Here is a 144,179-nt window from a genome sequence, read left to right on the forward strand (position 1 = left end):
GCTTGCTTGTAGGTTGCTGGTTCATCTCCATACATAATCAGGATGTCCTCTGATATCTCGGTTAATACTAAACCAAGAAATCTATCAGGTTGAGATCTCGGCCTCTAAGACCTACGTAGGGTAATGGATTGAGCATTTGCATTATCGGTTTGACTTTGCACATTTTGATCATTTTAACCCGCGTCAACAGATGCTGTTTGAGCACTTTGACTGTCATTCTAATTTTGTTGCTCATCGTCACGAACTTCGTGAAGTTCGATTTTCCTCCCACTTGTCATTTTGGAAAGCTGTTCCTTCTCTAAAAAGACACCATCGCGAGCAACAAACACTTTGTTCTTCGATTTGTTGTAGAAGTAATACCCTTTGGTTTCTTTTGGTGTAGACACCCATTTATGTCTCTCCAAAACCAAACCCAGCGATGAGTACCTTTCACGTCGAATCATAATCGAATGAAGTGAAAGTGTGGAAAGTTTAGTGTTGCGGATATTTTTAATTTCTTTTCTCTTCTCTCTGTTTTTGAAAACTTATTTTAAAAAACAGCCAATCTAGTTTGGTTGGTCCATAATGTGGCTCCAATTATAGTGTAGTTAGATTGGGCTTGACAAGAGCTTTCCAACGATATATTATAAGCCCAATTCCGATGAATATTGAGGAAGTTATTGCCAATTTACTGAACTGGGCCCGGTTTGAGCCTTATATTTGGCCCAATGATCTAGAGGAGGGCCTAATATAGATTTATCATTCCTAATGCAATTAGTAATGGTTTTAGTCTTCTTGATTCTTCTAGAAGGTTCTTTTCATTCCTAATTCAATTAGCATTGATAAATTGACTTTTGTTGACTTTTTAGAGTTTTAATTAGAATCAAAGAACATTTTTTTTGAGGAAAATACGATTTTATCCACCTGAACGGCAATTTATATCAGATTTTAAGTAAATGCGTGAATTTCTGAATCAGCGCCAAACGCCAGCTGTAGCGCCTGGCGCTACGCTAGGCGCCTGACGCTAGCATTGGCGCCTGGCGCCTATGTTGGCGTCTGGCGCCAATAGCCAGCGTTGGCGCTAATCAGATTTTATTTGCGTCAGAACTTTGTTTTGATATTTTATCTTTTTGGCTGATTTTCTTTATAAATAATCTCGTAAAAACTCCGTTTTGATCATCAATTTTCATCAATTCTCACCAACTCTCATCTAGATTTTCTTGATTATTCTTCTCTCTCTCTTCTAAAGTAGCTTTTCTCAAATACAAAATTCCGCATTCATTAGATTTAGATACACCTAGCCATATTCGAAGTTGCCTTCGCCCTAGACGTAAAAAGTTTAATTTCTGAGGGTTTGGTCCCAAATCTCTCTTTCCAATATTTAATTTAACTGTTTTGCTTATTATTTTCCTTGAAGTTACTAATGTGTGTTTTTTGTTGTTCGAAAAAGGTAAGAGGAATCAAAGTAAGTGCTTTAATGGTTTTGATTGATGTTATGATATAGAGTTCATGCTTAGGTTGTTATTATGATTCCTAGTATCATGTGTAGGGTAACTTTAATATAAAGTATGATTAAAAGTGTGATGACTTCTATTTTCTTTCCTAATATTTATGGTTGTTAGTATCATGTTAGGGTTAAAGCTTTGATTTTTATTGCTTAGTGGCATGCTAGGGTTTGTTATTAATCTTGTTAGTATCATGCCTAGAATCTTGCTATTATTATGCTTTAACATGATTATGAATTATTATTATATTCATGATTATTTTTATAATTGTTTTGAATAAGATTATTTTTATGATTGTTTTAATTATTATGATTATTATGCTGCTTGATTATATTTTATTGTTATTGCTTGATCACGCCTCTTATGCATGTTTAAAGGGAATTTTGTATTTGTAATCACGCTTAATAAGATAATTAATAATCTTCTTTTGGGTTAATTATGATTATAATTCAAATGATCGCCAATAGTAGTTTATTTGTGCATTAATATTCAACCAACATAGTTAAACAGTTTTATGGTTAATCCTATTGATTGCATGTTAGTCAGAAAGCGCACATGAATACGTTCAGAATAAAGTAGAGGCCTATTATTAGGGCAGGTTCAATCTCTTTTAGGTTGGATTTGTACCTTCATCCCCGAACCCTATTTGGTTCAAGAACTTATGGAGTTGGCGATCTCTTGGATCGTTAAGGGGTGTAACCTTCACCTCGTGAACGGTTTACAAGTTCCTAAAAAAACTTGTTGGCGACTCTTTTGCTCTATCTTCTTTCCCTTTGGACGCCACCGTACTTTAGTGTATGATCACAGTGGGGTTCAATCTAGAGGATTAACGCTTGAAATATTCCCTACAGTTTTTTGCGACTCCACTGGGGAGGATTTCTATTTTAATTCCTAAATTTGTTTCGGCAATGATTTAGAATGAGTGGATGAGACTTGAAACGTTCTAAGTATTTCATGTGCGTAATTTTGATTAACATTATTGTCATATGCATAAAAAAGATCTCATTGGAAAGACCATTCGTAATGAGTTAAAAACATAGGATTTTACACGTAGGAAATTTGAGAAATATCTTTCACAACTAGGACCGAAATAAAACTGCGGGAAACTGGAAAATTTTATCGAGCACAAAAAGCTGCTGAGGCATGTAGGAATTAGCGTCAGCGAACAGAAGCTGGCGCCAGAAATTTAACTGTAGCGCCAGACGACAGCTCTGTCACTAGGTGCTACAGCTAAATCCTGGTGCCAACCTTTGTTTGCTGGCGCCAAATTCTTCCAATACCGAGCCAGAAATATGCGTTCTAATTTCGACCAGTTTTTCGCATTGTTTGCTCAATCCTACTTCATGATTGAGTTTTTCTCACTTTTCTGAAACCCATATGTGTTCTACATATGGACATAACCCTTTGGGAATTCATGCTCCATCTACCTGATTGAACGCTCTGAGCAACAAAGGGTACATCCGAGAATGTTGAATTCACCAAACCATGGAAGCGAGTTTTTTCTAAACTCGCGGTGTCCCATCCACTCGCGCCAACCCTTCACGGTTAGGCTTCCGCGCGGTGCATCCGGAAAATTAACCATGGACCCTCTATTGAATAAACCATATCCCAAACTTTTCCTAATTAATTAATTAATTAATTTGAGTAGATAAAGGCTACTATTTTAATCAGAATTGACTTAGTACAACTTTAGGCATACCCCTGTTTATTAATAACACCGTAAACAGTCTCAAATCGAAGCTCCAGTAATGGCGCCAAAATCTAAACTGTAGCGCCACTCTATGGAGTGTGGCGCCTAGCGACAGCTCTGTCGTCTGGTGCTACACTACAAAGAGAGGCGCCACTCCTGTCGTTTTGATGACAGTTCGGTTTATTGATCGAGTCATCACCTAGTGTCTAATTAACCAGTTTGGTAAATAATTCGGTTAAATTTTAAGGTCAATAATACCTTAGTAAGTCATTAATTGAGTCTAGTCACATAGTCTAGCCACATGGTCATAACACGAGTCTTAACATGTCACCTACAGTCACTGGTCTTAGCACACAATTTGAGTATATGTCACCATGACCATGTCTTAGGTTCATACATGAGTCGGTCTTTTCCGTCATTTGATTTGGGGGTACGTCCTATTCCTAATTCTTCATATCCCTCCATCTACATCATTTTTCTTCACATTCTATTCCAATCTTTCTTCACTTCATCCATCCATTGCATGTTGAATAAAGTTTGAGTCAAACAATTAACAATAGATATCCCCAAATTCCTTTTCCACAGTACTTGGTCGAGGAGAGAAGGGCGATTAATCAAGGAAAACCTCTTTATTCAAGTTTCACTTTTTGATAAACCAATTCTTCAAAAGAGAAAGGCTAAAAAGATAATGGCAAGTCAAGAAGAGGTCAATGAACTTAGGAGTCAATTGAATGATGTGACTGAGGTGTTAAAGGCTTTACCCTCAAAATTGATGACCCTATGAAGCATCAACAAATGAACCTTATGCAAGAAAGTTTGAGCAAGATATCTAGTGACTATAAATTTCAGGGCATAGTTCACAAGGGGTCTCGCTGGACAAGGAATTTCGCATAAGTTCAATGCTACTGACATCCCTAAATTCAAGGCAACAGATAACCCTTACTTTCATCTAAGAGCTTTTGAAACTATAATGAGCATTAAGGGTATCGATAAGATGGTTTTCCCCTCTCTGTTCCCACTATCTCTCGAGACCATTTGCCAGCAATGGTTCTTTTCTCTCAAGAAAGAAAAAACTTCCACCTGGGAGTCCATAGCAAACGTTTTCATAAACAAATATAAGTGCAACATCCAAGACAAAACAGACCATAGACAACTCGAGATGTTAAAACAAAAAGGAAACGAAGGGTTCACGTCTTTCTTCAATAAATGGAGGGAAACTTCCGCTAACATGGTTAAAGTTCCTACCGAAAAAGAATATGTGAGGATGTTTATCAAGAATCTCCAAGGGAAGTATTTAAGGCACTTAAAGTACCAACACAACTTGAATACTTTCAAGGCTGTGTATAACATAGGCATTAACATTGAAGATGACCTTCTAAAAGATAATAGTGCGAGAGGAAAGAAGAACGACCATCCTTCTTCTTCCTCTCCCATTAATGAGGTACATGCCACGAACACCTCTAAATCACGAATCCAAAAGCCCAAAAGGGTGTTCACTCCACTTAGTATGAGTTATGAAATAGCTTTCGAGAAGCTACATCACAAAGGACTAGTCATGCCCATAGGGCCTATCAAAGATCCAGTTCCAGAAGCCAGGCCACCCAAGTGGGATCCTAATAAGCACTGCAAATATCACTAAGGAAAGGGTCACGACACTGAGGAATTTTGGAAACTCAAAGAAGCTATTCAAGATCTGATCGATAACAATGGAACTTCCGAGATTCTGGCCATCGAAGATGATCAAACATCCTTCGATCCATCACTTCTTATCACACCTGTAGGAGAGCCCATGATCGAGACAGCTTATATAACCTCTCTCGATGAAGTAGCCATGATTGAGGAGGATAAAAGTCTTTTCTTAGATAATACCAGGGAAGACTCGTCAAGTCTAAAAGAGGACATTCAAAAACTGCAAGATGTCATTGCCATGCTCCTGAATGTGGTAGAAGGATTAGCAAATCGGGTGATGGTCATCGAACAAAATCCCCGCCAAGAAATTAATGAAGAACTCAATGATCCTAAGCCACGGGCAAAACGGACCATTGAAGAATACACACCAATAGGAATGACTTACAATGAAGCTTTTGACTGTCTTAATGATCAAGGTCATATTCACTCCATTGGTCCCAGTCAAGACCTTCCACCTGAAAAACGTTTTCCCAATTGGGATCCAAATTCCTATTGTCGATACCATAAAGGTCACACTACTGAAAACTGTCTCGCCCTCAAGGATCGTGTTCAAGACTTCATTAATTCAAATCTCCTTTATGTTCCTCCGCGCGACAAGAAGTCCAAGATTAGTAACAATAGTAACAGTGGCTGTAAAGGGAAGATGAACGACTATCCTTCTTCTTCCGAAAACACCTACTGTAGCAACACTGTTGGTACTTTCCACCTTAGTGAGATTCTAGCCATGGATAATCGAGGATTTAGAAAGCAACAAAAAAAGGATTTTACCCCTATTGAAATTAGCTACGATGATGCTTTCGATCAACTCCATGCCAAGGGACTCATTACTCCTTTTGGACCTCTTCAAGATCCCCCGTTTGAGAAGAGGGTGCCTAGTTGGAATCCAAATGTGCGCTGCAAGTACCATCAAGGTAGGGGTCATGCTACTAAGAGCTGTTGGAAGCTAAAGGAGGTTATCCAACATTTGATTGATAATAACAAACCTCTAGTTAACAAGAAGAGCGGGTGATGATAAAGCAAACAACACAAGACAAGAGGCGAGCTTCAACGACGAGATTTCATGACATCTTTTTTCTTTTTCTTTATTTACTCTTTCCCCAATAAGTCTAGCATAGGCACCTTTCTTTTCCCTTAGATTAATTTTGTAGATGCTTTCTTTTCCCCTTTTTAATAAAATGAGCATTTATTCTCTTACATATGATCATTTCATTATATTGCATTAAAAAAAACAAAAAAAAATAATAAATAAAAAAATCCATGTCAAACTAAGCACAAGGTATACCAATTATTTGAGGCACCCCTTGTAGCCACATCATATTGCCTTTCACCCTTCTAATTTACAACCCCTTTCTTCATAAACCACTTTGAGCCTCGTCTAACGATAGACCTTTCTTATTTCAAACCACATCTACCTAACCTTGGGATGGGATAACTTATGCAATCTCAAAAGCTTGAGTGATTTCAAAAGATTAAAATAGCAAAAAAATAAGCAAAAAAAATATAATAAAAGTGTACAAAAGGGCAAGTGTTCCAATGTCTTTGACATGAACATGTCTTTGATATGAATACATCTTAGATTGCGTCTCTTATCAAGTGCTCAGTACCGTGCCTGAGAAACATGAATGCCAAGTGAGTGATAGACCGCATGATCGAGATTGCCCACACTTATAAAAATAAAATATATGCTAAAGCAAAAAAGAAAAGAAAGAGCTAAAAAAAAGAGTAGCAAACCTCAAGCATAAAAATAAAAAGATTCAAAAGCAAGGTTGCACACCTTAAAAAGACCTTTTATCCCCTTCTTCTTCAATCTTTAGCCTAACCACGTTACAACCCTTAAAAAGACCTTTTTAAGGTATACACACACTTGTGCGAGGTTCGGCTAGAGCTACATTCGGCCTGATTCCTAACGAATACGTAGGCAACCTCACATCGAGGTGCGGCCGTAATAAAAATGCATTCATATTAAAATTCACACACTTACACCATGATCATATCAAGGGATCTCCTATGCTCATCCTTATCCATGTAGAGCTAGAATTGGGGACTTGATCCCTACATCATTAGCTTACCTAGCCTAAGAGTCACCACCATTTGACTTGTTTGTTTTTTTTTATTTATATATATTTCCACACATTTAGCCCTTGCGGCCTAACTTTAGTATCACTATCACACACATCACAGACATATGACCAAATATACCTTCCATTAGGAACCCTTTGTCATGGAAATTTAACACAACGTTAAAGCATGCCTTGTCATATCAACATCACTCATCAATCATAATTGTCATTGCATCACGAAGTATGAAGTGTTTAGCCTTCGTGCCTAAGTTACCCAAATGCTTTCATCATTGAGTCAACCATTGAGATAGCCTAGGATGGATTAATCTTTGCACTTTGAGAGATAGTATCCAACAATATTTGACTAAGCTCATTCAACATGCACCTTCAAAACCTTTGATTCTTTTTTCGCATCTTTCTTTTTCGGGAGATAGTCGGTACCCTCCACAAAAATGACGGAAAATTTTTGCTTTTTTGCATTTTTGAGTCACATTGAATCAACACTATGCACACACGGGTCATGAGTCACACGTGTCATTTCACTTCGAGTTGAGTCAACCTCGAGTCAATCACAGCGAGTCAAGTTTGTACCTTGAGTCGTGTCAAATCAATGAGTTAAGCGACATTAAACCTTAGGTCAACCCTAAGATAATTAAAGAGATTAGCAAAGTTCTATAGTCAAAAATAAATACAGGTGCAGCAGAATACGGAAGACCCTACTCCAGCGCCAGACGAAAACATCTAGCGTTTGGCAATAGTTTTTAGAGCCTAGCGCTAGATCACAGCGTCTGGCGATAGAGTCAATTCTTGGCGCCAGAGATATTTCAGCAGCGACAGAGTTTGAAACCTCTCAGAAAGATGATTTCGACCTCATACAACAATTTCGGGTTCCTTGGTATGCCAGTTAGCCCCTATAAGAAATTTGACATGATTAAGTAGTCGGTTTGATTACAATCGCAATAAGTGATCGACCTGATAAAAGATCGTCTCACTTAGCTTAAAGCGCCTAGGCGTTGGCTCATCACGGAGACACGGACATAATGGTTCACAAGCAGCAAACTGGCGACGTACTAGCATAATAGAAACAAAGTTCAAGCGAGCTTTAGAGATCGACAAGTGTTGGTCTTCGAAAATTTTTCTTCGGAATATTATCGCAACAAATATTCAAGGAAAAAGCTCTATTGTTCAGAGACGCGTGGACATTCCTTTCAAGATCTTTTGCTCAGAGACGCGTGGGCATCCTATTTTCTAGCTCTTTTGTTCAGAGACGCGTGAACATTTCCATCAAGCTCTTTTGCTCTAGAGACGCATGGGCATATCATCAAAGCTCTTTTGTTCAGAGACGCGTGGACATTTCTTTCAAGCTCTTTTGTTCAGAGACGCGTGGACATATTTATCAAGCTCTTCGTTCAGAGGCGCGTGGAAATTTCATTCAAGCTCTTTGTTCAGAGGCGCGTGAACATATCCAAAAAAGGAAGCTCTTTGTTCAGAGTCATATGAACATCGAAGCAGCAAGATGGCGTTCCCTAGATTTTGGAGAGTTGTCAAAAACAACTGAAGATGATTTCAAGCGAAGTTGTCTTCGATCATGTTCCCTTAGACGTGGAAGATGGTCACATAGCGGAAGAGGATTATTTCAGGCGAAGCAATCTTCGATAGTATTCCGTTAGACGTGGAATATTATCAAAGTGAATGAGGATCGTTTCAAGCGAAGCAATCTTTAAAATTGGAAACAGTTACAAGCGTAGCAGCTTTCAAGCAGGATGGCATTCTCTTGGCAAGAGGTCATCAAAACAACAGCAATGCGACAGCAAATCGGTTACTTTCAGAGACGTGTGCTCGACGGTGCAAGATACGCGTTTCTTAATTCTTTTATCTGTTTTAACTAACGCTAGTTTGCAGGTATTGGCGTTACAAGAATGATTAAAGATCGCATAACGTTCTGACTCATTCTCCATCCCTAACGATACTTTGACTTTTGTTTTCGAAACTTACGTTTCTCCAAACTCAGTCAAAGTGGGGGCTTCTGTAGACACCCATTTGTGTCTCCCCAAAACCAAACCTAGTGATGAGTATCTTTCGCTTCGAATCATAATCGAATGAAGTGAAAGTGTGGAAAGTTTAGTGTTGCGGATAGTTTTAATTTCTTTTCTCTTTTCTCTGTTTTTTAAAACTTATTTTAAGTAAACAGCCAATCCAGTTTGGTTGGTCCATGATGTGGGTCCAATAGTAGTGTAATTGGATGGGGCTTGACAAGAGCTTTCCAACGACATATTATAAGCCCAATTCCGATGAATATTGAGGAAGTTATGACCAATTTACTGAACTGGGCCCGGTTTAAGCCTTATATGCGGCCCAATGATCTAGAAGAGGGCCCAATATATATTTATCATTCCTAATGCAATTAGGAATGGTTTTAGTCTTCTAGATTCTTCTAGGAGGTTCTATTCATTCCTAATTCAATTAGCATTGATAAATTGACTTTTGTTGACTTTTTAAAGTTTTAATTAGAATCAAAGAACATTTTTTTTGAGGAAAATACAATTTTATCCTCCTGAACGGCAATTTCTATCTGATTTTAAGAAAATGCGTGAATTTCTGAATCAGCGCCAAACACCAGCTGTAGCGCCTGGCGCTACGCTTGGCGTCTGGCGCCAATAGCCAGCGTTGACGCTAATCAGATTTTATTTGCGTCAGAACTTTGTTTCAATATTTTATCTTTTTGGCTGATTTTCTTTATAAATATTCTCGTAAAAACTCCGTTTTGATCATCAATTTTCATCAATTCTCACCAACTCTCATCTAGATTTTCTTGATTATTCTTCTCTCTCTCTTCTAAACTAGCTTTTCTCAAATACAAAATTTCGCATTCATTAGATTTAGATACACCTAGCCATATTCGAAGTTGCCTTCGCCCTAGACGTGAAAGGTTTAATTTCTGAGGGTTTGGTCCCAAATCTCTTTCCATTATTTAATTTAATTGTTTTGTTTATTATTTTCCTTGAAGTTACTAATGTGTGTATTTTGTTGTTAGAAAAAGGTATGAGGCATCAAAGTAAGTGCTTTATTGGTTTTTATTGATGTTATGATATAGAGTTCATGCTTAGGTTGTTATTATGATTCCTAGTATCATGTATAGGGTAACTTTAATATCAAGTATGATTAAAAGTATGATGCCTTCTATTTTCTTTCCTAATATTTATGATTGTTAGTATCATGTTAGGGTTAAAGCTTTGATTTTTATTGCTTAGTGACATGCTAGGGTTTGTTATTAACCTTTTTAGTATCATGCCTAGAATTTTGCTATTATTATGCTTTAACATGATTATGAATTATTATTATATTCATGATTATTTTTATAATTGTTTTGATTAAGATTATTTTTATGATTGTTTTAATTATTATGATTATTATGCTGCTTGATTATATTTATTGTTATTGCTTGATCACGCCTCTTATGCATGTTTAAAGGGAATTTTGTATTAGTAATCACGCTTAATAAGATAATTAATAATCTTGTTTAGGGTTAATTATGATTATAATTCAAATGATCGCCAATAGTAGTTTATTTGTGCATTAATATTCAACCAACATAGTTAAACAGTTTTATGGTTAATCCTATTGATTGCATGTTAGTCAGAAAGCGCACATGAATACGTTCAGAATAAAGTAGAGGCCTATTATTAGGGCAGGTTCAATCTCTTTTAGGTTGGATTTGTACCTTCATCCCCGAACCCTATTTGGTTCAAGACCTTATGGAGTTGACAATCTCTTGGATCGTTAAGGGGTGTAACCTTGACCTTGTGAACGGTTTACAAGTTCCTAAAAAAACTTGTTGGCAACTCTTTTGCTCTATCTTCTTTCCCTATGGACGCCACCGTACTTTAGTGTATGATCACAGTGGGGTTCAAGCTAGGGGATTAACGCTTGAAATATTCCCTACAGTTTGGGTAGCCCACAAAGTAAACCTTGTCAGAAATCAATTTCTTGACATATGCTTCGCATCCCCATATCTTTAGAAAAAACAACCTAGGAGGTTTCTTTGTCCATAATTCATATGGAGTCTTTTTTACAGCTTTTGATGGTGCACGGTTCAGTGTTAGTGCCGTAGTTAAAATTGTGTGTCCGCAGAATGAGATAGGAAGATCACTAAGACCTATTGTTGATCGTACCATGTCTAACAAGGTCCGATTTCTCCTTTCGGATACTCCGTTCCATTATGGAGTTCCTGGAGGTGTCAATTATGAAAGTGTACCCTTTTCTTTCAGATGGTCATCGAATTCTTGGCTCAAGTATTCACCATCTCGATCTGATCGAAGGGCTTAGATTTTCTTGCCAAGCTAATTTTCAACTTCACTCTGAAATTCTTTGAACTTTTCAAACGCTTCAGATTTATGTGACATTAGGTAGACATAACCATATCTACTATAGTCATCTTTGAAGGTGATTAAATATCGGTGTCCATTTCTTGTGGTTGAGCTCATTGGTCCACATACATCAGTGTGTATTAGACCTAACAAGTCTTTTGCCCTTTCTCCCAGCTTGGAGAATGGCTGCTTAATCATCTTGCCTAATAAACATCCTTCGCAATTCTCCAACGATTCTAAATTGAAAGAGTCAAGAACACCTTCTTGTAGAAGTCTCTTGATGTGTTTGATGTTAATGTGGCCAAGACGACAATGCCACAAGTAAGTTTGGTTTGACTCCATGGTCTTACCTCTTTTGGTATTATCATAAACAATTTTTTCTAAACACACAAAAGGTGTAATTTCCATAAATATAAACAAGACATTTAAACAAAAGGTCTTGTGATCAAGGTTTAAAATGACGTCCAATATCTCAAGATCAAAGTATGGTAGATAAAACTTAACAAGTTTTAGAATTTAGACAAAATACATGACCATTTGAAAAACATCGCTCTTCCTGAAATAATATCATAAAATGAGTCAATTTTCTAGTATCTTATACCTTATAAATTGCTTATTTTCAAGTGTGTGGATGATACCTGAGATTTAGGCTATCTTTCCTCTTGCCTCATCTTCCAGATACTCGCTACATTCTGTTTTGTAGTGGCCTTTCTTACTACAATAGAAACAACGCATATTTGTCTTGTTTTTTAACTCCTTTTTCTTGAGCCTTAGAGCAAACGTAGCCAACTTGCAAGAATAGGTTTTCTGGAGCTCTTGGACAACTTCATTATAGGATAGTTTGTTCCGATTGTTGGTAAGTCGCATCTTAATTGCAACATACCCCAAGTAGAGTGAGCTTAAAAGCATATGAGCCGCTTGCTCATCCTCCACCGGTTTACCAACCAGTTCCTGATGGTTAAATAACCTTGTCATCTTTTGAACATGGGCTTGAAGTGGCATCCCGGGTCTAAGTCTTGCACTATAGACCCTAGCCCATACTTCTTGCCTTTCTTTGCTAAGACATCCATATTACGGTGGCTTGATCCTCATGTTAGACAATGACCTAGTCACTTCTTCCACGAGTCTATCATAGTTGCCCTTGTCGCTCTTTGTTACCCTCAAATTGACCACATCTTCTAGAGCCTTGAGAAGTACATCCGGAAGGTAGTTGGAGAATTTCTTCTTCTACTGTTCCGGAATGGAGTTTGCCATGAGTCGAGAGACTCTCTTGCAATCATAACTCCACTCCTCATGAGCCATATCGCTCATAATCCCTTTTGAGTAGAAACTCGGGATGGGAGTATCAAAGATATGCTATAGGTAGCAACTGCGGAGGGTCAAACGGAATTCCTCTTCCCATTCCTTGAAGTTTACCAAATTCAAGCTAAATGATAACTTCCCGGGAAGTTCTGGGAACATAAGATTGTTGTTGATAGTTGAAGACAAGATTCTACATTTGAAAGAATTTTTAAAATGAAAAACCATTCATGAAATTTAAATAAGATTGAATTCATGCATTTAAATCAAACTTATTTAAAACTTCTTATTCACACATTTAAAGTTGTCCCCAATTTGGTGAGAATAAGTCGATTCCAAGATCCGAAGAAACAAAGAGTGGTTAAGCATGCTTTGGCTTGTCTTAACACTAAATCTCCTAAGGTAAGCAACGTTTTGATAATGGCTCCAAGCCACTCTTGGTTGAATAAATCGTCGCATCTAAATCTCTCTCAACAATTTATTCACTTTGCCACAACATGTTAGGACTCCATCACTCATATCGTTGAGTACAACCAAAACCAACTTGCATACCCGGTATGCCTTACTTCTAGGAGAGGTAGTGATGCCTCGCTTTTGGCGTAGCCCACCACTACCCTCGTTCGCCCGGTAAGTGTTGTTTTGGAATGGCTAGTTTTTACTCAATATTTAGGGACCTAGGGTTTCTATGTTGGTTGATTTAAGTGAACTTAATTAATCATCACAACATTCGAAATCCTAAACATGCATCTAACATATAATTCATGTACATAAACATATATATATATATATATATATATATATATATGTATATATATATATATGTATATATATATATGTACATATATATATATACATATATATACATATATATATATATATATACATATATATATATGTATATTGAAGAACAAAAATATAGATACATTTGGCAACTAGCATGACCCCTTGAGATCTTCAAATCTTCAAATGGTCTTCATTTGCAACTTCGTGGCTACGTCTTCCAAGAATCTCCATCTTCAAGACTTGACCATAATTAAATGCTACTACTAGTATCTACAATTAGGACTAATCTAAATATTAAGGTACAAAAATACTCAACGGTACGCAGACCGTATTAAGATTTACAATAATACATCACGGATCGCAGTCCATATTTTCTATCCTAACCAGGCCCCACTAGTTGCCATTTCATAAAACCTTTGAGAGAATATACATTCCATTCATCCATTCACTACAATAAACAAGTAACAATGCATAAATACACGAGAACTAGTAACTAATCTAGGTGGTTAATCAAATTAACACGCCTAATTAAAACTAGTCAAAGTTGTTTTAACCGGTTATGTAAACAAGCGCAATTAATATTTGAAGCTCCCACTAAATTCCGCATCCAACTTAATTAATCCAATTAATTATGCCGGTAATTCCCAAAATTTGTCAAAATAAATTTTTGTCAATGCTGCTCAAAACCGAGGCCTAGCCTCCAAAATTTATTAAAATAATTAAAACAAATTAGATTAATAAAATAATTAAAACGACAATTTTTAAGCAAAAATACGTAGTCCAAAGTGTTTAGTTGCCTAGCACTAAGACATGGAGTGCTAACATTTCGCACAACCGTTAGATGCTCAATGAACGTGGGAGTGGGCCCGATGTCGCTAAGAGTTACACCGCCCACATCAGCGAACTTTCACACATAAAAAACGTGGCCCTTGATGGCCATGTTGAACGAATTCATTGCACTACATTGCTTCCCAAGCAACGTCTACGCATACCCCTAATTACACGACGCATGCACCAAGTCCCAAGCGATGAATCACGTGCTTGTGCCCCACACACCCGCGCCACAGCAGCCCCAAGCACCATGCAACACAGCACACACGCACGCACGCACTTGGCAGCGTGCTGCTGCTGTGCTACTGCTTGCGCCCGTGAGCACCAGCCACGGCTTAGCTGCACGCACAGGGCATGGCGGCCCCTTGGCAGCCACATGTGGGCTGCTATGCAGCCCGACTAGCCAAGGTTGCTTATGCCTTGTTTTACGTACCATTAGCCTCGGGATTTGATCCTAAATTTTGCATGACTTTTGCAATTAATTCTAAACTAATTTTAGAACTAATTTAATGAGCAAAATTATAAAATTTAAACAAGTCTAACTTAAATAAAATTTTTAAAGTACATGTAACCAAATTAATTCCCAAGAACCCTTCTTTAGTTAAATTGGTTTAACTTGGTGCAACAAAAATAATAGGGCAATTACTTACTATTAATTTAATTAATTTAAATTAACCTTAAGTTTTTGACAAAATAAGAGGAAGTTGGAAAAATGAACATAAGTTCAATAAAGATTCCAACTTTATTACTTGTGAATCCTTGAAAAAATTATATCTTCCATTATGAAGATAAACAATTTTTATATCACAAAGTTTCAGACTTTATGATTCCAATCAACTAAAAATGATTAAATCAACAAAGTTTAACAAAAATTCATGCAGTTTAGTAATATAAAGTTTCAATCACTTAACATAATTAAAGAGTGAATCTTTAATACTTAAAAGCCTCAAAGAACAACAATTTCACACTTAATGCAATTAGTTTGCAATTATGTGAAAAAATAAAACCAAGCCTTCAAGCACAAATTACTACCAAGTAATCATGCCTAAAGAGGTTTAAAATTGCATATAAAATATGTATTGAACCAATTACATAACCACCATAAATATTCAATTAATTTTCAAGGTTTGAAAGACTTCAAATTTTTTGTAAAAACGAAAAATTCCTCGAAAATAGCATTTCTGGCCGTTTTTTGGCTAAAAACCGAGCCCTAAAAGGATAAAACCATTTCCAGAACACATAATCCACCCAAAATTCACTATTTTTGGGTCGAAATCTAGGTTTGGGGCTGAAGGTAGCTTAAATACAAGGTTAAAATAGATAATACGAGCTACTAATTTAATTAGCAACTTAAACCAAAAAAATTAATCCATAAAAATCACCTTGAAAAATATTATGATTTTAAAAATAAACGAGCGTGGCTCCGATACCGCTGTTTTGGGGTTTGGTAAGTCCAATTTACTACTGAAACGACCCCGACCCAAAGAACCACTCACAATTAATAAAACCATAAAGCATAACAAATAAACATAAAAGGATAAAATCGGAATTTACCTTTGATGCGTGATTCGCCCAACCTAATGGGCTTTTACTTGAAAGCTTTAGCTCCGAAAATACCGAGCCTCCAACGGTATCCACCCACAAAGGATGAACACCGACTTTTAAGTCCGCTACCTTGGAGTTATCAAGGTCTGACCAAAACCCGAGTGATTAAATGAGTTCAAAGGTTTTCAAAATGGTGATGCCTTTTTCAACTCTCACTCAAGTGATTTTCCCAATACCCCAACTTGGGTATTTATAGGGAAAACAAGAGAGTGAAAAAGCTCTCCCATCAATGTGGGAGAATTTGATTTTTCCATTTTTTTTTAAAGCTAAAATAAATTTAATAATCAAACTAGTAATAAATCAACAAGTGACAAGCTCATGAGAGAGGTTAGGTAAGGATCATTAGGAGGAGGCGGGAAAAAACTTGCTCCCCACTCCCTCTCCAAAAATCGGCCAACACACCCCTCAAACCTCCTCTTAAATCGCGCCACATGGCACCACACTTGGACACCAAGGCACCCAAGGTGGGCTTCCATGCGCGGCTACCATCAGGCCCAGCACACTAGCATGCGCGCAATGGCCCAACCATGCTGCTGCTAGCTACTGCGACTGGCGCGCATTGCGTGCTAGATGCTGCGGCTTGTTGTGGCATGGCTGCTAGCCAATGCGCGCACAAGGCAGCACTAGCACGCACTAGGCTGTGCCTAGTGTTGCGATGTTTGCATTGGTGCGCTAGCACGCACCAGCCAGCCTAGGCTCGGCTTGGTGCGCATGCTAGCCACCATGCTATATTAAATGCCCCTAGCACTAGGTTTGCTCGGGGCATTCCAATGCTAGGGGTATTTTAGTCTTGTTGATTTATTATTATTTTTATGTCTCGTCTTTTACTATTTTGACTCGACTTCCGACGCTCGGTTTTGACGCTCTAAGCTCGAATTTTAGACGTCTAAACATTTAACACTCGGGCGACGAATTAATTTCTTCTGAATTAATTCGTCGAGTCGGTTTGTATATTTGCTAGGGTATGATCCGAAGGGTTCAGTCAAGATTAAGCTGTAATATTAATTATATATTAATATTACTGATCGGAAGCGGCCTCCACCCAGGCTTTCCGATCACTTGACCTTGCTGAATATATTAGCTTTCTAATAATTCTGAACCCCCTATCAGAATAATACACTTGTTCGAAGGACACCATTCCTTTCACCATCACCCGGGTCCACGGCCCTTGCCACATGTGCTTCCACCGTGGCATGCTTCCACTTGGTGGCTACCACGTGCGGTGCCACGCGTACTGCCACATTGAATTTTGCCATGTATGCTGCCACGTGGCACGCTCCAATTTGGCGAGCTTTCCTTGCCTCTCTCGTGGCTAGGATTTTATTTGTTACTTAAAGTATTTTCCCGTCTCACCAAATCCTAAATTTTGGCTCGACATTTGAGATTCTCCGACCCTCGGTTTCGACGCTCCAAGCTCGAATTTCTGACGTCTAAATATATATTACTCGGGCGCCTCATTAATTCTTCCGTATTATTTAGTCATGTTGGTTCATTCATTGCTTAAGTGTGACCCAAAGGGGTCAGTCAAAATTAAGCTGTAATATTAATTATACATTAATATTACTGATCGGAAGCGGCCTCCACCTAGGCATTTCGATCACTTTACCTTAATGAATATATTAGCTTTCTAAAAATTTTGAACCCACTATCAGAATAATACACTTGTTCAAAGGACACCATTCCTTTCAGAATATTATTCCAAACATATCAAGTATTAAAGCAACTTTAATATTTTCAAGGTCATTTAACATTGGAATTAATATTGAAGACGACCTTGCAAAGCAAAAAGCTGCTAACACTAACTCTGACGGTAGCTAGAAAGGAAAGAAGAACGACAATCCTTCTTCTTCCAAAACCACCCACTAAAATAATGTTAGCACCTTTAATCTGAATGAAGTCCTCACCATAAATAATCAAGGACAAAAGCAACTATTTAGGAGAAACTTTACTCCTATTGGTATGAGTTATAACACCTCATTTGACTGTCTTCATGCAAAATGTCTTATAACTCTTATTGGACCATTTGGGGATCCACCAATCGAAAGGAGAACCTCTAATTGGAACCCTAATGCACACTGCAAATACCATCAAGGTAAGGACCGTCCTACTGAGAATTGCTGGAAGCTAAAGGAAGCTATCCAAAATTTGATTGATGATAATAAACTCCTAGTGCCTCCTGGAAGCAAGAAACAAAGAAATTCTCATCAGAAATAGCCAAGAATTCCTATCATCTTGATCACCTTTTTTTGACAAGGACCTACCTCTAGAGGGTGATAAACATAACAAAGCATTTAATCTCACAGTAATCTGCAAGAAGATGAATGTCACAACGACTTTTGTAGATAATGGATCAGCGATTAATGTCTGTGAACTCCGAACTACGAAAATGTTGGGAATAAGGGATGAAGACTTGTCTCCATGTACATAGAGAATAAGAGACTATGACAACACTCGACGCCAAGCTCTTGGAATTATCACCATGAATGCAACGGCAGGAGTCATAGAACATGCTACTACTTATCAAGTAGTGGACATTAAAGCATCTTTCAACTTATTGTTGGGACACCCTTGGCTTCACGACCTAAATATCGTCCCTTCATTAACAAGTGAAAGATATAGTTGGAGGAATCTCTATTACAATCGATGCTTCAATAATGAGAATCAGAGCTATTAAGAATCTCATCATAAATGTTGAGCACGATGAAGACGACGAAGATTTGTGGGGCTTTGACAAAGAGGTCTCCTTAATCGAGGAGGATGAAAGGTCCACTCTTTACTACAAGCTCCATTCTAACATGAAGGTAAATGCTATCCTCGGATAACAGGGACACTTTCTGGAATGACCCTTGGAAAGAAGAAAGGGACAGCAAAGCAAATGGGACTACCTGGCCTCTCTAAATTAGACACTTTTGGACTTGGTTTTGAACCTACTCCAGAAGAATTTAAGCGAGCCCGGGAAAAGGCTAATGCACGTAGGAACGCTCATACCCAAAAGAAAGCAATCCCAATGGATCATTATCTTCTCACCCTAAATGGACAATTCATGAAAGAGAGAGAGGACTATCCATGTTTTGAATTTCTTAAACCCTTTGTCATGAATATGATAAGACAACCTGGGTTTGAAATATTGATCCTCGGTTTAAGACGCCTTAGCTTAAGAATTTGTTATAAGATAAGGGGATCTCACACTATTTTTCATCAGTCAGCCTACCACAAGCAAATGACCAAGTTAAAGCCTTCAACGAGCTCATCTCAAACGGTATCAAAAAGAAATTGAAAGAGCCGATGGTTTGTGGGCTGAATAGTTAATTCATATCCTATGGGCCATCCGGGCAACTGAAAAGGGGCAATTGGTTCCATTTCTCATGGTTTACGGTGCTAAATTTGTCTTGCCCATCAAACATTATGAGTCGACTTTACGAGTCATGCTATACGATGAAGAGGAAAACTGGGAGGCCTTGAAGCTAGCATTGGACTCACTCCCGGAGCGTAGGGGCAATGCTGCCTTATGTCATGAGATTTACGGTCTGAGAATGACTCGTGCCTATAACAAGAGAGTGCATAAATAGCCCTTGAGAGTTGGGGACTTTGTGTTACGTAAGATGAAGGAAACCGGTAGGGCCAATGTGTAAGGAAGCTAACTCCTAATTGTGAAGGCCCCTACCAAATCTATGAAGATGTTAGAAACAACACTTAACGAGTGGAAACTCCAGATGGTAGGCGGCTGCCCAAAACTTGGTATATAGACAACTTGAAAAAAAAAACTACTTCTAAGACTTGTAAATTTTCGTAAATAAAAAGCCTATTAATGAAAAAAGTTGCCTTTTGTTTTCAAATTAATTTAATTACTTTGAATGAATTACACCAACTCAAAAACATAGTGGCTAAATTGATATTTAATTTTAGAGGCGAATGGCTGGATGAAAATTTATTTTATATATTCGCCTACTCCAAAATGAGCATGGCGTCCGGCGACGCCCCTCCAGGTCTTATTGTCGCATAGGGCATTCTATCGTTTTCTCTATAAGCATATGCAGACTACAAAAGATTGAACGACCAAATTCGTGAACTCATAGTTGTCTGACCAAAATAGTCTAAAAGAACGATTAAGCTTAAAACTGGATGTCAATTGACATCAGCCGGTTGAAAACTGAAGTTCTAAGTTAGATTATTCGACGAAATCGTACAAGTCTCCCTAATGGGGCAGACGAGCTAAGTGCAATGGATTGCAGGTACCCCAGACGTCCTTTAAGTTGTCTGGGGAACATCAAACAGGAGGACCATTTGTCCTTTGCTTCATCAACTACCAGGAAAACGGCTACTTATTGGCTTTGTGGACAGCTATGTACTTGGTTTGGGGCAATTAATAATGTAATTGATTAACTTAGTAACATTTCATACTCCTCAAAGTATAAAAATTCCCAGATTAATGAATAAAAAAAGTAAAAAAACCAACCACACAGCCGCCAGGGGCAAGAGTAGCCAGTATACTAACTACCGCATGCTATAATAAGATAGGCAAAAGTTGCAAAATTTAAGTGAAAAAATTGAAACAAAATTAACAAATTCATCAAGCCGACACAATCGGCAAATTTCATTCAAAACAAGGCAAGGACGGATAATATTGTTAATCGGATATACATCCGGAAGAAAAGAAATAAAAATTGTTACCCGACTCCTTTGTTGGTAAAAAGACACATATACTCGGCTCGCAGGCCGGAAAAGCTAAAATGGCATACTGCAGCAGAAGAAGAAAGGAGGTTAAGCTAAGGCATCTAGGTCTATTGTGACTAGTCCCGACCTGCTGGGAGGTTTGTTTCATATTGCCCATCCGGGACTTGACCATCTTGGACCTAATTAGCCTAGATTTCATTAGCCTTTACTTGATCCGCTTGATGAGCAGTCAGCTCTTCCTCATCATCTGAAACCTTAAAGCGTTGCTCTCGGGCCCATGCCTTGAAAGGAGGCGGAGCATGCTCATTCAGCGCCTGAGCATCATACACCGCAGTGGCTTAATCATATCTCAGCTTGACCTCCTCTAACTCAATGTTTGGGTGGAGATGACCCCATGCAATCCGCAGGCCGGTCTCAATGTCCCGCTCTTTTTCAATAACCAGCCAATTTTGCTCCTTAGAAATCTCTTCTTGGTGCTGGTTCCTTTGGTGACCGTGCTCGACGCCTAGGCGGATGACGTCTCCCCTTGGTTGGGCATTCCCCTTATCAGCTCCCTCTAAAGCCTTGAGGTCTTATTGGCATTCTTCAGATCCAGCTCAAGCTTGGTCAACTGGTCGTTAGAGGCGTCGTTAGCAGCCGTCAAATTCTTTATCAGCTCCTCCTATTTTCAACTCTACTACTTTAATTTCAACATCACACTTTATTTTATTGTATTCAACAAAGTTAAGAGCTTGGGTGACCCTATTTCTAGCATCAATTACCTCTTCTTGCTTCCGCCTAAAGGGGACCCTATGCTCGTCTACCCTCAGCGTCACCTGAAAAGGAAGGGTTAGACGGTTAGCTGCACACTTGAAAATCTTAAAGTGCTAAGTAGGTACTAAGTTACCTCAGCCGGATGGCCCTAGATTCTATCAAAATCCACCGCCTGCATGTAAGGCACAGAGTGGTTCTCTGTCCTGGTAAGGGTCCGCAGCATCCTCTTGGAAAATGCCTCTATGTCAGGCATTCCCTGAGGGGGTATCTTAACTAAAAGAGGTACTTGGTGAGAACAAAGCATAGGCGGCACTCGAATTATGCCGACTGCTCATCGAACCTTCAGACGGGTTGACTCGAGTGTTGACTTGCATATATATTCAACTGGCAAGGGGAGTTCGATTCGTGTCTTACCTTGGACTCTAAGCTGAGAAGACTCCGCTTCATCCGTTGTAGAGCCGACTGCAGAGGTTAGTGGCTCGCCACTCTTTGATGCTTCAGAAGCATCCGGCTTTTTCCCTTGCTTTGAGTTTTAACTTAGAGCCTTCATCACTGCTAAGATTTTGCCTCCGTTTGGGGGTTTGTAAGGGTTGGCTAAAGAAGTTGAGCGAGGAGGGTCCTTCCTTGCTGTTTTAGAGGGGTCTTGTTAGCTCACCCCCCGGCTGCTTGAATAGCTTTGTAATGAAGTGGGGAATTTACTTGTTACTACCCTGTAAATGAGAATCAAGTTACATTCGGTCATTTTTCAGATTAAGAGAAAGGGGTACATCCGATAAAACTTATGTTTATACAAAAAAGCTGGAAAGCATGACATGCAGACGGGCTTACCCCTCCTTTCTTTGCCTCCTCGGCCACTGAGGCGACTCTGCTCTCAAGCAGCTTCTCCTTTCTCAGATGAGCAGCTGATTTAGTAGGCGTCTTCTTTGGAGCCACCATGTTCTTCGCGTCTTCTACAAAAAAAAGGAAACAATTGGTTAAAAATGATCAACAAAAATCAATAAAGGCATTAATATAGACGGCAAATTGTCGGATGCGTAATATGTTGACAAGAGGAAAATGTAGGTTGTTATCTACCTCTCCCGAGAGCCAAACCTAATTTGTAAACACTCGACAAACCTAATACAAGTATGTGGTAAGTCAAGGGTCGAACCCAAAGGAATGAGTAGGTACTGTGCTATATTCTACGTCAAGCTAATTCGAAGAATATAAATGGTTTTGGTTTGTAACTAAAGTATCAAGAAGCTAGATAAATCGAGAAATTCAATAAGCTAAACACTAGGGATATAGGTTCCACATGAAAGCTTCATGATTATGCTAATTGATAAATCACTCAACCGATTCAAACCTTACAAGGGATAAACAACACTTGCAATCAAAGGATTCCAAAAGCTATCTCCTCTAAGAAAAAATAGGATTCACTATGAATGGCAAACAAGAAAAATCACAATCAAATTCAATCAATTAAAGTAATTCTCAAATCAAGGGTTCATGTCATTCAAACTTGCAATGCAATCTAGATTAATCTTATAGGTTGATCACTCCTAGTCTAATTAATCACATGCACAACTATGTCAACCAATTTAATTGCAACAATTCAATCGATCAATGATCATCAACTAGAAAAAATCATCAATCAAGAATGCTTCCCCTTCTCCTTAGCAACTAATCTACTCACTAATCATGGTGAAATTGAAAGACAAAACAAATTCAATTAAAATCATATTAATTTCAAGCTTAATCAAAAGGAAAATCAACCAATAAACAAATTCTCAAACCTAAACCAAAGTTTAAATCAAACATTCAAGAATTAAAGGAAATTGCAGTAAAAGTAAATTTAAAGGAAAGAAATCTCACAAATTTTTATTGATATGAAGACGAAATCCAAACTTGATTGAAGCAATGTTGTAATATAAATCAAAATCCAAGAATTTCTATCTCTTTTTTCTCTCTAACTTCTCTCTAGTTTCTCAATCTAAAAACTAAGCAAATGAAAGATTATCTGTTGGGGTTTGGTGATTTCGACTCACCGCGGAAACAAACCCAAAAACAAGACCGCACTCGCAATAATTAAAACCATAAACATAATTAAATTAATCACAAGATTAAGATAAAACGATTCCCTTTGAAGCGTGCTTCGCCCGATCGGAAGGGGCTTTTACTTTGAAAGCAAGCCTTGAAATTACGACGACCTCCAACAATAGTCCACCCACCGAAAACGGTCCAATGCCTTGGGGTTAGCAAGGCCTGACCAAAACCCGAGTAATTAATGAGTTCAAAAGTTTTCACAATGGTGATGCCATTTTTCAATTCTTACTCAAGTGCTTTTCTCAATACCCCAACTTGGGTATTTATAGGGAAATGCATGAGTGTGAAAAGCTCTCCAATCAATGTGGGAGAATTTGATTTTCCCAGTTTATTTTAAACCTAAAATAAAATTAATAATCAAACTAGTAATAAATCAACAAGTGGCAAGCTCATGTGAGAGGTTAGGTGAGGACCATTTGGAGGAGGGGGGACCAAACTTGCTCCTCACTCTCTCCCTCACCTTGCCCCACTTGGCAACTCCCACTTGGGCACCAAGGCACCTAAGTGGGCTTCCCATTTGCTGCTGCCCTTCTCTCGACCCAACCATCCCGCAACACAAAATGCGGGCTGCTGCTCACACTTTCTCGACCGGCACCCCATGCACTTGGGTGCGAGCTGCTGCTGCCGAGAGCAACTGCTAGCATGCCACGCAGCTAGTGCGGGCTTCTAGCACCAGCATGCTAGCACGCCACGCAATAGGTGCGGGCGGCTAGCCACAACTTCCTAGCAAGCCCTGCACTTGGTGCGGGTTGCTAGCTTGGCTATACCCCCTAGCACTCGGTGTTCCGATACTAGGGGTATTTTGGTCTTTGTTGATTTAATATTATTTTCACGTCTCGTCTTTTACTATTTTTCGACTCGACTTCCGACGTTTGGTTTTGACGCTCTAAGCTCGAATTCCCAACGTCTAAATATTAATTACTTGGTCGACTTATTAATTAATTCATAATTAATTCGTCGCTTTGGTTTGTTAGTTGCTTGGGTGTGACCCGAAGGGTTCAGTTAAGATTAAGCTGTAATATTAATTATGCATTAATATTACTGATCGGAAGCGGCCTCCACCTAGGCAATCCAATCACTTGACCTTACTGAATATATTAGCTTTCTAATAATTATGAACCCACTAACGGAATAGTACACTTGTTCGAAGGACACCATTCCTTTCAATCTCCCACTTGTCCTTCCGGACAAGTGCGCATTTAGTGTACAACATTTTTCCTATGTCGCTTAATGTCTCTTCATGAACTATAAGGTAAGATTATTTTGTCATCCTTATTACGTCTAGAAGTGTTTCTCGATTCCGAGTCAGACTATCAATAAACAAATGATTTCTAAACTCCATCCGAGCACGACCATGCATTTTCACAGTCTCGCTTTACGAGAGGCCTTGTATACAACAAAGACATCTTCCCTATTTTTTTAGGGGGGACATTCCCAGTCTTGTAATGTAGCTCCTCTTACTGAGAGGACCTAGCCGCCCGAGTGTTGCCGTTATAATCTCTTATTACGGAAGACGTTTGACAACATCAAAGCTGACTAGTACTCAAACAAGAGAACTCACAATACTCATGGTCGAGGAATTAGGTTTCGATAGCCATAATGAAAAGTATCTTTGTGACGATTTTTAATCTCTTAAAGTATTCTCATAGGTCGATCCAGTATGGTTCTAAACCAATACCTGTGCAAATGATTTATGAAAATCATGTCCTCGTAGCATAAGAAACGGTGCTATAAATCAGAAAACACACTAATCTCAATTGGTCATTAATTGTCCAGCGTTTAAATGACCTCGATTAGGGATGATTTTTTATTATAATATTCAACGTTAATGTTTCGGGGTTTTCTGATGTCCTGAGGGAGAGTTACAATTCCGAGACTGGAACCGGACGCCTGTACCTGCAAAATAACGGAGACTCCTGAGAGCTCCGCCTCCAACGGTCAAGTTAGTACCCGATTAAGGAGTAATCAATACAGAAATTAAAGTAATGAGATCTCTCTAGGTGAGAGTGCTTAGTGTTGGTAATCTGCGTTGTTAGCGAGATTAGCCGGTTGTTAATAACTCTGTTCTTCTCTGCTTGATCTCTTAATTATTCGATTCCAGATTAATGAGGATTAATCGAGTATTTATAGCCTTGGGAAGCGTGCAACTCTCTAGGTTTAAGGTAAACCTAGGGCTGACCGGGCCTCTAGACTGGACTGGGCCTTGATGGCCGGTTTTCCCATTTGGCATGGGCGGACACGTGGCGTGTCTTAAGTGGTCCGTGGAGGACGTATCTGTGATTGACACGTGGCAGGTTCCTGTTGGCCTTCGTGAAGAACACGTGGCGGAACCTGGTTGGTCCACTTGTCAGACGGTGATTGGTGGATAAAAATCCCCTAATCATTTGCCCCTCACAGGTGGCACGCGACTGGTCACGTGTCGCCTGTGACAGGTGTCGCACGGTGACAGGCGACGGCCTGTTACAGGTGTCACCTTGCAGACGGCCGAGAGATTTTCCCGCCCAAATTTTGAATTTGGAAGCGACCCTTCGCCTTCTCACTTTGCCTATAAAAGGAAGTGCTGACTTCGGTCATTTTCACATTTGAGAACTTTTGCGAGAACATTCGGACCCCTGAACTTGCTCTGACATTTCGGACTTTTTCTGCCTACCGCCTGTTCTGACAAGCCGACTGACCCGAACTTTCAGGACTTCATCAACCGTCACTCGTTCAGGTAACTCAGTTCTCTTACTCTTAATTTTCTTTTTATTTTTTGAAATGGCACCATGGAAGCACACGACACGCCCTAAGTTAGTGATCAGCCGGTCACCGGGGACGGCTGAATCTAGGACTAGGAGTGCCGCCTGCCCTTTTCTGGACCCATCTTTGCCCTTTATACAAAGTCCGACTGTATCTGTGTCTATGCAGAACGTGATGGCCAGAACAAAAAAGACTGCTATGATATCAAACTCAGACGGCTCCTCCCAAAGGGTGCTCCTTAGTGAAACATCTGACCAGGCGCCAGATGTAGAACGAGGCGACTGTCAAGCTGACAGTTCTGAGAGAGGGACCAAGGTGTTCCCTTCCCATCTTACCGTGGACATGTCTAATTTTCCTTCTGCTCCTTCTAAGGGAGAGGAGGCGGGCCCCTCTAGGAGAGGGGAGGAGTCGTCCTCTTCGGACTCGTCAGGGGACGAGTCCGAATCCAGCTCTTCTGGCCACAGTTCTTCTGGCTCAGAAGAAAAACATAGCCGCCTACAAGAGGCGAGACGTTCTCATGCAGTTGAGAAGGGGGATAATTGGGCAGAGCCGTCCGCCTCTTACAGAGAGGAAAACGCCCCCTACTACTGCAGGGTACCCCGGGGCCGGATTGCAACCATGCGAGACAACGTGGCGAGCTTTATTGCTAACCACAAAATGGGCCCGGAGTTTTTACTGTTTGTGCCGGATCCAGAAGATACTGTCGTCTGGCCGGCTGGTACCAGCTATGGTGACGGCTGCTTTGGCTGCTATGTGGCGGCCATCAAAGCTGGACTGCGCTTCCCATTACATCCGGCTGTTCAACGGATTTTAGATGGGTATGATCTGGGGTTATGGCAGTTAGCCCCCAACTCTTGGGTAAACGTACTCGGCTATGTGGCCGGGTGCGAACTGAACGGGGTGGAGCCAAGTTTTGAGGCTTTCGCCCACATGAACTATCTCAGCCGGACCCCTAAGTCGGGAGGTACCGGCTGGTATCAATTAACAAGCCATAGGGGTTACCTTATGACGAGAGGTAAGGCAAACAAATGGAAGGATTGGCGGAACACCTTTCTTATTATCGAGAGTTCAGACACGGAGCTGAACAAACGCTTTAACAAGTGGAATAGGGATCCGCCTCTTCTCGCAGGCGGCCGCAGCATGCCGCCTGTTCCCCCAAAGGCTAAAAAAGAGATCCTAGACAAAGGACTCTTCAAAGTAGAGACTAGGGTGAACTCTACTTCAGGGGTACGAGAGCAAGTACCCCTAAACTGCGTCCCGAGCTTCAAGTGGCTCTATGACGAGTACTTCTTGGCCGCCTGTGGCCTCAGCAGTCGGTGCTCTAGAGGTAGCCGGCCTGACGAATACTCTGTTTTTTCACGCCTTGTTTACTTGGGATTTTTACTAACTTTGCTGTTTATTTCTTTCAGCCGACGCCATGAGTAAAATAACAGCATCTAAGACTGCGGCGGCCATGCTGCGGGTCTCGCTATGAAGCAGTCGTATGCCGACTCCCCCAACAAGGAGGCACCCTTGGTAAGTTTTGAAAACTCTTCTCCTTTTAGTTGTCTTATGCATATACTAACTCTTTTTGTTTTCAGTCTGGCACTCCAAGGGCTTCTTCCTCGCAACAGCCGGACCCCAAGGCCCGGAGGACGACTGTTGCAAGCTCTCCTGGGTCTTCCAGGAAAACAGTGGCGGCTGAGAAGCAGCCGGCCACTTCTTCAAAAACCCAGGCGGGGCCGCCTAGATGTATGGACACTTGCTTGTAAAAACTCACCCTTGCTTCCTTCTTGATTAGGTCTAACTTGTTTTTTCCTTTCGCTTAATGCAGCCGGCCCCCAGGGACTTGACTTGGTTGAGGTAGCCAAGTCAATGGTTAAAGTAGTTCCTCCATCTGACAGGGAGGCGGTCAAGGGTGCCGGCACCCTTGACCTTGATGGAATTTCAGGGGTCCTTGCTGAGGTATACTTAATATATTTTTGAGCTTTTTGAGTTCTAGGACGCCTGTTAACTTTTTATCTGGAAACTGACGCCTGTTTTTCTTTGTACTTAGGCCCTGCTCCGAGTCAACAGCCTACGCAAGCCGATTGATCGGAAAAACAAAGAGGTAAAGGCCGCAAAGGCTATGGCCGCCTCCAGCTGTGATAAGGCAATGTTTCAAATTGCCCAAAATGAAGTACTGACCATTGATCTTCTTTATTATCAGGCGCAGGCGACCGCCGCTGTTCGGGCTCAGCTAGAGGCGGCCCAAAAGAAGGTTGACGAGCTGGAGGGGACTGTCACCAACCTTAAAGCCGAGCTGAAACCCCTTCGCCAAAAAATGCACTCTTACGAAGCCATGGAGAAATCTTTGGCTAACGTAAAAGAACGCCTGGTGAACCAGGAGAAGAGTCTTACCCAAGAGCTCTCGGATAAGGCCGAGCAAGAGAAACAAGAGCTCGTCCGGGAGATGGTGGAAGACTCCGCTCAAATCCAACGCATGACCTGGGAACGACTGTTCCCCAGTGCCGACTTTGCCTCGTGGGAAAGAACGTACCGCCAGTGTTCGGAAATATATAATCAACAGATCCTGGCGGCTGCTGAAGAAGAGGCGTTGGACGGTGCGTTGGAGGAGGAAGAGCCGGTTGTGGCGCTTGTGCCACTTGGGGGTAAGGCATCAAAAGATGGTGCAGCTAAGGCCGAGTCCAGCAAGAAGAGTGCTGACCAGGTGGCTGCTGCTGATACTGAACTGCCCCCTTCTAAAGCTTTAAGTATTTTTTTCTTTTCACGGCCTGCGTGCCGTTTGCTTTGTAATTACCCGGCCAGGGGGCCGGGGTTTTGAATATTCTGCTGGTCTTTTGTGGCCGGCTCATTTTTAATCAAATTTTTTGTTTTGGTTCAAATTTGTCTAAGTATTTGAAATTTGCTCACTAGACCGACTGTTGTGTATGGCCGAACGTTAAGACAGGTACAAATAGTAAGTATGCCGCCTATGCCCCTGGACGACTGGTTGTCTGTTTCCAGGATAGATGATCAGTCGGCCATTTAATCAATCGGTATTCGAACTCTTTATTCAATTTGACCAAGTAAATAGAATTACCTAGTAGCCAAGGAATTAAGTAGGAAAACAAGCGGTGGGTACCGGTTGTTTCCCTTTATTGCCAATGTTGGCTTTTAATTCGTTATTTGTTAACCTAGCAAGAGTATTGGTTGAGAGCCTTTGTTTATTAAAAACAAGTGGACGACTCATACCTTTTAGGCTCCATACTAAGTTTGAGTGACTATTAAGTTAACATAGGAGTTACTTAATCTTTGTCACAATCTTGATTGAGTAGTAGAGGTATCAGGCGGCGTAGGCCGGCTAGACCCCTTGATTCACCAATGTTTGTTGGCTATTAACTCAATAGGTTATCCAGTAGGAATAGGGGTTCGAGTGCCCTTGTTTGTTTAAAACAGGCGGACGACTCAAACTTTTTAGATTCCATACCAAATTTGAAGGAGTGACTATGAGTTAACTTTGGAGTTACTCAGTCGCCATCACTTTTGTTTGAGAAGTAGAGGTACCAGGCGGCGTAGGCCGGCTAGACCCCTTGATTCGCCAATGTTTGTTGGCTATTAACTCAATAGGTACCCCCTGCATTTATCCCAAGTAATACAGGCGGTCATCTGACTCAGATGTCAACTGCTACCACTGGTTTGGTTAGTGATAGAGTTATCCTTGTCTCAAAAACGGCTACGTGGTTGCCCTTGGGGACAGTCGTATAGGTTCCGTGTAATTAGTTTATAGAACAATGTTCCACCCAAAAGGGAGCTGCTCTCTGCGACGAATTTCATCCGGAGGGATGCCGTCGGACGCCTGCTATGACTGTACCGACTCCAGAAGAGAGGCGTCCCCTAGACGACCCTCAAGTTCAGTCGGACCATGATACCGAAAGTGAATTTGAAGTTGAAACTCATACAGCTCCAGACGGGACCCTAAGGGCCCGACGTACCCGTCATACCGAAATGAGGGAACGGGAGTGTCCTCAAACAGGAAGCGAGCCAGCAGGCGCATCGCTTGCTCGGCAACAGCCGACTGATGGGTCTGCTCCCATCACAAGGAACGAACTCATGACCTTCATGAGGGACTTCAAGGGAGAGATCCAAGAGTTGATCAACAAAAAACCGCCTGCTTCAGTCAAAGAGCAGTCGGCCAAGAAACCTTCCACTTCACTGAAGAGGAAGCCAGTTCAAGGGCGAGAGGCGACTCCCCATCCTAAATCCAAGAAGCGGGAGCCGTCTGCTCTTGATTTCACAAAACTCCGTTATCCTACGGGAAATAGGAAACCGGTTCGTCATATTCAGGCGGACGGGTCAAAGCAAACGTTCACAGATGCTCGGCACCTGCTAGAGCAGAAGAAGAGTGACCGATTATCAGAGTCGGCTTCTACTTCAAATCTTCAGGACAGTTTGCGAAATGCCTCGATGAGGCATACTCAGTCGTACCATGAGAGTCAGTCAGGCGGCACCTCCCGTCAGTCCGGCTTTCATAGTGCCCAGGCGGTACCAAACTTACCATTTGTGCCGCAACAACAGTATTTTATGCAGCCACCTCCATTTGGTGGACCTGCAGCAAAAAACGTCCAACCTATGGACTGGCAGCTACGGCTGCTTAGACTTGGTGAACAGCTGTCGGCCTTCTCCAAGGAAATTACTGAAGCCGCTCAGCCGGCCAAAGTAAAAAATGTTCTAGTAGGCGCCTATGACGGCACTACTAACCCAGAAGACCATCTGATGGCATTCACCAACCTGATGTACCTTCAAGGGTTGGATGATCCCACTTGGTGCAAGTGTTTCCCAGCGACTCTCAAGGGAATTGCACAGCAATGGTTCGGCAACCTGCCGACTGGTTGTGTAAACAGCTTCAGGACGCTTGCTTACTTATTTGCCTCCAACTTCGCAATGAACATCCCTGCGAAGAAAACGACCCTTGATTTGGGAACAATTCAGCAGGGCGAGAAAGAGGGGCTTCGTTCCTACATCAGGCGGTTCAACCTGATGAGAATACAGATTCAGGGGTTACCGGATGAGGTAGCTTATACTGACTTTTTTAGAGGTCTCAAAGACGGGTCTACCTTCAAATTTGATTTAGTTCGAAAAAGGGTGGCGACTCTTCAAGAGGCCTTGATTGAAGCAGAAGCCTATATACAGGCGACTGATCTGTGTACGATGAAACAGTCGGACGGGAAGAGGTTCGACAAAAGAGAGGGACGACAGAAACAGTCGTCCAACAAAGATGAAAAAAGAAAAGAGGTCTGGGCGGCTGATTCCTCTAAACAGCCGGCCCAGAAAAAGAAAAAAGAATTCAAACCATACTCCCCAAAGTATGTGTTTAACAAGGATAACCAGTTTATCCTAAAAGAAATAAAGGGACGGCTCTCAATTGAGAAGCCGCTCCCCATGAAGGGTTCTGCGAGCAACCGGAACCAAGACAAAATCTGTGCTTATCATGATGACATTGGTCATCACACCAATGACTGCATCAGTCTCATGCGGTACCTAGACCGCTTGGCTGATCAAGGTGATCTTGACACTTATGTCAAGAAATCTACGGGGAATACTTCCTCAAAAAAGCAGTCGGCCAAAAAGAATCAACAGGCCGACAGTTCCGATACAGATGATGCAGTCGTCTACACCATTGCAGGCGGCTTCTCAGGAGGCGGCCCCACTATTAGGGGCAACAAAGATAATATAAGGCGGTTAGATGTAAATTCCGTTCACCAAGAACGGCCGTCCAAATATACATTTCCTGAGATTGTCATCACTGAAGAGGATCTAGGAGGAATAAGGGGACCGCATGACGACCCTCTCGTTATTGAATGTAAAGTGGCCAACCAGAGAGTTGGCCGAATCCTCATAGATACCGGGAGCTCTTCAGATCTCATCAGCAGCAAATGTCTGTCAAAACTGAAATATCAGACGGACTGCATACATCCGGCCTCCCACCCTTTAATAGGTTTTGGAGGAGTAGTCGTCCACCCACTGGGACGAGTGGATCTACCCATTCGCCTGGGCGAAAAAGGGGAAGGACGACACATGGTAGTCCGGTTCCTAGTGGTAGAGGAACTCTCGACCTACAACATGATTCTGGGTCGACCAACCCTGAATAATTCCAAGGCTGTTATAATCCCGTCACTTATGCTGCTTAAGTTTGAAAGGGATAATGGAACAGTCGGCTCCCTAAGGGGAGATCAGAGGATGGCCCGAGAGTGCTATCTCTCGGATGTCAAGCCCACTGTTATGGCCACTGGGTCAAGTGGAGAAAAAACAGACCTTGACAATGTCAAGGAAAGTGCGCCTGTTCAAGAAACAGGCGACAGAAAAAGAAAGGCGTCCCAGACAGAGTCCGCAAGAAAGGCAAGAAAATAGCAATCATTGGCAGAGGACCGGCCGGATGAGTTCCGCCCTCAGCCGGCTGGTGAGCATGCGGACCTGATATTAGACGACTCCCATCCTGACCGAACAGTCAAAGTAGGGACGACTGCTCTGAGAAACCTTGGTGACGACTTTCACAACCTGTTGAAAGAATACAAGGACATCTTTGCATTTGAAGTCCATGAAATGCCAGGCATTAGTCCTGATCTGGCAGAACACAAACTCGCTGTGGATCCGAAAAAGAAGCCGGTACGACAAAAGAAGCGGAACCATGGTGAAGAAAGAGGTCAGGCGGCAGCCGCCGAAGTCAAAAAATTACTTGATGCAGGGTTCATTCGGCAATGTTACTTCCCAGATTGGGTTGCAAATGTGATGCTTGTTAAAAAGCCGAATGGCACCTGGCGAATGTGTGTAGACTACACAGACTTGAACAAGGCGTGCCCCAAAGACAGTTACCCTCTGCCTAAAATTGATAACCTGGTCGACTCAACAGCCGGCCATGCCTTGATGAGTTTTATGGACGCCTATTCTGGTTTTCATTAAATTCCTTTATGGAAGAAAGATCAGGAGAAGACGGCCTTCGTCACTGATCAGGGATTATACTGTTACACGGTCATGCCGTTTGGTCTTAAGAATGCCCCGGCTACCTTCCAACGAATGATAAACACAGTGTTCTTTGATCAGATTGGGAGAAACGTCGAGGCATACATTGATGATATGATTGTCAAGACTAAACTTCAGGAAGATCATCTGACGGACCTCCGAGAAACTTTCGCCACACTCAGGCGGCACCATGTCATGCTCAATCCCAAGAAATGTGTATTTGGAGTTGAGTCTGGGAAATTTCTCGGATTCCTTATCAACCAGAGAGGAATAGAGGCGAACCCTGAGAAGGTACAGGCGGTCATTGACATGCAGTCGCCTCGTACCGTCCGAGAGGTTCAGAAGTTAACAGGTTGTCTGGCGGCCTTGGGAAGATTCCTAAGCCGATCAGGCGACAAATGCCTATACTTTTTCCAGGCAATTAAGAAAAAGGCAAGGTTTGAATGGGGGCCGGATGCTGAGGCCGCCTTCCAGAAATTAAAGGTTCACTTGCATTCCTTGCCGAGGCTGGTCAGCCCTTTGCCCAAAGAAAATCTCTACATGTACCTGGCCGTCTCTGATCATGCGTTAAGCGCGGTGCTCCTTGCTGAAAGGGACGGCTGTCAACTTCCGGTCTACTTTGTCAGTCACGTACTGAAAAATGCCGAGTTGAGGTATCCCCTAGTGGAGAAATTTGGTCTTGCACTCTTCATGGCTGTTAAAAAATTGAAGCCCTACTTTCTGGCACATGCAGTCGTCGTGTATACCGACCAACCGATCAAGCGGCCCCTTACCACCATGGAGTCCTCCGGACGAATGATCAAATGGGCCATAGAAATGCAGAGTCTCGAAGTTACTTTCGAGCCTAGAAAAGCAGTGAAGGGGCAAGCCTTTGCTGACTTTATTGTAGAGATGACTCGTCCTCCTGACTCTCAAGTTCCAGACCAAGTCTGGAAGGTATATGTGGACGGAAGCTCTACTTCAAACGGTTGTGGAGCAGGCGTCGTATGTCAATCCCCACAGACGGCGCCAAATGTTTCGGGGTTTTCTGATGTCCTGCGGGAGAGTTACAATTCCGAGACTGGAACCGGACGCCTGTACCTGCAAAATAACGGAGACTCCTGAGAGCTCCGCCTCCAACGGTCAAGTTAGTACCCGATTAAGGAGTAATCAATACAGAAATTAAAGTAATGAGATCTCTCTAGGTGAGAGTGCTTAGTGTTGGTAATCTGCGTTGTTAGCGAGATTAGCCGGTTGTTAATAACTCTGTTCTTCTCTGCTTGATCTCTTAATTATTCGATTCCTGATTAATGAGGATTAATCGAGTATTTATAGCCTTGGGAAGCGTGCAACTCTCTAGGTTTAAGGTAAACCTAGGGCTGACCGGGCCTCTAGACTGGACTGGGCCTTGATGGCCGGTTTTCCCATTTGGCATGGGCGGACACGTGGCGTGTCTTAAGTGGTCCGTGGAGGACGTATCTGTGATTGACACGTGGCAGGTTCCTGTTGGCCTTCGTGAAGAACACGTGGCGGAACCTGGTTGGTCCACTTGTCAGACGGTGATTGGTGGATAAAAATCCCCTAATCAGTTAACTTAATAGGTGTTTCCTTACCAAGACTGGTCTTGATACCCTATTTTGAATATTCCAAGAATTGAATGGACTCATTATTTAATTCTAAACCACAATTAAATAGCAAACGAAGTGATAAAAATTGCATGAAATTTAAAATTACTCCAAAACCTGAATGGTTCATCTTATGATAAATGGTTTTTCCGAATGTTCACTACTACAAGAAGAGGTATACACATCGCCTCAAATAGGGTATGTAGAGCGCCTCTAAGGCGCTTCTCTCAGGGGGTGCCCTATAAAGTCTATAGAGCGCCTGTTTGAGGCGATCTATATCCAATACAATATAGAGCGCCTATCTAAGATAACAGCTCTCTATTCCATATGTAAATCAAATAAAAAACAAGGGAAAGAGAGCGTTCTTGTAAGGATAGGTGCTCTATAGTTACGTAAAAAGAGAACGCCTATCATAGATAGGCGATCTCTTTCCTTACTTATTTTTTTGAAAAAAAAACGTTATTATTATTATTATTATTTATAAATAATAATAATTATTATAATAATAATAATGATAATAATAATAATAATAATAATAATAATAATAATAATTCATACACAATTACTTAATAAAAAAACATAATGAATTACTAATATAAATTTATTAATAAAAAATTATATACAAGATTACAAGTATTATGATTACAGTAACTAATTTAGAGCACTCCCGGCAGTGAGGAAAAAAGCCCTCACGAGTAAAAATAAAGGTGTAAAAAAAAAAATACCCGAGCATTACGTTAGTGAGGGAAAAAACCCTCACCGTTGAGAGCTATGGAAAACGCACAAGAGTTGAGGGGAAATACTCGTGAACAGTAACCGGTGGGCCCCACATGTACACGCTGCTTTCCCTTTTTTTTCCTTTCTGGCTTGCAAAACGACGTCGTTTTGCCTTAAAGAAGGGCGAAACGACGCCGTTTTGAGGGGCAAAAAGGGAAAAAAAATAAGGGGGCAGCTGGCCTGACGTGCGTCAGACCCAGCCAATGGGGATGCGACACGCGTCAGGCTTTGTCCTTCCAACCAATCAGATTTTTTTGCTTTTATTACAACGGTTATATTTTTGTAAGGTAAATATAACCGTTGTAATTATAAAAAACAAAATTCACCAACGGATAGATTTTTTTTTCTCTATAAATAGACATGCATTTTGATATATTTTGATATACTTTCAAAAAACCCATAAATACTACAAATTTCCTTCTTTTCCCAATTTCTTTGAGTTATTTTCATCATTTTTATTATTATTATTATTCGTAAAAAAAAAAACCCTCAGTTATTATTTAGTATTATTATTATTATTATTTTTTATTATTATTATAATTATTATTATTATTACTAGTAGTAGTAGTAGTAGTAGTAGTGTTAATTTAAAAAAAGTAGTAGTTTTATTGGTTTTCTTATAATAATAATTATTATTATTATTATTATTAATTTCTTTATTATTATTTCTGTTAAATTTATTAATCCTTGAAAAAAATCGTATTATTATATTGTCAAAAAAAAGTAGTAGTATTATTATTGTTGTTGTTGTTATTATTATTATTATTATTATTATTATTATTATTATTATAATTTTTATTATTATTATTATTATTATTATTATCATTATTATTATTATTATTATTATTATTATTATTATTATTATTTTGCTAATGGATCCTAACAACCCAGATTTTTCTAATTATTTTTCTGATTTGGGTGATGATTTTGTCACTAACCCTCGATTTCAAACCTTCCTTCAACGAATAGCTACGAACGTGCAGATGTTTTGAGACGATACTACGAAGAAGATCGACCACAACGTACGGTGAGGCGGGCAGACCCGAGCACAAGTGCCACGGTGTTTAACAACGAGCCATTTGAATTCAACGTCGGGGGACCACCCAACATTGATTTCAACACGTATTTGGAGAGAAGGATTTCCCTTCGTGATAGAGAAATTCATTCATCTCTGAAACAAGATTTAGTGGAGCACATATGGCAGAACTTTCGTCATAATGCGGTTGAATAAATAATTTTTTAGTTTGTTATTTGTAACCGTATCGTTATTTATGTTTTAATACTCGTGTTTGTATTTTATTTTAGTAGAACCACTTTTATCTAGTTCGTAATTGTACCGTTATTTAACATCTCATGTGTTTGTATTACCGTTATTGAAGTTCTCATGTGACTATTTAATGTGTTCATTACAAAAATGTGCTACTAATTCAAATGTTAAATTATAAATAAAACGTAATTGAAAAATAAAAAAAATATTATTAATTATAATTAAAACGTAATTGACAAATAAATAACAATCTTATTAAGTTATAATTGAAACGTAATTGAAAAATAAATATAAAAATTATAAATTTCTATTATATTATTTTTAAACGTAATTGAAAAGTAAATATAAAACTTATAAATTGTTATTAAATTATACATTTTTATTAAATTATTTTTAAACGTAATTAAAAAATAAATTATTTTCACATATTTTAATTGTATTGGAAAATTAAATATGTAGTATAAACATTATTTCAAAATAAAGATAAAATAAAAAGATGATGTGTATTATGGTGGGGTATGGTAAATAGTGGAGGAAAAAGTGATGAGAGGTTTTTTTTTCTCCTCATTGATGTAGTGAAAAAAACATTTGATGAGAGAAATTGAATGGGAGGAGTGAGAAAGTGGGTAGAGAGAGATTGAAGGTTTTTTTTTTCCTCACTGATAGTGGTCTTAGGAAAAAAAAAATTATATTTCTAGTACAAGTTTAGACAACCACCAAATAAAAAACAGCCACCACTGTCATCAACACCAAACGTCCAAACAACAGCAACACCTTCAAGCACCCCACCACAACAATCGGCGATACAATCACCTCCTTTGCTACTCGCGTTCTAATTTCTTCAATTTAGACAACCACCACTGCAATAACAAGCCGCTAGCATGTAACCAACACCCCTGCTCACCAACGCTCCCGCATCAACCACCCCACAAATCAATTCAACACTACAACAACTGCCAACACTGCCAAAAAAAAGATGCATAATTATTGTTATTGTTAGTACTCCAATGTAATTACAAAAAATTAGAATTACATCAGATCTAAAGATGAAAAATCAGATATTTGAGATTTAAAATTAATTATTGAGAATTAAAATGGAATGTTAAAACAAAAATCTGAAAATTGAATTAGAAAATTATCTAAAACTTTGGATAAAAAATTGAGAAATCGGAAATTATAACATGAAACTTGATTGATAAAAGATGAAGAATCATAAATTATAACATGAAAATAAAAGATCCACATAGAAACTGCACCAAACACCCACAAATCTAAAATAATTGAGTAGTAAAACGAAATTTTAAAATGAAAATTAAAAAAGGAAAAAAAAAATCATATCAATCACTTTAAAACAACCAAATTCTGAATCTGAACAATGAAAGCTTGAATCAAAAAAAGAATTTCGACATTGAAATTCGAACACAAATGAAATTAATCTTCATATACCCTGTTTGATGGCTACAGTTCGTGGAAAGATTCATATCAACCCACCACTAAAAAATCAAGACAAAGCGTGCGTTATTAATCTTGATCGAAGCAGAGACAAATGAGGGGGTGATTCAAGAGGCTGCCTTGGTGGTGAACAAGTGTTTTTCGGTTGCCTTTAATTTATTATTGCAGGTTGAAGCCTAGGAGGTGGTATAATTGAGGGATGAAGTTAGAATTAGAGAGTGGAGTTAGGGTTAGTGGAGGAAGATGAGGAATGAAGTAAGAGATTTAGAGAGTGACGACTAGCTCTCTCAAAGGAGTTAGGGTTAGTGCGGGGCGTGTCTTAGCAGTACATGAAGGGTTTTCTTTTAGTTTTTTTAAAAAGTTTTTTTAATAATGCTTATAGAACGGTTATCTATGAGAAGCGCTCTATAATGTATGGTGTAAGCGCTAACATACAAAGCGCTCTATAGGTTCTAACATACAAAGCGCTTATCTTATATAGGCGCTCTATAAATTTCTAGAGATCGCCTATGTAACTTGACAGTTGTGTATTGTGTGTTACTTATTCTCGTTTTTGTGGTAGTGGTTTTAAGAGTATGACTCTTTATAAAACATATATAGAAATCACACCCATATCTAATATGCTTGATTTATTTCATGTAATTGTGAATGTTGTCGTTCACTTATTGCATAGGTTTAGTTATAACCACTTTGCTAATCTTAGCATCTTCATTACTGATCACTTTCATAATAAGATGATAAAATTTGAGAGTGTCATGAATTATATGTGATTTAGGATTTATTGTCCAAGTGATGGCTCCCACTCATTTTCATGATTAGCACTTCAACTTGACAACCTACAATCATTAACGTTCAACAAAGAACTTTCCATAGAACATCTTCTTTATTATCGCCATTAAGGCAATAATATTCCCAACATATATTTTAGTAGACTTCCTGATGATGCTTTGCTTGGGTTTCATTCCAAACGGCTCACAATGATTTGGGATACCCTAATCACTTGTGATCATTGAAATTTTTCCTTAAATTCCTGCACATTACACATGGATCCACGTCCATGTTACCATTCTCAAGCCACGACTCATTTTAAGCTCGTGCTTATAAACGACTTCCTTGTTAAGGATCTAATCCTTGTTAAGGCTTGTGCTTGCAACATCAATTCTCAAATTGTATTTGTTTCCACAAGTAATGAACTCATCCTGTTACTTATCTAAGTACTTTGAATATTCTTGGCCATAATCTAACGATCTAATACATAGATTCAAGTTGATTGGTGCTTCTTACATAGTTCACATGCTCTAAGCAAGTAAGTCCTGCGACGATTCCATTTCACAACGTACATGATGGATTAAATTGCAGAGTAATTCTCAATCTTATTCCATCGATTTGCCATTTTAGCTCATTCAGTTTTACTAAGTCTTTGCTAAATTGTTTGTTATGAGATATGGTTGAAAGTCTCTATTAGAGTCTTTCATGTTGGACTTAGTATTTAGCCTAACTTACACTTAGTTCAAACATTTACTTAGTTTTATACATATGGGTCGAAAGTCTTTCAAAGTCCTTAAATTAATGTTTAACACGGTAAACTCCTTTACAGGTTCAAACATTTTATCAAGTCTATACAATAGAACTTAATACCCATTACGTACTAAGTATTGTCTTTTGTTTGGTTCTTTGTCAAAAATACTTTCAAATCTAAGCATTTAGCATTTGATAGTTATTTCACAACAGAGTTCGTAGACTTCTTATTGGACCTTTCTATAATTTACTTTTGCTCCCACTAAAATTCTTATTCATAAGAATTTTTCTATGTTTCTCCATGAGTCAATCCTCTTATTAACTTCATGAGAAAACACGTTCCAATTCCTATATACAATGCTTCTTTTCATCCCATGACAGATTCCTTAAGCTTGCTTTTAAATCTAGCATTTATTTAGATTTTTAAAACTCTTAGACTATTTTCTTAGTCACATCCAAAATCCTATTTTAGGAAGGCGGTTTTGGTATCTATTTTGCCATATTTCATATGAGCAATTTTTCTAAAACAATCACGAAAAGACATTAGCATTTCGATTGGTGAATAGGTTTTTATTAAAATCAACTCCGTGAATTTAATTGTATCCTTTTCAACCAATCTAGCTACGTATGCATATACATTTCCACATTTGTTAGTTTTCTAATTGAAAACTTATTTTCAATTGATGGGTCTTTCACCCTTTATGTAAATTAATCAAGTTTCAAACATGATTTTAAAACAGGAGTCTGTTTCGGATTTTCATGGCCTCTAACCATTATTCGGAATTTGGATTTGTCGTAGCTATCTTACAAGACATTATTCCTTTACTATTTAATATTAAATAGCATGCTTGTAAGTTTTAGGTTTATTTCTAACTTAATAGAAATTTATAGGATTCAATCCAAGCCTTTGGTGAATTCTATTCCTATACGGGGCAATTGCATCAGCCACTGAGTTTCAAGGCGCTTCCAAAGCCCTTTTATGATGTTGATCTTACTCCAATATTTCTCATTTTTTGTAAGTAATGAATTCACTTTTGAGGCACTTGTAAAGTCCTTTTGAGTATTCTTGATCAACCATTCTCACGAAGCCCTTTTAAGGTCTTCTGAGATTCTCAGTTCTAGTTTTTTGCTAAGCTCGATTGTCATCGAGTTCATTTTCCTCCCACTTGTCGTTTTGAAAACGTGTTACTTTCCAGAAAGACACCACTTAGAGCAAAAAACACTATGTTCTCAATTAGGTTGTGGAGGCAATGCCCATGGTCTCACTTGAATGCTTACAAAGAGGCATGCACATTGTCTTTGGGTAAAATTTCATTGTAAAACAAACTGTTAGCTCCCACTTGAGCTCTCTTAGCCTTTAATGAGCCATTAAGCTCCCACTCAACCACCTAGCTCTTGCTAAGCCGGTGAGCTCCCACTGAGCCAGTGAACTCCCACTGTGGCTAAGAGTTTTGGACATATACTTGAAAAGACATTTAGAAGATAATTCTATCCATAATTGAATATGGTATACTTTCTTAGCTTTGACATTTTGTTTAGTGTAACATTAGTCCTTCGTGCAAATCTTAAGAACTTTATAGGAAGGGATGTGATCCATCATTGTTCGAGTCCTTTTAAAATTGCATCGAGGTCTCCGTGAAGACACACTATGTTCTTTGTGGAGTTGATTTTGAAATTTTCAATTTCATAACTTTGTGATGGTCACGCTTGGTTCAAGCAAACATCGCTCGATCTAATCTAGATATTTTGATATCTTTCCAAGTCGATTTTGTACTTCACTGAACTCTTGAACTAGTCAAGGTCAAGTTTGTTCACATTTTATGAATATATCCATATTCTTTCAAATTCTTTGTGAAACGTTGAAGTAAATGAATCTTCTTTAGCTTTCGGAGTCAATTGTCTATACCAAGAACAATAGCTCTTTACTTTGTTGGTTTCAACAAGTAAGACTTTCTTGTCTTAGAACGATTCCGAATGGATCAACTATCAAGAGCCTATCTAATAGAGCCTTGAGTATGTTCTTGTCGATGTGACATTGCTAAAGATGTTTGGAACGCAAATCAAGCCCATGACTTGAACTTAATGAGTTTATCATGTTAGGGAAATGTTTGTTTATAATCAAGAATTCTTGACTCAACGCTTGGATAACCATTCCATTCAAATAAAATCACAACCATTGCTTTTACTTTGAATGTGAGTCTTTCCGTGTGTAAACGGATCAATTGCTGATTATGGAACATAATAATAATAACCATTACATGTTCCAGCCTTTTGCTTAAAAGGTCTTTAAACAAAGCATACGACCTTACAACTTATTTTGCTCTCTTTGCTTCATTCTAAGCTTGTAAGTCGATAACTTAGCTTAACTTCAATAGTTTGAGGTCACTTTCAAAGTGGAACACTCAAGCAATATTCTATACTTGTGAAGATAACGAATTGCTAAGTTAACTACAAAAACATGAGTTCATGGGTTGAAATGGAATCTTATTCCTTTTCTTCGTTCCTTGTTTCCCATATTTCTTATTGTACAATATCTCATAACCTTACTTTAAGAACCATTTCTTTAAGTGCCTTGACTTTTACACTTTGTTGGGCCTAATCAGGCACCTAGTGCGCCGTAAAACAAAGTTCCATCTTTTCCTTTAATTCACGATTGAATTACTACATCAATGAGTCCTACTCATCTATGTATTAAGCGAAAAGATATGTTGGTTGTCAATATTGACAATTTGAGTTTGTAACTCAATACTTCATGTTTTATCAAAACTACCTAGTATTTTGAATACATGATGTCCAACCGTCCTTTCAGACTTTGTTACAAAAGTCATTTATGAGAATTGTATTTTAGAAATGCTTTACTTTTATTTGAGAACCATTCTCAAAGATTACCTTTACCAGTCATGGAAAGCAAAATATAGTTTGATTTGGAATTCTACAAATATAAGTGCAAAGTATAACCATTTATCAAGTAAATAACATAATAAGTTTGAAAATTAAAAGGTATTAATGAAAATTTTTAATTTTATTTAACGTCTTATCTACGCATTAAATTTGTCCCCATTTGGCCAGAATAAGTCGATTCCAAGATCTAAAGAAACAAAGAGTGGTTAAGCATGCTTTGACTTGTCTTAACACTCAATCTCCTAAGGTAAGCAATGCTTTGCTAATGGCTCTAAGCCACTCTTGTTGGAATAAATCGTCGCATCTAATGCTCTCTCAACAATTTATCCACTTTGCCACGATATGTTAGGACTCCATCACTCATATTGTTGAGTAGAACCAAAACCAACTTGCATACCCGGTATGCCTTACGTTCCTTGGAGAAGTAGTGATGTCTCGTTTGGCGTACCGCACCACTACCCTCGCTCGGTTGGTAAGTGTTGTTTTGGAATGGCAAGTTTTACTCAATATTTAGGGACCTAAGGTATCTATGTTGGTTGATTTAAGTGAACTTAATTAATCATCACAACATTCGAAATCCTGAACATGCATCTAACATATAATTCATATACATAAGCATCTATATATCGAAAAACATAAATAGAGATGCATTTGTCAACTAGCATGACCCCTTGAGATCTTCAAATCTTCAAAAGGTCTTCATTTGCAACTTCATGGCTTCGTCTTCCAAGACTTGACCAAAATAAATGCAACTACTAGTATCTACGATTAGGATTAATCTAAATATTAAGGTACATAAATACTCAACGGTTCGCAGACCGTATTTAGATTTACAAAAATACATCACGCATCATAGTCCGTGTTTTCTATCCTAATCGGGCCCCACTAGTTGCCATTTCATAAAACTTGTGAGAGAATATACATTCCATTCACTATCTGTGAATGGCCCATGCATTTTACAACAATAAACAAGTAACAATGCAGAAACACACGAGAACTAGTAACTAATCTAGGTGGTTAATCAAATTAACACGCCTAATTAAAACTAGTCAAAGTTGTTTTAACCGGTTATGAAAATAAGCGCAATTAATATTTGAAGCTCCCACTAAATTCCGCATCCAACTCAATTAATCCAATTAATTAAGCCGGTAAAACCCAAAATTTGTCAAAATAAATTTTGCCAATGCTGCTCAAAAACCGAGGCCTAGCCTCCAAAATTTATTAAAAAAATTAAAACCAAATTAGATTAATAAAATAATTAAAACGGCAAAATAAGCAAACACGAAGCCAATCGTACTCAAGTGGTTCACGCACTAGACACGTGCCACATGAAAGTCAAGGTTGTCTAACAACCTCGCACTATACGGCTTGGCGCACGTGCCTTCACCACGCCACGTAGCACTAGCTAGGTACACCCTAGTAGCGTTTGCTACGGGTTACAAGGTGCTACACAAGGCCACGACTGCTTGCCCCTTTACACCAAAACACCAAGCACATACACGCATTAAATGCTCGCACACCCTACGCACATGGCCGCACGCATCGAGCATGCCCTTGGCAGCCACATGCGGGCTGATATACAGCCTGGCTAGCCAAGGGAGGCTTTTTCCTCGATTTGCGTGCTGTAGCATCGGGATTTTAATCTCAAATTTTGCGTGATAATTTTTTAATTGTATTTTAATTTTAGAACTAATTTTCGTAAGAAAAATTGAAAATTAAGTCTAACTTAAATAAAAACTCATCCAAGTGCATGTAACCAAAATTATTTCCAAGAACCATTCTTTAATAAAATTGGTTTAACTTGGTTCATAAAAAATAAGAGGGCAATTACTCACTATCAATTTAATTAATTTAAATTAATCTTGAGTTTTTGACAAAATAAAGGGAGTTGGAAAAATGAACATAAGTTCAATAAATATTCCAACTTTAATACTTGTGAATCCTTGAAAAAATTATATCTTCCAACATGAAGATAAACAAATTTCTATCACAAGTTTCAAACTTTATGATTCCAATCAACTAAAAAATGATTAAATCAACAAAGTTCAACAAAAATTCATGAAATTTAGTAACTCAAAGTTTCAATCACTTAACATAATTAAAGATGGAATCTTTAGTACTTGGAAGCCTCAAAGAACAACCAATTCACACTTAATGCAATTAGTTTGCAATTATGTGAAAAATAAAACCAAGCTTTCAAACACAAATTACAACCATGTAATCATCCCTAAAGAGGTTTAAATTTGCATGTAAAATATGTATTGAACCAATTACATAACCACTAAAAATATGCAATTAATTTTAAAGGTTAGAAAGACTTAAAATTTTTCGTAAAAACAAAAAATCCCTCGAAAAGTGCGTTTCTGGTCATTTGTTTGCTTAGAACCTAGTCCTAAAAGTGTAAAACCATTTCCTGAACGCCTTTCCACCCAAAATTCACTATTTTTGGGTCAAAATCTGGGTTCGGGAGCTGAAGTCAGCTCTAATACGAGGTTAAAATAGATAATACGAGCTACTAATGTAATGAGCTACTTAAACCAGAAAAAATTAAGCCATAAAAACACCTTGAAAAATATTATGATTTTAAAATAAACGAGCGAGGCTCCGATACCGCAGTTGAGTTTTGGTGAGTCCGACTCACCGCGGAAACAAACCCGGAAACAAGACCGCACTCGCAATAAATAAAACCATAAACATAATTAAATTAATCACAATATTAAGATAAAACGATTACCTTTGTAGCGTGCTTCACCCGACCGGAAAGGGGCTTTTACTTTGAAAGAAAGCCTCGAAATTACGACGACCTCTAATGATAGTCCACCCACAACTCGACCACCGAAAACGGTCCAATGCCTAAGGGTTAGCAAGGCCCGACCAAAACCCGAGTAATTAATGAGTTCAAAGGTTGTGGATTGTTCCTACCAAAAAATCTCTATTTCTTTGTACTTTTCCACGCCCGTGGCCTTCAAGACCCGCGCCCGCGGCCTGTTGCAAAGTATGAGTTCCCTCTCCGAGCCCTCTCCAAGGAGCTTGCTTCTTCTTTGCTTAGCCCTTTATGCTCTTCTTGATCCCTTTGCAAAGCCAACTCCTTAAGCATCTACAAAAGTAAACAAAGAGAGAAAATAGAAGAGAAAAAGAGCCAAATAAAAGGGAAAGACGAAGAAAATCACATTAAGGAAAGTAAAACATAAACAAAGAAAGAAATAGAGAAACTAAAGGAGAAAAGACCAAAATAATAAAAGTCAGCTATGAAAATAGGATGAAAACATCCTAATAGACTACCCTATGAGTGCCATAAGTGACACTCATAAAATTCCCCCAAGCTAGACTTTTGCTCGTCCCGAGCAAAACAAAAGCTAAAAAGGAATAAGAAGGACTTATTTAGAAAAGAAAAGGAAAAAGAGAGAAGAAGAATATACACTAAGACTCATTAACGTAGGAATCACGGTTGTTTTTAGCTACAACAAGCCCTTTAAACCCCGAAGTCGCCTATAAGGATGAGTGATGTCTCGTAAAGGTTTCCAAAGAGGTTAACCTATAACTCTTTTTATTAAAACGAGTCAAAATCATTTAAAAGAAAAGAAGGTAAATAAAAAATTCAAAAAAATAGCTCTTGATAAGGACCTTCACAGACGGTAAAATGCAAGTGAATGAACACTTTTCTATATGATAGGGGTATGCATGCTTCAAGATATTCACGGTTGATTGAAACATAAGTTATGCTAAGTGTAGAGAACTAATGAGGTCAATCCACTTTCATCCCAACCAATCTAACCGCGTTCTCCCAATGACTTCAAAACTTCCCTTATTAAGCGTCTCTATGGTTCCTAGAAGGAATAAATTTTTTTTTTGAGGGTTCTTGACATCTTGACCTTGCATCCCTTTTCCTTAGGCTTTAACTCATAATGCCCTCCCTCGGTATATGACTCAACCACTAGGTTGAAAAGACTTTCCCAAAGGTTGTAACGTAGGGAAAAAGGTCAGGGGTAGGTGTAGACACCCATTTGAGTCTCCCCAAAACCAAACCCTGTGATGAGTACCTTTCACGTCGAATCATAATCGAATGAAGTGAAAGTGTGGAAAGTCTAGTGTTGCGGATAGTTTTAATTTCTTTTCTCTTCTCTCTGTTTTTGAAAACTTATTTTAAGAAAACAGCCAATCTAGTTTGGTTGGTCCACTATATGGGTCCAATAGTAGTGTAGTTTGATGGGGCTTGACAAGAGCTTTCCAAGATATATTATAAGCCCAATTCCGATGAATATTGAGGAACTTATGGCTAATTTACTAAACTGGGCCCGGTTTGAGCCTTATATGCGGCCCAATGATCTAGGGGAGGGCCTAATATAGATTTATCATTCCTAATGCAATTAGGAATGGTTTTAGTCTTCTAGATTCTTCTAGAAGGTTCTTTTCATTCCTAATTCAATTAGCATTGATAAATTGACTTTTGTTGACTTTTCAGATTTTTAATTAAAATCAAAGAGCATTTTTTAGGGAAATACGATTTTATCCACCTGTATGACAATTTTTATCTGATTTTAAGAGAACGCGTAATTTTCTGAATCAGCGTTAAACGGTAGCTGTAGCGCCGGGCGCCAACAGCCAGGTTTGTTTTTTTGTGCGCCAGACTCTGTTTCGATATTTCATCTTTTTGGATGATTTTCTCTATAAATAACGTATTAAAAACTCCGTTTTCGATAACCAGATTTCATCTAAAAACCAGTTTTCATCAATATTCACCTAAAACTCCGTTTTGATTCACCTAAAACTCCGTTTTTATTCGCCCACTCTCATCAAGATTGTTTTGATTTATCTCTCTCTCTTTTTTACTAAACTCGCTTTTTACATACAAAATTCCGCATTCGCAAGATCTAGAAACACCTAGCCATATTCGAAGTGGCCTTCGCCCTAGACGTTAAAGGTTTAATTTCTGAGGGTTTGGTCCCAAATCTCTATTTCAATTATTTAATTTAATTGTTTTGTTTATTATTTTCCTTGAAGTTACTAACCTGTGTATTTTGTTATTAGAAAGAGGTACGAGGCATCAAAGTAAGTGCTTTAATGGTTTTTATTGAGGTTATGATGTAGAAATCATGTTTAGATTGTTATTTTGATTCCTAGTATCATGTTTAGGGAAAAGGTTATAATATCAAATATGCTTATTATGATTCCTGCGATGCTTCATATGTTCTTCCTAATATCGTGTTAGTATCATGTTAGGGTTAAAGATTTGATTTTTATTGCTTAGTGACATGCTAGGGTTTGTTATTAATCTTGTTAGTATCATGCCTAGGATCTTGCTATGCTTTAACATGATTATTATTATTATTATGATTAATTTTATTATTATGATGATTATTATTATGATTATACTTTATGATTTATGATTATGATTATAATTGTTATAATTATTATTATGATTATTATGATTGTTATGGTTATGATAATTTTTATTATTGATTATTATGTTGCTTGATAATATATATTTATTGTTATTGCTTGATCACGCCTTTTATGTATGTTTAAAGGGAATTGGTACTTTTAATCACGCTTAATAAGATAATTAATCATCTTGTTTAGGGTTAATATGATTATAATTCAAGTGATCGCCAATAATAGATTTATTTGTGCATTATATTCAACCAACATAGATTAAACAGGTTTAGGGGTAATCTTATTGATTGTATGTTAGTAAAAAAGCGTACATGAATACGATCAGAATAAAGTAGAGGCCTATTATTAGGGCAGGTTCAATCTCTTTTAGGTTGAATTTGTACCTTCATCCCCGAACCCTATTTGGTTCAAGACCTTATGGAGTTGACGATCTCTTGGATCGTTAAGGGGTGTAACCTTCACCCTGTGAACGGTTTACAAGTTCCTAAAACTTATTGGCGACTCTTTTGCTCTATCTTCTTCCCTTTTGGACGCCACCGTACTTTAGTGTATGATCACAGTGGGGTTCAAGCTAGGGGATTAATGCTTGAAATTATTCCCTACAGTTTTTTGGCGACTCCATTGGGGAGGATTTCTATTTTAATTCCTGAATTTGTTTCAGCAATGATTTAGAATGAGTGGATGAGACTCGAAACGTTCTAAGTATTTCATGTGCGTAATTTTGATTAACATTATTGTCATATGCATAAAAAAGATCTCATTGGAAAGACCATCTGAAATGAGTTAAAACATAGGATTTCACACGTAGGAAATTTGAGAAATATCTTTCACAACTAGGATCGAAATAACACTACGCGAAACTGGAATATTTTATTGAGCACAGAAAGTTGCTGAGGCATGTCGGAATTAGCTCCAGGGGCCAGAGCATTGGCGCCATATTTTTAACTGTAGCGCCAGACGCTAGCATTGGCGCCAGGCGCTACAGCTAAAACCTGGCGCCAGTCTCTGTTTGCTGGCGTCAAATTCTTCCAATACCGAGCTAGAAATATGCGTTCTAATTTCGACCAGTTTTTCGTATTGTTTGCTCGATCCTACTTCCTGATTGATTTTTTTCCCACTTTTCTGAAACCCATATGTGTTCTACATATGGACATAACCCTCTGGGAATTCATGCTTCATCTACTTGATTGAACGCTCTGAGCAACAAAGGGTACATCCGAGATTGTTGAATTCACCAAACCATGGAAGCGAGTTTTTTCTAAAACTCGCGGTGTCCCATCCACTCGTGCCAACACTTCACGGTTGGGCTTCCGCGCGGTGCATCTGGACAATTAACCATGGACCCTCTTTGACTAAACCATATCCCGAACTTCAGAGAACTAGAGCCATGGTTAGGTTGCAAACTCATTGCATCATATTGTGCCTAATTGACTAATTGTGCATTATTTGTTGTGCATATACTCTATGTTTTCTTAACCGTTCGTTTGACTTGTGTTGAGATTAAATAAATTAATGACTTAAAGAACTTTGCCTAATTAATTAATTAATTAATTTGAGTCAATAAAGTCTAATATTTTAATCAGAATTGACCTAGTACGACTTTAGGCATACCCCTGTTGATTATTAACACCGAAAACAGTCCCAAATTGAAGCTCCAGAATTGGCGCCAAAGTCTAGACTGTAGCGCCACTATGTGGAGTGTGGCGCCTAGCGACAACTTTATCGTCTGGCGCCAAGCTACACAGTCTTGTCGTTTTACCGACAGTTCGGATAATTAGTCGAGTCATCACCTAGTGTCTAATTAACCTGTTGGCTAAATAATTCGGTTAAATTTCGCTGTCAATAACACACCTTGTCGAGTCATTAATTGAGTCTAGTCACATAGTCTAGCCACATGGTCGTGACACGAGTCTTAACATGTCACCTACACTCACTAGTCTTAGCACACACTTTGAGCACATATCACCATGACCATATCTTAGGTTCATGCATGAGTCGGTTCTTTCCGTCATTTAAGTTGGGGGTGCATTCTATTCCTAATTCTTCATATCCCTCCATCTACATCATTTTCCTTCACATTCTATTCCCATCATTCTTCACTTCCTCCATCCATTGCATATTGAATAAAGTTTGAGTCAAATAATTAAATTCCTTTTCCACTTTACTTGGTCGAGGAGAGAAGGGGATTAATCAAAGACAACCTCTTTATTCAAGTCTCACTTTTCGATAAACCGATTCGTCAAAAGAGGAAGGTTAAAAGGATAATGGCAACTCAAGAAGAAGTCAATGAGCTTAGGAATCAACTGGTTACCATGACTGAAACACTGAAGCTCCTCACGCTTAAGGTCGATGATCCCGTGAAGCAACAACAAATGAACCTCGTGCAAGAAAGTTTGAGGAAGCTATCTAGTGACTATAAATTTCAGGGCATGCGTGCACAAGGGATCTCGCTGGACAAGGAACTTCTTACGCATAAGTTCAACGCCACTGACATCCCAAAATTCAAGGCAACAGATAACCCTTACTTCCATATAAGAGCTTTCGAAACTATAATGAACATTAAGGGTATCGATAAGAAGGTTTCCCCTCTCTCTTCTCACTATCTCTTGAAACTGTTACCAACAACAGTATTTCTCCCTTGGCAAAGAGAAAACCTCTACCTGGGAATCGATAGTAAACACTTTCGTTGATAGGTACAAGTGCAATATTCAAATTGAAACTGACAATAGACAACTTGAGATACTAAGACAAAAAGAGAATGAAGGCTTTACTTCTTTCTTTAATAAATGAAGGGAAACCGCTAAGATGATTGAGGTGCCCACTGAAAAAGAATCTGTGAGGATGTTTATCAAGAATCTCCAAGAGAAGTATTCAAAGCGTTTAAGGTATCGACACAATCTGAATACTTTCAAGGCCGTTTATGACATCGGAATTGAAATCGAAGATGACCTCGCAAAGCAAAAAGCTACTAACAATAGTAACCACGGTGGCTGGAAAGGAAAGAAGAACGACAATCCTTCTTCTTCCGAAAACGCCCACTCTAGTAACAATGTTAGTACCTTTGATCTCAGTGAAGTTTTAGCCATAGATAACCAAGGATCTAAGAAGTAAATAAGGAAAGACTTCACCCCCATTGGGATGAGCTACGATACTGCCTTCGATCGACTCCATGCCAAAGGACTCATTACTCCCATAGGACCTATTCAAGATACTACCTTCGATCGACTCCATGCTACGATACTGCCTTCGATCGACTCCATGCTAAAGCACTTCATATCTTTATAATCATCATTGCATCACAAAGTATGAAGTGATTAGCCTCCGTGCCTAAGTTACCCAAATACTTTCATCATTGAGTCAACCATTGAGATAGCCTAGGATGGATTAATCCTTGCACCTTGAGAAATAGTATCAAACAACATTTGACTAAGCTCATTCAACATGCATCTTCAAAACTTTCGATTCCTTTTTCGCGTCTTTCTTTTTCGGGAGAAAGTCGGTACCCTCCACAAAAATGACGGAAAATGTTTTGCATTTTTAAGTCTCAAAATCAACACAATGCACACACAAGTCATGTACACATTGAGCCATGTCGTGTCATATCACTTTGATTTGAGCCTAACACATGTGTCAAATACACTTTGAGTCGAGTCAACCTGGAGTCGATCACAGCGAGTCAAGTTTATGCCTTGAGTCGTGTCAAGTCAATGAGTCAAGCAACATTAAGGCTTAGGTCAACCCTAAGATAATTAAAGATATTAGTAAAGTTCTATAGTCAAAAATAAATACAGGTGCAGCAGAACAGGTAAGACCCTACTCCAGCGTCAAATGACAACATCTAGCGTCAGGAAATAGATTTCAGCGCTTGGCGCTATATCACAGCGTCTGGCGACAGAGTCAATTCTTGGCGCCAGAGATATTTCAGCAGCGACAGAGCTCGAAGTCTCTCAGAGCAGCAATTTCGGGTTCCTTGGTATGCCAGTTAGCCTCTATAAGGAATTTGACATGATTGAGTAGTCGATCTGATTACAACCGCAAATAAGTGATCGACCTGACGAAAGATCGTCTCACTTAGCTTAATGCACCTAAATGTTGGCTTATCATGGACATAATGCGTCACAAGAAGCAAACCGTCGATTTACTGGTTTTAATGGAAGTAAAGTTCAAGCGAGCTTTAAAGGTCGACAAGCGTTGGTCTTCGGTAGTTTTCTTCGGAATATTATCTCAACAACTGAGGATGACTTCAAGTAAAGTTATTTTCGACAGCGTTCGCTAAGATTGTGGAAGTTGTCACAAAAGATTTTAGAAGATAGCACGAGATGGGCGGTCTTCGACGGCATTCGCTAAGATTGTGCAAGTTGTCACCAAAGATTTGAGAAGATAACACGAGATGGGCGGTCTTCGACGGCATTCGCTAAGATTGTGGAGGTTGTCACTAAGATTTGAGAAAATATTTGAGAACATAGCACGAGATGGGCGGTCTTTGACGGCGTTCGCTAAGATTGTGGAGGTTGTCACCAAGATATGAGAAGAGCGGTTCATGATGAGGCGGTCTTCGACGAATTTTGCTATGATTGGGAAGGTTGTCACTATGATTCAAGAAAAGGCTCGAGATGTAGCAACATTGATCGATGACGTTCCCTAGATTGCGGAGGATGGTCATAATGCGGATGAAGGTGATTTCAAGCGAAATTATCTTCGATAGTATTCCCTTGGACGAGGAATATTATTAATGCGGATGAGGATTGTTTCAAGCGAAGCAATCTTCGATGGTATTCCCTTAGACATGGAATATTATCATAGCGGGAGAGGATAGTTTCAAGCGAAGCAGTCTTCTATATTGGAAGCAGTTACAAGCGTAGCGGTTTTCAAGCGGGATGTCATTCTCTAGCTTGCAGGAGGTCATCAAAACAACAGCAATGCGGCAGGGAATCGATTACTTTCAGAGACGTGTGCTCGACGGTGCAAGATACGCGTCTCTTAACTCTTTTATCTGTTTAACTTACGCTAGTTTGCAGGTATCGACGTTACAAGAGTGATTTAGGATCGCATAACGTTCTGAATCATTCTCCGTCCCTATCGATACTTTGACTTTCGTTTTCGAAACTTGCGTTTCTCCAAACACAGTAAAAACCAATAAAGATTCTTGACTCTAAGGTCAGGAGCACAAGGAACAAGAATGTGAGCATTGTGAAAGTATTGTGGTCAAATCAGAAAACTGAAGAGGCCACATGGTAAGATGAGGCTGATATGAGGAAATGTTACCCAGAACTGTTTGCCTAAGGTTAGTGGTCGAGTTACGGTGGCGTAACTCCATTTAAGGGGGGTAGAGGGCGATAGAGTTTCGCGCGTCTACTTTTCGAGTCATTTTTGAGTGATTTCGAGTCTTATTTAAGTTTAGTTGGAGTCTTGAGTCAAGTTAGGATGTGCATGAACCAATAATTTTAAAATGATTTTCGTTTCTTTTGGCTAAGTTTCGGTTCGAAACTTATTTTAAGGGGGGTAGACTGTAATACCCCGTATTTTTATACGTATTTTCCTAATTAATTATTATTTTCTAAAAAGGGTATTTTAGTAATTCAATTTACTATTTAAATCTTTGAGCCAAAATGATATTTGAATTTTGGCGCCAAAAGTATTTTGAAAACTAATCATTATTTTGGATAAGATTTATTATCCATTTATCCTATTTTATAAACCGGATTATTTATATATTTCGGATATTTTAATTAAGGCAAAAGCTATATTTTATTATTATTTTAATAAGTCCGAAAATCCCATTTATTTAGCTAATAATTTCTGATTTTCTTATGTATAAAATCTGATTTTTATTAGTTAAATTATTTGGTGAATATTTGGTATTTTATTATTTAATTATTTATTACAATAAATATTATTTACACAATTATTTTTAATTCCTTTAAACTAGAAAAATATATTCCTAAATAATAAATAGGAAGGCCGAAAATATGAGCTTAGGAAAGCTCAATAATTTCGGCCATCCCATAATGATTTTGGGAAAATATTTTGGTAATTTGTATTTTTAATTATCTCTCTTAAATCTCCTATTTTCCATAATTCTAATTCTCCATCTTTTTGATATCCAATTATTATATTTTCTTGCCATTCATTCTTCTTAATTATTCCCCAAGAAATTCCAATTTCCTTAACATTTTTCATGACATACATACCTTCCATATTCAATTATACACAATCCCTTCAAATATCAAAACTTTTCTTAAATCTTTGCTCACTTCTCCAAGTAATCTCTTATACCCTAATTACCATAATTCATGCTCATACTAGCCTATAAATACCCCTCCATACCTCTCACATTCTTCACACCAATTCTCTTCTTTTTCTTCTCCTCAATTTTACACAAATCATCCCGTTCATCTTTGAAGCCAATTTTCGGGCACTTCTGGTCAGTTTTTCGGGTAGTGACGTTTCACAAAAAGTTGTTCCTCTCGAAAACTCCTTGAGGTTAGGATCAAGAATCACCCAATTCGGAGATATATCAAAGGAGGTATAGCCTCTGAAAGTTCTGCCTTTTATTTCCTACGCAAATCCAATTCTTTTCTTCTCCTTTTCTTTTATTCAATTATTATTATTATGGGAGATTAATATAAAATTATTATGAGTAGTTTTAATTATATAAAATCAGATTTTAATAATGTTCATGTTGAATTAATTTAAGAGGTTCATGTACATTTAGTTGGGAGGGTTTAATTTAATTATTTGTGATTATTTGTTAACCTTATATTGATTAAGGTTATATTTATTTGTAGGGTGTTTTTGATCAAGCTACTTGAGAGTTCTTTTGAAGTGTTGTTGGCTAAGTGAAGATCAAGGTACGTTAGGTGGCTAGATACCTTGAAAGTGATCGATTTGAATAACATGTTTGAATGATTTTATGATGAATTGAATTAAATTAAATTGAAATATGGTTTATGAATTAAAAGTATGTTTAAAGGATTGATTTTAAAAGCATGTTGAATTTATTCAAAGAAGTTTGAATTATTATTATTAAAGGTTGAATTATTGGATTTAAAAGAGGATTTATTGAATCATGGATTTATTATTATTTATGCTTTATAAGCATGTTGGTAATCCCACTATGCGGATTTGGTTTATTGATAAGGCCTTGGACTTTGCATGACCGGGTCTTTCCTCAAGAATAGCGTTGTAACATAAGGAGACTAGCTTGGGGGGTGTACACACTTGGGAGAGGAATTGGTTTTAATATGAGGAATCGGTTTTAAAATAATTGGATTTGGTTTTATTGATTATTGATATTGGAATTATTGAGAATTGGTTTTAAACCATGAGTTTGGATTTTTTGGATTATTTATTGGAAATTGGTTTTAAAGCATGTTTGCGAATAAATTGAGTTTAATTATCTTGCACTTATTGTACTTAGCATATTTTGCTAACCCGTACTTCTTATTTGTTTGGTTCGCCCTGTTAACCGTAATGGTAAGCAGTGTTGCTTATTTTCAGGTTGGAGTCAATAAATGACGCATTGGATTCTCGGGATTGGTTTTCACTAAATTAGGAATTTGGTCTTGTATCTATTTGGAGTACTCATAACATTGGTTGCTATTATGGTTATTATTAATAAAGATGAATATTGAAGTTTTCGCTGCAAAGTATTGTTATTTTTAGTAAGTTGAGTAGCCTTGCGTAATCACGCGGCGGTAATACGCCCAAGTCTATCGCTACGGTATAATTATACGTATTATACTAGTATTTCCGTAGAGGGAGATTTGGGGGTGTTACAAAGTGGTATCAGATTTTCATAAAGTGGTATCAGATTTCAAGGTCCTAAAAAGTAATTAAAATTGTGGGTAGACTTAAGAGGGCATATAGGATAGATAGAGTTTCGCATTTTTGTGTGAGTCAAAAGCCTTATTTTTACTTAAAAAACTATTTTCTTATTTGTGGAAAGATGAAGGAGAAAAGGATTCTTGAGTTCTCTATGGAGGCCTATAATGGGTACGACTCTCTGTTTAGGAAAGGCTCGCCTCAACGTCGTAGGTAACTTTCTTGGGAGATGCGGGCTCGACCGTCCTTTAATCTTGATTCAAGTACATATTTATTATTTTCGAAAATAAAAAGAATTGAATTTGTTTGAAACTTGAGTATGCGATTATGTGTGCATTAAAGTTGGTGTTTGATCCGTGCCATTTATGGAACCTTTAGCCTATGTTTTCTTTATATTTCTATACTCCTTTGTAGTCGTTTATGTCGTGTTTTTAGAGAATGATGCTCGATTCGCGTGTTTTTGTGTTAGTTTAGAGAAATGCATGCTTTTTATGGCTTTATTATCATTTTATTCATTTCTCGGCTATTTCTCTAGCTTTTCCGTTTCTTTGTCTTGTTTTTTAGGTACGACGCGGGCTATATGCATGGGAATTGAAAATAGCACCCACTAGGATCAACATGCACTTTTCGAATTGAATTTGAGTTTGAAACAAAGGAAAACGAAGGATTGCATAGTCTCAAATAAGACCTTTGTGCATTGTTTTAGTCATATCTCAAGTTCTACAGATTGGATTAGGGTGATTCAATTTGGGTTGGAAACTAGACTTGAAGAGCTTTCAAATGATAGGTGGCACGCCTTCATACAATTCCTAGATCGGAAGTTACAGCTTTCTGAAGTTGGCCCTGGAAAACTGCCGCGGGCGCGGGCTACAATACCCGCGGGCGCGGGGTTGCTGCAGCTCCAAAACTGCCGTATTTGGGAAGTAAGCACCCGCAGTTGTCCCGAGGTGCGGGCGCGGATATCGGGGTGTCCGTTCCTCTCCGCGGGCGTGGCCGATTTCTCCGCGGGCGCGGGTTTATGGGTCTTTTATGATTTTAAGCTTCTTTTCTCCTTTTGTGTATATAGTTTTTGGTTTCCTTTATTCTTCATTCATGTAATTCTTTAGTTTTAGAATAGTTTTCTCTCTCTTAGGTTGAGATCTTATCTCTCTAGATTAGGCTAGATTAGGAGTAGTTTTAGAGAGAGAAAGTGAGGAATTTCAATGGTGATTGAGAGATTGAAGTTGCAAGTGTGACAATTGTGTTGGAGATCTTCTTAATTATCAATGAGCATTTCTAAACTCTATCTCATTAAATTGCTTTGTTTAATTTGATGGTTGTTTGGTTTAATTTTGATGTTTGATGCTTGATTAGTGTAATTGTTCTTGGTATTTTGTTGATTCTTGATTTCCATAGTTGTTAGTTGATAGATGATGATTCTTGAATAGTTGTTTGGCTAGGAATTGGGTGAAACTTGTATGACTGATTAATTGTGATTAATTTGGGAATTGTGTTGATTGATTGTTGAGATTAAAGTGATTAGTGAAGGTTTGCATGTGTGTAATTCAATTTGGCCTTGAGAATTATGCTAGATTGCATTGTAATTGCTAATGACATGAACAATTGATTTAGGAATTGCAATTATCAATTGGTTTTGATTTTGATTCTCTTAGTTTGTTATTCATAGTGAACCCTAGCTTAACAATTAGGAGATAACTCTTTGATTCCTATTGATTGCTCTTATCATTTAGTCCTCACAACCTTTGATTGGCATGCTCTTCCCAAGTTGTTGCAATTGACATGATTACTTGTTGATCCCCGTTCCTAGTGTTTTATTTCCTTGGTTACTTGTTTTGTTAGTTGTTAGTATTCTCTCTTACCTTCGTCTTCGACCTAGCTTAGGTGCAAAATTGAAAGTGCTTGAACATTACCGTTCCTTTGGGTTCGACCCTTGACTTGCCTCTATACTCGTATTTAGGTTTGTTAAGTGTTTATAAATTTAGTTTGACCGAGGGAAGATTAGATAACGACCTAGTTTTCCCCTCGTCAAAATGGCGCCATTGCCGGGGAACGGTGTCTTTGTTTGAGTGTTTTTGATTGCTTGAGTCTAGGTCTTTGTGTATATTTTTACTTTTATTTGATTTTTGTTTGTTTTGAAAAAAATGATGGCATGTCTATCATTTCCTCAATATAGCAATGAGCCTTTTTGTGAATATTTCATTAGACTTGAGGAATTTTTGGACTATAATTGTTGTAATATTTGGGAGGCTTGTCAGATTTTTTATTTTGGTTTGAATGAGCAAACTAGGGATGAAGTTGAATGTATGCATAATTAGGGGTGTACAAAAATTAGCCCGGACCTGAAACCGGACCTGAACCGACCTGAACCGAACCGGACCTGACCCGAACCTGTTGATTCAGGTCCGGTCCCGGTTCTTAAAAATCCAGGTTCCCGGTCCCGGTCCGGACCCGGTCCAAACCCGGGGTTTTCAGGTCCGGACCTGAAACCCGGGAAAATCGTAATTAAAAAAAAAAAAAAAAGAAGAAAACCAAACTCTGAAAAATTGAAACTGAGTTTTCGTGGACTTATTTGTATTTTCGGTGGACTCATTTGTATTTTTGGTGTTTGAGAATCGGGACTTTATAAACTTTATGTAGTTTTGTAATTGATAATTTTGGTTTGTATGTAATTATTAAATTATGCAACAGGTCTAAAAATCACAAAACAGGTCCATATGCAGGTCCATATGCAGGTCCAACAGGTTTTGTATTAAAAAAAAAAACGAAAAAGACACAAAACAGGTCCATTCAGGTCCAAACCCGGACCGGACCTGATTTTTCAGGTCTGGCCCGGAACCGGACCTGTTAATTCAGGTTCGGTCCCCGGTCCTCATAATTACCCAATTCAGGTCCTCGGTCCAAACAGGTCCGGTCCAGGTCCGGTCCGGTTTTGGACCGGTGTACACCCCTATGCATAATGGTGAATTTAGAGCATTGTCAATTGATGATGCTTGGGATTTTTATGTTTGGTTTGCTAGGGATGTTTATGATAGGGGTAATCATGAGTCTAATATTGATATGCAATGTCTTGATTTTTCTAATATTAGGATGAATTCCCATGATTTGTCACATGATCCCTTAAGTGAACCTAGAACACATGATTTCAACTTTATTTCTCCTTTTGTTCATGATAATGAAGTGCAAGCTCAAGTTGATGCTAATGGTGTGTTTCAATATTCTTCATTATTTACCATGCCTTCTTGTGATGTGCTTCATTCCCTTAATTATGAATTTCCTGTTATAAATTGTGCCCCCACTCCCCAATGTGATGTATATGCTCATGATATTAATGTTGATTCTTCCAATATTGGTTGTACTTCTTCTTCTCTTGTTGAGCCTCAACCTTCTACATCTTTTGAATCTCTTGTTGATACATTTAAGTCTCAAATTAGGCGCATTGAGCTTGATAATGAGTTTGGGCCTAGTAAGGAGATGATTCTTCAATCTATGAGAGGTCAACTAGAGATAATGAAAAAGAATGAGGAGCGTCTTGAGGAGGGAAAGAGAAGAAAAGATGAGTTAGAAAGCCAATTGTCATCCTTGATGCTTGTTTGTGAAAAATCTCAATTTGATGTGTGTGTTGAGGATGATGATGATGATCATTTTGAACAACCAAGAGTGTGTGAGGATCCTATTGTTGAGCATAGGAGTGAAGGAAAGGGAGTTAAGAGTGATGATGATTATGATGATTTTGTGAATCTAAACTCCTCTTCCTTGGTTGATTATGATGAGTCTCAAGTGTATGAATGTGACTTTTCTATCCATGAGTGTTTGGACTTGTTTTTGAGGTTATGTCCAATGTGTTTATTGAGAGTCAAATAAAAACCCATAGCCTTCTAAGTGAGTTCATTGATGATGCTTCATGGGAGAGAGATGATTTTGAGTTATATTTGCATCCATTCATGCACAGTTTTGAGGATTTAGGTTTTGAGTTTGTGGAAGGAAAGGTTGTTTATTGTGGTGCAAAGAAGGATGAGGTTGATTCCTTTGGAGTTTTTGAGCTTGAGGGAGATGTCGATTGTGAGAGAACTTCATTTGAGGACTCTATGATTGATTTTCATGCCCTCATTGGCGATGTGAGACCTTGTGTTGAGGGAGTCGCGAACCCTTTGCCTATTTCTCATACCCCTTTTTCTCAAAGGTTTGACCACATCCCCTATTTCCCTATTTTTCTCCCTTCCTTTGTTGATAAGCCTATTGGGGACTCCCTTGTCTATGATGATCTTAATTCCCCTCATTCGTCTATTGTTGAGGAAAAGGGTGATGTTGCCACCCAAAAATATTTTAGTGAGGAGGATTTTCCTTTTTCTTTTTCTTTCCATTCTTTTATTCCCCTTTCTTTTTCTTCTTCTTCTCATTTTCTTGTTTTTCCTTTTGATCCTTCTTTTTCTTTCTTTTGGCACCTCCCTTCTCACTTGCGTGCAATGATCTTGTTGCACTTTTTTCTTCCGTCATTTGCCTACCTTCTATCATATGAAATGTGTAGTAGTGCATTTGACAAGCTCTTGTGATCGTTGCAATATTATTTTACTAGAGCAGTCAAGCTTGGACCTTAAGCAAGCCTTTCTCAGGAAGTAACCCGTGTTTTAGAATATATTTTCTTTTGTTTTTAGAATAGATTTTCTCTCATGGAAATTTTTGTGTGCCTTTTACTAGGTACATGAGTTGATATACTTCGGTGCTTCGACTTGGATCAAGAATCGAGGATGTTCGACTCCTATTTTTGCTAGCATATGGAAACAAGGTTTAATTCTTGAGAAATTAGCTTTGAAAGGTTAAATTGGGTCATTTGCGGGTATTTACACCCACCTAGTATCCGGTAATATCCTTCATTTCTCTTTCTCTAGTGGATGATGACTTGTTGGACATATGTTGGTTTGTTGGATTGATCTCCTTGTTTTCCCCTCCCATGGATTATATGATTTATGTTTGAGTGTAATGTCTCATTCAAGCATGGGGGAGGGTATTCTATCATGTTTGGTGGGATGTTGATTCATGTATGCTATGCACCTTTGTATATGCTTTTCCATGTTCTTATATTTTGAAAAACTCCAAAAAGATTTTTGTTTCTATCAAGGCAAATTTGCAATGTGTTTTGTTTTGTTCTTGCTTTGGACATAATAACATTTGGACTTGTATAATTGAATTCTTTTCTTCCTAAATGGTAGTGGTGTGCACGGTTTGAGATTATGTTTGGTTGATTCTAGGATAAAGCATGCTAAGGTAGTTGTCTAGAACTAGGGGGATCATGAAGCCGGATTCTACTTGTTTGTGGCATGTTTGGTAGTTGCTCCCTATTTTCGATTTGACAACCTTAGTGAGTTTTTGCTACAACCATGTGAGATTTATATTTGTTCAAGCTTTCATCATATTCTTGCATGAGCGGCATGGGGTCCTTGACTTTGCAAGCCTAATCTATAAAGCTTGATGTATGATTCTTAAACCCGAGACCGAGATATCTAGGGAGGACAAAGGCACCTTTTTCGGGGTGGTATTTTTCATTTTTAGGTTAGTTTGATTCATATTTGTTTTTGGGTTTCCATTTGCCTTCTTGCAACCATTTGAGCCTTATACCTTCTTTTCAAGCCACATCTTTAGTTCTTTGGCCTTTTGTTTCATTTTCTTTCTATTCTTGGTTTTTGTGAAGCAAATTGATCACGTATGATGGAGTTTGTGGTGGATAAGTTGGAAATTTGGTTTTTATGAGTGCTAGTTTGTGATTAAGTCTTCTTTGTGAATAATGGCAAGTGATTGAGTAAAATCAGTCCTTAATCATAAAAGGCATGGAATAATAAATTGCATTATAGAAAAAGCCGTCCGAATTTAGCAAAAGCAGAGGACATTTCAAGTTTTAATAAAAAAAGAAAAAAAATTTGAAAAAAATGAAAATTCAAAAATATTTTGATGTATTCTTTTCTCCTTCTAAGCATTGAGGACAATGCTTCATTTAAGCTTGGGGGAGAAGCGTTTACGCTTTTTGTATATATTTCTTGTGAGTATAGCTTCAAATAAGCTTGGGGGTTGCTTTTGCTTGGTGATTTCTTGATCGTGTTGTTAAGGATTGATCACCCTTTTGCTTCACTATTTAGGAAAACCTCCAAATTTTAAATTATAGCCTACCTTCACCCTTTATGCCTTATGTTACAACCTTGGGGAAAGACCTTTCGACCTAGAAAGTTGAGTCACTATTTGGGGGAGGGAATCATGGGTCATTGCCTAAGGAAAGGGGATGCGAAGTCAAGATGTCGAGTAGCCCAAAAATTTGATCTTTTTCCGGTTCCTTCGCGGAATCTATGAGATGCTCACTATGGGGAGATATGATATTAGTAGGGGGAACGCGGTAAGACCGTTTGGGATGAAAGTGGAGTATGATAACTAGTTCCTATGCTTAGCATTTTTATGTTTCAATCAACCTTAGGTATCTTATAGCGTGCACTCCCTTACTTGTTTAGAAATATTTGCATTCATTGTGCTTGTACATTTGCAAAAGTCCTTTCATGAACATTTGTTTGCTTTTCTTGTATTTTGTTTTCTTTTACATGCTTTGCCTTGTTTGTATTATTATGAGAGTTATGGGTAAACTCTTAGGATACCCTTATGAGAGCATCACTCATCCTCTAGGGCGATCTAGGGGTTTAAATGGCTTGTCTTTAGTTGCTAAAATTGACCGTGATTCCTACAAAAGTGAGTTAGTGTATATTCCCATCTTCTCTAGTTTTCTCTTTTCTTTCTTTGCTTGAATAATGTCATCATTTTTCCCTTGGGTTGGATTTTGTTTTGCTCGAGGACGAGCAAAAGTTTAGCTTGGGGGAATTTGATCCGTGCCATTTATGGCACCTTTAGGCTATGTTTTCTTTATATTTCTATACTCCTTTGTAGTCGTTTATGTCGTGTTTTTAGAGAATAATGCTCGATTCGCGTGTTTTTGTGTTAGTTTAGAGAAATGCATGCTTTTAATGGCTTTCTTATCATTTTATTCATTTCTGGGCTATTTCTCTTGCTTCGATGTTTCTTTGTCTTGTTTTGTAAGTACGTCGTGGGCTATTTGCATGGGAATTGAAAATAGCACCCACTAGGATCAACATGCACTTTTCGGAATTGAATTTGAGTTAGAAACAAAAGAAAACGAAGGATTGCAAAGTATCAAATAGGACCTTTGTGCATTGTTTTAGTCATATCTCAAGTTTTAAAGATCTGATTAGGGTGATTCAAGTTGGGTTGCAAACTAGACTTGAAGAGCTTTCCAATGATAGGTCGCACGCCTTCATACAAATCTTAGATCGGATGTTACAACCTTCTGAATTTGGCCCTGGAAAACTGCCGCGGGCGCGGGCTACAATACCCGCGGGCAAGGGGTTGCTGCAGCTCCAAAACTGCCGTATTTGGGCAGTAAGCACCCGCGGTTGTCCCGAGGGCGCAGGCCTTGGCCCCGCGGGCACTGGCTTGGGCCGCGGGCGCAGCTATCAGGGTGTCCGTTCCCCTCCGCGGGCGCGGGTTTCTGGGTCTTTTACGATTTTAAGCTTCTTTTCTCCTTTTGTTTATATAGTTTTTGGTTTCCTTTATTCTTCATTCATGTAATTATTTAGTTTTAGAATAGTTTTCTCTCTCTTAGGTTGAGAGCTTATCTTTCTAGATTAGGCTAGATTAGGAGTAGTTTTAGAGAGAGAAAGTGAGGAATTTCAATGGTGATTGAGAGATTGAAGTTGCAAGTGTGACAATTGTGTTGGAGATCTTCTTAATTATCAATGAGCATTTCTAAACTCTATCTCATTAAATTGCTTTGTTTAATTTGATGGTTGTTTGGTTTAATTTTGATGTTTGATGCTTGATTAGTGTAATTGTTCTTGGTATTTTGTTGATTCTTGATTTCTATAGTTGTTAGTTGATAGATGATGATTCTTGAATAGTTGTTTGGCTATGAATTGGGTGAAACTTGTATGATTGATTAATTGTGATTAATTTTGGAATTGTGTTGATTGATTGTTGAGATTAAAGTGATTAGTGAAGGTTTGCATGTGTGTAATTCAATTTGGCCTTGAGAATTATGCTAGATTGCATTGTAATTGCTAATGACATGAACAATTGATTTAGGAATTGCAATTATCAATTGGTTTTGATTGTGATACTCTTAGTTTGTTATTCATAGTGAACCCTAGCTTAACAATTAGGAGATAGCTCTTTGATTCCTGTTGATTGCTCTTATCATTTAGTCCTCACAACCTTTGATTGGCATGCTCTTCCCAAGTTTTTGCAATTGACATGATTACTTGTTGATCCCCGTTCTTAGTGTTTTATTTCCTTGGTTACTTGTTTTGTTAGTTATTAGTATTCTCTCTTACCTTCGTCTTCGACCTTGCTTAGGTGCATAATTGAAAGTGCTTGAACATTACCGTTCCTTTAGGTTCGACCCTTGATTTTCCTCTATACTCGTATTTAGGTTTGTTAAGTGTTTATAAATTTAGTTTGACCGAGGGAAGATTAGATAACGACCTAGTTTTCCCCTCGTCAAAATGTCCAAATTTTAAATTTTAGCCTACCTTCACCCTTTATGCCTTACGTTACAACCTTGGGGAAAGACCTTTCGACCTAGAAAGTTGAGTCACTATTCGGGGGAGGGAATCATGGGTCATTGCCTAAGGAAAGGGGATGCGAAGTCAAGATGTCAAGTAGCCCAAAAATTTGATCTTTTTCCGGTTCCATCGCGGAATCTATGAGATGCTCACTATGGGGAGATATGAGATTAGTAGGGGGAACGCGGTAAGACCGTTTGGTATGAAAGTGGAGTGTGATAACTAGTTCCTATGCTTAGCATTTTTATGTTTCAATCAACCTTAGGTATCTTATAGCCTGCACTCCCTTACTTGTTTAGAAAGATTTGCATTCATTGTTCTTGTACATTTGCAAAAGTCCTTTCATGAACATTTGTTTGCTTCTCTTGTATTTTGTTTTCTTTTTCATGCTTAGCCTTGTTTGTCTTATTATGAGAGTTATGGGTAAACTCTTAGGATACCCTTACGAGAGCATAACTCGTCCTCTAGGGCGATACAGGGGTTTAAATGGCTTGTCTTTAGTTGCTAAAATTGACCGTGATTCCTACGAAAGTGAGTTAGTGTATATTCCCATCTTCTCTAGTTTTCTCTTTTCTTTCTTTGCTTGAATAATGTCATCATTTTTCCCTTGGGTTGGATTTTGTTTTGCTCGAGGACGAGAAAAAGTTTAGCTTGGGGGAATTTGATCCGTGCCATTTATGGCATTTTTAGGCTATGTTTTCTTTATATTTCTATACTCCTTTGTAGTCGTTTATGTCGTGTTTTTAGAGAATAATGCTCGATTCGCGTGTTTTTGTGTTAGTTTAGAGAAATGCATGCTTTTAATGGCTTTCTTATTATTTTATTCATTTCTCGGCTATTTCTCTTGCTTCTCCGTTTCTTTGTCTTGTTTTATAGGTACGTCGCGGGCTATATGCATGGGAATTGAAGATAGCACCCACTAGGATCAACATGCACATTTTCGGAATTGAATTTGAGTTTGAAACAAAGGAAAACAAAGGATTGCAAAGTATCAAATAGAACCTTTGTGCATTGTTTGTCATATCTCAAGTTTTACAGATTGGATTAGGGTAATTCAAGTTGGGTTGGAAACTAGACTTGAAGATCTTTCCAATGATAGGTCGCACGCCTTCATACGATTCTTAGATCGGATGTTACAGCCTTCTGAAGTTGGCCTTGGAAAACTGCCGCGGGCGCAGGCCATAGTACCCGCGGGCGCGGGGTTGCTGCAGCTCCAAAACTGCCGTATTTGGGAAGTAAGCACCCGCCGTTGTACCAAGGGCTCCCCGAGGGCGCGGGCTTGGGCCGCGGGCGCAGCTATCGGGGTATCCGTTCCCCTCCGCGGGCGCGGCCGATTTCTCCGCGTGCGCGGGTTTCTGGGTCTTTTACGATTTTAAGCTTCTTTTCTCCTTTTGTTTATATAGTTTTTGGTTTCCTTTATTCTTTATTCATGTAATTCTTTAGTTTTAGAATAGTTTTCTCTCTCTTAGGTTGAGAGCTTCTCTATCTAGATTAGGCTAGATTAGGAGTAGTTTTAGAGAGAGAAAGTGTGGAATTTCAATGGTGATTGAGAGATTGAAGATGCAAGTGTGACAATTGTGTTGGAGATCTTCTAAATTATAAACGAGCATTTCTAAACTCTATCTCATTCAATTGCTTTGATTAATTTGATGTTTGTTTGGTTTAATTTTGATGTTTGATGCTTGATTAGTGTAATTGTTCTTGGTATTTTGTTGATTCTTGATTTCTATAGTTGTTAGTTGATAGATGATGATTCTTGAATAGTTGTTTGGCTATGAATTGGGTGAAACTTGTATGATTGATTAATTGTGATTAATTTTGGAATTGTGTTGATTGATTGTTGAGATTAAAGTGATTAGTGAAGGTTTGCATGTGTGTAATTCAATTTGGCCTTGAGAATTATGCTAGATTGCATTGTAATTGCTAATGACATGAACAATTGATTTAGGAATTGCATTTATCAATTGGTTTTGATTGTGATTCTCTTAGTTTGTTATTCATAGTGAACCCTAGCTTAACAATTAGGAGATAGCTCTTTGATTCCTATTGATTACTCTTATCATTTAGTCCTCACAACCTTTGATTGGCATGCTCTTCCCAAGTTGTTGCAATTGACATGATTACTTGTTGATCCCCGTTCCTAGTGTTTTTTTTCCTTGGTTACTTGTTTTGTTAGTTGTTAGTATTCTCTCTTACCTTCGTCTTCGACCTAGCTTAGGTGCATAATTGAAAGTGCTTGAACATTACCGTTCCTTTGGGTTCGACCCTTGACTTTCCTCTATACTCGTATTTAGGTTTGTTAAGTGTTTTTAAATTTAGTTTGACCGAGGGAAGATTAGATAACGACCTAGTTTTCCCCTCGTCAGTGTTAAAACACCTTAGAGTGTGGTCTAGAGGTCCGAATTTTTGAATTATTACCCATGGTTGGGTAATCTTGAGTTATGTTTGGTTGAGTTATGAATTACTTATTGCAAATGGATTTTGAATTGGATTGTTTGTGTGATTTGACACTTAATTAATTGTTTTGCATGTATGTGTGAAACAGATGAAAATGATTGATGCAATGAGACACCAATATTATGACATTCATTACTTGAAAGATAGTGGAGTCACAGTTAGTGATTTCATAACTGGAATTTGTACTTTGGCCTTGATCCTTAATGAAAAGAATGGTGAGGAAGCCTTGACCCAACAACCTTGGATGGTTCTTCTAGCCTTGGCCCATTTGCCTAGAATTGAGAAATACCAACCTCTTTTTGACAAATATGGGGATGTGATTAAGGAAGACGGAATGTGGAATGAGAAGCACCATCATGAAGGGAAGTGGTTAGCAACTATGTCTAGCCTTAAGAGGGACTTGCACTATGTGGAGCGCAAGTATGAACCTAAGAGGAAAGTTGTGAAAATTCCCACGATCCCAAAAGATCGAACCTTTGGACCTAATGACCAAATGTACTTCATAAATGCCCAAGTACCTTTTTCATACCCAAAGAAGTGACATGAGTATATGGAATCTAGTGATGAGTCCGTACCACTCTTGGTAGGAGCAAGCATTACCGTTCTCTTAGCCAATCTTTGAGCTCTGAATCTTCAAAACAACCTAGCCCAAAAGCCCATTTCCATGTTGCAAAAAGGCCCAGAACTCGTTCTCAAACTGCAAAAGAAAGAGCCCAAAACCCCAAAGCTTCTTCAAGCCAACCTTGTGGGGATGTAAGCCTAACAAAAATCCCAAGTTACACTCCTGCCCTAGACAGAAATATAAGTAAATCTGGGTCAAACTCATCAGGCCTTATTCTAAGCTATAGTGGTTATAACCCAACTCTCATGGCCGAACCAAGCAATAGAAGTGATTATCCGGATTATGATCCTATTGAAGATGGTTATGCCCATAGTGGTATTTGATTGTTTTTGAACTATGTTTTTGTTTCATGTTTCAATAATTGTCCTAAGAGAAAAAGTTGTATTTTCATTAATTATTAATGAAATAAAATGAATTATTTGAAATTTCTCTATGTTATTAAGTGAATTAAATGCTTATATGAGTAGAACTTGTTTTGATTTCTAAGTGTAATAATCATACCCAGGAATTATGTCTCCAAGAGTGAGGGAACATTTAAGGAGTAAGCGCACTGGTTCCAAAGTTGGAAAGGTCCTTAAGTAGTTGACCCAAATTACTGAGAACATCACGAAGGTGGTGAACAGGGAACACCGAAATCCTGAGATTGATGCCTATAGTGAAGTCTTTAAGAGGGTAGCTGCAGCTAAACCACCTATTTACTTGGGAAAAGAGGACCCAGCCAACCTTGAAAACTAGATTAGGGAGTTTGACAAGCTATTTGATGCTATCAATTGCCCAAGCAAGCTGAGGGTGAACAATGGAGTTTACTACTTGAGGGAGGAAGTTGACTTATGGCGGGCCCAAAGAAAGGATGAGTTGCTGAAAAGACCAAACTTTGGGTGGGATGAGTTCTAGGAAGCCTTGAGAGAAAAGTTTTACCCTTCCTACCTTAGAAAGCAGAAGTGTATGGAGTTTACCAACCTAATAATGGGAAACATGTCAATCAGTGAATACTACAACAAGTTCATTGAGTTGATGAGGTTTGCCCCGGAAGTAATCCCTACTGAAACCATTAAGGCTCAAAGATTTGAGCAAGGCCTAACCTTGATCCTCCAAGGGAAGCTAGGGGGAATGACTTTTGAGACCCTAGATGAAGTCTATGGTCGTGCAGTCCATCTGTACGGAATTAAGGGGAGGGAGATGGAGTAGGTGGGAGAGAAAAGGAAGAACCCAAACTCTTTTCACGGGGGTGAAAAGAGGCACAAGCCTAATGGAAATTACCAAGGGAATTCTGGAGATAGGAGGGACAACAAGGGGAACTTTAGGAAGGGGAATGGGGGACAGTCATCCAACCATAAAAGGAATGGGAACCAAATGGGTGAGAAGCCCAAGAGGAAGTATTTCTGCAAGAGGTGTGATAAAGACCACCCAGGGAAGGACTGTGAGGGAAACCCGGTAACTTGTCGTTACTGTTAGAAGTTAGGACACCGTGAGTATGAGTGTTTTAAGAAGGAAGCTGGTGTTAAGTCTGGGAAGGTGAAAGAGTTTAGTGCACCTAGTAAACCACCTCAGTCTAGTAGAACTACAACCAAGGCTGAAACCAGTAGTGGTGCGGGAGGTGCCCCAAAGAGGCGTGTGTTCATGTTGAATAGTCGGCAGGCTGAGTCTACTAATGATGTGGTAATTGGTGTTTTCTTTATAAGTTCTTTTCCTGTGAAAGTCTTGTTTGATTCAGGGGCGTCGCATTCTTTTATTTCTAAGGAAGTAGTTGGGAGTCTCTGGTTATAGAGTCCTGAGTCAGTTTCTCTAGATGTGTCTATTCCATCAGGGGAAGTGAGGAGTTATTCGAGATTGTTTTTGAGTGTGCCTATTTCCATCTCTAGGGTAGAGTTTCTGGCTGATTTGATCGAGTTTGACTTGAATGACTTTGATGTGATTCTGGGTATGGATTGGTTGGGAAAGTATGAAACAAAAATTGACTGTGCGGCTGAAAAGGTCACCTTGACTAGCCCAAGTAAGACCAAAGTGGTGTATAAAAAGGAAGGGAAAAGTTCAGGGTTGAGAATTGTGTCTGCAATACAACTACAGAAACTGGTTAAGAAGGGTTGTCCTTTGTTTTTGTGTAGTGTTCAAGAGGTTGAAAGTGAGGAAAAGAAAGGTGAAGAGGATATTCCTGTTGTAGAAGAGTTTCTAGATGTGTTTCCGGATGAGATTCCTGGTAAGCCACCAGTGAGGGATGTTGAGTTCACTATCGATCTAGTGCCTAGAATTGGACCTAAATCTAAGGCTCCATATAGGATGGCTCCAGCTGAGTTGAGGGAGTTGAAGACCCAGTTGGATGATTTGTTGGAGAAAGGTTATATTAGGCCTAATTCATCACCCTAGGGAGCCCCAATATTTTTTGTAAAGAAGAAGGATGGGAGTATGAGGTTGTGTATTGATTATCGAGAGCTGAACAAGGTGACGGTGAAGAATAAGTATCCATTACCAAGATCGATGATTTGTTTGACTAGTTGAAAGGAGAAGGGGTATTCTCAAAAATAGATTTGAGATCGGGTTATCACCAGTTGAGAATTGCGGAGCAAGATATTGCAAAGAGTGCTTTCAGGAACCGTTATGGTCATTATGAGTTCACAGTTATGCCATTTGGTTTGACCAATGCACCTGTAGTGTTCATGGACTTGATGCATAGTATTTTCAGGCCATACTTGGATAAGTTTATAGTGGTGTTTATTGATGATATTTTGATATATTCAAAGGATTAAGAAGAGCATAAGAAGCATTTGAGACAAGTGTTGTCATGTTTAAGAGAGCATCAGTTGTATGCCAAGTTGTCTAAGTGTGAGTTTTGGTTGGAGAAAGTAGCATTTTTGGGCCATGTGATTTCCAAGGACGGAGTTTTGGTGGACCCAAGCAAGATTCGAGCTATGAGTGATTGGCCAACCCCAAAGAAAGTGTCGGATGTAAGGAGTTTCTTAGGTTTAGCAGGCTATTACAGAAGGTTTGTGAAGGATTTTTCAAGGATCGCGAAGCCCATGACAAGTTTGATGAAAAAGGAGCATAAATTCTCATGGACCTAAGAGTGTGAGGAGGCATTTAATATCTTGAAAGAAAGGTTAACCACAGCACCTGTGCTGGCTTTGCCGGATGGGAGTGATCTATATGACGTGTATAGTGATGCATCGAGGTTGGGATTGGGATGTGTGTTGATGCAGAATCGAAGGTAATTGCGTATGCCTCGAGACAGTTGAAGGTTCACGAAGGGAATTACCCAACCCATGATTTGGAGTTAGCTGCAATTGTGTTTGCCTTGAAGATTTGGAGACATTACTTGTATGGGGTGACTTGTAGGATTTTCACGGATCATAAGAGTTTGAAGTACATTTTCACCCAGACGCACTTGAATGGGAGACAGAGACAATGGTTGGAGTATATGAGTGATTATACATTGGATATTCAGTATCATGAGGGAAAGGCTAATGTGGTGGAAGATGCTTTGAGCAGAAAGTCAGGACATACGGTGAATGTGATGGTAGTCCCAAATCAGTTGTGTGTGGAATTTCAGAAGTTGAACTTGGAGGTGATGGAACATGGTGAAGTGGCTAGGATGTTGAATGCCTTGGTGGTTCAACCATCCATTTATGATGAGATAAGGGATAGTCAATTGGAAGATGAGAAGTTAAAAGCAATTAAGAAGAAGATTGATGAAGGGAAAGTGTTGGATTTCACCATTGGTGATGAGGGAAGCATTCGTTTTAAGGGAAGATGGTGTGTGCCGCAGAATCGTAGTGATTTGAAGCAAAGATTGATGGAAGAACCCCATAATTCTCCTTATTCAATGCACCTAGAGGGGATTAGTTGTATAAGGACATGAAGAAGACTTTTTGGTGGCCCAATATGAAGAAAGAAGTGGCTGAATTTGTTGCTAAGTGTTTGACATGTCAGAAGGTGAAGATTGAGTATCGTAGGCCTCAAGGAAAGGTCCAATCCTTGGAGGTGCCCAAGTGGAAATGGGATTCGATTTCTATGGATTTTGTGGGCGTTTTGCCAAAGACCAAGGCAGGAAATGACACTATTTGGGTGATAGTGGAGAGGTTGACGAAGTCAGCAGCGTTCATACCCATGAGAAGTACTTGGACCATGGATCGGTTAGGAAGATCTTATGTGAAGTTTGTGGTGAAGTACCAGGAGGTACCCAAGGATATCATTTCGGATAGAGATTCAAGGTTTTTGTCTAACTTTTGGCAAAGTTTGCAAAAGGCGATGGGAACTAAGTTGTTAATGATCACAACATTGCTTCCTGCGACAGATGGTCAGACAGAAAGAACGATTCAGACATTAGAGGACATGTTAAGAGCTTGTGTGATGGAGTATCAAGGGTCTTGGGAAGACCACTTGGATTTGATAGAGTTCTCTTATAACAATAGTTACCATGCAAGAATTGGGATGGCACCGTTTGAAGCTTTGTATTGTCGAAAGTGTAGAAGCCCAGTATGTTGGAATGATATAAGTGAAACTATGGTACTTGGACCAGAAATGATTGAGGATATGGTGAAGCAGGTCAAGTTTATCCAAGAAAAGACTAAAGCAGCCCAAGATCGACAGAAAAGTTATGCTGATTTGAAAATGAGGGAAGAGGAATATGAAGTAGGAGAGAAGGTTTTGTTAAAGATTTCACCCATGAAAGGTGTGATAAGGTTCGGGAAGAAAGGAAAATTAAGCCCAAAGTACATAGGGCCTTATGAAATCATTCAGAAAGTGGGAAAAGTGGCTTATAAGTTGGATTTGCCTAACGAGCTTGAAAGGGTTCACAATGTGTTCCATGTGAGCCAAATCTGAAAGTATATTCCTGATGTGACACATGTGTTACAACCATAAACCATTGAGATGGATGAGAATTTGACTTATGAGGAAAACCATTAAAGATTCTTGACTCTAAGGTCAGGAGCACAAGGAACAAGGATGTGAGCATTGTGAAAGTATTGTGGTCAAATCTGAAAACTGAAGAGGCCACATGGGAAGCTGAGGCTGATATGAGGAAACGTTATCCAGAACTGTTTGCCTAAGGTTAGTGGTCGAGTTAAGGTGGCGTAACTCCTTTTAAGGGGGGTAGAGGGCGATAGAGTTTCGCGCGTTTACTTTTCGAGTCATTTTTGAGTGATTTCGAGTCTTATTTAAGTTTAGTTGGAGTATTGAGTCAAGTTAGGATGTGCATGAACCAATAATTTCAAAATAATTTTCGTTTCTTTTGGCTAAGTTTCGGTTCGAAACTTATTTTAAGGGGTGTAGACTGTAATACCCCGTATTTTCATACGTATTTTCCTAATTAATTATTATTTTCTAAAAAGGGTATTTTAGTAATTCAATTTACTATTTAAATCTTGGAGACAAAATGATATTTGAATTTTTGCGCCAAAAGTATTTCGAAAACTAATCATTATTTTGGATAAGATTTATTATCCATTTATCCTATTTTAAAAACCGGATTATTTATATATTTCGGATATTTTAATTAAGGCAAAAGCTATATTTTATTATTATTTTAATAAGTCCGAAAATCCCATTTATTTAGATAATAATTTCTGATTTTCTGATGTATAAAATCTGATTTTTATTAGTTAAATTATTTGGTGAATATTTATTATTTTATTATTTAATTATTTATTACAATAAATATTATTTACACAATTATTTTTAATTCCTTTAAACAAGCAAAATGTATTCCTAAATACTAAATAGGAAGGCCGAAAATATGAGCTTAGGAAAGCTCAATAATTTCGGCCATCCCATAAAGATTTTGGGAAAATATTTTGGTAATTTGTGTTTTTAATTATCTCCCTTAAATCTCCTATTTTCCATAATTCTAATTCTCCATCTTTTTGATATCCAATTATTATATTTTCTTGCCATTCATTCTTATTAATTATTCCCCAAGCAATTCCAATTTCCTTAACATTTTTCGTGACATACATACCTTCCATATTCAATTATACACAATCCCTTCAAATATCAAAACTTTCCTTAAATCTTTGCTCACTTCTCCAAGTAATCTCTTAAACCCTAATTACCATAATTATTCCTACATTTTCCTACTATAATTCATGCTCATACTAGCCTATAAATACCCCTCCATACCTCTCACATTCTTCACACCAATTCTCTTCTTTTTCTTCTCCTCAATTTTACACAAATCATCCTGTTCATCTTTGAAGCCAATTTTCGGGCACTTCTGGTCAGTTTTTGGGGTAGTGACGTTTCACAGAAAGTTGTTCCTCTCAAAACATCCTTGAGGTTAGGCTCAATAATCACCCAATTCGGAGCTATATCAAAGGAGGTATAGCCTCTGAAAGTTCTGCCTTTTATTTCCTACGCAAATCCAATTCTTTTCTTCTCCTTTTCTTTTATTCAATTATTATTATTATGGGAGATTAATATAAAATTATTATGAGTAGTTTTAATTATATAAAATCAGATTTTAATAATGTTCATGTTGAATTAATTTAAGAGGTTCATGTACATTTAGTTGGGAGGGTTTAATTTAATTATTTGTGATTATTTGTTAACCTTATATTGATTAAGGTTATATTTATTTGTAGGGTGTTTTTGATCAATCTACTTGAGAGTTCTTTTGAAGTGTTGTTGGCTAAGTGAAGATCAAGGTACGTTAGGTGGCTAGATACCTTGAAAGTGATCGATTTGAATAACATGTTTGAATGATTTTATGATGAATTGAATTAAATTAAATTGAATTATGGTTTATGAATTAAAAGTATGTTTAAAGGATTGATTTTAAAATCATGTTGAATTTATTAAAAGAAGTTTGAATTATTATTATTAGAGGTTGAATTATTGGATTTAAAAGATGATTTATTGAATCATGGATTTATTATTATTTATGTTTTATAAGCATGTTGGTAATCCCACTATGCGGATTTGGTTTATTGATAAGGCCTTGGACTTTGCATGACCGGGTCTTTCCTCAAGAATAGCCTTGTAACATAAGGAGACTAGCTTGGGGGGTGTGCACACTTGGGAGAGGAATTGGTTTTAATATGAGGAATTGGTTTTAAAATAATTGGATTTGGTTTTATTGATTATTGATATTCGAATTATTGAGAATTGGTTTTAAACCATGAGTTTGGAATTTTTGGATTATTTATTGGAAATTGATTTTAAAGCATGTTTTGCTAACCCGTACTTCTTATTTGTTTTGGTTCGCCCTGTTTACCGTAATGGTAAGAAGTGTTGCTTATTTTTAGGTTGGAGTCAATAAATGATACATTGGAGTCCTGCGATTGGTTTTCACTAAATTAGGAATTTGGTCTTGTATCTATTTGGAGTACTCATAACATTGATTACTATTATGGTTATTATTAATAAAGAAGAGTATTGAAGTTTCCGCTGCAAAGTATTGTTATTTTTAGTAAGTTGAGTAGCCTTGCGTAATCACGCGGCGGTAATACGCCCAAGTCTATCTCTACGGTATAATTATACGTATTATACTAGTATTTCCGTAGAGGGAGATTTGGGGGTGTTACAGTTTTCGATAACCAGATTTCATCTAAAAACCAGTTTTCATCAATATTCACCTAAAACTCCGTTTTGATTCACCTAAAACTCCGTTTTCATTCATCAACTGATTCTCATTCTTTTCTAATCATTCGCCCACTCTCATCAAGATTGTTTTGATTTCTCTCTCTCTTTTTTTTTTCTAAACTCGCTTTTTATATACAAAATTCCGCATTCGCAAGATCTAGAAACACCTAGCAATATTCGAAGTTGCCTTCGCCCTAGACGTGAAAGGTTTAATTTCTGAGGGTTTGGTCCCAAATCTCTGTTTCAATTATTTAATTTAATTGTTTTGTTTATTATTTTCCTTGAAGTTACTAATTTTGTTATTAGAAAGAGGTACGAGGCATCAAAGTAAGTGTTATAATGGTTTTTAGTGAGGTTATGATGCAGAAATCATGTTTAGATTGTTATTTTGATTCCTAGTATCATGTTTAGGGAAAAGGTTATAATATCAAATATGCTTATTATGATTCCTGCGGTGCTTCTTATGTTCTTCCTAATATCATGTTAGTATCATGTTAGGGTTAAAGATTTGATTTTTATTGCTTAGTGACATGCTAGGGTTTGTTATTAATCTTATTAGTATCATGCCTAGGATCTTGCTATGCTTTAACATGATTATTTTTATTAATATGATTATTTTTGTTATTATGATGATTATTATTATGATTATACTTTATGATTTATGATTATAATTGTTATAATTATTAGTATGATTATTATGATTTTTATGGTTATGATAATTTTTATTATTGATTATTATGTTGCTTGATTATATATATTTATTGTTATTGCTTGATCACGCCTTTTATGTATGTTTAAAGGGAATTGGTACTTGTAATCACGCTTAATAAGATAATTAATCATCTTGTTTAGGGTTAATATGATTATAATTCAAGTGATCGCCAATAATAGATTTATTTGTGCATTATATTCAACCAACATAGATTAAACAGGTTTAGGGGTAATCTTATTGATTGTATGTTAGTAAAAAAGCGCACATGAATATAATCAGAATAAAGTAGAGGCCTATTATTAGGGCAGGTTCAATCTCTTTTAGGTTGGATTTGTACCTTTATCCCTGAACCCTATTTGGTTCAAGGTCTTATGGAGTTGACGATCTCTTGGATCGTTAAGGGGTGTAACCTTCACCCTGTGAACGGTTTACAAGTTCCTAAAACTTGTTGGCGACACTTTTGTTCTATCTTCTTCCCTTTTGGACGCTACCGTACTTTAGTGTATGATCACAGTGGGGTTCAAGCTAGGGGATTAACGCTTGAAATTATTCCCTACAGTAGGCCTAAAATTTAGAATTCTTTGGTATCCCTAAGTTATAAAGGAAAGAACGGGCCCTTTCTTAGAATCACAATCAAGTAGTCACCAAACAAGAATAAACTAACACCCCAAGCTTATTCAAAGCTACATCAACAAGCATATATACAAAAAGCGTAAACGCTTCTCCTCCAAGCTAAAAGGAAGAACTTTCCGCAATGCTTGAGAAGGGAAAAGAATCATATCAATTTTTTTTTTTGAATTTCCTCATTTTCACTTGTTTTTTTTAATTTTCATTTTTTTTTTCAAAGAAATTGTCCTTGCCTCTTTTAAGTTTAAACGACTTATTCAATTTTGCATTTATTATGTCCTTGTCTTTTTTTTTTTTTTTAATTTTGGACGCCTTTTTCATTTATTCACTTTCCATTATTCACAATGTGTACAAAAGACGAGCTTGCTTACAAATAAAACCAATATCCAACCTTTTAGACCACAAACTCCAAAAACATGACCATTTGCTTCACAAAAACCGAAAAATGGAATAAAGAAACAAAAGGCTCAAAGTTCTAAAGATGTGGCTTGAAAAGAACGGGAAAGGATCAAATGGTTAGTAAGAAGGTAAATGTAAACCCAATGAACTAAAAAGAAAGAAGAAAATCCTAGAAATTAAAAATTACCACCCCGAAATGTTGCCTTTGTCATTCGTAGTAGGTTCGGTCTCGTGTTTGACAATTATGAGTCAAGATTCAAGATTAGGTATGAAAAGGTCAAGGATCCACGTTGTATAATCAAAATATGATGATGGCCTGAAAAAGAAAAATCCTCACACTGGTGTAGAGAAAACTTACTAAAGTCGTCAAATCCACCAAAGGAAGCAACTCTGTCTTACCACAAACCAAAAGAATCCGGCTTCAAGGCCCTAAAACGCTACCTTAGCATACCCTATCCTAGAGTCAACCATGAATATTCTCAAAGCATGGACACCAATAAAATATAGGAAATCATACATTCAAAGACAAAATTCCGAATTGTAAAAATGTCCAAAGATAAGAGCTAAACAAGAAAAAAGAAAAGTATAGCCTCATTTTTTTTATTTTTTTATATAAAAATCAAAGAAAGAAAAGGAATCTTAGAGAGAAAAGCACAAGAATGAGAGCAATCGCAAGTAAAACCCAATCGTCAAACAAGAAGTCATTCGGCAACAACGCCAATGACCCCAAACACGCTAGGTTTTACAAGGAAAACATCCTCGAACAATCAACTCATTCTAAAACTAATCCTAATCTAAGAAATCCAAAAAAAGAAAAAAAAATAGAGAGAAATAGAAAGATCTCATCGAGCGCTAAAGCTATGCTACATAAAACAAGGCGAAAGAGTACCTTACGAATCGTCAAAATCCAAATCATAAGCAATAAAGCAAGGTGAGAATAAAGAACTATATACAAAGAAAATTGTTAGTAACTTCAACACAAAAGAAAATCAGAAAAGAGAAAATAAAACGCATGAAAATAAAGAAAAAGCAAGTAATAATAGCAACATGAATAAAATCAAATGAGTATAGGAAGCAGAATCATCCGACTAAAACAGTATCCAGAGACAAGAGATCAAACAATCATCAACAAGAATCATCAAAACAGAGACATAGAGAAAACATAGAAGACAACAATCAGCGAGACGAACAACAAAACCAATAACCGGGCAGAGAAATCAGCAGAAATACAACATCATCATCATCATAAAACCAAAAGACACAGAGATCAATACAAGAAGCATATGAGACCAGGAATTAACTACAAAAGAAAGGGGGGAAACGGTGAAGCATAGCAACAAACGACGTAAAACACCCCCAAGAATAAAATGGACTACCCCCCTAACTCTAAACCTAAAAACATATACGCAATAGAGAAACATCATATAAAGCACATAAGAAGTGGGGTAGCCATGGTAGTATCACTCCGCACTATGGTAAGGGGTAGAATGAGAACTCCCCCCACCGGTCTCCATCATATGACTAGAGCTAGCCATCTCGCTCACCTCCATGGGAGCCTTACCCCTTAACCTACTTTCCCTCATAGCTCTATCAACCTCAAAATAATGAGACCGGCTCACCTGACCTACCCTACCTACTAAAAGTCTTGGGGTCTGAAAAAGGCGAAGTATTAGCCGGATCATATGCATAATCATAACCACCGGGCCGCCTATAGTCGTAAGTGCCCGGGGTAGTGCCTATGATAGAACTAGGGTGAAGATGAGGGCCCTCCCATGGAGGGATAGGTCCTTATTGGAACGGGACATACGAGTAATTTACATAGGGCTCAATCTCCCCCCTCCGAACATGTAAATTGCACAATTGATATGTATGATAGTCATAACCAAGATAAGGGTTTTGCATAGAAGGCATGGAGTATAACACATTAGCAATATAATCAATCCTAGTATGAATGGTTGACAAATCAAAAGTAGAAGGAGTGGGAGAGGGGGAAGGAATAGACGTACCTCCCGGTTCAACCAGGGGAATAGTATGAGCATTCGTTGAGAAGGCATTGGTTGAGCGGCCTCTTGTATGGTTTGTCCTTTGTCGAAAAGAAGGATCAATATCTCGCATTGGGGGCCTCAAAGACAAGGAGTCTTTCTCCTTAGGTCGTGTAGTTTCCTCTTTGCATGGGATTAGGAACCATTCCTTAATCTAGGTAACTTATCAAATGAAAACATCATCCTTTCTAGTGCGATCGAGGAACTTTTGGTTCACAAGGGGCAGAGATGTTGAGGAAATGAGAAGGACATTTTTCTCGAGGATTGATAATTAGGGGAAGCTCATTTAACAAAATCTTATAGTCTTCATTGATGCAAAGAGCTAGGATAGAAATCATCCCTCCCAATTGGATGCTCCCCGATAAGCTGACTCCAACATGGATATCTAAAAATTGATTGATCAAATGCTTCGTGAAATCCACTAGCTCACTCTCAAAGTCGTTTTGGTCGGCTATCCACAACTAAAAAAGCTCCTCTCGGGAAATAGCTCCCAAAGAGTCCTTGAAGCAAAGAGCGTAAGTGAGGATACGGTTGAAATACCGCATAGCCGGATAAATTATGGAAGCGGATTTGGAATTTTGAGGTTTATAATTTCCTTTCTCCGAGATACTTCTCCACCATCGTTACTCATCATATCCATGGTCACTTTCCATTCTACTATGTGCTGGATAGATACATTGATCCGCATCCGCGGCCCATGGAAACTTGAAGTACGAACATAGTTGAGAATTCGTCAATGTGTGATCATTGTTGAAAAGTTAAAATTCTTGAGGAATTTGCACCCGGTTCTCGGACTACTTTAAGAGAAGAAAGAAATTCATAGGTCACCCTAGCATAAGTTGGGGCAGTCAAATCCAAAAACTCGAAAAAATTAAGGCCCTCTGCAAGAAGGCGAACGTGCACCTCTATTTCGAGAAACTTGGTTGTTGCTTGATCGTAGAATCTTGTTTGTCTTAGCTTCCTCTTGGATAGACGCTTGAAATGATCCCAATGTGATTCTTTAGAAAATTCAATGTCGTATGTTTCTTCAACCTCGGGCGGAGGTGAAACAACATGCCTAGGCTTGCTTGAACTTGATCTTGCCTGCTTCTTTTGACAGATTTGAGCCATCTACAAGAAGGTGATGAGTGACATTTATGTCACTCTTAGGGAGTAGTTTTAGAGTTATTTCCGTGTTTGTTTTCCCTTATTTCCCCTTTTATTCTCTTGTTTTCTTTTTAATAAAGTTTCTAGTTTATTTCTTAGTTTTAGTATGTTTTAATTTAATTTCTTTATTTAATTCGTTTCTAGCTTATTTTCGTATTTTATTTGCTTTCGATTTATTTTATTTCGTTCCTTTTCTTTGTTACTTTCATAGTTTTAATTAGCTTTATGTTTATTTTGTTATTTTATTTTACTTTATTTGCTTGTATAGTTTTGTTTAATTTTTGTTAGTTTTAGTTTTATTTCTCTTTTTTCTATTTTACTTTATTTATTTCTATTTTATTTATTTTATTTTATTTGTCTTGATTTCTCCTCGGTTTTGTGTGTAGGGTCCCGGGTTTCATGTCAAGTGAGTTCAGAGTTTGGGGAAGAGAAAAAGTGTGTGCAATTTCCCTGCTTCTAGCTGCCAGCTTATCCATCACCCCACCTTCTTAACCTCCACTACAACAATCACAACCAATTGCAGCAGCCGCTCTGACTCATTCAACTCAAGCTACCGCAACACCACCGCTGCTTCCTTCCTCTCGTAGCTCCCCTGCTCCCATATTCCCGCAACACCACCTTCACCACCGTTCACCAAAACCCACACCAATCAACCTCCTTTAGCCACCCAAATCGGCGCAAATAGCAGCCCACCGAAACAAATCAACAGCCCCTGCTCCATCTCCACCCAATCCACGCACCTTACCACTGCATCCACTCAATTTCAGCCACCCAATCCGCACTGACTTCAGCAGCCTCACCTGTCCAATTCGAACAGCAGCAACATACCCTCACGCACCACCGCAACTCAGAGCAGCAGCCACCGAAATCAATTGGCCCAAATTCGCAATTGTAGATACCCAGGCCGCCGCAGGCGCTTCTTCTTCTACCACGGGCGCGACCCTGTCCTTTCACCCCGTATCTAATTTTCGGGAGATGGCGCGGCTCAAACCACCGTGGGCGCGGCCTAGTCTTTCGTGGGAGCGGTCTTCTGGGTTCATTTGAATCGTATCACGAGCTTCTCACGTGATAATTAATGAAAACAAACAATTGAAGCTTGGTGATTGCCGTTGATCTTCGATTTGTGATGATGATGTTGATGATTGATGAAGATCGGGGTCTAACGGTTTGGGGAGAATTGTGGGTTTATTTTATATCATTTTCATTTAGTTTTATTTTATTTACTTTCCTTTTATTATTTATTTCTTTTATTTTATTTATTTTCTCTTTTAATTCTTTATTTTTTTTCTATTTCTCTTTTAGTTTTATTAAGTTAGTATAAATACCCATTTTTGGGGTAATTAGAAAAGGAGGGAACAATTAACAATTATTCTATTCTCTAATTAGTTTTAGGAGATAGCTTATCTCTGTAGGTTTAGCTTAAGATTAGAGTAGTCTAGGGAGAGAAAGTAAGGGTTTCACCATTGTTAAGCTTGGATATTGAAGAAAAAGATTGATCATCTTGCTTGTAGATTTTCACATTCAATCAATGAGAATCTCTAACTCTCTCTCCTCTATTTTATTTGTCTTTTTTTATTTTTATTTTTGTTGTTGGTATTGCTTGTTAATCATGTTGATTCTTGATTATTTGTTGATTAATCTTGTTGTTATCATGATTAGTGAGTAATTCCCCCCATTAAGGGGATGGTTGTGGTGTAGTTGGATCTTAAGCATGTTCTAGGGTTTAAAATTGATTTTTTCGTGATTAAAGTCTTTATATGTTTGATATTCTTTTATCTTCTTACAAGTGCACATTGTTGGTTGATTAAAGGTGAATCTTTGCTAACAAGGAACGGAAATTAACTTAGCTAGGGTTCATTATTATCGATTGTTATTTAATAGTACCTCCTAGTATATGGTTCTAATGTGGAAGAATTGAGGCTATGTTAGGAGAAGCCAATTGACCCCGGAAGGCGGCTAGATTGGATCCTTTACTTTTATATTCGAGCATGTTTAGTTCATAATTGATTCAATTTCTATGCCTTTGTTTATGTTCAAGTGAATGCTATACCTAAACCATTTCTCTTAGTTTTTTATTTCTTGTTTTAGCATCTTTAGACTTTAGTTTATTTATCTCCTATTCCGGACTAGCTTAATTGTCGATAACATTTGGCGGTGTTTATTCGTTCCCAGTGGTTCGACCCCTATGCTTGCCTTATACTCGTATTAGGTTTGTTTCGGTTGTATAAATTGTATTTGATCTAGGGATAGACAATTGACGACAAGTTTTTTCCTTGTCAGAAGGAAAACACTCATAAGCAAAACTTAACATTTTCCATATTTCAAGAATAAGTGTAAGTAATTGCTCAAGAATCAAGCATAAATGAAATTATCTCAAAATAAAAGCAAGAGATGGCTACATATGAACAATGCCATTAATATAGAATCATGAATTTGAAGAAAGTAGGCATGGATGAAAGGAAAAATTGAACACAAGAGACCAAATTATGAATCAAATTGAGCAAAATAATCTCAAGCATTGAATTATCAAAGAAATAATACCATCATAAAGAATACCCATGAGAGAGAAAATGACCAACAATGGTTGTTCAAGTATTCAATCAAATTATACAGATTTATCATGAAAAAGCTTCAATTCAACACTCAATGACATCATTAAACACAAATTATAAGTTAAAAGAAATAACAATGGAGTTCTACCATGAAAGCAAAAACAAGGGTTTCAAGCTTAAACAATGAGGAAGAAGATGACTAGAAAATAAGAAATTATACCTCAATGAAGCCTTGAATTACTTGCAAATGGCCCAAAATGAAGATTTAAGAACAAATAGAACACCCAAACACAAGTTCCAAACCTCAGCACAAAGCTTCAAGAATTCAAAAAAGCCCCAAAATTTTCGAAATTGGGTTCGAAAATCTGGAATTTTTTAGGTTTAAATTCGAAAAATTGATGTGTTAATTGTAATTAACGTTGAAATGAAAACAAAAGAAGTAAAATAAGTTTGATTTTGCAAGAGAGGATATAGGTTTTTATTAGTGAATGAAGGAGGGAAAGAAAGGAAGAATAAAGGGGGGGGGGGGGTTGCGCTTTTGGGGTTATAAGGGGTTTACGCACCTGGCGGCTGGTGCGCGCGCGGGCCTATGGTGCGTGCGCACCAAAAAGTCGCGCCCTCTCTCGAATTCTCCGCGTCTGTGGTAGCTAACGTGCGCCCGCGGCTAGCCCGCGGTGAGTACCTGCTCGAATTCGGTGGTTTTGAGATGCGACCACCCGCGCCCGCGACCATCCTGCCCGCTCCCGCGGGTAGCCTCTGTGGTGCGTGTGCGAAAGGCTGGTGCATGCGCACCACATGAAGCTCGGAAGGGATCTGAAATTCATTATCAAATGCTAAAAATTATGCCAAAATCTCTGACCCCTATGTTTCGTCCGCGCGGGTGAGGTGTGCGTGCGCACCATAAGGTGATCAAATTTGTTTAAAATCCGGCAAGAATTTAGCAAACGGTTTGAGAAAATACCCTTAATTATGCTTTCGTGTTTGCATTCTCACCGTCGCAACCGAGTGTCATGATCAAGTACTCAAAAATTTCACAATACATAATCCAAAATATACTTGAACGTGAATATAAAAATCAATAAAAATGCAAACACGATAACATATAACCCCAACGAACTCCTTCACCTAAGCTTAGCCAAACCTCATGAAATCTTGAAGTGACACCAAAATTGTTGGAAATTTTCTTCGATCCAATCTCACGGTACCTAAAATCAAGAGAACAAAAAAAAATAAAGAGAAAATAAGAAAAGTTCTCAAAGATTAAAAAAATGTACAAAATTGTAAAATAAAAAGAAAAAAGGTTAGAAAACCGGGTTGCCTCCCGGGTAGCGTTTGTTTAACGTCATAGCTCGACGTCTTCCGCCAATTAAGGTGGTTGTCAGAAAAGCAATGAGTGAACAAGGCAAACAAAAGCACCTTCGAAATACTTCTTGAGATAATGGTCATTGACCTTAAACGGAGAAGTGTAATACCCCGTATTTTTTATGTATTTTTATAAAGTATTTAAGTATTAATAAAATGTATTGTCAAGGGCTCAAGTATTTTAATTAAATATTTTAAAGGGTTAAAGTATTTTAAATATAAAATTTTATAAAAGTAAAATATGTTTTGGGCCAAACGTTTATTAATTGTTGGGCATTGTAAATTATTCCTACATACTCTTATTGGAATAACCCATTCCAAAACCCATAACTTAAGCCCTATCCCATAACTCAAGCCCACATTTTTATAAGCCCAAACTTAACCCTACACTTTTTACTCTATAAATACCCCATGAATCCCCAAAAATTTCCCACACAAAAAGGTTAGTCTTATTTCTTCTCTCCTTTGTTTTATTAATTTGTGTAATTATAACTATTGATCTATGGGTTTTGATTTTATTGTTTGAAATTAATTTAACTAGTATTAAATTGTATTTTGATGATTGAACTTTATAATTTTCAGATTTTGTAAATAATATAACCTAGGGTTTTTAATTATTGAAAATCATGATTTTAGGGTTTGTATGAATAATTGATTTAGGGCTTTTATAGTAACGATGTTTTGAAATTTTGGTGATTATAACTACTTATTAGTTTAACTTAATTCCAGATTTATTTTGAACACGCAAATTCATGTTTTAATAATTAGATTTCCGTTCGTTAATATTAATCTCGTTTTAATCCCCATCAGGTTCAAAACTCCTCCGAATTTGATAAAACAAAAAGTAGTGTTTTTCGAGTGGAAATAACGTTTTAAGAAAGACTCACTACCTATGGTAGTAAGCACTACCCTCTCGTGGCCAAATTCAGCCTCTAAATACGATTTACGAGCAGTTTTTGATTTTTAACGAAGTTTTTTTTTATGCTTTAAATTTTATCTTTGAGTTTAAAAGGGGTAAGAGATAATTTAATGTTCCTATGAATAATTTAAGTATAAAGATGTATTTTGATGAAGTTTTAAAGGATTTTTGATTAGTTTAAAATGTTGGAATTTTATTTAAAGTAGTATAATTGTGATTTTTAATAAAAGGGTGTGATTATCCATTAAAAAGGAGTTTAATTAGGGGTTTTTAAATAATGTTCAGATTATTATAAGTGATTTAAAGTGAGTTTAAGTTGCTGGAAATTGTGTATACAAGGGTAATTAATATAGTATTATTGTCCCTTTATGTAGGAGACTTGGTTCGGGAATTATTGTAGTGTAATCGGCTACTTTAAGGGCTTATTTGAGGTACGTTCGCGTACTTAGCATATTTTGATGATGTAGAATCATGCTAGGTTTAATTTCAATAAATTACAAGTAGTATCATGCTAAGGGTTATGTATTGAATCGTGAATTATTGGTGTTGGTGATTGAATTGTGAAGCATGAATTATTTGTGATGGTTAATGGATTGGAAAATTATATTTTGGCATGATTATATGGACTACATATTTATTTATGGCATGATAGAGAGCATGTTTAATTAAACTAATTGTTTAATTATGTTTGGAATATTGAAAAGAAATTTTATTATGGTTCATATAATTTTTATTGATGCTTTAAGCATGAGAAAGGAGCTATATAAGTGTCTATGTACACAAGGAATAAATTGTATGTTGGTGCCTTTTTGCACTTAAGGTGTTTTAACACCGAGGTATAGGATTGTTGGCGCTTTATGTGTTTAAGGTGTCTTCGACACTGAGGTAGAATTAAAAAGGGTTCAACATTAAATATTATGTGGTCACTAATTATTCAAGAATTAAATTGGTATATTTGTTTGATTGAATAATTATTGTTGATTGACTTATTATGCCTTGAGAGTCATCACCAAGTCTAATAATATGTAAATAACGTAAAGTGAAAGAGATTACGCACCAAAACTCTTGGAACGTATATACCTTGAGTATGAACATATGGGGGGAATTATGTGACTTTATATGTGATCATAACTTCTAACGGAGTACAGGACGCTGTATATTCCTTTTTATTATTATGCGCTGGAATTCCGCCACCTATGTGTGGCACAGGTTTGTTGCTTGCACGGTTAGCTCCCGTGTCAGTTAACCCCAATTTGTTGGGATAGGATTAGTTGGAAACCCGTTCGATGCGTAATCAACGCTAAATGAATTATTTAGTGTCTAGTTAAAGTGTCTTGTTGATTGTTGTGTGTGCTTGTAAACAGGTGCATTGAGGTAAGTGTGTGTTGATAGGTGAAAGCATGTTAGTGTGTTTAATTACGCTTATGTACTCAGCTTTGCTGATTGTGTGTGTTTGTGTGTTTGTCCATGTCCTTATCTTGGCCCTATGATGACCCATTTTTAATGGAGAGTAGTGGAGACAAGTAGAGATAAGATTTTCAGGTATTGAGGCATATTCATGATGGGGCACGAGTGAAGAGCGAATCATGCTAGTTTATATTAGTTACAATGTGTTTCTGCTTTAATTATTTATGCTAATATTTATATGTGGAGCTAATATCAAGTTTGGATTTGGTTTGGTTTTTAATAAGGGCCTTTAATGGTTCCAAGTTGTAGGTCGATTTTCATTTTACTTCGCTCATTTTGGTTTTAACTTTACTTTCGTTTGGTTAGCTTTTCAAGGGAAATGGGTAGATGTAGGCTTCACATGAACATGCAATACCATAGAAATAGATCGATAATGAACTAAACATGCATGAATATCGATATAGAAGGTCCAATCCAACCACCTATCGGGGTCAATTGGCTCCTCCTAACATAGCCTCTATATTGTCACATTAGAACCATATAGTAGGAGGTGCAATCAAGTAACAATCGATAGAAATGAACATACCTAAGTCAACCGTCGTTTCATTTAGCAAAGATTCACCTTTAATTAACTAACAACGTGCACTTTGCAAGAAGATCAAAGAACAATCAAGCATTTAAATACTTTAATCACAATCAACTTGAATCCCAATACTATAAGCTTGAACAAACTCCAACTACATCATCTCCATACCCTTGGCTAAGCAACTACTCACTATCCATGGCAATCATCAAGTCAATCATGATGTTAATAAGAAAAAGCATGATTAATGAGTAATTAACAAAACAAAAGCAACTTAATACAAAATAAAATAGCAAAGTAAAGAGAAAAGAGTAAGGAAATTCTCATTCATTGACGTTAAAGTTCTACAAAGAGGTTGATTAAGCTTCTTCTTCAAATTCAAAGCTCAACATTGGAGTATTCCACACTTTCTCTCTCTAAAATGCCAAAACTAATGGTGTTTCTCCCTGTAGATTAAGCTAAAAATAAGAAAATTAAAACTAAGCTAATCTAATTACCCCCTCCAAAAGAGAGTACGGACTATATATATGTGCTCATAAAAAGAAAGAAACTTGAGCAACAAGGCGGAGAAAAATTTGAAACCCAGCGGAGCGCGCCCACACACGAATTCCGCGCGCCCTCGCATGTGTAATGTGCGCCCTCTTTGAATCTTGTGCGTCCTCAACTTTGTGGGTACGGAGAAAAGAAACTCTTGAATGCGCGCCCCCAATACAATGTTGCGCGCCCGCACAGAGGTCGCGCAGAAGGCGCGCAAACTTTCTGCTTTGGTTCTGTTTCTGGAGCTTAGCATCATGGAGTTTGACACGACAGGTGGCCGCGCAGTAGTCGCACAGAATAACGAGATTGTCTCCTTGAATTCCTCCTTATGCGCTCCTTCTCACCATTCTGCGCGCCCGCGCACTATCAATGTGCAACCTCTCTAGCTCGCGCGCGACATTGAGTACTTGGTTCAAAGCTTCCTTCTTTCAGCACCATGGTTCCTACAAACCACAAACAAGAAAGAGAAACTAGAAAATACCTAAAGGAGGTAAAAATAGGAAAGAAGATGGACAAAAGAAAAGAGAACTAAAGATAATAAAAAGGGGTACAAACAAGCTACAAGAATGGGTAAAACTCGTTAAAATGAACTATTAATCATGCCATAAATACTACTCATCATCTTCCCCCACACTTGCTTCTTGATTGTCCTCAAGCGAAGAAGGATTGAACAAGACAAACTAACAAAGAAGAACCGACTTTGCTTTTAGCGAAAGCAACAAGCCATTTAAACCTCACGGTCGCCGATGAGGACGAGTCGTGATCTCGTGAGGGTTTCCAAAGAGCTTTCCCACAACTCCTACAAAATCGTGTCTAAGACAAACCAAAAGGAGAAGACAAGAATATGGATCATCAAGCACATGCAAATCATAATCAAATTAAGCATTTATAGGCAACAAGCATAAGTGGATACCAAACTTTCTTAATAGTGAAAGTAAACACATAAGGGGATGCCAATGGTTGATTGAAGGATAAATCATGCTAAGCGTAGAGAACTCTAACATGCACCACCCCCCCCCCCCCCCCGCATTCCATATATTCTTACCGCGTTCCCTCATCTAGATTCAAATCCACCCTTTGAGGTAGCGTCTCATGACTCCACGAAGGAGCCAGAACAAAGGTAAAACAATACAAAATAGGGAAACCCGACATCTTACCAAGTCATTCCTTCTCCATATGCTTGAAGTGTATCTCCCTCCACCAACTACTGACTAAACTTTCCTAAGTCAAGAGAGAATTAAGAGGGTTGTATTGTTGGTTAGTGGGTGAAGGTGTGGTAAAATTTGGAAATTGGTGCTTATCCTAATCATGAAACAAAGGGTGATTAAGCCTCTTTCCAAAATAAAACTTCTACCAATTTCAACTATATTGCCATAAACTTCAACTACATTGCCAAACATTTTCAAATTTCCATCATCATTCAACAACTCTTTTTTTTTTCTCTTTATTTTGTTTTTTTTTTACATCCATGCCTTTTCACAATTACGGGCGACTTTTTCTATAAATTACACTTGCTTTTATTTAAGCAAATATTCATAACATCACTATTTCACTTTCCACAAGAATCCTTGCATCCTAATTTTCAAATCAAAACATCGATAGGCTTCCGGCTTGAGTTTCACGATACTAAGGGTGAAAGAAAAACAAAAAGGCCATAAACTTTTAATGTGCTATAGTCAAGGAGGGAAAGGTTCAACATGGCAAGCAAAAGGGGAAAATGCAACCATAAATACAAGAGGAAATAAAATAAAAGCTATTCATAGAAAACAAAATAGTCACCGAATAAAGAATGCTCTTTATCATCCCTAAGTTAGCTCGGTTGCAATCTCCGGAAGCTAAACGCCAAGTTCTATATCTAAGCATGCCTTGGTAAGGATCCTATGCCACTCAAACAAAAATTGCTAGAGGCTTGAACAATGAAACTCACATCGGGTTACAAAAACTACCTCTAGGGCTTCAAATCCTCTTATGAGAGAAACACCTTCTTACCATAATCAAGTGAAACTGTGTTCGATGAGCCTTACGAGTTCTAAACCAGCTACCTTAGCATGAACATATCCTAGAGTCAACCGATGGCAATCTCGAAGCGTGTAAACTCTAAGAACTTACCAAGAAAGACATTCAATCACGTAAGTTAACTTTTATTATGCTCAAAGTGAAGATGAAACACTAAAGATTTTGTAGTTTGTCTTGAACAAAAAGAGCATTATTTTTTCAAAGAGGAAGGAGAGTAAAAGTGATAACAAGCAAGCACTACTACAAAAACTAGAATAAGAAACGCAAGATATAGAACGGTTAACTTAGATAGGCGATCTCTAGGATTATATACAACGCCTACCTAAGTTAACTGTTCTATATGATATATTTATTTATTTTAATTAAATTGTGAATTTACTCTATAGAACGCTTTCTTCAATAACCGTTCTATTTGATTTTCAGATATTTAAAAAAAAATAAAAAATAAAAACCTAGCAAAACCCTATTCCCCGTGGGGCAGTTTGAACGCCCATCTTATATTCTCTAACTCCCATATAGTCGTTTATGGCTTCCCCTTCCCTCTCTTTAAAATTTTCCTCTTTCTCTTTCTCTTTCTTTCTCCTTCTTCTCTACTCAGATCTAGTTTAGAGCTTTAATAAACGCTATCCCCTCTCCATTACCTTCTCTAATTGCAGAACACCCATCTCCTCAACAAACTTACTTTGGAGATTCAACAACAATGGCTGCCTAATTTCATGTTAGGCTGGTCGAAGTCTAACTACCTCCTCCGCACTCCATCGTTAATCCTTCATTGTCATTCACATCACCGACAATATTTGTTTGCCTAGCGATAACCAACGATTTCGTCAAGCAAAAAGTCAACTTCACTATCCTCTCTTTGATTCTATATGAGCATTGATTTTCATTTGAATCTATGATTGTGAAGGTTGTGATTAAAGGAAGGATTTCTATTTTCACTGTAAATTTACCATGTATTATTTATTTTTCTTCTTTTTCGGCCTAGATCTATTATTATTTTTTGGATTTCATTTTTGTTGAATGTTCATCCGATTAATGTGAGATTTTATGAATTAATTTAATGATTTTTTGTGCTTGTTAATTAATTTCAATATGATGTTGAAGTTCTACAATTTTGTTTTAAGTTGTCAATTATTATTGTGATTGTTCATCCGATTGAATATATATTATTGTAAACCATGTTTTATTTTTATTTTCAATGTCTCTCATGGACTTATAACTTTTTTTTTAATTTTAACAGATTAATCGGATACGAAGTATAAAGGACAAGAAATTCTTAAACATCTTCATGGATTCGGTTTCCAGTATCATATTCTTAAATTTTGCACTACTTAAATTGTATCAAAAGTACATGAGATTTAATTAATTAAAACAAAAGGATAATAAAGTTTTTTTTATTATTAATATTTGACTTCGTCTTTTATAGTTTCAATTTAAGTTGATTTATTGATTCATGATGAAGATGAATAGATATTCAACCTCCGCAATTCGTGCCAAATTAATACTGCGATAATATTTTTTTTAGAAAAAAAGAGAAAGACAAAGAGAACGGTTATCTTAGTCAACCGTTCTCTTTTGTTTTGTTTTTTTTATTAAGCATATGGGAGACAATAGAGAACGGTTATCTCACATAAACATTCTCTTTTCTCTTTTATATAGAATGCCTCTTGCACCCGTTCTATAAGCTTTACACATCGCTTAGCAGAAGAACGCCTCCGAGGTATTTTATAAGGCCTATTTAGACCGTTCTATATTCCTTTTTTTGTAGTAGTGAAGTAAACATTTAATTCCCAATCGATAAACAAAGATCGTTCGACATCAAACCAACGATCACCAGATTCCGTAAAATCCAATGCATACAACCTCGAACAATCAACTCCATCCGAATCTAACTAAGTATGCACATAAGAGAAAATAAAAGATAGGAAAGGCCTCACCAAATGCCGCTTTAATTAGAAAACAAGTGAATTATGCAATCTCACCGAGGGAGCTTTTGCCGCTCCTTAGCTTTCCTTTTTGCCTCGTTCTATAAGCTACATGGGAAGTGAGCCTAAAAAAAAGAAACTAAAACTAAACAGGAAAAAGTTAGTAAAAAAATAAAAATATTAGAGTTATAAACAAAGAGAAAAACAAGAAACAAAAAGCTATCTACAAAGTTTGGATCAAGGAAAATTTGGATTATCAGGAGTTTGGATTTTCCTTCTTAGGAGCGTCTTCGCCTACACAAACACTCAAATTTTCATTGAAAACTCATTAATTAGATCTCATCAAAATCACCATGAAAAATCATCATCACAATCAAGAAATTCAATCAACATCAATACATGCTAGAACCAATCGAACCATGCAAACACTACAACCTACAATTGAGTTCCCCCCACACTAGCATCATGCTACACCTTCCCCCATACTACCAAAAAAAATATCCCTTTGCCTCTTACATCCCCCCCACACTAACGCAAAGCACCGTCCGCGGTGCACTAAATAAAAGCAATGGGAAGGGGGCAAAGGGGAAAAATAAAAAGGAGGGAGGCTAGTGGCCACTAGGGCCAGCTCCATCATCATCCCCATCTTCTACGAGATCATAAGAGAACCCGTCCGGAGGAATGCAATGTGGGTCCCAACCACTAGTGAAACCCGAGGGCCAACCACAGTGACCTCGACAAAGGTCTTGTTCCCATTGAGGCAACGGGTTGTAGGGGGCGGAAAGTTGAAGTTGGGAAGGGTGCGAAGGGTCGACATATGGGTAGTTGGGGTCACCCCTAAAATCACTCCCTCTCGGGGTACGATAATCGTACCCGGTCTCCGTCGAATAGTCTACTAGGGGGACGCCTTGGGAGGAGGGCCCTTGCTAAAAGGGCTAAGTAGGCTGTGATCCTTGCCATTAAGGGACTGGGCCTTGCTGAGGTGTCCAATGAGGGTAATTGACCGGGGGGGTGACCTCACCTCTATCCACGGCCGAATCGTAAAGAGCTTGAGTTTGCACGAACATACCTTGTTTGTTCTCAAGCAAGCTTTACATGCCAAGTTGCATGCTCATCATTTGTTGTTCAAGGCTACTCATGCCTTCATGATGTTGTTGTTGTTGTTGTTGTTCACCTTCAACTTTCAAATTTCTTGCGCTGCCAAGGCATTGGATGACACACCATTGTCCAGTGGAACTTTCCACACATTCCTAGCATTCCGTTCCAAAGATGTTCGACTGGGATTAGGCAAGATGCAATGGTGTTGGCGCTTGACACACCAATCATGAAAATTGTTGGTATCGGGAGTTGGTTAGATGCACTCCGACCTTTTGATTTGCTCGATATCAATGAATAAATATGTATCGGTCCCAACTTGAGTACAGGCGGGAAAGAAGCGCTCATACCTAAGCTTACTAGCAATCCTAGTTACCATCCCACCAAGGACGATTACACTCGTCTTGTTGCCTGATTTGATTGCTTCACAACACACGATGAACCAATACCCCATGTTGAGTCGTCCTCTCAATTCCTCCCTAGTTGCAACCCATAAAGTAAAGAGCTCTTCATGTTTGAGCTTGCTCAAGTCTCGCTTACTAAACATCGCATACCCCAAGATGTGGTGAAGAATACGAAGGGTAGGGTGGATGATTTGGCTTGCAACCGAATATCGAGTATTGAACTCTTCGAAATCAGTAATTGTTTGCCACCAACGGAATGCATCATATTCGGGGAAAAGGCTCATGGATGGGGCAAGGAGATCTGCATCGGTGTTGAAGTCCAACAAGGCATTGAGATCACGAAGATTCATGGTATGGTGGTTTTTGAATAATTGGAATGAAATTTGAAAATTATTGTTCCCTCATGGTTCCTTTTCGAAGGACGCTAGGAATTCAAAAATGGGCTCTTTGTATTTTTTATGATGGTAATTAATGAACTCACTCATTGCAAAGTTGTCGAGGAGTGACCTGAGGTCTTCATCTATCCCCAAATCCCTCATAGTGCGCTGATAGTAGTGCCTTGTGGGGTTATGTTTCCGTTTTAGAAGGTCATTGTAGAAGGGTGTGTGGAATTTGTTTATGAATTTCACACGCGGAGGAACAATGGATGTTTGGGATTGAGCTTGAGCACTAGGCAGCTCGACTACCAACCGGGACTCCTTTCTACTCTTTCTCTTACTCATTGTAGCCTCAAACAACACAAATATCCCAAAGAACACACCGACAACCAAACCAAATAGGAACTCAGTCCCAACTCAAGCAAATTTGAACCACAACAAAAACAAAGCGAGCTTTAACAATCAGCAAAAAGGTTAGTAGCAACAACTAACCACACAATAATGACTCAAAGAACAACTAAAAACAACAAAAAATTACACAATCACAAAATATTATGATGAAAAATAGAGCATGTTAACAACAATGTCAAATTGATTAAGCAATTTCCATGGAAATAGTCTCATCATTAACAATGCTAACAATAATACAAACCTCAAACAAGTTCCATGAAAATAGCTTCAATATCAATAATGCCAACAACAATGTTCCAGAATTACAAAATATCATACTATAATCCAATCAATCCTTAGCAGTGAAACCCAAAATCACATAAAACTCAATTAAGCTAAACCATGCTTAATAACTCAAAGCTTTGCGTAAACTAGTGAAATTAAGCAATAAAATAGCAAAATTTAGAGTTATACCACTAATGAGGAGCTTGAACACCACCAAGAACACCCAACACCACAACCTTCAACCAAGCTTGCACAACCACGAAAATGGGGGAAAATTGGGCATTTTGGAGTCAATCATGATATTAACAAGCAAAAGCATGATTAATGAGAAATTAACAAAACAAAAGCAACTTAATACAAAATCAAATAGCTAATTAAAGAGAAAAGAGTAAGGAAATGCTCATTCATTGAAGTTGAAGTTCTACAAAGAGGTTGATTAAGCTTCTTCTTCAAATTCCAAGCTCAACAATGGAGTAATCTACACTTTCTCTTTCTAAAATGCCAAAACTAATGGTGTTTCTCTCTTTAAATTATGCTTAAAATCAGAAAATTAAAACTAAGCTAATCTAATTACCCCCTCCAAAGGAGAGTATGGAGTATATATATGTGCTCCTAAAATGAAAGAAACTTGAGCAATAAGGCGGAGAAAAATCTGAAACAAACAGTGCGCGCCCGCACACGAATTCCGCACGCCCACGAATGTGTAATGTGCGCCCTCTTTGAATCTTGCGCGCTCGCAACTTTGTGGGTACGGAGAAGAGAAACCCTTGAATTTGCGCCCCCACTACAATGTTGCGCGCCCGCACAGAGGTCGTGCAGAAGGCCCACAAACTTTCTGCTTTGGTTCTATTTCTTAAGCTTAGCTCCGCGGGTTCTGACAGGGCTGCTCGCCTGCACGATAAGTGATGCGCGCCCACGCAAGTGGCCGCGCAGTAGTCGCACAGAATAACCTGCTAGGCTCCTTGAATTCCTCCTTATGCGCGCCTTCTCACAATTATGCGCGCACGCGCACTATCAATGTGCGACCTCTCCAGCTCGCGCGCGACATTGAGTACTTGGTTCAAAGCTTCCTTCTTTCAGCACCATGGTTCTTACAAAATACAAACAAGAAAGCCAAACCTAAAAATACCCAAAGGAGGTAAAAATAGGAATTAAGACGGACAAAAGAATAGAGAACTAAAGATAATAAAAAGGGATACAACAAGCTACAAGTTTTGGTAAAACTCGTTAGAATGAACTATTAATCATGGTATAAATTCCACTCATCAGTGAACCAAACAAGACATCGTATGTTTAAGAAGTAGTAAAATGCTAAATCAGTTTCTATAATATACTTCTTAAATTGGAACATTTACATTCTTTTACCTTCCAACTATATGAGGTAGTTTCTAATCAATTGGAATTGTTCCATTTAATTTGAAACATTTATTGTTCATAACAACTTTTAGCATATAAATAGTTTAGGTTTGAGAAGTAGGAACTTCTTTGCATTTCTTGGCCTATAACTTCTGTATGCAATCTCATATATTCCTATACATTTCCTATTTGAGCCACTTAGAACACTTCTCTTAGGTTCAAAATGATGCTTTGCTTAACTACTTTAAGCACTTTTCATGATTTTGCTAAGTCTTATTCAATAATTATTCATATTAGAGTTTAATCAACAATTTAACTCTATATGAAATAGATGAAGAATAATGTCATTTGATCATAGAGATTTCTTATCACTTTATTATACTAAATCATATTAAAGATAAGAGATTTTATTGGACTTTTATACTTGTCTTTTAGAGGGTTTGTACCTCACATCTCATTATATCCCTTGAAACACTTTTCAAAATGATGATGTGTTGGCATTTTACTCAAATATTTTGAATAAAACCAACCTTAGACATTTGACATGGGTTTAAAACTTGCCTTTTGGAACCATATAAGAAAAATTGGAATATTTTTTTATGGATTATCTTTTAACCTTTTGAGAACGTTTCACAACTTTATTTTCAATCGAGGAGATTACATAAAATAATATTAGAACGACATGTTACGTGTAAGTAAACGCAAAATTCAATTATGTTTAATAAATTTAAAGTACGATAAACAATTTAACTTGGTAAATTTAAAGCATTTATTCAATATTAAATTTATCCCTATTGAATTAAATGATTCCAAGACCCTTTATTTGTGTAATAGTTGATCAGACTGATGCCCTACCATCAAGCATTACATTTTCAAGGTGAGTAAACTCTTTACTGACTACAACTCTTTGTAATTATTTGTTGAATAATTAATCATCACATGTTTAATTATTACCCTTAGCTTCGTGGTTCTAAACTCTTTAGGTAACCTTTTTGAGTATAACCAATTAAATTTGTAAAACTTGATTTACCCCAACTTCCCCAAGATATAATATGACACCCAGCTTTGGCATGACCCATCATAAATATTGAAGGTTTCATTGGGTTTTTAATTGGAAAAGCAACCTCAATATTACTAGGACGACCTAGATTTATTATGTTGTGATTATTTAGTGAACTCTAGTACATCATCAATCAATATAAAATAAATTTAACATGCATAATCAACTGAATGCATAAATAAGACATAGCATGGCCCCTAATCCTAAGAAAACTAATAAAGAAAATGCTTCCACTTGAACCTTCATGGATATCATCCACCTCGCTCCTTTGGGCCTTCACTGCATGGGCATCTTGGATTAACTGCAACCTGTAATTTTACTCTATTCTATCTACTACTTAAATAAAATGAAATAAAATTACAAAAATACTTTATCGGTACGTAGACCGTACTAAGATTACAAAATACATCACGGTGTGCATATCGTATTTAGTAAACTACTGGGCCAAAATAGTCATTATATAGCAAAAAATAATATCATATATTATAAATTTTCCACATAATAGATCACTCATCATGCTTTCCTAAATTATAACAGCGAATGTTTACAATTAAGGAAACATGGCATCTAAATATCTCATATTTTAATTATTGTAATTAGATAATATCATATATTATTCATGACCATCAATAAAATATTGTATATTTCAAATTAATCATGAGATAGAATCAAATATTATTTTAATCTTAAAACATAAATCATATTTATCCTCAAAGATTATCCTAACAAACTTAAGAGATTCTATCCTCATTACTAGCCAATCACAAAATTTTAAATCATTTATTATCCAAATTAATCATGGGATAATCTCATTAAATCAATTATTATCCAAATACAATCTTTTGCTCCATAATTATCAAAACTTCACAAAATTAACAACTTTAATTTTGTTATGGAAAAATTGCTCCCATTAATCTGAACTTACCCTCGGCCGCCCAAATTAATCCCAACTTTCGTTTATTATCTATCACTCCCAACTTTAGGGGGTATTTATTCTTATTTCACCCAAATGACTTGCAACCGGCAAAGCAGGTAAATATTTGTGAATTATTTTTTTGTACACGTATCAACTTGTAATTGGTTGAGAAAAATAGAGAAAATTAAAAAAAAAAAACCTAACTAACAGCTACCCCACCAAACGAACACCACATCCACAACCACACGAACACCACCGACGCACATCACAGCACCACCACCGATAGCCGAAAATGGCCACAAATGGCCGAAAATGGCCGATGTTGGGGCTGAATACCCTAATCTGGCCGATTTCGTCCGTTTGTGGCCGATTTTGTGGCTAAATATCTCCAATTTCGTGGCTAAACCTCACCGATTTCGGCCGATTGAGGCCGATTTTGTGGCCAATTTCGTTACTGGGTTGTTGGGGAAGGGTGTTCGAGGGTGGATGGGTTACTGGGGAGGGGTTTTCGAGGGGGAGGAAGGTTTTTCGAGGGTGGTTGGGCTTCTGGGGAGGGGTTTTCTAGGGTGGCTGGCTGCTGGGGAGGGGTTTACGAGGGTGGGGGAAGGGAAGGGGAGGCTGGGCGGCGGTTTTCGGCAGCGGGTAAGGGGTATTCAGGGGTAGGCGTGAATTTTCGGCAGGGTGGGGGAGGTGATGGAGTGTTTTCTAGGAATGGGAGGGTGGCTAGGTTTGGTAGTTTTTTTTTCTTTTTTTTTTAATTTTTTTTGGACCTATCACGTGTTGAACGTGTCTAGGTAACCTGCTACATTAGGATGGATGACCTGTTGGGTGCAATATAAATTAATACCCCCTAAAGTTGGGAGTGATATATAATAAACGAAAGTTGAGATTAATTTGGGCGGACGAGGCAAAGTTCAGATTAATGGGTGCAATTTTTCCTTTTGTTAATTATCTTTTAAAAAAAAAAACTTATCTTTTTAATTTTAATTTTGAAAAATGATTTTTCTTAAAATAAATTTTTTTTTAATACCGTGCACTAGCCACCGTGGTGTGTCCAGTAAAAGCCGGCCACGGTGGTCGTACACCGTGAGGTGTACGCTGCTCAGCAACGGTGCACAGCAGCAGTGCCGCGCAACCCTTGCACGGTGCTGCAGTTGCTACACCTCCCTGACCCGACTGCTGCCCCCACCCCGACCTCCCTCCGGACCACCTGCAGTGACAGCCGCCATGGCCGTGCGACCCAACCACGGTTACCACTACTTAAAACCTTTTAAAAAAAATTATTTTAATTTAAATAAAACAAAAGATATTTTGTTAAAATTAAATTAATCTTAATGTGGTCCAATTAATTTCAAAATTAAATCATTCAATCTTGAAATTAGGGTTCTTCATGAAATTAATCCCCAATTTAATTTAACTCTTAAATGAAGTAATTTGATCATAAAAATTTTATAATTTAACATGAAATCAAATTGATTAAATTCTTTAAACAGACAACTATCGAAATAAATAAAACCAAACACAAATTTCACAAATTAGGGTTTAGGGCTTCTAAAATTTTGAAAAAATAGGGTGGGTGTTTCGAATTTTTTCGAGTGATTAGCGGCAAAAATCAGATCTCTACATGTTTAATATGGAGCAAACTAAAGAACTTGTAATGATTTTATATTGTTAAATCACATTTAAAATAATAATTGACCCATAATCAAATTATTCTCCCTCCTATTTGAAATAAAATTGTGGACTATCAAATAATTAATATTCAATATATATACATGCATAGGCTAACTGATACCACAATAGGACTTTATAGGTACAATTGCGGAAAACATGAATCATATTCATATAGCACCTAATCCAAGATCATGAATAACACATAAAGAATTAGAATTAATACTTTTAGAAGCGTGATTCTACGTGTGATCGAACAAGAACAAGGGAGACAAAGAACCTTAAACGTGATTCCTCTACTTGGTCCACAGGCACGGATTAAGACCTTCAGTAACGCTAGTTAGTTGCAATTGAACCCTTCAATTGACCTTCCGAGGAGAGAAACGAGCAACGAACCAATCACGACAACCACAGGTGCCACTAGGGTGGCTGGCGGTAAGTCGTAGGGGGAGGAGAGAGAGAGCCTTGGGTTAGAGAGAAAGAGTGTGAGGGTTTTTGGGATTTCTGGTTGCTTGATGCACAATCAATTGTTAATTTTGTTGTATCATACAACCCTAGGCATGGACCTTATTTATAGATCTCATCTCTAAATAAGATTCCATGACAAAGCCCAAAATCTAACTCTAATCTAACTATGCTAGCCCAATCTAATTCATGATTAGTTACTTACTTATGAAGCCCATAAATGGGCTTCTAACTTGCTTAACCCAATACCCTTGTGTGTGACCTCATAGGATCCGTTCTAGTGGGCTTTGGACTATTTGACTAGCCCAATGATCATTGATCATAGTCTAGATACAGATAATGATGACCCAAAAGAACAAACTCATTATCTCCATAATAGTGATCTGTAAGAAGGGTGATCCCATCGTAAGGGGTACTCTCCTTAAATGCTCTTGGCCAATTAAAAGCCTAGGACTATATACTTGCTAGGGTGTAGTAGGATTTGAATTCCTGACTGTTTGGGGGACCTTGAATTAAAATTGATTCTATCATCATGCTTTTTTATAAGAAACAAGTAGGAGTCGCCAATGAGTTTTAGGAAAAACTCATAAACCTCGTTCATGCCTTTATTCCATGTGGAATCCATGGAATAATTAGCACAAATCTTAAGTTTACCCATGCTCAAATTGGTCTATAAACCAGAAATGAGTTTGGGAGCGAGGGCACTATGATAATGTTCCTTTTACAGGGGAATCGTCATCCTAGCCCTAGTACAGCCTCTACTAGCTCTTCCTTTTTTACAATTTCATCACCAAAAAATATATGCAATGCGATACCTAAAACTATGTTAGTTGATTTTATTTACAAACATTAATTCATGTAGGAATTACATTGCAAAAGTCGTTATTCTTATTTTATAATATTTGTGAAGGAACAATAAATAAACAAGATTCGCCTTGGCTTAAGTGATCAACCAACAATTATTTAATCCAATTATAGTCTTTATTTAACGCAAGATACTATGTGGAATTGATTAATTAATTATTTTAAAAGTGATCAAACAACACTAATTAAATAATTAAAGTCCTTTTAAACAAGAAAATAAAGGTGATTTAACTAAGTGCTCGGGAATTTTACCACTTCTCTTTGCTAGATCTCTCTTTAGAACACTTATGGACACCTTCTTGTTGGGGAATCTCCACCGTAGTAACAAAGTATCGAAAGGGTGAGTGTTTAGGACAAGAGGGCTAGGTTGCACAAGTTCACAAGTTATTTCGCCAGAGTTTTAGGTTAATTTCTGTTTGTTGAAGCCTCGGTTTAAGCTCGTATTTACAGGGAATGATTAGGTTTAGGGTTTTCAGCAATCTGCCACAGCAGGTGTCGCGCGCAACAAATGAAGTTTCGGCGCGCCTGTCGACTCTCTCATCAATTTTGTCCACAAGATGAGTACACGTGTCACAGGACTGATGGCACGTAACTACATAGGTGCGACATCGTCTCGTCGCTTCTTTATACAGGGGGTGGATTCGACACCCTAACAGTCTGGTAAGTTAGTAAGCGCACTAACTACAGTATCCATTCAAGAAATTCTTGTTCCTGAAGGTTCGGCGCGCCTTTCGACTCGTTGAGCTAACACCTACAGTAGTTCTCTACTTATTAGTCCTGAGAGGTCGATCTCGCAAAGCGTGGGCTGAGTGAAATTTTACGCAACACCTGCGCCGTACAATTTTGCGCCGTACGATATGTCATTTGCATTTTTACGCTGCATGAAAACGCCTTCCTTTTTGCTTCGGACGTGAAAAAAGAAGAAAACCCGAACATTTGTAACGTCAGTATAGTAAAATGACAAACCTGTCTGTGGGTGCTTTTACGTAAAGCACCACCACGGAACGTCTCAAGGCACTCTTACGAAAAATGTTCAAAACGTATGCTTGGGTAAGGCACAAAGCACGGTGTGCATGCAATATGATGCAAAAAAACTAAAAAAAAAGAAAATAAACTACAATATGCAAAGCAATTAAAAAGATTTTGATAATTTGCATGCCATTACGTCTAATAAGGAGAAAAAACCGTTCAAAAAATGATCAAACAGATCAAAATCAAAATCCCAGTCTTATAGTGACCAGTATCCGCGCGCAACTCAGTAGGTCGCACTGGCCAGGCGCGCGCATCTTTTTGAGTTGCGCTGGTATGTCACGCACAACATTTAAAGTTGCGGGCGACATTTATGTCAATAAAATGAAAACTGGCATACGCGATTTTTCATTTTACCATTTTTCTTCTTTCTTTGCCATTTTCGACCATTTCTCTCTCTAAATAGCTCATTATTTTGTGATTTTTGAAGCTAAAGGAAGCTAATTTCGTCCTTAATTCATATTTGTCGTAATCCAATGTAAGTTTTTTGCTAAAATTTGCTCTTTTTCTGCTGAATTCGAACGATTTTCGAATCGTTAAACCCAAAATTTCGAATTTGGGGGTTTTCGATTCGGCTTATTTTTCTTGAAATTGTTTGCTCTATGTTGTTGTGCTATTTTTAAGGAGTGTTTTGCAACAAATTTCATGAAAAATGGTTAAGTATTGAACCTTGTATGAGCATTTCTTTGTTCAAGCTCGTTCTTGCTTTTTTTTTCGAATTTGGCTTGATTTTCTGTTATTTTGTTTGCCCATTTTGGTTATACTTGCTAATTATGCAACAATTTTAGTATTGGAACTATATTTGCTTCCACAATTAACATTTTGAAAATTTTTAATCCGAAAAAATGGCGCGAAGTGTATACTTAGCCTATTTTGCCATATTCGAACTCCAAAATTGTTTGGTAGACGATAATTATGTTTACAATACTGTTATTTGTCTAGAATTAGTTTATTCCATAAGATTTTGAAATAAAATCCCTTGAATTCTTAGTTGAAATTGGTATAGGATGGCTTTTGTGGGTGTTAAAAGCCCCCATTCACTGAGTTTAACTGCAGGTACCGTAGCCCCCAAGTGTGGGTGGCATTCGATTTTCGTGTTTTTCCCTATCTGTAGCCGTTATACTACCGAAATTGGTCTAGAATACGTATTTTAGTTTGGGAAATAAAATAAATTATTTAAAGAAATTTTATCCGTCATAGCATGTACTCGCCTCCGTTTGTCGATGCCGAGGAGGTTCACGTTGGTCCGGATGAGGCGGTTCCCCCTCGGAAGAGGGTGACTCGTCCTCGAGAGGAGGGTTGAGAGTGACACGTCGCGGCCGATCGACGTCGCCAGGATGAGGTGGTTTGGGAGGCGCCTCCCAACTGGGACCCTAGGGTCCTTAAGTGGGACCCAGACCACCACGTTTCGATCCGAGGGTGGCGCGACATCGTGAGTTTTCCCTCTTTCTTTTCTTTCTCTTTTCTTTTGTTTCTTTTCCTTTTCAAAACCATAACCGTTTTTTTTATTTAGAGTGAGCCTGGCATGCGTTTGTACAGCTTTGGTGATTTGCGATCCCGTTTTGAGAGTTTTCCCGAGATGGCAAAGGAGAGTAGCACTTTCGAGGATCGACTTCTAGCTGGCGACTCTTCGGGATTTATCGAGTCAGCCTGCGTCGTCAGCTTTCCTCCGTGGATTGCTGGAGTTTTGGTGGGATTCCACCAACACTTTCCACTTTCCATAGGGAGAGATGACGGTTACCCAATTCGATTTCTCTATGATTACGGGTTTTCCTTTTGGAGGCGAGCCTATAGTTATAGAGCTTGTTAAGGGGTCAGACGAGAGATTGCGCGACCTTGTGGAGGACCGTCTTGCGTCGGCCCTTGATGTGTACGCGCAATCTTGTCCGTACTCGGTTCTTGCCGACGAGTTGTCGGTTGACGAGCTTGACCAGTAGTGTACACCTGAGCAGCTGGCTTGGATATACATTGCCCACGTTCTTTCCGTCACCATCTTGAGTGATCGAGGAGAGCGTTTCTCCATTGAGTTACTTATTTGCCTCAACGATTTGGGGCAAGTAGGTAACCTGAGTTGGGCGGAGGTATCGTATGCCCGTATACTTACGGCTATGGTCAAGGCGACCTGGGTCATGGATTCTGTGGCAGCTACAGAGGTGCCTCAGATCTCGCTAACATGGCATGGTGTATCCTTGAGGTACGTGTTTTAAGCTTTTTTCGGTTATTACTTTCGTTTTTTCCTTTAAGCTTATCATTTCTCAATTTCAGGCGTGGGGATACTTGTACCTGCCTTTCTTAGCCCCCAGGGTGCTTGGGGTTACTCGTTTTCCTATCGGCCATCGATTGGTCTCAATTAAAAGGAGACGAGCTACTTTTGACGGCGATTTTTGCCAGAGGATTCTTTCGGTGACTCGTGCGTCGGTGAGTATTCCAACTACATGTGCTCTTTTTGTTTTTGATTTTATTCATTTCCTAACAATTTTTCATGTGTTTGTGTTTTATAGACCGATCTCCGTCCTTGGAGTTTGATCGTCAGAGTCCCTGAGTCAATCCGGTGGGGCATGGTTCGTTGTCATTTTCGGGCCCTCTATACGGGACTTTCGGTGTTCTAGAGGACCGACGCTTGGTTTTTAGGCAAGCGTTTTCTTTGGCAGCTTTCGACCGAGGAGCCTTTGGTTCCTGCGGATCCCTTGATCCGGATGCTGCGATCGAACATGCTGTCTGCCGAGGATCGAACTCAAGTGATCCTTGGTTATCCAGCAGAGCAAAGTGCAGCCGGATGCTTCTTATCCGGCTTTAATCCAGGCTGACTCGTTTTCGGGCCTTTGTTCCGGTTAGTTCTTAATTCTCTTTTTTCGTGTTTCTAATTATTTTTCAATAATTTTACCCTTTTATCGTTTTTTTGTTATATGTATTTATAGCGGATCGATCTAGGTGGTTGGTTTCCACCTACAGTGGAGATCACGTATACCGATGCTATCGGATCGGTAATTCGTGAGACCCTTCCAGCGGACGAGGATGATGAGGGGATGTCGTTCGTACCTGAGACGGTTGAGTCGGTATGTCTTTTATTTATATGTACTTAAATATTTCTTTTTATTTTTTTTTCATATACATTTGTTTACTAACTATCCTTGTATTCTTGGAACAGGTTCCGCGAGAGACCGTGAACGGCATGGTGAGGAATTTACGTGCTTTCCAAGCTGCTTATTGGAGAGTCCTCGTGACTTTGTCATGCCGTGATCATCACATGATCGCAGTAAGTTTTATTTCTTTTTTTTTCTTTGCAATGAAGTTTTACATTTCATCTATTAATCTTTGTTTTGGATTTTGCAGGATGTAAAGCAACCTTCTAGTAGTTGCCGAGCACCCTGATTCCTTTTGTACACGTTTATTATATATTTTTCTGTTTTAGGAAACTTAAGTATTTTTTTTTATATATATGACACATTTGTATATATGTTATTATTATTATTATTATTATTATTATTATTATTATTATTATTATTATTATTATTATTATTATTATTATTATTATTATTATTATTTTATGTTTTCATGTGTACATTAATGCGAAAAAGTTTCGAGGGAGGGAAAGGTTTCCCGACTTACCCCCTCGAAAAAAATAAACAAATAAGAAATAGAAGAAGGCAAAAAGAAGAAAAAAAAAGAAAATAAAAAAGTAGGAAAATAATAAAAAAGAAAAAGAAAAAGAAAGTAGGAAAACAATGGAAAAAAAAAGAAAACAAGAAAATATGAAGATAATAAAAGAAAATAAAAAGAAAATAAAAAGTTTGCAAGAAAAGGGAAACAAAGTGTTAGAAGGCAAGCGTATGATTCGCCTTAAGATCTTGTGAAGATTTCGTCATTATATGAGCCAAAATACGGAAATTAACACAACTTACATGCCGCGTCAAGGGAGTTGCGCGCAACTGTGTGAGTTGCGCGCGGCTGTCACGCGCATGTAATTCTATTGCACGCGAGTGTCGGGCGCAACTCAATAGTTGCGCGCGCCACCTGTCAGTGAACTTTCCTTTAAGCCGAATTTGCAAAAAATTTGCCCCTCTTGGGTCTATTTAAATGTGATTTTGTGTAGGCTTTTGATCATCTCGAATTTATTCGCTTAGTAACATAACAAATTAAAAAGAATTAATCTCTCTAAAATTTTATTCTTTCTCTTTTTTTTTGGACAATGGTGAAGACCTTTGAACAACGTTTGAAAGCAATGGGTCACTTCCCTTTCAACCGAGGACAAACTAGCTTTCAAAATTTACCACTTAGACCCTTTATTGAATTATATGCAACTATTGGTTAACTTTGATTTTCTTCATGCCGCAGTCAAGAATTGGGACTCTAACCACCATCTTTACTTGTTTGGAGTGGACGAAATTTTCCCCCTTTCTGGTGAGTTCGAGGCCTTGCTAGGTTTCCCTACAAACACTCCTTGTGACTTATTCGCCTACCTTGTCGGATCCTAAACCTATATTCCAATGATTTTTTGGTTTGTCCGACAATGATATGAACAACATAGGAACTGAAGAAGGCGTGAACTTAATTCAATTTATTGAACACTTCGTCACCCCTCGTGACAACATGACTAAACAAAGCTTTAAAATTGGTGCTTTATGTTATTGTCTTGTTTTTAATTGTTTACTTAGGACTGGCAAAGAATACGGACATTATTCGATCGTGTCCATAGTAGAGCAAATATATGGAGGGATTTGATTCACCCGCTCCTTTGGTTTTGGCGGAAACCGTTCTGGGCAAGATTGTGATGCCCCTAAAGATGTGACTTTTAAACCCAAAAGGATTTCTCATTGGATGGAATATTGGTCCAGTCTTCCTAGGTGGGTAATTCAAAATCCTCCCGCGAGTATTACATTATCTTCCTTCAAGCTTCCACCGCTCGCAATCCACCTAAGCCTTTGATGCATTCAACCACTACTACTCCTCCTAGTTGCCAAAACAAAGGAGTGAGAAGAAAATTAGACTTCTCATCCCCTAAGGCTCGTTCGAAGGAAACAAAAAGAAAAGCTCCCTCCAAACCCGCACAACAAGGTGTGAAAATCAAAGAACCTTCACCAAATACTCGCAAGAAAGCTCCAATAGTCAAAGGGAAAGGAAAAAAAGGTTGCAAAGGCCCCAATCCCAAAATTGAAAAACAATGTTTGGGTGAAAAAGAATTGTGTAGGGGAAAGCTCCAAGGTTTCTGAAAATGCTGCGATGGAAACTACTCCTCCATCATTTGTGACAATCGAGGACATAGTAAAACCTTAGAGTGTTACACAATTTTATCATTAGTTTTTTTTTTTTTTTTTTCCGAATAAAGTGTAATCACTATTATGTATTTTTTTTGTCGTTTACTATCTAGTTCAATAATGTCTCTCTTTTGAATTTTGAATGAAATAAAATGAGCTTTACATTTTTATATTATGATATGACCGAATCATAAAGATTGCCTACGTATTCGCATTACGAAATTAGGTCTTTGCGTAGTTCTAATTTTTTTATGTATATTTTTTTATTTTTCTTTAATCTCTTAGATAGAAATTCAATGAAAAATTAATCAAACCTTGTTTAAAAGAATTAAATCAATGTTTAATTTTATTTTCCGAGTATATGTTATATTTAAGAAACACCCTTATTTTACCGTAATTAGAAATTGCAACTTCATTCGAACGCAAAAATTCGGGTTCATAGTTTGTCATCAGGTGGCGCGCGCAACTTCTGGAGGATATCCTTCGGGTTCGTAATTTAGAAATAATTCGGGTTTGTAGTTTGTCATCCGGTGACATCCGCGCGCAACTATTCCAGTTGGGGCGACATCTGTGCTACAAATGTCTCGAAAAAATTTTCTTTAAAAAATCGTATTGTTACCACCCAAGTGTGAAGATTTTTTCGTGATGTTCGAAAAAATTTGAACACTAAGAATGGTTTTTTATTTCTAAATTACCCCCCCCCCAAGTGTTATGAATTTTACCGTGTTATTCGGTAAAATGCATAACACTTAGAATCTTTCAATTGAATGCTTAATTAAAAATGGTTGTATGAGTGAACGAGTTTTTTCTGGATTTGATATGTAATATTTCTTAAGGCGATCAATGTTTATTAATTGGCGAATTTCATCTCCTCCAATATCCTTTAATCTGACGGCTCCTGCTGATAGGATTTCAATTACGCGGTGAGGACCTATCCAATTAGGTTTGAATTTCCCTCTTAGATTGGTTGGTGGACCCCTAACCTCCTTTAGTACAAAGTCACCTTCTTTTATATTTCTAGGTTTTACTCGGTTATTGAAGTGACCCGCAATGCGCCTTTGGTAGACTTGTACATGATGCAAAGCTCTTAATCGTCGTTCATCAAGGAATAAAAGCTCTTCATACCTCGTTCTTACCCATTCAGCTTTCGGTAGCTTACTTTTAAGTACGATGCGTAGGGATGGTATTTCCAGTTCGACTGGTTGAACTGCGTCCATTCCGATAACTAAGGAGTATGGAGTTACTCCTATTGATGTCCGTATAGACGTTCTATAACCCCATAATGTGAAGTGTAGTTTATTCGGCCAGTCTTTATAATTTTCCACCATTTTCCTAATGATGACTGTTATATTTTTATTTGTCGACTCTACAGCTCCATTCATTTGAGGTATCTATGGGGATGAGTGATGATGTTTTACTTTATAACGAGTTAAGAGGGTCTCGACTTCAGCTTTGAATTGAGATCCGTGATCACTAATTAGTTCTTGTGGAACTCCATATCTACAAAATATGTTTTGTTTGAGAAACTTTGCGACATGTTTAGAAGTGATATTCACGTAAGAAGCAGCCACAATCCACTTAGTATAGTAATCAATGGCAACTAATACGTACTCGTGTCCTCCTGATCCTGTTGGAGAGACTTTTCCAATTATGTCAATTCCCCAAGTCGAAAAAGACCAAGGGGAAGTGAGATTGTATAGTTCGGGTGGTGGAAGGTGTTGTAAATTAGCGAACATTTTGCATTATGGACATTTTTTAACATATTGTATGCAATCATGTTCCATAGTGCACCAATAGTACCCTTGTCGTGAAATTATTTTTGAAAGCATTTTTCCATTCATGTGAGGTCCACAAACGCCTTTGTGAGTATTTTCCATAAGGTGTGTGGCTTCCGGTTGGCCTATACATAGTAAGCTTTGACCATTAGGTCCTTTTTTGCATAATTGACCATTTAGACCATATTAGGCCGCAAGTGTTCGTAAGGCTCGTTGGTCTTTCGATGAAGTATTTTCGGGATATGTGCCATGAGTAATATATTAGAGGATATGATCATACCAAGGATTGTCTTATTCAATGTCATTTATTTCCTCTATTGCGTTGCAATACGCTGGTTCTTCTCTTCTATCAACGCATAATGGCATCATATTTAAGTGATCTGGAATGATAATCATTGAGGCTAATTTTGCTAGCGCATCGACAAATTGATTGTCATCCCTTGGGAGATATTTAAAATCAATACGTTCAAAATGCACGATGAGTTGCTCTAGGTGTGCTTGGTATAATATCATTGTGGAGTTCTTTATTTTCCAATTTTTTAATATATGATTTATAATTAAACTAGAGTCTCCATATACCTCTAATTTTTTCACACCTATGCTAACTGCTGCTTCTAATACAATAATGCACGCTTCACATTCTGCGACATTATTTGTAACCTCAAAGTCTAATTTAACAGAGATTGGAGTATGTGCTCCCTCTGGACTTATGAGTAACACTCCTACTCCACATCCTTTTTGGTTGGACGCACCGTCAAAGTAAATTACCCATTTGTCATCTTGTGTCATGAGAATCTCTTCATTCAGAAGATGAGTAGTTTCTGCACGACTTGTTTGAATTGGATGTTGTGCTAGGAAGTCCGAAATTACTTTTCCTTTCATTGATTTTTCAGGAATATATTTTAATTCAAATTCATCCAACATCATTAACCACTTAGATATCTTTCCTTGTATGGGTGGTTGTTCAAACATATACTTGATCGGATTTTGTTGAGAAATCACATGAGTGGTGTGTGGTAACATATAATGTCGTAACTTTTTGGTTGCCCACACTAATGCTAGGCTTGTCTTTTCCAAGGTGCTATATTTTGTTTCGTATTGGATGAATTTTTTGCTTATATAATATATTGCACGTTCAATCTTTTCTACCTCTTGTGCTAACATGGCCCCTGTGGCTATGTCTGTAACTGTAATGTATAGCCTAAGAGGTAGTTTGGGTATTGGTGGTGCTAAAATTAGTGGACTTTTGATATAATCTTTGATTTTCTCAAAGGCCTTTTGGCATTGATCGTCCCATTCATGTTTCTCTTCTTTTTTCAGTTTTTTAAATATTGGCTCACAAGTCATAGTCAATTTGTTGATAAATTGACTAATGTATTGTAATTTGCCAAGGAATTCCCTAATTTCTTTTTCAATTTGAGGGGGAGGCATGTCAACAATTGTCTTTATTTTAGAGGGATCGATCTTGATGCCACGTGTGTTTACTATGTATCCGAGTAACTTACCAGAAGTGACTCCGAAGGCGCATTTTTGTGGATTCAATCGCATTTTATATTCTTTTATGCGAGTAAAAATTTTGCGTACAACTTTTATATGTCCCATTCTATCTTTGGACTTTACGATCATATCATCCACATGCACTTCTATTTCTTTATGCATCATATCATGCAAGAGAGTCGTAGCCCCTGCATTTTTAAAACCAAATGGCATGACTGTATAGCAATACTTACCCCAAGGGGTAATAAAGCATGTCTTTTCTTCGTCTTCTTTTTCCATTAAAATTTGGTTGTAACATGTGATTAAGGGATTTTTCTCCCACCAATCGGAATGCGCCACGTGGGCCAATCAGGTCCTGCCAAGTGTCCCCCAGTTGGAACTGTCAGGGCTTGCCACGTGGCACGCGCTTATTCGTCCACCTTGGACCTGTTATGTCATGACATGTGGCATACTCCATGCCTAATGGAGAAACCGGCCACCCAGGCCCAACTTCCGAGGGAAGCCCAATCGGCCCTAGGTTAACCTAAACCTAGGATGGGCACGTTTCCCAAGGTTATAAATACCTCCCTTAATCCTCATTAAGGGGGATTACACGAAAAAACACATTAATTACATACAGTAATAACCGGCTGATCTCGCTAACAAAGCAGATTACCTACATTAAACACTCTCACCTAGAGAGACCCAATCACTTTAATTTCCGCATTAATTACTCCTTAATCAAGTACTAACTTGACCGTTGGAGGCGGAGCTCCCAGGAGTCTCCGTTATTTTGCAGGTACAGGCGTCCGGTTCCAGTCTCGGAATTGTAACTCTCCCGCAGGACATCAGAAAACCCCGAAACATTTGGCGCCGTCTGTGGGGAGAGTACTTCTGAGATGGCATCCAAGTCTGTACCGACTCCTGAAGAGAGGCGTCCCCTAGACGACCCTCAAATTCAGTCGGACCATGATACCGAGAGTGAATTTGAAGTTGAAGCTCACACAGCTTCAGACGGGACCCTAAGGGCCCGACGTACCCGTCATACCGAAAGGAGGGAACGGGAACATCTTGAAACAGGAAGCGAGCCAGCAGGCGCACCGCCTGTTCGGCAACAGCCGACTGATGGGTCTGCTCCCATCACAAGGAACGAACTCATGACCTTCATGAGGGACTTCAAGGGAGAGATTCAAGAGTTGATCAACAAGAAGCCGCCTACTCCAGTCAAGGAGCAGTCGGCTAAGAAACCCTCCACTTCACTGAAGAGGAAGCCAGTTCAAGGGCGAGAGGCGACTCCTCATCCTAAATCTAGGAAGCGGGAGCCACCTGTCCTTGATTTCCCAAAATTCCGTTTTCCTACAGGAAATAGGAAACATGTTCGTCATATTCAGGTGGACGGGTCAAAGCAAACATTCACAGACGCTCGGCTACTGCTAGAGCAGAAGAAGAGTGACCGATTGTCAGAGTCGGCCTCTACTTCAAACTTTCAAGATAGTCTGCGAAATGCCTCGATGAGGCATACTCAGTCGTATCATGAGAGTCAGTCAGGCGGCACCTCCCGTCAGTCCGGCTTTCATAGCGACCAGGCGGTACCAAACTTACCATTTGTGCCGCAACAACAGTATTTTTTGCAGCCACCTCCGTTTGGTGGACCTGCAGCAAAAAATGTCCAACCTATGGACTGGCAGCTACGGTTGCTTAGACTTGGTGAACAGCCGTCGGCCTTCTCCAAGGAAATTACTGAAGCCGCTCAGCCGGCCAAAGTGAAAAATGTACTAGTAGGCGCCTATGACGGCACTACTAACCCAGAAGACCATCTGATGGCATTCACCAACCTGATGTACCTTCAAGGGTTGGATGATCCCACTTGGTGCAAGTGTTTCCCAGCGACTCTCAAAGGAATCGCACAACAATGGTTCGGTAACCTGCCGATTGGTTGTGTAAATAACTTCAGGACGCTTGCTTACTTATTCACCTCCAACTTCGCCATGAACATCCCTGCGAAGAAAACGACCCTTGATTTAGGAACAATTCAGCAGGGCGAGAAGGAGGGGCTTCGTTCTTACATCAGGCGGTTTAACCTGATGAGAATACAGATTCAAGGGTTACCGGATGAGGTAGCCTATACTGACTTTTTCAGAGGTCTCAAAGATGGGTCGACTTTCAAATTTGATCTGGTTCGAAAGAGGGTGGCGACTCTTCAGGAGGCCTTGATTGAAGCAGAAGCCTATATACAGGCGACTGATCTTTGTACGGTAAAACAGTCGGACGGAAAAAGGTTCGACAAAATAGAAGGACGACAGAAACAGTCGTCAAACAAAGATGAGAAGAGAAAAGAGGTCTGGGCGGCTGATTCCTCTAAACAGCCGGCCCAGAAAAAGAAAAAAGAATTCAAACCATACTCCCCAAAGTATGCGTTTAACAAGGATAACCAATTTATCCTAAAAGAAATCAAGGGACGGATCTCAATTGAGAAGCCGGTCCCCATGAAGGGTTCTGCAAACAACCGGAACCAAGATAAATTCTGTGCTTATCATGATGATGTTGGTCATCACACCAATGACTGCATCAGTCTCATGCGGTATCTGGACCGCCTGGCTGAGCAAGGTGATCTTGACACTTATGTCAAGAAATCTACGGGGAACACATCCTCAAAAAAGCAGTTGGCCAAAAAGAATCAACAGGCCGACAGCTCCGATACAGATGATGCAGTCGTCTACACCATTGCAGGCGGCTTCTCAGGAGGCGGCCCCACTATTAGGGGCAACAAAGACAATATCAGGCGGTTAGATGTAAATTTCGTTCACCAAGAACGGCCGTCCAAATATTCATTTCCTGAGATTGTCATCACTGAAGAAGATCTAGGAGGGGTAAGAGGGCCGCATGACGACCCTATCGTTATTGAATGTAAAGTGGCCAACCAGAGAGTTGGCCGAATCCTCATAGATACCGGAAGCTCCTCAGATCTCATCAGTAGCAAATGTCTGTCGAAGCTAAAATATCAGACTGATTGCATACATCCGGCCTCCCACCCTTTAGTAGGGTTTGGAGGAGGAGTCGTCCACCCACTGGGACGAGTGGATTTACCCATCCGTCTGGGCGAAAAAGGGGAAGGACGACGCATGGTAGTCCGGTTCCTGGTAGTAGAAGAACTCTTGGCCTACAACATGATTCTGGGTCGACCGACCCTGAATAATTCCAAGACTGTTATAATCCCATCTCTTATGTTGCTCAAGTTTGAGAGGGATAATGGAACAGTCGGCTCCCTAAGGGGAGATCAGAGGATGGCCCGAGAGTGCTATCTCTCGGATATCAAGCCCATTGTTATGGCCACTGGGTCAAGCAGTGAAAAAACAGACCTTGACAATGTCAAGGACAGTGCGCCTGTTCAAGAAGCAGGCGGCAAGAAGAGAAAGGCATCCCAAACAGGGGCCGCAAGAAAAGAAAGAAAATAGCAATCAGTGGCAGAGGAGCGGTCGGATGAGTTCCGCATTCAGCCGGCTGGTGAGCATGCGGACCTGATCTTAGACGACTCACGTCCTGACCGAACAGTCAAAGTTGGGACGACTGCTCTGAGAGACCTTGGTGACGACTTTCGCAAACTATTGAAAGAATACAAGGAAATCTTTGCATTCGAAGTCCATGAAATGCCAGGCATTAGTCCTGATCTGGCGGTACATAAACTGGCCGTGGATCCGAAAAAGAAGCCGGTACGGAAAAAGAAGCGGAACCATGGCGAAGAAAGAAGTCAGGCGGCAGCCGCCGAAGTTAAAAAATTACTTGATGCAGGGTTCATTCGGCAATGTTACTTCCCAGACTGGGTTGCAAATGTGGTGCTTGTTAAAAAGCCGAATGACACCTGGCGAATGTGTGTAGACTACACAGACTTAAACAAGGCGTGCCCCAAAGACAGTTACCCTCTGCCTAAAATTGATAACCTGGTCGACTCAACAGCCGGCCATGCTTTGATGAGCTTTATGGACGCCTATTCTGGTTTCCATCAAATTCCTTTATGGAAGAAAGATCACGAGAAGACGGCCTTCGTCACTGATCAGGGGTTATTCTGTTACACGGTCATGCCGTTTGGTCTCAAGAATGCCCCGGCTACCTTCCAGCGAATGATAAACACTGTGTTCTTTGATCAGATTGGGAGAAATGTCGAGGCATACATTGATGATATGATTGTCAAGACTAAACTTCAGAAAGATCATCTGTCGGACCTCCGAGAAACTTTCGCCACACTTAGGCGGCACCATGTCATGCTCAATCCCAAGAAATGTGTATTTGGAGTTGAGTCTGGGAAATTTCTCAGATTCCTTATCAATTAGAGAGGAATAGAGGCGAACCCTGAGAAGGTGCAGGCGGTCATTGACATGCAGTCGCCTCGTACCGTCCGAGAGGTTCAGAAGTTAACAGGTTGTCTGGCGGCCTTGGGAAGATTTCTAAGCCGATCAGGCGACAAATGCCTATACTTTTTCCAGGCAATTAAGAAAAAGGCAAGGTTTGAATGGGGGCCGGATGCTGAGGCCGCCTTCCAGAAATTGAAAGTTCACTTGCATTCCTTGCCGAGGCTGGTCAGCCCTTTGCCCAAAGAAGTACTCTACATGTACCTGGCCGTCTCTGATCATGCGTTAAGCGCTGTTCTCCTTGCTGAAAGAGACGGCTGTCAGCTCCCGGTCTACTTTGTCTGTCACGTACTGAAAAATGCCGAGTTGAGGTATCCCCTAGTGGAGAAATTTGGTCTACCACTCTTCATGGCTGTTAAAAAATTAAAGCCCTACTTTTTGGCACATGCAGTCGTCGTGTATACAGACCAACCTATCAAGCGGCCACTTACCATCATGGAGTCGTCAGGCCGAATGATTAAATGGGCCATAGAAATACAGAGCCTCGAAGTTACTTTCGAGCCTAGAAAAGCAGTGAAGGGGCAAGCCTTTGCTGACTTTATTGTAGAGATGACTCGTCCTCCTGACTCTCAAGTTCCAGACCAAGTATGGAAGGTATATGTGGACGGAAGCTCTACTTCAAATGGTTGTGGAGCAGGCGTCATATGTCAGTCGCCAGAGGGCGACAGGTACAAGTATGCTCTACGCTTCAGTTTTCAGGCTTCAAACAATGAGGCAGAATATGAAGCTTTACTAGCCGGGATCCGCATGTGCAAGGCGGCAGGGGCAAGAAAAATAGACGCCTGTTCCGATTCACAATTGATAGTGAGTCAGTACAATGGCGAATACGAAGCAACCCATCCGGCCATGATCAAGTATTTACAGGCGGTCCGACAAGCAGTCGGCTCCCTTGAGGATTTCCATCTGATCCAAGTGCCGAGATCAGAAAACAACCAGGCGGATGCACTGTCAAAATTAGCATCATCCGCCTCCTCTGATACTCCTCGAACTGTTTTTTGGGAAGTAATGGAGAAGAGAAGCATCGAGGAAAACCCTATTGGAATCCTAGACAGAAGCTCAACCTGGATGGATTCAATCAGGGCATATCTGACAAACGGTACACTGCCGGATGATCCTCAACAGGCGGCAGCACTGAAAAAACGAGCCACCTGTTTTGAAATGATAAAGGGAGAACTTCACAAAAGGGGGTACCTTCAACCCTTCTTAAAGTGTGTTACTCCAGAAAAGGGACGAGAGATACTAGACGATCTTCACTCTAGTTACTGTGCTTCTCATATAGGCGGTAGGACGCTTGCTCAAAGGGCAAGGCGGCAGGGCTACTTTTGGCCTACATTGGAAGCAGATGCAATGGAGATGGTGAAAAAATGTGACAAGTGCCAAAGGTTTGGCAAACTAATTCACCGTCCGGCTACTGACCTCACTACCATTCACAGCCCACTACCGTTTGCTAAGTGGGGCATGGACATTCTGGGTCCATATACGCCTGCTACAGGCGGAAGGAGGTACATACTTGTTGCCGTCGACTACTTCACTAAATGGGTAGAGGCGGAGGCTGTAAAGGGAATCAAGACGAAGGATGTAATTTCATTCATCTGGAAAAATGTCATCACTCGGTTCGGGGTTCCCATGTCTATGGTTTTTGATAATGGTCCCCAATTTGAGACGCTTGTTCTCAAAACCTGGTTGGGTGACCAAGGAATTGCAAACTACTTTGCATCTGTCGGCCGTCCACAAGCAAACGGTCAGGTAGAAGCCTTTAATAAAATCATCTCAGACGGTCTCAAGAAAAAGATTGAAAGAGCAGGCGGCCTATGGGCGGATGAACTACCACATGTTCTCTGGGCCATTAGGACGACTGAAAAAGGGGCGGCTGGAGAAACTCCATTCCTCCTAACTTACAGTGCGGAAGCTGTTCTTCCAATAGAACACTACGAGCCGACTCTTCGAGTAATGCTATATGACGAAGAGGCAAACTGGGAAGCCATGCGCCTGGCATTAGACTCACTTCCTGAAAAGAGGGGCAATGCTGTTTTGCGCCATGAAATCTATCGCCTGAGAATGACTAGATCATACAACAAAAAAGTACACAGGCGTCCACTCAAAGTAGGGGACTTTGTACTTAGAAAAATGGAAGCAGTTGGTAGGGCTAATGAGTCTGGCAAACTAACTCCCAACTGGGAAGGACCCTACCGAATCTATGAGGAAGTGAGGGACGGTACCTACCGTCTGGAAACACCAGACGGACAACCGTTGCCTCGAACTTGGAATGTAGATAATCTTAAGAAATATTTCTTTTGAATGATGTAAATAGTCAAGAGCTACTTAATAAAAGTTTGCACTTACTATTCAATTTTGTACTAAGAGGGGCACGCCTACTAACAAATAGTCGGCTACTCTCCATGTTTAATTTTTATTACTTAAGAGGGGCATGCCGTCTGTACCTTTACAGTTGGCTACTCTCCATTGAGTATTTCTCTATTTTCAGAGGGGCATGTCGTCTGTACCTTTACAGTCGGCTACTCTCCATTGAGTATTTTTACTCTCTTCAGAGGGGCATGTCGTCTGTTCCTTTACAGTCGGCTACTCTCCATTGAGTTTTTCACTCTATCTACAGAGGGGCATGCCGTCTGTACCTTTACAGTCGGCTACTCTCCATTGAGTATTTTACTCACAATAGGGGCATGTCGTCTGGACATATAGTCGGCTACTCTCCATAAGAAGATGGCCGACTGGTTCCAAACACATAGCCACCCCCCTAATACTTAGCTAAAAATATTAGGGCCTGGCCGACCCTGTGTCTAACAGGCGGCTACCCTCCTTTTACTTAGCACCTACGTTCACCAAGAACTTACCAAGGCCACAGGCCGAATGATCAGACCAGGCGCCAAGCCAACTGATCAAATCTACAAAACTAATACGACCTGTCCCAACATCATAGCAGGCGTCCGGCGGCATCCCTCCGGATGAAATTTGTCGCAGAGAGCAGCTCCCTTTTGGGTGGAACATTGTTCTATAAACTAATTACACGGCACCTATACGACTGTCCCCAAGGGCAACCACGTAGCCGTTTTTGAGACAAGGATAACTCTATCACTAACCAAACCAGTGGTAGCAGTTGACATCTAAGTCAGATAACCGCCTGTATTACTTGGGATAAATGCAGGGGGTACCTCTTGAGTTAATAGCCAACAAACATTGGCGAATCAAGGGGTCTAGCCGGCATCCGCCGCCTGGAACCTCTACTTCTCAAGCAAGAGTGACGGCGACTGAGTAACTCCAACGTTAACTCATAGTCACTCCCTCAAATTTGGTATGGAACCTAAAAAATTTGAGTAGACCGCCTGTTTTTTGGCAAACAGGGGCACTCAAACCCCTATTCCTACTAGGTAACCTATTGAGTTAATAGCCAACAAACATTGGCGAATCAAGGGGATCAGCCGGCCTCCGTCGCCTGGTACCTCTACTACTCAATCTAGATTGTGACGAAGACTAAGTAACTCCTATGTTAACTTATAGTCACTCAAACTTAGTATGGAGCCTAAAAGGTATGAGTCGTCCGCCTGTTTTTAGCAAACAGGGGCTCTCGACCACTACTCCTGCTAGGTTAACAAATTATGAGTTAAAAGCCAACAAACATTGGCGAATAAAGGGAAACAACCGGTACCCGCCGCTTGTTATCTCTACTACTCAGTTCCTTGGCAACTAGGTAACACTCATGTTTACTTGGTCAGACCACTTTCCTACTTGGTTAAATTTACAAATGACAGCACCGCCTGCCTAAAAAGGATCCAGACCTTAAATAGTTCGAATACCGATTGGATAAATGGCCGACTGATCGTCTATCCTGGAAACAGACAACCAGTCGTCCAGGGGCATAGGCGGCGTGACTAACTATCCGTACCTGTCTGCAACTATCGGCCATGTAAAACAGTCGGTCTAGTGAACAATTGGATATTAGAATATGGAATACTTAGATAAATTTGAGGAAAAACAAAAATTCATTAAAAATAAGCCGGTCATTAAAGACCAGCAAAATATTCAAAGCCCCGGCCCCCTGGCCGGGTAAATACAAAGCAAACGGCACGCAGGCCGTGGAAAGAATACATAAAGCTTAAGAAGGGGGCAGATCTTCAATATTAGCAGCTGCCGCCTGGTCAGCACTCTTCTTGCTGGACTCGGCTTCAGCTGCATCCTTTTTTGATGCCTTACCCCCAAGCGGCACAAGCGCCACTACCGGCTCCTCCTCCTCCAACGCTTCCTCCAACGCCTCTTCCTCAGCAGCCGCCAGGATCTCTTGATTATATGTATCAGAACACTGGCGGTACGTTCTTTCCCAAGAGGCAAAGTCGGCACTGGGGAAGAGGCGGCCCCAAGTCATGCGCTGGATTTGAGCGGAGTCTTCCATCATCTCCCGGACCAGCTCTTTTTTCTCTTGCTCGGCCTTTTCCGAGAGCTCTTGAGTAAGACTCTTCTCCTGGGTCACCAGGCGTTCCTTTACGTTGGCCAAGGATTTCTCCAAGGCTTCGTATGAGTACATTTTTAGGCGAAGAGGTTTCAGCTCGGCCTTGAGATTTGTGATGGTCGCCTCCAGCTCGTCATTCCTCTTCTGGGCCGCCTGTAACTGAGCCCGAACAGCGGCGGTAGCCTGCGCCTGATAATAAAGAATATCAATGGTCAGAACTTCATTTTGGGCAATTTGAAACATTGCCTTATCACAGTCAGAGGCGGCCATAGCTTTTGCAGCCTTTACCTCTTTGTTCTTCCGATCAAGCGGCTTGCGAAGGCCGTTCACTCGGAGCAGGGCCTAAGTACAAAGAAACAGGCGTCAGTTTCCAAACAAAAAATAAAACAGGCGTCCAGAAATTCAAATACTCAAAAATATGCTAAGTATACCTCAGCAAGGACCCCTGCAATCCCGTCTAGGTCAAGGGTGCCGACACCCCTGACCGCCTCCCTTTCAGCTGGAGGAACTGCCCTGATCATAGACTTGGCCATCTCTACCAAGTCAGGCTCCTGAGGGCCGGCTGCATCAAGCATAAACAAACGGATTAGACATAGTAAAAAAGGGAGCGAGTCTAAAATTTACAAGGACAACTTCTTACTTCTAGGCGGCCCAGTTGGAGTTTTAGAAGAAGTGGCCGGCTGTTTCTCAGCCGCCACATGTTTCCTGGCAGAACCAGGAGAGCTCCCAACAGTCGTCTTTCGGGCCTTGGGGTCCGGCTGTTGGGAAGATGAAGCTCTTGGAGCACCCGTCTAAAAAAAGAAGAAAAAAGTCAGTATATGCATAAACACAACTCCAAAAAGAGGGTGAAAGGTTCGGAGCTCACCAAGGGTGCCCCCTTCTTGGGGGAGTCGGTTGAAGCTTGTTGCATTATGGAGGCCCGCAACATGGCCGCCGCAGTCTTGGAGGCGGTGATTTTGCTCATGGCGTCAGCTGCAAAAACAAACAGCAAAGTTAATTAAAGTCATAACAAGAAATGTATGGAACAACAGAGTATTCGACAGGCCGACTACCTCTTGAGCACCGACTGCTGAGGCCACAGGCGGCCAAAAAGTACTCGTCGTAGAGCCATTTGAAGCTTGGGACGCAGCGCAGGGGTACTTGCTCTCGTACCCCTGAAGTAGAGTCGACCCTCGACTCTACTTTAAAGAGTCCTTTATCAAGGATCTCTTTCTTAGCCTTGGGGGGAACAGGCGGCATGCTACGGCCGCCTGCAAGAAGGGGCGGATTCCTGTTCCACCTATTGAAGCGCTTGTTCAGCTCAATGTCTGAACTCTCAATGATGAGGAAGGTGCTCCGCCAGTCCTTCCACTTGTTTGCTTTACCTCTCGTCATGAGGTAGCCCCTGTGGCTTGTCAATTGACACCAGCCGGTACCGCCTGTCTTAAGGGTCCGGCTGAGATAGTTCATATGGGCGAAAGCCTCGAAGCTCGGCTCCACCCCGTGCAGTTCGCACCCGGCCACATAGCCGAGTACGTTGACCCAGGAGTTTGGGGCTAACTGCCATAACCCCAACTCATACCCATCCAAAATCCGCTGAACAGCCGGATGTAATGGGAAGCGCAGCCTTGCCTTGATGGCCGCCTCGTAGCAGCCAAAGCAGGCGCTATCATAACTGGAACTAGTCGGCCAGACGACTGTGTCTTCTGGATCAGGCACAAACACAAGAAAGTCGGGGCCCATGGTGTGGTTTGCAATAAAGCTCTCCACTTTCTCTTGCATGGCTGTGATCCGGCCCCGAGGTACCGTGCAGTAATAGGGGGTATTTAGCTCTCGGTAAGAGGCGGATGGCTCCGCCCAATTGTCCCCCTTCTCAACTGCGTGAGAAAGTCTCGCCTCTTGCAGGTGGCTGTTTTTCTCTTCTGTGTCCAAAGAAGCATGGCCAGAAGAGCTTGATTCAAAATCGTCCTCTGACGAGTCCGAAGAGGACGACTCCTCCCCTCTCCCGGAGGGGCCCGCCTCCTTTCTTTGAAAAGGAGCAGATTTGTTAACTGTTAAATGGGAAGGGGTCACTATGACTCCTCCCTCAGAATTGCCGGCTTTCAGGCCGCCTTATTTCACTTCCACATCTGACGCCTGGTCAGATGTTTCACTAAGCGGCACCCTGTGGGAGGAGCCGTCTGAATTTGAGATCCTAGCAGTCTTTTTCGTTCTGGCCATCCTGCTCTACATAGACACAGATACAGTCGGACTTTGTATGAAGGGCAAAGATGGGTCCGGAAAAGGGCAGGCGGCACTCCTAGTCCTAGATTCAGCCGTCCCCGGTGACCGGCTGATCACTAACCTAGGTCGTGTCGTGTGCTTCCGTGGTGCCATTTCAAAAAATAAAAAGAAAATTAAGAGTAAGAGAACTGACAGTTACCTGAACGAGTGACGGTTGATGAAGTTCTGAAAATCCTGGGCAGTCGGCTTGTCAGAACAGGCGGTAGGCAGAAAAGGTCCGAAATGTCAGAGCAAGTTCAGGGGTCCGAATGTTCTCAAAAAGTTCTCAAAGTGTGAAAATGACTCAAGACAATCCTCCCTTATATAGGCGAAGTGAGAAGGCGAAGGGTCACTTTCAGAATTCAAAATTTGGGCGGGAAAATCTCTCGTCCTTTCGCCGACTGACACCTGTAGAAGGTCGCCGCCTGTTACAGTGCGACACCTGTCACAGGTAACATGTGACCAATCACGTGCCACCTGTGAGGGGCAAATGATTAAGGGATTTTTCTCCCACCAATCGGAATGCGCCACGTGGGCCAATCAGGTCCTGCCAAGTGTCCCCCAGTTGGAACTGTCAGGGCTTGCCACGTGGCACGCGCTTATTCGTCCACCTTGGACCTGTTATGTCATGACATGTGGCATACTCCATGCCTAATTGAGAAACCGGCCACCCAGGCCCAACTTCCGAGGGAAGCCCAATCGGCCCTAGGTTAACCTAAACCTAGGATGGGCACGTTTCCCAAGGTTATAAATACCTCCCTTAATCCTCATTAAGGGGGATTACACGAAAAAACACATTAATTACACACAGTAATAACCGGCTAATCTCGCTAACAAAGCAGATTACCTACATTAAACACTCTCACCTAGAGAGACCCAATCACTTTAATTTCCGCATTAATTACTCCTTAATCAAGTACTAACTTGACCGTTGGAGGCAAAGCTCCCAGGAGTCTCTGTTATTTTGCAGGTACAGGCGTCCGGTTCCAGTCTCGAAATTGTAACTCTCCCGCAGGACATCAGAAAACCCCGAAACAACATGCGTATCCATCCATAAAGGATAACATCGCATGTTCATCCGTGTTATCTACCAATATATCAATATGTGGTAGAGGAAAATCAGCTTTAGGGCTAGCTTTATTAATTAAGATCCCTAAAGTCAACACACATGCGAACTCGTCCACCCATTTTAGGGACTGGAACGATGTTCGCTACCCATTCTGGGTAATTACATATGCAAATAAAACCGGTGTCGAACTGTTTTATACTTCTTCTTTTATTTTTAATGCGACATCAGGTTTCATTCGTCGAAGTTTTTGTTTTACTGGTGTAGAAGTAGGGTTCAAGGGAATGGTATGTTCCGCAATTTCCCTATCTACTCCAGGCATGTCCTTGTATGACCAAGAAAACACGTCTTCAAATTCTTTGAGCGTCGATATGAGGGTCGATCACTCTTCCGGATTTATAGCTAAGCCAATTTTAACTTCTCTCTTATTTTCGTTAGTTCCTATATTAACCATATCAGTTTCCTCACCGATAGAGTTCTTTTGTTCTTGTTCATTCATTAATTCAACCAATTTATTAATGTTATCATCTTCATTATATTGATTGTTATAGCATTCGAAAGATTCAAGAGAAGGCATATACTCGGAAATAGAGCTCATATTATTAAAATTAAAATAGAGTACATCAAAATAAGAATCCTTTTTGGGATCTTTGTCCTTAGAACTAGAAAATAAAGACTCAGTAATGGCCACAAGGCCTAGATTTTCAGCTTCCCTAGAGTCTACAATAGATTCATTGTCCGATTCTTCAAACATATTCCCTTCGCCTGTGACGATCTCCAGTTTATCGCCTTTGTGATTGATCCATTTGAAAGATTTCCTCCATCCATGCTCAAAGGTTTTGTTTGAAGGGATGATCAACGAGGTTGGGTCAAAAGCTTCATCTTGAATGACGTTTTGATTGGTCATTGTTGCGACATGATTTTGCTCTAGTCCAAATATCAAGTTAAATGCATGCCCATAATAGCACTCTAGAGTTGGGTGTTTTGATTTAACGATACTAATATCGTCATCTAAGAAGTAGCAATCATAAAATATCTCAAATCCAGGCTTCTTGATTCCTTCCAAAACTAAGGGTTCCGGAAAGTCATAGCATGGGTAATCTTCTCCCTCTCTAATGAATTATTCATTAAGAGTTTGTTGATAGGATGGGAGTAAAGTGATTATCTCTTTCTTATTATTGTCTCTACGTGCTTTGTTTTTTTTGCATCGTCAGACTCCAATTCTTCTTTGGTTTGTTTATATCCCAATCTAAAGGAGAAGCTTTTCTTTGGGGTAGAAAGTAAGAGATATTTCTTCTTTCCTATTTGCAAAGGCATCCCAGGAAAGTAACTACTCTTGAGCAAGATGTTATTTACTATCCTAGTGAAATATGGATCAAGCTTGAATGGTTCTTCCAAGTCTTCTTCTATTGCAGTTGTGAAGATTGGATCCACGGAATATCCCCACATGTCCTCTTCATCATTATCATGGTTTATTTCTAAGAGTGATTGATCATTTATTGCTATTTTGAGTGGAGAAGCATATATAGTCATAAGAAGCCCTTGATAGTTCAACCTAATCATTTGATGAAGTGAGGATGGTATTGTACCAAGCTCATGTATCCAAGGACATCCAAGTAAAAGGTTGAATGTATGTTTTATGGCCATAACATGGAATTCAACCATCTTTTGAATTGGGCCTGTGGTAATTGGTAGCTTAACAGTTTCACACACCGATCTTCTCGAATTGTCATAGGCCCTTATGCTTTGTTTTGTTAATTGGAAATCTTTTTCTGGATTTAGGCTTAAGTATTTTTCTGTTCATAATGGGCATACGTTTACAGCCGACCCATTATCTACCAAAGTTAGAGGGATATTGTATCCCTTGCATCCCACAGTTAAGTATAACCCATTGTTGTGGGTAGTGTCTTTCAAAGGCAAATCATCATGAGTGAAAACGATTTACTTGTCGGATTTCTCGCTAGTAAGAAAGCTAATAAGGTCCTGAGGGGTTGATTCTATGCTTACAGACAAAGTCGTTAGAGCGTTTATGAGAGAATTCCTCTTAGAAGTACTTAGGAGTTCCCAAATGCTAACATTCACCTTGGATTGGCGAAGTTGTTTGACCAATGGATCTTCCACCTCAAATGGAGGTGGTACTGTATTTTGTGTTTGACCTTGAGTTTGATTTCGTGTGGTCGAAGATCCATTTGGTGGTGGTGCTTGGTAGACTCGCCCAGAACGAGTTAAAAGACCTACCTCATTTGGGTTAGTCACACGACCAATAAACCAACTTTCTACTAGAGGCTTGGGATGTGCCTCCATTTCAAGATGTTCCATGAGTTGTGCTTGATGCAATTGTTTATCCAAGGAGTGATTCGATAAATCTTGCGATTTCCCCAAGAAATGATCCCGGTCAAGCGCTCCATTTGTTTCATTTTGCAAACAAGATGGAGGTGGGACAGTTGCATACTTAGAGACATATAAGTCTCGAAAGTCGTCGTCCCATAGTCCACATACTTCATTAGTCACTAGTAGGAAAAAAGGCAAAGGGTATCGGTTCAAACCCGATCTAAGGCACCGGTTTGAACCGGTTTCAATGTGGGGGGGTGCCAATTACCCCCCCTTTTTGGCACCGGTTCAAAACCGGTGCCCATAACCGGTTTTGGCACCGGTTAACCAATTCATATAATTATTTTGGCAACCGGTTAACCGATGCCTTAAATAATCTCCCGCGTTATTTTTTTTTTGTGGCAACTAGTTTTGGCACCGATTAACCGGTGCCTTTTCAATAAATATTTTTTTTTTTTCATTTTTCGTGCAATAATATTTAAAAAAAAAAAAAACCCCATGTTTCCAGCAATAATAACTTGTAATTCCTGCAATAATATTAAATAAAATAATTAATAATATTATTATTATTATAGTTACTTATAATAATAATAATATTATTAAATATAATAATAAGATACAAATAATATTAAAAACAAGAATTCATATATATATATAGATAGATATAAATATTCCCAAACGCAATACAATAAAAAAAGTGTTATATATATATATATATATATATATACAAATGATAGTAAGTAAATAATGAATAATAATATAGTTTAAAAGTTAACATAAATTTACAATTAAAATGACATTTACATGTTGAAGGTGATAAAAGATGCCAACATGTCACGAACTTTATTAAGTTCCTTGATTGTCAACGGACCATCCTTTTGGACCTTGCAAAACTTGAAATACAAAAAAAATTATGTTAGAATTAATTAATTAGGCAAAACAATATGTATTTTATCAAATATGACCTATATGACTTCTATTTAGCCCATTTTCTACATTTCGTATCAAATGCACTATTTCTTTCTCATAAAATGTCAATGTCACCTAGTTTTATGTGTCTTAGCCCTAATATTAAATCAAATATTTTTTATTAAGGTTTAAGACGCTTTTTACTCAAAATGGCTCAAATATGGTCTATATGACTTTACTTATCCCATTTCCTACCTTTATTATTAGATGAAATTTATTTATCACATAACATGTCAATATTATCTAGTTATAGGTGTATAAGGAAAGAAATCACATCAAAAGAGCATATTAACACAAAATGGCCCAAATATGGCCCATATGACTTCTATTCAGCCCATTTTCTACCTTTCTTGTCAAATGACCTTTTTATTTCTCATAAAATGTCAATTTTGAGTAATATTAGGTGTCTAAGGCTAGAAAGCACCTCAAAATAGCATTTCATTAAGTTTAACAACGCATTTTAACTCAAAATGGCCAAAATATGGCCTATTTGACTTCTATTTAGTCCATTTCCTACATTTCTTATCAAATGAACTATTTCTTCACATAACATGTCAATTTCACCTAGTTTTATGTGTCTAAGACCTAAAATTGAATCAAAAAAACATTTTATTAATGTTTAAGAGGCTTTTTACTCAAAATGGCCCAAATATGGCCTATATGACTTTACTTTGCCCATTTCCTACAATTCTTATCAAATGAACTTTATTTATCTCATAAAATGTCAATATTAACTAGTTATAGGTCTATAAGGAATGAAATCACATCAAAAGAGCATATTAACACAAAATGGCCCAAATATGACCCATATGACTTCTATTCAGCCCATTTTTTACCTTTCTAGTCAAATGACCTTTTTGTTTCTCATAAAATGTCAATGTTGGGTAATATTAGGTGTCTAAGGCTATATAAATCACACCAATATATCATTTCATTAAGTTTAACAACGCATTTTACTCAAAATGGCCCAAATATGGCCTATATGACTTCTATGTAGCCCATTTCCTACAATACTTATCAAATGAACTATTTCTTTCTCATAACATGTTAATGTCACCTATTTTATGTGTCTAAACCCTAAAATTAAATCAAAAGAGAATTTTATTAAGGTTTAAGACACGTTTTACTCAAAACGTCCCGAATATGGCCTATATGACTTTACTTTGCCCATTTCCTACATTTCTTATTAAATGAACTTTATTTATCTCATAACATGTCAATATTATCTAGTTATAGGTGTATAAGGAAAGAAATCACATCAAATGTGAAAGGAATGGTGTCCTTTGAACAAGTGTACTATTCCGTTAGTGGGTTCAGAATTATTATAAAGCTAATATATTCGGTAAGGTCAAGTGATCAGAATGCCTAGGTGGAGGCCGCTTCCGATCAGTAATATTTATGCATAATTAAAATTACAACTTAATCTTAACTGAACCCTTCGGGTCACACCCTTAGCAGTAAACGAACCGACACAACAAATTAATTCGGAAGAAATTAATTGGTCGCCAGAGTATTAAATATTTAGACGTCGAAAATTCAAGCTTGTAGCGTCGAAACCGAGCGTCAGAGAATCTCAAAAGTCGAGCCAAAATTTAGGATTTGGCGAGATGAGAAAATGCTTCAAGTAACAAGTAAAATCCTTGCCACGCTAAAGGCTAGGAAAGCACGCCCAATAGGAGCGTGCCACGTGGCAGCACACATGGCAAAACGCCATGTGGCAGCACACGTGGCAGCCACGTTGGCAGCCACCTGGTGGCAGCACGCCACTGTCGAGACACATGTGCCAAGGGCCGTGGACCCGGGGCGATGGGTCATTGTAATCCCCCGTATTTATAAATATTTTATAAATGAAAACTTATTTTATTTAAATATTTATTTGTTATTTTCATAATTTAATTTCAAAAGTTTCAAATTATTAATCTGTGTCGAAAATTATTTGAACAAATTATTTTATGCACCTTTATTCTACAATTTATGTCCAATCACACAAGCCTAACCCATTTGTTTACTTAATCGACCCAATATTTTTAAGAGGGCCAATCTTCATATTTACCCTACAATTCTCTCCTATAAATACCCCATGAATCTCCAAAAATTACCCACACAAAGAGGTTAGTCTTGTTTTCTTTCTCCTTTGTTTTATTAATTTGTGTAATTATAATTATCTATTTATGGTTTTGATTTTATTGTTTCAAATTAATTTAATTAGTATCAAATTGTATTTTGATGATTAAACTTTATAATTTCAGATTTTATAAGTGTCATAATTTTTAGATTTTATAAATTTTATAACCTAGGGTTTTTAATTATTGAAAATCATGATTTTAGGGTTTTTATGAACAATTAATTTAGGGCTTTAATAGTAATGATGTTTTGAAATTTTGGTGATTATAACTAATGATTAGTTTAACTGAATTCCAGACTATTTTGAACATGTAAATTCGTGTTTTAAGTTTTAGATTTACGTTCGTTAATATTAATCATGTTTTAATTTCGATCAGGTTCTGAACTCATCCGATTTTGACAAATAAGTTGTGTTTTCCATGTGGAAACAACGTTTTAAGAAAGACTCACTACTTTTAGTAGTTAGTTCCACCCTCTCGTGGCCAAATTCAGCTTATAAATATGATTTTCGGGCAATTTTTTTATTTTAACGAAGTTTTTTTATAATTAAAATATCATTTTTGAGTTTGATTGATAAAATTAATTATGTTTAAAGTTAATTAAGCATAAATATATGTTTTTATTGATGTTTTAAGTGCTAGAAATAGTTTCTAAGTACTACTTTTGATGTTTTATAAAGAGGGTTTGATCACCCATTAAAAAGAGAGATTATTAAGGGGTTTTTAAATAATTTTCATTTTTTTATTAAACTTTAAACTTGCTGTAATTTCATGTATAAGAGTGTATTTTAAGGTTTTTATAAAGAAAATTCAAAGAACTATATATAAGCCTTTAATTTTAACTAAAGGGAAGGTTTTAAAGTGTTGTTTGATTTGGATTTTGAAGGTTTTAAAGTAAGTTAGTATTGCTGTAAATTTGATTGATTGGGTATTGATTGAGATGTTATTGTTTGGTTTAGGAGAGGAGTTTATTGAAGGTGATTTCTAGATATTAAATTGGCATACCAATTCGTTTATTCAAGGTACGTACAAGTTACGAAACCTTGCTTTGTAGGTCCATGTTTAAGGACAGATCGAGAACTTAGTATCATGTATAGGGATGACTGGGTTAGATTGTTTGGTTATACATTTTATTACTCATTCATGATTATGCAAACAGGATGAGTAAAGGAAGAATTCAAGTCTTATAAGACGAGGTTAAGGTTTTTGGGGTGCCTTATGCACTCAAGGTGTTTATACACCGAGGTAGTTAAAGGAATAAATAATAAATGTTGCTTGTCACTAATAAATGAAGAATTGAAATTGAAAAGTTGTTTTACTTGATTGAATTGATATTGGATTGATTGTATTGTTTGCATATAAGTCATCACCAAGTCTAAACCTGTAAATCACGTAAAGTGCAAGATGGATGAGCAATAAAACTCTGGATTGGTGCAATTCTGGAGTAATGACAATCAGGGGTTTAGGTACTCGGGGTATTAGCCGTGTACTTTTATCGAGGCCGTCTGATCTACGAGTTTCCTATTTCAATTATTTTTTTTAAACTAGGAGTTAGGTAAGAGCTCATACTAACTACGGTCACGGAGTCGCGCCCGTGGTCGTTGGATGTTCATTGATGTTTCCGAAAGGAGGCATGGGGTTTTACTTTTATTGATGTTCCAAATGGGACATGGGTTGGACAACCTTGTCTATTGCTAAATCAAATGAAATAAATAAATGAGTTAGTTAATATTAACTAGTGAAGTCTTAATAAATTTGATAGTTGAGTCATGTGTCGAATCTATAAACTAATGATCCGTGATGATTGACTATTAGTAATGTGTTAGGGATTTATTTTATGTTTTGCAGCTTGTATGTACTTAGCTTTGCTGATTGCGTGCTTTTATGTGTGTCTTTCTTTGGTCATGGCCTTCGCATTTCAATGACCCTGTGGCGATCCAATTTTTACACTTGTAATATTGGGGAGCAGATTAACCACAGGTTCTTATACACGCAGCATTCGCATCAGGGTTGTGGGATTTGAGTGGAGAGTTGGTTATTATTTACAGTTTATTTCTTTTCACAAGTTTGAATTTATTTAAACTCTGGTTTAATTTATTTACTACTTTTGTTGGGTTTTGAATAAGGGCCTTTATGGTTCCAGCTTGTATCATTTAATTTGGTTTTGGTTATTGGTTTTGAAACTTATTTATAACTGAGTTAGTTTTTCCGCTGCTATTTTCTGATAAAGCCTTAACGTTTTAACACGTGGCGGTAGCACGCCGGTAATTCTCTTGAATATTGTTCAGGGTCCTCAGATTTTTAAAGAGAGAATTAATGGGGTGTTACAAAGTGGTATCAGAGCTTAGGTTCGATTTAATTACCACTACTGTCAATTTAAAGTTTTTGGGCCCCTATTGTTTTTAAATCTAACGATTTTGGATTTAAGTACTTGATTTAAAGTTAAAATGTTGTTTTTGAAAATTATTTTATTTAAAATTAATTAATTTAGCATTTATTTAAAATAATAAGTATGTATTTATATATAATTAAATTAGTAAGTTATATAAATATTTTAAAATAAAATGAATTTGAATATTCATTATACTCTTTTAACTTGGGTACTATTTGTGTCATTTTATTGGTGAGTTTTGGGTAGTCTTAGGATAGGCATATAAGTTGATGAATTCTTTTTATGTGTGTTGTATTCAATTTTTGTGTCATTTAATGTTGAATGAAGTGAATTTTGCAAGGGATTTAAATTACATATGTGATATATGGGATGATTTGTGCAATGTAATATCTGCGATAGATCATTATGCGGTATGTGAAGCATGTAGTTATGTGAGTTTTGATGTGTGGTTATTTAATGATGCTAATTATTATTTGGGGGGTTATTCATAGGATATTTCTTTCTTTAATTTGACTAACCTCCAAACCTTACACCCAATGAGAGTTTATTTTACTTGAAGAATGGATGCATGTGGTGATAATGAAATATTGAATTGAGTGAGTTATGACTTTCTTGTTTTTTTTGTAAAAGGTTATTACTTGGGAATTTTTGAGAATAAGCTTATGATTTAAAGGAATTGAGTAAGTTTAATTGGGAAATTAGAAGAGCACTGGTGAGCTAGTTAATAAGTATTAAAGTGTGAATACGTGAGTTAAACTACGAGTGTTTTGTAGAGGATTGGGAGATGATTGAGAGGAGAACTACGACCTACGAAATTATAATGAAATGCTTGGTGATGTTATTTATTGAGGTGAGTTACGAGGGCGTAACTCTTTTCTTTTAAGGGGGGTAGAATGCGATGTAATTTTTCACTTTTTATCTCAATTATGCTATTTATTGCTCGAGTTTGCATGATTTTTCTTATTATTGAACAATATTGTTGTGTTTGCATGCAATTAAAGTATGTAAACTTTGGCCAAGACGAGCTTATTAAGCATAAAGTTCAGTTTGTTGAGTGTGCATGTTGAGGATCAATAAATTTACAACAATATAAAACACAAAAGTTTGAATGGTTTTGGATAATTTTTGGCTTTTGGGTTAAGTTTCGAGGGCGAAACTTCTTTTAAGAGGGGTAGATTGTAATCCCCCGTATTTTTAAATATTTTATAAATGAAAATTTATTTTATTTATAATATTTATTTGTTATTTTCATAATTTAATTTCAAAAGTTTTAAATTATTAATCTGGGTCGAAAATTATTTGAACAAATTATTTTATGCACCTTTATTCTACAATTTATGTCCAATCACACAAGCCTAACCCATTTGTTTACTTAATAGACCCATTATTTTTATGAGGCCCAATCTTCCTATTTACCCTACAATTCTCTCTTATAAATACCCCATGAATCCCCAAAAATTTCCCACACAAAAAGGTTAGTCTAGTATTCTTTCTCCTTTGTTTTATTAATTTGTGTAATTATAATTATTGATTTATGGTTTTGATTTTATTGTTTCAAATTAATTTAATTAGTAACAAATTGTATTTTGATGGTTAAACTTTATAATTTCAGATTTTATAAGTGTCATAATTTTCAGATTTTGTAAATTTTATAACCTAGGGTTTTTAATTATTGAAAATCATGATTTTAGGGTTTTTATGAACAATTGATTTAGGGCTTTAATAGTAATGATGTTTTGAAATTTTGGTGATTATAACTAATGATTAGTTTAACTTAATTCCAGATTATTTTGAACATGTAAATTCGTGTTTTAATTTTTAGATTTACGTTCATTAATATTAATCCCATTTTAATCCCGATCAGGTTCTGAACTCATCCGATTTTGACAAATAAGTAGTGTTTTCCATGTGGAAACATCGTTTTAAGAAAGAATCACTACTTTTAGTAATGAGTACCACCCTCTCGTGGCAAATTCAGCTTTTAAATATGATTTTCGGGAATTTTTTTTATTTTAACGAAGTTTTTTTATAATTAAAATATTATTTTTGAGTTTGATTGATAAAATTAATTATGTTTAAAGTTAATTAAGCATAAATATATGTTTGTATTGATGTTTTAGGTGCTAGAAATAGTTTCTAAGTACTACTTTTGATGTTTTATAAAGAGGGTTTAATCACCCATTAAAAAGGGAGATTATTAGGGGTTTTTAAATAATTTTCATATTTTTATTAAACTTTAAACTTGCTGTAATTTCATGTATAAGAGTATAAGAGTGTATTTTAAGGTTTTTTGAAGAAAATTCAAAGAACTATATATAAGCCTTTAATTTTAACTAAAGGGAAGGTTTTAAAATGTTGTTTGATTTGGATTTTGAAGGTTTTAAAGTAAGTTCGTATTGCTGTAAATTTGATTGATTGGGTATTGATTGAGATGTTATTGTTTGGTTTAGGAGAGGAGTTTATTGAAGGTGATTTCTAGATAGTAAAGTGGCATACCAATTCGTTTATTCAAGGTACGTACAAGTTACGAAACCTTTCTTTGTAGGTGCATGTTTAAGGACGGATCGAGAACTTAGTATCATGTATAGGGATGACTGAGTTAGATTCTTTGGTTATACATTGTGAATTTCATATGATGTGCACTATTTTATATTGCAAGCATTATTTGTGCTCTAATTATGCAAGGTGCGCTTAGAGGCAAAGGTATGTGATTGGTGTAAATATTAATTTATTACTCATTCATAATTATGCAAACATGATGAGTAAAGGAAGAATTCAAGTCTATAAGACGAGGTTAAGGTTTTTAGAGTGCCTTATGCACTCAAGGTGTTTATACACCGACGTAGTTAAAGGAATAAATAATAAATGTTGCTTGTCACTAATAAATCAAGAATTGAAATTGAAAAGTTGTTTTACTTGATTGAATTTATATTGGATTGATTGTATTGTTTGCATATGAGTCATCACCAAGTTTAAACCTGTAAATTACGTAAAGTGCAAGATGGATGAGCAATAAAACTCTTGATTGGTGCACTTCTAGAATAATGACAATTAGGGGTTGGGGTACACGTGGTATTAGCCGTGTACTTTTATCGAGGCTGTCTTATCTACGAGTCTCCTATTTCAATTTTTATTTTCAAAACTAGGAGTTAGGTGAGATCTCATACTAACTACGGTCACGGAGTCGCGCCCGTGGTCGTTGGATGTTCATTGATGTTTCCGAAAGGAGGCGTGGGGTTTTTCTTTTATTGATGTTCCAAATGGGATGTGGGTTGGAAAACCTTGTCTATTGCTAAATCCAATGAAATAAATAAATGAGTTAGTTAATATTAACTAGTGAAGTCTTAATAAATTTGATAGTTGAGTCATATGTCGAGTCTATAAACTAATGATGCGTGATGATTGACTATTAGTAGCGTGTTAGGGATTTCTTTTATGTTTTGCAGCTTGTATGTACTCAGCTTTGCTGATTGCGTGCTTTTGTGTGTGTCTTTCTTTGGTCATGGCCTTCGCCTTTCAATGACCCTGTGACGATCCAATTTTTACACTTGTAATATTGGGGAGCAGATTAACCACAGGTTCTTATACACGCAGCATTCGCATCAGGGTTGTGGGATTTTTGAGTGGAGAGTTGGTTATTATTCGCAGTTTATTTCTTCTCATAAGTTTGAATTTATTTAAACTCTGGTTTAATTTATTTACTACTTTTGTTGGGTTTTGAATAAGGGTCTTAATGGTTCCAGCTTGTATCATTTAATTTGGTTTTGGTTATTGGTTTTGAAACTTATTTATAACTGAGTTAGTTTTTCCGCTGCTATTTTTTGACAAAGCCTTAACGTTTAAACACGTGGCGGTAGCACGCTAGTAATTCTCTTGAATATTGTTCAGGGTCCTCACATGTTTAAAGAGAGAATTATTGGGGTGTTACAGTCATGGTCACGGGCCAAAATAAAATGGCCCAATCGAACCCAACTTGGGTCTCAAGGTTGGGTGACACATGGTTAGTTCACATTGCATGTGAATTGCCTTGGGGACCAAGTTGGAAAGTGGTCCTCACCTAACTATGTGACACTTGTTACTTGTTCCTTGGTTTATTTAACTAAGGATTGAATTCATTAATCTTTCCATGTGGGATCTTTTTGTGAAAAAGTCATACATTGAAAGATAAGTGGAATTCACAAGCTATCCGTCCGTATAAATCGCCAAAGCATGGCCTGATAATTCTTTGCTTGAGTAGGAGTTCAACAGAGCATTGCATTAGTGGCAAAAACTCTTAAGCTCATATAATACTCGGGTTTTTGTCGGACCTCGCTAACTCGAGGTAACGGACCTAAAAGTCGCTTGTAGTTTTTACGGGTGGAATTCCTTAGGAGGTTTGCGTATTTTCGGAGCTTAACCTTTCAAGTAAGAGCCCGACTTTGAGGGCGAAGCACGCATCAAAGTTAAATTCAAATTTTATCCTTTTATGTTTATTTGTTATGCTTTATGGTTTTATTAATTGCGAGTGGTTCTATGGGTCGGGGTTGTTTCCGCGGTGAGTCGGACTCAGCAAACCACAACAGCGGTATCGGAGCCTCGTTCGTTTATTTTTAAAATCATAATATTTTTCAAGGTGTTTTTATGGCTTAATTTTTCCGGTATTAAGTTGCTAATTAGATTAGTAGCTTGTTTTAATTATTTTAACCTCGTATTAGAGCTGTCTTCAGCTCCTGAACCCAGATTTTGACCCTAAAATAGTGAATTTTGGGTGGAAAAGGCGTTATGGAAATGGTTCTATTCTTTAGGGACTCGATTTTTAGCCAAAAAAAGACCAGAAATGCACTTTTCGAGGGATTTTTCGTTTTGACGAAAAATTTTAAGTCTTTCTAACCTTAAAAATTAATTGCATATTTATGGTGGTTATGAAATTGGTTCAATACATATTTTATATTAAATTTAAACCTCTTTAGGCATGATTACTTGGTGGTAATTTGTGTTTGAAAGCTTGGTTTTATTTTTCACATAATTGCAAATTAATTGCATTAAGTGTGAAATTGTTGTTCTTTGAGGCTTTTAAGTACTAAAGATTCAATCTTTAATTATGTTAAGTGATTGAAACTTTGAGTTACTAAATTCCATGAATTTTTGTTGAACTTTGTTGATTTGATCATTTTTGAGTTGATTGGAATCATAAAGTTTGAAACCTTGTGATAGAAATTTGTTTATCTTCATATTGGAAGATATAATTTTTCAAGGATTCACAAATGTTAATAGTTGGATTTTTCATTTGAACATTAAAGTTCATATTTTCCCAACTCCCTCTAACTTTGTCAAAAATCTCAAGATTAATTTAAATTGATTAAATTAATAGTGAAAAATTGCTCTTTTTCATTTTGTTGCACCAAGTTAAACCAATTTAATTAAAGAATGGTTCTTGGAAATTAGTTTTGTTAAATGAACTTGAATGAATTAATTAAGTTGGACTTGTTTTATTTTCATTTATTTTGCTCAAAATATTGATTCTAAAATTAATTTAGAATTGATTAGAAATGTCACACAAAATCGGGAATTAATCCCGAGGCACAAGCACGCAAACCAAGGCACAATAGTCATGAGCATCCCTCGGCCAGCTGGGCTGCTCGCACAACCCGCATGTGGCTGCCGAGGAATGATGGCTGCTGCGCTTTGTGCGTGTGGTGCTAGGTGTGTGCGAGGAGCTATGTGTTGACTTGGTGCATGAGGGGGTGCGAGAAGATGTTAGGCATAGCAGCAGTGCTAGGCAACTACAGCTAGACGCGCATTGAGTGCACGCTGCCAGGTAGTGCCCAGCAACATCTCGGCACGCAAGGCCAAGGCTGCTAGGCAAGCGCCTAACACTTGCATGCGTATGAGTGCTCAAGGGTGCTATTTTAATTAAATTCGTTGTGAATTTAATTAAAATAAACAAAATGAAATAGTTGCGAATTTATTTGAATGGCATTGAGTCAAGAATGCTTGATTATATCCAAACATTTCCTTAACATGATAAACTCATTAAGTTCAGGACATGAGCTTGATTTGCGTTCCAAACATCTTTAGCAATGTCACATCCACAAGAACATACTCAAGGCTCTATTAGATAGGCTCTTGATAGTTGATCGATTCGGAATCGTTTTAAGACAAGCAAGTCTTACTTGTTGAAACCGACAACGTAAAGAGCTATTGTTCTTGGTATAGACAATTGACTCCGAAAGCTAAAGAGGATTCATTTAGTTCAACGTTTCACAAAGAATTTGAAAGAATATGGCTATATTCATCAAATGTGAACAAACTTGACCTTGAATAGTTCAAGAGTTCAGTGAAGTACAAAATCAACTTGGCAAGATATCAAAATGTCTAGATTAGATCGAGCGATGTTTGCTTGAGCCAAGCGTGATCATCACAAAGTTATGAAATTGAAATTTTCATAAATAACTCCACAAAGAACATAGTGTGTCTTCATGGAGACCTCAATGCCATTTAAAAATGACTCGAACAATGATGGATCACATCCATTGCTATAAAAGTTCTTAAGATTTGCACGAAGGACTAATGTTACACTAGACAAAATGTCGAAGCTAAGAAAGGACGCCATATTCAATTATGGATAGATTATCTTCTAAATGTCTTTTCAAGTATATGTCTAAAACTCTTAGCCACAGTGGGAGTTCACTGGCTCAGTGGGAGCTAAGTGACCCAGTGGGAGCTCACCGACTTAGTAGGAGCTAGGTGGGTGAGTGGGAGCTTAATGGCTCATTAAAGGCTTAATAGCATAAGTGGGAGCTAACTGTTTGTTTTACAACGAACTTTTAACCAAAGACAATATACATATCTCTTGGTAAGCATTCAAGTGAGACCATGGGCATTACCTCCACAACCTAATTGAGAACATAGTGTTTGTTGCTCTAGGTGGTGTCTTTCTGGAAAGTAACATTTTTCCAAAACAACAAGTGGGAGGAAAATGAACTCGATGACAATCGAGCTTAGCAACAAACTAGAAATAAGAATCTCGGAAAACCTTAAAAGGGCTTCGTAAGAATGCTTGATCAAGAATACTCAAAAGGACTTTACAAGTGCCTTAAAAGAGAATTCATTACTCTCAAAACATCAGAAATGTTGGAGTTAGATCAACATAATAAAAGGGATTTGGAAGCGCCTTGAAACTCAGTGGTTGATGCAATTGTCCCGTATAGGTATAGAATTCACCAAAGGCTTGGATTGAATCCTATAAATTTCTATTAAGTAAGAAATAAACCTAAGACTTACAAGCATACTATCTACTATAAGATAGTAAAGCAATAATGTCTTGTAAGATATCTACAAAAAATCCAAATTTCGAATAATGGTTAGAGTCCATGAAAAACCGAAACAGACCCCATTTTTGAAAATCATGTTTGAAACTTGATTAATTTGCATAAAGGGTGAAAGACTCATCGATTGCAAATATGTTTTCAAGTAGAAAACTAACAAATGTGGAAATTTATATGCATACATTGATAGATTGGTTGAAAAGGATACAATTAAATTCACGGAGTTTAATTTAATAAAAACCTATTCACCAATCGGAATGCTAAAGAATTTTCGTGATTGTTTTAGCAAAATTGCTCATGTGAAATATGGAAAAATAGATACCAAAACCGCCTTCCCAAAAAAGGATTTTGGAAGTGACTATGAAAATAGTCTAAGGGTTTTGAAAATCTAAATAAGTGCTAGATTTAAAAGCAAGCTTAAGGAATCCGTCATGGGATTAAAGGAAGCATTGTATATAGGAATTGGAACGTGTTTTCTCATGAAATTAATAAGAGGATTGACTCATGGAGAAACACATAAATTCTTATGAATAAGAAGTTTAGTGGGAGAAAAAGTAAAGGTCCAACGAGAAGTTTACGAACTCTATTGTGAAATAACTATCAAATGCTAAATGCTTAGATTTGAAAGTATTTTCGACAATGGACCAAGCAAAAGACGATACTTAGTACGTATTAGGTATTAAGTTCTATTGTATAGACTTAATAGAATGTTTGAACGTGTAAAGGAGTTTACCGCGTTAAACATGAATTGATGGACTTTAAAAGAGTTTCGACCCGTATGTAAAACTAAGTAAATGTTTTTACTAAGTATAAGCTAGGCTAAATACTAAGTTAAATATGAAAGACTCTAATAGAGACTTTCAACTATATCACACAACAAACTGTTTAGCAAAGACTCAGTGAAACTGAATTAGCTAAAATGACAAATTGATTGAATAAGATTGAGAATTACTCTGCAATTTAATCCATCATGTACGATGTGATATGGAATCGTCGCACGACTTACTTTCTTAGAGCATGTGAAGTATGTATGTAGTACCAATCAACCTGAATCTATGTAATAGATCGTTTGATTATGGCCAAGAACATCCAAAGTACTTGGATAAGTAACAGGATGAATTCTTAACTTGTGGAAACAAATATAATTTGAGAATTGATGTTGCAAGCACAAAACTTAACAAGGATTAGATCCTTAACAAGGAAGACGTTAATAAGCACGAGCTTAAAATGAGTCTTGGCTTGAGAATGGTAACATGGACGTGGATCCATGTTTAATGTGCAGTAATTTAAGGAAAATTTCCATGATCACAAGTGATTAGGGTATCCCAAATCATTGTGAGCTGTTTGGAATGAAACCCAAGCAAAGCATCATCAGGAAGTCTACTAAAATATATGTTGAGAATATTATTGCCTTAATGGCGATAATAAAGAAGATATTCTATGGAAAGTTCGTTGTTGAACGTTAATGATTGTAGGTTGTCAAGTTGAAGGTCTCAATCATGAAAATGAGCTAGACTGTCCCCGAAAAACGTGGTAAAACGCTCAACTGTCAATTAATTGGAAATATCCGTCTGGCCGGGGGAAAAAGAAGATTAAAAAAAAGAGTAGTAAAAAAAAACTTGCTTGTTGAAATTGAAATCAAGAAATATCGATAAAGAGTCCACTCCTCAATTGCTCTATCTAGCCGCCGATAGCACTGAGCTACATCAAGAAGAGAAGCAGATCAGTATGGAGTGGGAGCCACCACTTGGAAAATAAATCCTAAATCACATATAATCCATGACACTATCAAATTTTATCATCTTATTAAGAAAGTTATCAGTAATGAAGATGCTAAGATTAGCAAAGTAGTTATAACTAAACCTATGCAATAAGTGAACGACAACATTCACAATTGTATGAAAGAAATCAAGCATATTAAATATGGGTGTGATTTCTATAGTTTTTTTTATAAACAGTGATACTCTTAAAACATTCGGAACAGCCATTTATCATATGATGAACCATTCAGGTTTTGGAGTAATTTAAAATTTTATGCAATTTTTATCACTCCGTTTGCTATTTAATTGTGGTTTAGAATTAAATAATGAGTCCATTCGATTCTTGGAATATTCAAAATAGGGTATTAAGACCAGTCTTGGTAAGGAAACACCTATTAAGTTAACGTTGAATATTATTCGAAAATTATCCTTAATCAAGGTCGTTTAAACGATGGACGATTAATGACCAGTTTAGATTAGTGTGTAGTTTAACTCATAGCACCGTTTCTTGTGCTACAAGGACATGATTGTCATGAATCATTTGCACAGGTATTGGTTTAGAACCATAATTAATAGACCTATGAGAATACTTTAAGAGATTAAAAATCGTCATAAGTATACTTCTTATTTTGGCTATCGGAACCTATTTCCTAGACCATGAGTATTGTGAGTTCTCTTGTTTGAGTACTAGTCCGCTTTGATGTTGTCAAACGCCTGCCGTAATAGGGGATTATAACGGCAACACTCGGGCGGATAGGTCCTCTCAATAAGAGGAGCTACATTACAAGACTAGGAATGTCCCCGTACTAAAATAGGGAAGATATCTTTGTTGTATACAAGGCCTCTCGTAGAGCGAGACTGTGAAAATGCATGGCCATGCTTGGATGGTTTTTAAAAATCATCTGTTTATTTACAGTCGGACTCAAAATCGAGAAACAATTCTGGACATAATAAGGATGACAAAATAATCTTACCTTATAGTTCATGAAGAGACATTAAGCGACATAGGAAAAAGGTTATACACTGAAAGCTCACTTGTCCGGAAGGACAAGTGGGAGATTGAAAGGAATGGTGTCCTTCGAACAAGTGTACTATTTCGTTAGTGGGTTTAGAATTATTAGAAAGCTAATATATTCAGTAAGGTCAAGTGATCGAAATTCCTAGGTGGAGGCCGCTTCCGATCAGTAATATTAGTGCATAATTAATATTACAGCTTAATTTTGACTGAACCTTCGGGTCACACCCTTAGCAGTAAACGAACCGACTCGATGAATTAATACGGAATAAATTAATTCGTCGCTCGAGTATTAAACATTTAAACGTCAGAAATTCGAGCTTGCAGCGTTGAAACTGAGCGTCGGAGAATCTCAAATGTCGAGCAAACATTTAGGATTTGGCGAGACGGGAAAATATTTAAAGTAACAAGTAAAATCCTAGCCACGGAAAAGGCTAGGAAAGCACGCCTAATAAGAGCGTGCCACGTGACAGCCATGTTGGCAGCCACCAAGTGGCAGCGTGCCACGTTGGAGCACGCCACTGTTGCGACACATGTGGCAAGGGCCGTGGACCCGGGGCGATGGGTCATGGACACGGGCCAAAATAAAATGGCCTAACCGAACCCAACTTGGGGCTCAAGGTTGGGTGACACATGGTTAGTTCACATTGCATGTAAATTGCCTTGGGGACCAAGTGGGAAAGTGGTCCTCACCTAACCATGTGATACTTGTTACTTTTTCCTTGGTTTATTTAACTAAGGATTGATTATCAATATTTCCATGTGGGATCTTTTTTGTGAAAAAGTTGTAGGAGTTATTGGTACTACGCAGCGGATATAACATGAATCATATTCAAACAAGTACCAATCCCAAGAATCACATGCATAACACACAAGACACATAATCATACCTTTGGCGCGTGAATTCCACGAAGCTATTCGACAAGAAAATCAGGGAGAGAATAGATCCCCAAGCGTTGCTCCTCTACTTACACCACGAGATTCGAATGAGCCATCCACCAATACTAGATTGGTCGAGTGATTAAGGAAAACCGCGATCACCACCTTTATGGACAACCGACCACCGCACAAACCACCACCACCACGAGACACCACCGACGCCAATAAGGAGGAGGAGAGCTGTGTGAGAGAAAGGACTATGAGAGGGGTTGGGTTTCGTGTTTTCTAATTAGGGTTTGATCACACTGATCAGTTAATTGCATACTTTCTTGCAAACCTAGGCACCTAGTCTATTTATAATCTCATTATAATTAGACTAGGGCACGAAGCCCAAAAACCTCTTAATTCCCCTACATGGCCGGCCACCTAGAGTGATGAGGCCCATGTTGGGCCTCGTCCTCTAATGCTCGATCTAGCCCCTTTGTGTGACCTTATAGGATCCGTCCAATTGGGCTTTGGGCTATTTTACTAGTCCAAAGATCGTTAGTACCTCTAGCTATGTTAAAATGACGACCCAAATGTACGAACTTAATTATCTCTATAATTTGATGCATTTATATATCTAGTAATTGCACACGACGAAGACATAACTCCTTCAATCTCCCACTTGTCTAAGACAAGGGTGCAATATTAAAATTCCTTAAGTCAGTATATGTGTCGATTTGATAATATGATTGCATCACATGTCGAGATCATATTAATCTACAAATCGTTTCTTGAAATCTGAGTTAGAATCACAAAACCAAATGATTACTGTGTAATGCATTTGAACGCGGCCACGTATTTTCTGAATTCTCCCTCTTCAAGCGGCCATGACACATTTTCTAATTTAATTGGTACACTCTATCCAATCTTGTGGTAACATGACTCCCACTCAACTTCTGAAATAACCGGGAAACACCCTTTATAATCTCCAGTTACGACTAGACGTTTGAGTGTGCCACAGTCACAACATCCATTGAATGAAATTAATGTTCCACTCATGTCAAAGGAATCCACTAATATATGCGGAAGCTCTATACTTGAACTTCAAAGTAGGTTAATAGTTCGATCATGCATCATTCATGCATATCCAAGTGATTGACCGAGCATCACTATGCCCCTATAGCCCATGAAACTGCGCTATCCAATCAATCTTACATGCTAGTTCATTTATTGAAATCATTTATGTCCACTTTAATGATCTCGAACTAGGAAATTTAAATAATATATGAATTTTGTTCACTTGTGGGGTTTCAATTCACCAGGTCATCAACCTGATGAGCCCATCATGGAAATTTTATTTAATTTCCAAAACCATAATTAAATAAGAGAAATAATAATTTCTATTTAAAACATAATTCTGCATATTGACGCATTTCTCATGTAATATGTTTTCTCAAAACATATACAACTTAAATTACATAACTTGCTTCAATCCTAAGACTTTAATATGACTCTCATATCTTAGTCCATGGAAGGGGTTTAGTGATTTCTCACTCATAATTGAGGTGATATCTCATGTCCTTTTGTTTGGATTTGTGATGTGACTCTTGCCTCTTTGTTCTTGGGCAAAGGTGACCTGTTAGTCACATGACATTTTGATCCAAACTTCCTCTGTAACTATCTGACTATAGTTTAATACTCATATTCTGACATTGAGTATGCAACAGTGCTCTGCTTTGAACTCTTCAAGCTCACTGTCCTTTTCCATCCATACACAAATATGCATTTAGATCACCATCTAGAATCATCTCGCCTGTTTGGAAAACTTGCATTTGTGTAACCTTTTGACAACTTGCTTAAATTACCATTTAACACAATACCTAGAAGAATTCCTTTTAGTGCTTCTCAAGTACTCAAGGATCTGTTCCTAGTAATTCTCTGTATGCTTATTCTGAATTTGCTTGAATTCTGTTACACATGCACAAGTCATATGCAACATCTTGCATTGTACATTTCATGGCACATGTAATGGATCCTTTTGCAGAAGCATAATTTACATTATCCATGCAACAAAACTGTATTAGCTTTTAAAGGAACTAAGTCTTACTGAGTGTATTACCATGAAACATGGGAAGATATCCTATCTTAGAGTCTTGCTTCATTAACTTGTCAAGATCCTTATCAACATAAGTCTCTCGATTCATTCCAATCATTCTTCAAGATTCATTTCATGGATCTTAATTCCCAATATGTACTCAACATCTCCTAAGTCTATCATATTGAAACAATCTTTCTAACCACTACTTGACTTATTCAAGCATTGATATATCATTTCATATGAACTGTATGTCAACTACATACTAGACTAAAAGACCAATTGCTCCCACTAAACTTCTTGTCTCTACAAGAATTCTTTCGTTCTACTAAGGAAATCAAACTGTTTGAATGCCTAATCAAAATGAATGTTCCAACTCCCTGATGCTTAACTTCAATCCATAAATGAATTTCTGAAGTTTGCAAAACATTCTAGGAATTTATGGATTTCAAAACTCTTAGGATGTATCATATACATACTCACCATCAAGAACATTTCATGAAGGTGATTTTTTATCTCCATAACTAGAATAATCCGAATAGGCTTACCCAACTAATAGGTTTGACCCTATTTGTAAGAATATTATGGACTAACACATCTTTACAAGCATGGAGTCCATACTGGATTTCATGGCTTTAAGCCATTTCCTGAGTTGGCATTTATCCAAAGCTTTCTTGTAGGCCATGAATTCTAACCGTTCTAATAAGAAAGTTTTAGAATCCACCTTTTCTCAGAATTTCAACAAACTGTTTGTTTTGATCCCAAGTAACCTACGATAGGTATGAGCGATAATAGAATTATTCTCTTCAACTCTTTGAAGCCTTTCATTCTAGTGGAACAATAGAAGCCTCGCTAGTGGAATTAGCTTGCTTCGACACATGGTTTATCAAATTAGCTGATTTCATATGCCTTCGTCTATGATGTAGTGTTATCCACATCCATTTTTTGCTCGTCTCGAATCTCATCGAGATCTAACTTTACTCCCACTTGGCTTTGTAGGAAGACATTCTTTCTATAAAGACACTATCGCGAGCAACAAACACTTTGTTTCTACGCGATTGTAGGAATAATACCTTTAGTTTCCATGAGAAAACCCATGAAGAACTACTTTTCTGATTTAGGGTGTATTATATTATCTTTGTAAACATTTTACATTGATTTCATAACCCTAAATCCTATTTAGAAAAGATAACTTTTGGAACATTTCCAAATCATAACTCTTAGGACATCTTTTCTACTACTTTGGTTAAGTTTCCTGTTTAGTATATTCGCAATTGTTGTTGTAATGTATATCCTCAAAGTGACATTTGTAAATCATTAAATCTTGGATCGAACAATGGCAAGCAAAGTTTGATTCCTTCTTCATAAACATACAATTTGATTGTAATGTTTCTGGATTGTGAATTAATTCAACAATTCCCTTTAGATGATCATTCCTTTTTGAGTTAAATATTTATCACAACAAT

General features: G+C 38.2%; 1 protein-coding gene across 1 annotated transcript; it reads left to right on the forward strand.

Moving 5' to 3' along the window:
• Positions 1-68,428: 68,428 nt before the first annotated feature.
• LOC110717111 lies at positions 68,429-69,826 on the forward strand. Its single transcript, XM_021895754.1, has 4 exons — positions 68,429-68,646; positions 68,743-68,896; positions 68,951-69,121; positions 69,230-69,826. The coding sequence occupies exons 1-4, from the start codon at positions 68,429-68,431 to the stop codon at positions 69,824-69,826; spliced, it is 1,140 nt and encodes a 379-aa protein (XP_021751446.1).
• Positions 69,827-144,179: the final 74,353 nt, after the last annotated feature.

The sequence above is a fragment of the Chenopodium quinoa genome, unplaced genomic scaffold (assembly GCF_001683475.1).
Source record: "Chenopodium quinoa cultivar QQ74 unplaced genomic scaffold, ASM168347v1, whole genome shotgun sequence".
In the NCBI taxonomy this organism is placed as follows: Eukaryota; Viridiplantae; Streptophyta; class Magnoliopsida; order Caryophyllales; family Amaranthaceae; genus Chenopodium; species Chenopodium quinoa.

Coding starts and splice junctions, on each gene's coding strand:
- LOC110717111 (XM_021895754.1), top strand. CDS start 68,429: ATGGGAAACATGTCAATCAGTGAATACTACAACAAGTTCATTGAGTTG. Junction 68,647..68,742: donor ATTAAGGGGAGGGAGATGGA/GTAGGTGGGAGA, acceptor TTCTGGAGATAG/GAGGGACAACAAGGGGAACT. Junction 68,897..68,950: donor AGGACTGTGAGGGAAACCCG/GTAACTTGTCGT, acceptor GAGTGTTTTAAG/AAGGAAGCTGGTGTTAAGTC.